Raw genomic sequence first — 144,179 nt, 5'->3', positions numbered from 1 at the left:
TTTTTTCTAATAATAAGAAGAGAAAGAGCAAAGTCAACACATGCTGAGGTGAGTAGAAAGAAAAAAGACATGATAATTGTTTGACATGTCCCATGATTGGACACCTACTCATTCAAGGGTTTTTCTTTATTTGTACTATTTTCTACATTGTAGAATAATAGCGAAGACATCAAAACTATGAAATAACATATAGAATCAAATCAAAATAGATGAACAGCTCAAATAATAAAAGAGAAATGACAGTCCATCATTACCATGAAGGTCAAGTCAATCTGGAAATTTTCTAGAACTTTGAAAGTTTCTTCAAGTGTTGTTGCAAAAACCATCAAGCACTATGATGAAACTCGCTCTCATGAGGACTGCCACAGGACAGGAAGACCCAGAGTTACCTCTGCTGCAGAGGATAAGTTCATTTGAGTTAACTGCACCTCGGATTGCAGCCCAAATAAATGCTTCACAGAGTTCAAGTAACAGACACATCTCAACATCAACTCTTCAGAGGAGACTGCATGGATCAGGCCTTCATGGTCAAATTTCTGCAAAGAAACCACTGCTAAAGGACACCAATCATAAGAAGAAACTTGATAGGGCCAAGAAACACAAGCAATGGACATTAGACCAGTGTAAATCTGTCCTTTGGTCTGATGAGTCCAAATTTGAGATTTTTTATTTAGCTAGGCAAGTCTGTTAAGAACAAATTCTTATTTTTAATGACTGCCTAGGAACAGTGGGTTAACTGCCTGTTCAGGGGCAGAACGACAGATTTGTACCTTGTCAGCTCGGGGATTTGAATTTGCAACCTTTCGGTTACTAGTCCAACGCTCTAACCACTGGGCTACGCTGGGGCGGCAGGGTAGCCTAGTGGTTAACTGACTTGCCTAGTTAAATAAAAAATCTCAAAAAGACACCGGTTGTAACCAAAAATCTCAAATTTGGACTCATCAGACCAAAGGACAGATTTACACTGGTCCAATGTCCATTGCTTTTGTTTCTTGGCCCTATCAAGTTTCTTCTTATGATTGGTGTCCTTTAGCAGTAAATCTAGCGGGTCTGTCATAATATACTAGAGACCGTAAATCTAGCGGGTCTGTCATAATATACTAGAGACAGTAACTCTAGATGGTCTTTCGTAATATAATTGAGACAGTAGATCTAGCTTGTCTATCATAATATAATTGAGACAGACCAGCTGAATCTACTGTCATAATATAGTAGAGACATTAGATCTAGCTGGTCTGTCATAATATAGTAGAGACATTAGCTCTAGCTAGTCTGTCATAATATAATTGAGACAGTAGATTTAGCTGGTCTGTCATAATATAGTAGAGACATTAGATCTAGCTGGTCTGTCATAAAATAGTAGAGACAGTAAATCTACAGTCAATCACGGACTACAAGAAGAAACCCAGCCCAGTCACTGACCAGGATGTCTTGCTCCCAGGCAGACTAAATAACTTTTTTGCCCGCTTTGAGGACAATACAGTGCCACTACATGCGCAGACCAGCTGGCCGGTGTGTTTACGGACATATTCAATCAATCCCTATACCAGTCTGCTGTTCCCACATGCTTCAAGAGGGCCACCATTGTTCCTGTTCCCAAGAAAGCTAAGGTAACTGAGCTAAACGACTACCGCCCCGTAGCACTCACTTCCGTCATCATGAAGTGCTTTGAGAGACTAGTCAAGGACCATATCACCACCCTACCTGACACCCTAGACCCACTCCAATTTGCTTACCGCCCAAATAGGTCCACAGACGACGCAATCTCAACCACACTGCACACTGCCCTAACCCACCTGGACAAGAGGAATACATTTACATTTACATTACATTTAAGTCATTTAGCAGACGCTCTTATCCAGAGCGACTTACAAATTGGTGCATTCACCTTATGACATCCAGTGGAACAGTCACTTTACAATAGTGCATCTAAATCTTAAAAGGGGGGGGGGGTGAGAAGGATTACTTATCCTATCCTAGGTATTCCTTAAAGAGGTGGGGTTTCAGGTGTCACCTATGTGAGAATGCTGTTCATCGACTACAGCTCGGCATTCAACACCATAGTACCCTCCAAGCTCGTCATCAAGCTCGAGACCCTGGGTCTCGACCCCGCCCTGTGCAACTGGGTACTGGACTTCCTGACGGGCCGCCCCCAGGTGGTGAGGGTAGGCAACAGCATCTCCTCCCCGCTGATCCTCAACACGGGGGCCCCACAAGGGTGCGTTCTGAGCCCTCTCCTGTACTCCCTGTTCACCCACGACTGCGTGGCCACGCACGCTCCAACTCAATCATCAAGTTTGCGGACGACACAACAGTGGTAGGCTTGATTACCAACAACGACGAGACGGCCTACAGAGAGGAGGTGAGGGCCCTCGGAGTGTGGTGTCAGGAAAATAACCTCACACTCAACGTCAACAAAACTAAGGAGATGATTGTGGACTTCAGGAAACAGCAGAGGGAACACCCCCTATCCACATCGATGGAACAGTAGTGGAGAGGGTAGCAAGTTTTAAGTTCCTCGGCATACACATCACAGACAAACTGAATTGGTCCACTCACACTGACAGCGTCGTGAAGAAGGCGCAGCAGCGCCTCTTCAACCTCAGGAGGCTGAAGAAATTCGGCTTGTCACCAAAAGCACTCACAAACTTCTACAGATGCACAATCGAGAGCATCCTGGCGGGCTGTATCACCGCCTGGTACGGCAACTGCTCCGCCCTCAACCGTAAGGCTCTCCAGAGGGTAGTGAGGTCTGCACAACGCATCACCGGGGCAAACTACCTGCCCTCCAGGACACCTACACCACCCGATGTTACAGGAAGGCCATAAAGATCATCAAGGACATCAACCACCCGAGCCACTGCCTGTTCACCCCGCTATCATCCAGAAGGCGAGGTCAGTACAGGTGCATCAAAGCTGGGACCGAGAGACTGAAAAACAGCTTCTATCTCAAGGCCATCAGACTGTTAAACAGCCATCACTAACATTGAGTGGCTGCTGCCAACACACTGTCATTGACACTGACCCAACTCCAGCCACTTTAATAATGGGAATTGATGGGAAATGATGTAAATATATCACTAGCCACTTTAAACAATGCTACCTTGAATAATGTAGGGTAAGTAACATTATATATCTCATATGCATACGTATATACTGTACTCTATATCATCGACTGCATCCTTATGTAATACATGTATCACTAGCCACTTTAACTATGCCACTTTGTTTACTTTGTCTACATACTCATCTCATATGTATATACTGTACTCGATGCCATCTACTGTATGCTGCCCTGTACCATCACTCATTCATATATCCTTATGTACATATTCTTTATCCCCTTACACTGTGTATAAGACAGTAGTTTTGGAATTGTTAGTTAGATTACTTGTTGGTTATCACTGCATTGTCGGAACTAGAAGCACAAGCATTTCGCTACACTCGCATTAACATCTGCTAACCATGTGTATGTGACAAATAAAATTTGATTTGATTTTGATTTGATTTGATCTAGATGGTCTACTGTAATATAATAGAGACAGTAGATGTAGCTGGTCTGTCATAATATTGTAGAGACAGATCTCGCTGGTCTGCATAATATAATTGAGGCAGTAGATCTAGCAGGTCTATTATAATATAAAATAGGCAGTAGATCTAGCTGGTCTGTCATAATATAATAGAGACAGTAAATCTACCTGGTCTTTCGTAGTATAATTGAGAGAGTAGATCTAGCTGGTCTGCCATAATATAATTGAGACGGGAGATCTAGCTGGTCTGCCGTAATATAATTGAGGCAGTAGATATAGCTGGTCTGTCATAATATAAATCAGACAGTATATCTCGCAAGTCTATCATAATATATTAGAGACTGTAGATGGTCTGTCATAATATAATAGAGACAGTAAATCTACCTGACTTTCGTAATATAATTGAGACAGTAGATTTAGCTGATATGACATAATATAATAGAGACTAGAACTAGCTGGTCTGTCATAATATAATAGAGACAGTAGATGTAGCTGGTCTGTCATAAAATAATTGAGACAGTAGATCTAGCTGGTCTGTCATAATATAATAGAGATGGTAGATCTAGCTGGTCTGTAGTAATATAATAGACAGTAGATTTAGCTGTTCTTTCATATTATATAAAAGAGACTGTAGATCTAGCTGGTCTGCCATAATATAATAGAGACAGTTTATATAGCTGGTATGTCATAATATAATTGAGACAGTAGCTCTAGCTGTTATGTCAAGTTATAATAGAGACAGTATATCTACTTGGTCTGTCGTAATATAATAGAGACAGTAGATAGAGCTGGTCTGTTGCAATATGATAAAGACAGTAGATAGAGCTGGTCTGTCATAATATAATAGAGACAATAGATATAGCTCGTCTGTTGTAATTTAATACAGTAGTAGCTGGTCTGTCATAATATAAATGAGACAGTAGATCTAGCTGGTCTGCCATAATTTAATTGAGGCAGTAGATCTAGCTGGTCTGTCATAATATAATAAAGACAGTTAATCCAGCTGGTCCTTCGTAGTATAATTTAGACAGTAGATCTAGCTGGTCTGCCATAATATAACAAAGAAAATAGATCGAGCAGATCTGTCATAATATAATTGAGACAGTAGATCTAGCTGGTCTGTCATACTAAAATAGAGACAGCACATCTAGCCTGGTCTGTCTTAATACAATAAAGACAATAGATGGTCTGCCATAACATAATAGAGACAGTAGATGTAGCTGGTTTGTCATAATATAGTTGAGATGCAGAGTAGGTGAAGGGATGATCTCCACATGTGTGGTTCCTACTGTGAAGCATGGAGTAGGAGGTGTGAGTGTGCTTTGCTGGTGACACTGTCATTGTGGGCAAGCTACATTTGAAGAGTCTATAATATGTTTTGATTTGACTAACACTTTTGGTTACTACATGATTCCATATGTGTTATTTCATAGTTTTGATGTCTTCACTATTATTCTACAATGTAGAAAATAGTAAAAAAGAAAAACCCTTGAATGAGTAGGTGTGTCCAAACTTTTGACTGGTACTGTATGAAACAGTGTATTATTATATTGTTCACACTGACAAACAATTCAATGATAAAAATAAAAACATTTTTTAAAGAATTACTTATTTCAGAGGGGCCAAAACAGATGTAGTTTTCTTTGGTCTGTTCTCAGCTATGGCTTCCTCTGAAGAGCAGCTCCAGTGTTCTATCTGTCTGGATGTGTTCGCTGAGCCAGTCACCACTCCCTGTGGACACAACTTCTGCAAGGCCTGTATCAGAGGATACTTGGATAGCACTGACGTGTGCAAGTGTCCCACATGTAAAAATACAGTTCATAAGAGACCAGATCCCTTTTTCAATACTTTCACTTCTGTGAAGGCTGCTCAAGTCAAGGAGTTAGCTCCAGTTCATGTCACACTCATCACCTCAGGACAAGCCCAAACCACAACCCTCAACAAATCTGGAGAAGTACCATGTGACATCTGCACAGAGACAAAGCACATGGCCCTGAAGTCCTGTCTGATGTGTCTGACCTCTTATTGTGAGGCTCACCTGGAGCATCATCGGATAGTGGTGTCTTTAAAGAAGCACAAGCTGACTGACCCTGTGGAGAACCTGGAAGACTGGGTGTGTAAGAAGCATGAGAGACCCCTGGAGCTGTTCTGTAAGAGAGACCAAGCATGTGTGTGTCAGTTCTGCACCGAGACAGACCACAAGACTCATAAGACTGTCCCCATAGAGGAAGAGTATGGAGAGAGGAAAGCTCAGATGGGGAAAAGTAAGGATACATTTCAGAAGATGATCCAGGAGAGACTGAAGAAGGTTAAGGAGATTGAACAGGCAGTAGAGCTCAGCAAGAGAGATGCAGAGAGAGAGATAGCAGACAGTTTGCAGGTATTCGCTGCTCTGGTTCGTTCCATTGAGAGAAACCATGCTGAGCTCATTGAGGTGGTTGAGGAGAAGCAGAAAGCAGCCGAGAGACAGTCTGAAAGGCTCATTGAAGAGCTGGAGCAACAAATCACTGAACTTAAGAAGCACTGAGCTGGAGCACCTCTCAGATATTAAGGACCACCTCCACCTCCTTCAGAGCTCCACATCCCTCTATACCACCCTTCCACCTACCAAGAACTGGTCTGGTGTTCACAGCGATCTGTGTGTTGGGACTGTGAGGAGAGCTGTGTCTCAACTGGAGGAGACACTCAATAAAGAGATGGAGATGTTTCCTCAAATCAAGCTGAAGAGGATGCAGCAGTGTGCAGTGGATGTGACGCTGGAACCTGACACAGCATGTCCTTATCTTATCCTGTCTGAGGACCGGAAAGAAGTGAGATATGGAGCCATAAAGCAGGAACTCCCTGACAACCCAGAGAGGTTTGATTGTCATCCCCGTGTGTTAGGAATGGAGAGGTTCTCTTCAGGGAAATTCTACTATGAGGTACAGGTGAAGGAGAAGAGTTGGTGGGCCTTAGGAGTAGCTAGAGAGTCCATCAACAGGAAGGGGATGAATGTACTGAGTCCTGAATTTGGAGCCTGGACTATAGAGCTGAGGAATAGGAATGAGTATGGAGCTCGCACTGAGCTTGTAGTTCCCCTCACCATGAGAGAGAAGCCCCAGAAAGTGGGCGTGTTTGTAGATTATAACAAGGGTCAGGTCTCCTTTTACGATGTGGAGGCCAGGTCTCATATCTACTCTTTCACGGACTGCACCTTCGCTGAGAGACTACCCACTGTTGTCTTCACCTGATCCTATCTTCTCTCCCATCATGTCTGAGTTTAGTCAATAGGAAATTCATTCACAGGAAAGCACAGCGATGTGCCCTCATGAATGTGTTTATAGATTGTTATCTATGGTCAGATTGTATAATTAAGCAGTAAGGCCCGAGGTGTGGTTTATTGGACAATATTTTTTGACCTGTCAAACACTTACAGTATGTATAGTGTAACTATATACACATCAATAACACAATACATGAAGAGAAAACACAAAAAGCTAAACAATGATACAAACACATTCTTCAGTAAAAAAATACGGAAGCAGCCTTTAGCAGTGGTATATTGGCCATATACCAAAAGGGAAAGGGGATACCAAGTCAGTTGCACAGCTAAATTAATTCAACTGAAATGTGTCCACATGTAACCCAACACCTCTGAATCAATCCATGTCATCATCGCCCAGGGAGCAGTTATTGTGGGGGTTAACTGCCTTGTTCAAGGGCAGAATGACAGATTGTTCCACCTTGCCCGGCTCGAGGTGACTATTATAAACCGGTTACCATGAATATAACAATAAACAATTATTTTTGCGTCATGCCTGTGGTATATTGTCTGATATACACATGGCTGGAATGCTGTTTCCGCCAATCAGCATCCAAGACCCAAACTACCCGGTTTATGATGGATGCTTCTCCAATGTCTTAAATATAAATTGCTATGAAAAAAAATCAAAAAAGTTGTCTCTAGTCCATGTGCCATTATTTTTCTTCCTGTACAAAATACATATGCCCCTCATTCCTCCCCTCATTGTATAAAGAGTTAGGGCCAGCTCGCTGTCATGCCAAAATGTCCCCCGGCCAAAAAGTGTCCCCCTCTGCGTTACAATGGGATTCTATAAACTACGTCCGTTGCTATATCAACGGTGTGATGGCAAAATGATTACAATTTTGGATATCATTACAGCCTAAATGATGTTCTTTTCATCATCACTATGCAAACAAGGCTGATTTCTATTACAATTTTGCTGTTTAAACAAGTTGTTTAGCTAATAAAATGAAAACATTACTTCTAACTACTTTTGGATACCTTGTTAACATTACATGAAATCCAATGCTTAAACGTTGCTACGTTTTGGAAATGTCAAATAAAACATGTAATCTGCTTGACACATTAAAGTTACCTTACAGATCATGAAGTCGGATCATTTCCACGCCATTCATATGCAAATCCATTTGATTCATACACTGGCTTGTCTGGCTGTCATGTTTTATTTTCACCTGCCCTTCCCTACACTGAAATATCATTTCAGTAGTCCTCTATCTTGATTTTTTAAAACTCTAACTCACATAGCTCATCAGTACACCCTTGGGGTTGAAAATATATGTATATATTGTCGGTCCTAGGATACAACAATGAAAACCAACCTGGCAATATTTAAGATTATAATACATACACTTTGATATTTTTTGGTACAGTTGTGTTATTCATTTATTTGCAGATGTTTTTGTATGCTCACATGGTAATCAGACTAAATGACTGAATTCTGGTGTGTGGGATATTGAGGAGGTGGTTGCTGTGTGTGTGGGATATTGAGGAGGTGGTTGCTGTGTGTGTGGGATATTGAGGAGGTGGTTGCTGTGTGTGGGGGATATTGAGGAGGTGGTTGCTGTGTGTGTGGGATATTGAGGAGGTGGTTGCTGTGTGTGTGGGATATTGAGGAGGTGGCTGCTGTGTGTGTGGGATATTGAGGAGGTGGTTGCTGCTGTGTGTGGGATATTGAGGAGGTGGTTGCTGCTGTGTGTGGGATATTGAGGAGGTGGTTGCTGCTGTGTGTGGGATATTGAGGAGGTGGTTGTTGCTGCTGTGTGTGGGATATTGAGGAGGTGGTTGCTGTGTGTGTGGGATATTGAGGAGGTGGTTGCTGTGTGTGTGGGACATTGAGGAGGTGGTTGCTGTGTGTGGGGGATATTGAGGAGGTGGTTGCTGTGTGTGTGGGACATTGAGGAGGTGGTTGCTGTGTGGGGGGGATATTGAGGAGGTGGTTGCTGTGTGTGGGGGATATTGAGGAGGTGGTTGCTGTGGGAATGTTCTGCCTGTCACTTGTTCTCAACGGGCAGCCAGTTTCGGAAGGGGGACGTGACTGCAAAAGTCCAGGCACTGCTGCTCTGAGTATTTGCAGTACTAGTGTTTTTAGTTAATCTGTGTATCTCACATATGATGTGCCCAGTATGATAGTTTTCTTGCTCTTTCTTAGCAGATAATGACAACTTGACAATAACAGTAGCTGATGTAAATGAAAAGTTGCAGGGTGGTTGGTAATGGAGGACATCAGGTGGATCCACGTTTGGGTGTTGGGCAGAACCCCTAGGCCCTGGAGAACAGGAGCAGAATAAAGGGAACAGGGTAGGAGACAAAGATGTAAACAGTAAAGTTACACTTTACTGTGCAAAAATGTGGTGAATTAGTGCAGTGTTATAAATGGGAGATATGTACTTTTCAACACTTGGAAGGTATAGCCTATCTCAAGCTGGTCCCCATCCTGACTCAGAGCTCAGAGAATCAGACTGATCCGAACTCACTGGTTCTGGTGGATGGGATACCTCCTGGGGGGCTTGGACGGTCGATGGTCCTAAAGACATTTGGAGAGAAATTGAAGAGATACATTTTTATAAGCTCAGCATAACTACCCTTTCTTGCTTTCTCTAATGTCAACCAAACTTAACATACTTTGTCTATTGGCGTCAGTGGTCGACCGGCCAACTGGAGAAGTTGTTGGCTTCCCCCGAGGTAACCAGAAGATAATGAGAAAAATATTAGTGTTAGGGAAACTAAAACAAGCTTCAGGTTATTTTATGTGCAAATACAAATAGTTATCTGAGATTTGTTATATTCACTTTAATAGATGATGACCCCAGCTAGGAGGTGAAAGAGCAGTGAGGTTTCCCAGGTCTCGCCTTCCTTTGGTCCTTCTTCCAAACCAAGTCATTCGCTCACATGTCGTAGCGCTTGAGGCCCTTCTTGACTCTGCTCCGGTAGCCCTCCCTTTTCTCCTGCACCTTGTCCATGTTCAGTCTCACCTTGATTAAGAAGAATAAGTGAAATTATATTTCATATTACAAATACATTTCTTACATATCTCTTGGAGGGCCAGAAAAAAAGTTAACAGTGGACAATAATTTTTACCTCGTCAAAGAATCTCCACATCCTTCTCAGTCCGTGCCTGAATGTGGTCCTCAAAGGCGTTCTGATCTGGTTCGACAACTTCCACCACATCAGGTGTGGGGATCTGAAAGGACGTTATACAAAAATAGCAATAGACAAACACTAAGTCGATTACACATTTGAAAGACAGTATATGCAGTGCTTGTACATTATATACAATTGCATTGTTTATCCCAGTCAACAGCTGTGGCTCCCGTCCATACTCTGCCTGGATGCTGCTGTTGTGTGCAAAGAGAATTACCTTCAGGTTGTTCTCCCACTCTTCCTGGTACCAATCAAGGGACTTATCCATAGCAGTCTTGAGGGTCTGGTTGGTCCATTCACCAAACCATGTACCATGGAAAAACAAACTAATTGTAAAAAATCAAAATAAAACACTGGTGACAGAATATAACATCCGCACCTTGTTCCAGCATTCATGACCTCGGTCCCACAAGATGACCTCAGGAGAACCGTGGGTGTTGAAGATGTCCATCATTACCTTGGAGGTGGCATTGCCAGTCCACCTCCTTGATCGGTATCATAACTAGCAACATGTGGATAGCCTATTTAGAGTGTTGGGCCTGTAACCGCAAGGTTGCTGGATCGAATCCCTGAGCTGACAAGCTAAGAATCTGTCGTTCTGCCCCTGAGTAAGGCAGTTAACCCATTGTTCCCCTGGCGCCAAAGATGTGGATGTCGATTATGGCAGCCACCCACACCTCTCTGATTCAAAGGGGTTGGGTTAAATGCAGAAGACACATTTCAGTTGAATACATTCAGTTGGACAACTGACTAGGTATCTCCCTTTCCCTGTATGGAAAATGGTTGTTGAAAAATCGTTGTACATAGTTAAATCCGTCCAGTTATCTAATAGAAGTTAACTGCTTAACGTTACCCTGAATTGTGAATTTCTCTGAATGTTGCGCCTCTTGTCGAGATCAGTGGTGCCTTCATAGTACTTCGCCTGGTTGGAAATATACAAGAACATCTCAGTGGGATACCATTGAAGTGCAAGCTACATACAAACAGAAAGCTACAATAATAGTTACAGTAGCTAGCTAACGTTAGCTAAATAAAACTATTTTAGCTAACGTTAGCTGGGGGGGGAACACTTTTTGGCAGTGGGACATGACAGGCCCTTGACCACTAGAGGGGCACCCAGTAAAAAAAAAATGCTTGGGGACACTGAAAAGGCTAGAGCTGGCCACACACAAACATTAATGAACCCACAGCTCCTCTCTCCCTGTCAGACGTCTGGTGTTTCCTGCCATGGTCACCTTGATCATCTCAACCCTTACCTTCCCCCTGGGTTTGGACAGTTCATGGCTGGACAGGTCAGTAGTTCCACTTTTTAAATATCTGTGCCTGTTAACAACAATGTATGATACACCTTTCAAAGTATTGTAACATAACAGGGATGCATCTCAATTGTCTAAAGCAGCCTCTTCTCCTCGTGGAGGCTACTTCATTTTCTCTGTGAAAGGACGTGTCCTGTGTGGTCTTCACCTATCCTCTTCGATCAGTGAAGGGAAGGAGATAAGGAAAGGAAGCCAATTTAAGCTATTGAGATTGATACAGTATATGCCAATCCTAACAGTTGTCTGTCCTTGTCTCCTCAGCTGACGCAGCATGAGTCACTGGTGGCGTTGTTGGACAACCGCACGTGGTCTCGCCAGGGTGTTGCCGAGGAGTTTGACTACATCAGCCACTCCCACGCCTGGAAACACCCCCAGGTCAATGTCTTCATCACTCTCATCTTCTTCATTGTGATGAAGGTACGTGTGTGTTTTAAACTAGAGAGTTTTTGTGTGTGGGTTTGGGAGAAGCGAGTCAGATTTGTTTGTGATTGTGTTGGTGTGAAAATTAGGATACTATGCCTCTATTCTGTGTTTATTTTCAGTTTCCTCTTGTACACTTCTGACTTTCTTTCTCTCTAGTTCTGGATGTCTGCAGTAGCTACCACCATGCCTGTACCATGTGGGGCCTTCATGCCAGTTTTCCTCATTGGTAAGTAACTTGCTGTGTGTGAGAACTTGTAAAAAAACACCTGCATGTTTACAAACAATATATTTGTGTGATGTGCAGGTGCAGCATTTGGGCGTCTGGTAGGCGAGACCATGGCAGTCATGTTCCCTGATGGCATCCATGCAGATGGCAGTGTCTATCCCATAGTGCCTGGTGGCTATGCTGTTGTGGGTGAGTAATGGGTGTCTCCGTATCACACTTCACCAGTTGCATTAAAAATAATGCCTTTTCTTAACCTTTAGGCTCCATTACGGCTCTAACGTGTCTGCTTATCACTGAAACCAAACGTGAGACTGAGCTTCTCCATAGGCTCCATCTTGACTCTCTGTTCTCTGAAGTGATCGAAACTACAGGCTGGTGTGATGCCCAAGCTATTTTCAATTGTGCCATCTTATTGAATGTGACTGATGAATTAATTCTGCTACGATAGAGAAGTCAGCAGGTTTTGGGGTGTAATAAAAACAAATGTGGTCCTCATTGATTTTCTTGTTTAGTGGGCCATGAGCGGTACATGACCTTGAACAATTCATTAAACATTTGACCTGAAATACTTGTTGGCTAAATGTGACTATTGAATTCACAAATCACTAGCTTGTGTTTTCATTTGTTGTGTTGTTTAGAACAGTGAACATAACAAATACACATTAAAACATCTGAGGGATAGGCTTCCCGTCAACGGGTCCGTTCTAAATCCTGCAGCTCCTTGTCACAATTGCTGATTCTAGAGAAACAACAAATGTCGGTACATATGAGAGTCTTATATCGGCTGAAAGCTTAAATTCTTGTTTATATAACTGCACTGTCCAATTTACAGTAGCTATTACTGCGAAAAACTGCCATGCTATTGTTTGTGGAGAGCTCCTAACAACGAAACACTTTTCACAGCGATAGGTTTGATTAAATTCACATCTGAAGGTGAAATGGGTACTTACATTCTGAAATCTTACTCTGATTTATCATCCAAAGTGTCCCAGAGATAATATGAAGTGTCCTTTTGTTAGATAAAATCCTTTTTCATATCCTAAAAAGGTCCATATAGCATGCACGATCGAATTTGTATTTCCACTCGTTCAATTTGCAAAGAAAGGAATCTGTGAAAATCTAACCCTAAACGTTGTTTCAACCAGTCAAATCACGTTCATATTTATTCCTCAGAGATCCTAGAACATAACCAGACTTCACTATATGATTAGGGGTGTAGTATATCTTATAGGACACCAAATTTGGTCAAAGAGCGACGCCTTCATGGCACGCTGATGACGCGGGCGGTTTTCACTTGATCGACTGTAACTGTCAAATAAGCACCAATCGGGGTCAAACAAAGCTAGCTAGATAGCCAATGAGCTGGGCTTTACGGGAGTATCCGGAAACCCCGTATCTGTCGCAAAGTGTAGCTGCTAACCTTGTACGACAGCCAGCCTTTTCCTTTTGGACGAAAATTAAGAATATGGAGAGTTATGAAGTTATGAAAACTGGGTGTTTTGCAAATGTTGAACTTATAATATGGCTACTAATACTGGAAAAGCTCAATCAAAGTCCAAGTGGATAAAAAGCGTCTGCTAAATGGCATATATTAAGTACACAGATTTGACGATATTCTTGCAGAAAAATGTAATGTGAATGTAAATGTCTTCTTCACGATTTGCCCAAATGTACCTGCCTGACTTCACACTAAATGTCATGTAGTGTGCTCATACTTCAAGTTCTGTTTGCACAGACACTGCTACCATCTTGTGGACACCAGCATAATTACAACCAGAGTGATGGCTAGGTGTGGGAACTTTGTTGCATTTCAAAGATGGTGGAAGAGAAAAAAAAGTTATCTTTGTATTTTCTTCTACCAGAGCTATTATTTTACATTCTACATTCAATTCACTTTTCCACAAACATCAAAGTAGTTCTGTCGAGGTAGGTTCCTTGTCAATCATTTGCTTATTGGTGAAATCAGCAATCACAATATCTTTAAGTAAATCAATCATTAATTTATATATATATATATATTAATTAATTTATTTATGCAATTGCAGACAGAAGTTGACAACGGGAACATAGCAGTCATGTTTCCGAGTAAGTTTGCTCCCCACCTAAGGGCACAACTGATTTTATACATGTGATCACTCCCTAGTGATATGATCACCTACATCAATGTAGGTGTGTACCAATAAGTTGAGGTTATTTTATAAGGCAACCTAGTACAGTAGCTTCTCTGAATTTATTAGCATTGTCCACTGTCACACAAGATCAAAATGTCAAAACCAGACAGTGGTTCTGTCTCTTTATCTAGTTTTGGTCAGACTCAAACCTAGACAGCAAGCACACTCTCACAGCAGCCAGGGCTTAACCACAAAGACTAATATAGATAGCTTGTGCAACGTATAGTGAGTTTAGACACATAGCAACAGTATCTTATTATAAGGCCTACAGCAAAACATATGAATCTTAAGGTCCCCTTAATCAATAATGGGGAGTGTCTTTAAGACCCACCACCTACAGTTCTTTTCAAATGGTACCAAGAATATGAAAATCCTTGAGCTACAGGCAGTTAGATTTGGGTATGTCAGTTTAGGCGAAAATTGGAGAAAAAAAATGACTAGCCTATTCAACCTCTCTCTCGTATCGTCTAAGATCCCCACAGATTGGATAGCTCTTCAAAGGGGGAGGCACTCTAGACCCAAACTGTTATAGACCTAAATCCATCCTGCCCTGTCTTTCTAAAATCTTCTAAAGCCAAGTTAATAAACAGATCACCGACCATTTCGAATCCCAACGTACATTCTCCACTATGCAATCTGGTTTCCGAGCTGGTCATGGGTGCACCTCAGCAATGCTCAAGGTCAGAAACGATATCATAACAGCCATCAATAAAAGACAGTACTGTGCAGCCGTCTTCATCAACCTGGCCAAGGCTTTCGACTCAATCACCGCATTCTTATGGGCAGACTCAAAGACTCAAATGACTGCCTCGCTTGGTTCACCAACTACTTATCAGAAAGAGTTCAGTGTGTCAAATCGGAGGGCCTGTTGTCCCGACCTCTGGCAGTCTCTATGAGGGTGCCAGAGGGTTCAATTCTCGGGCCGACTCTCTTCTCTGAATTTATCAATGATGTCGCTCTTGCTGCTGGTGATTCTCTGATCCACCTCTACGCAGACGACACCCTTCTGTATACATCTGGCCCTTCTTTGAACACTGTGCTAACAAACATCAAAACAAGCTTCAACGCCATACAACACTCCTTCCGTGGCCTCCAACTTCTTTTAAATGCTAGTAAAACTAAGTGCATGCTCTTCAACTGATTTCTGCCCGCACCCTCCCGCCCGACTTGCATCACTGCTCTGGATGGTTCTGACCTATATGTGGACAACTACAAATACCTAGGTGTCTGGTTAGACTGTAAACTCTCCTTCCAGACTCACATTAAGCATCTCCAATCCAAAATTAAATGTAGAATCAGCTTCCTATTTCACAACAAAACCTCCTTCACTCATGCTGCCAAATAAACCCCCGTAAAACTGACTATCCTACCGATCCTTGACTTCAGCAATGTCATTTACAAAATAGCCTTCAACCCTCTACTCAGCAAACTGGATGTAGTCTATCACAGTGCCATCCGTTTGATCACCAAAGCCCCATATACTACCCACCGCTGCGACCTGTATGCTCTCGTTGGCTGGCCCTCACTACATATCCGTCGCCAAACCCATTGGCTCCAGGTCATCTATAAGTCTTTGCTAGGTAAAGCCCCGCCATATCTCAGCTCACTGGTCACCATAGCAACACCCATCCCTAGCACGCACTCCAGCAGGTATATTGCACTGGTCATCCCCAAAGCCAACCATTCCTTTGGCCGCCTTTCCTTCCAGTTCTCTGCTGACAATGGCTGGAACGAATTGCAAAAATCTCTGAAGCTGGAGTCTTATATCTCCCTCTAACTTTAAGCATCTGCTGTCAGAGCAGCTTACCGATCACTGTTCCTGTACACAGCCAATCTGTAAATAGCATTCCCAACTACCTCATCCCCATATTATTACTTACCCTCTTGCACCCCAGTATCTCTACCTGCACATCTATCACTCCAGTATTATGCTAAATTGTAATTATCCTGTAGCTTATTTATTGCCTACCTCCCTAATCTTCTACATTTTGCACACACTGTACATAGATGTTTCTATTTTTCTTTTATTTAGTGTTATTGACTGTACGTTTGTTTATGTGTTGTTTTTGTCGCACTGCTTTGCTTTACCTTGGCCAGGTCGCAGTTGTAAATGAGAACATGTTCTCAACTGGGCCTACCTGGTTAAATCAATCAAATAAAAAAATGGGAACAGGATGCAGCTCAATTTCAAATCTCATCGCAAAGGGTCTTAATACTTATGTAAATAAGGTATTTCTGTTTTATTTTTTTAATACATTTGCAAAAGATTTATAAAAACGTGTTTTCTTTTTGTCATTATGGGGTCGTTTGTATAGATTGCTGAAGATTTATTTTTATTTAATCCGTTGAAAACACAGGATTGCATCGAGGCACGGATCTGGGGAGGGGTACCAAAACATTTCTTAAATGGAAGAAGTTTGGAACCACCAAGGCTCTTCCTAGAGCTGGCCGCCCGGCCAAACTGAGCAATCAGGGGAGAATGGCCTTGATCAAGGAGGTGACCAAGAACCCGATGGTCACTCTGACAGAGCTCTAGAGTTCCTCTATGGAGATGGGAGAAACTTCCAAAAGGACAACCATCTCTGCAGCACTCCACCTATCAGTCCTTTATGGTAGAGTGGCAAGACGGAAGCCACTCCTCAGTAAAAGGCACATGACAGCCTGGTTGGAGTTTGCCAAAAGGCACCTATAGACTCTCAGATCATGAGAAACAAGATTCTCTGGTCTGATGAAACCAAGATTGAACTCTTTGGCCTGAATGCCAAGTGTCACAGCTGGAGGAAACCTGGCACCATCCCTGCGGTGAAGCATGGTGGTGCCAGCATCACGCTATGGGATGTTTTTCAGCGGCAGGGACTGGGAGACTAGTCAGGATCGAGGCAAAGATGAACTGAGCAAAGTACAGAGAGATCCTTGATTAAAACCTGATCCAGAGCGCTTAGGACCTCAGACAGGACAACGACCCTAGGCACATAGCCATGACAATGCAGGAGTGGCTTCGGGACAAGTCTCTGAATATCCTGGAGTGGCCCAGTCAGAGCCCGGACTTGAACCCGATCGAACATCTCTGGAGAGACCTGAAAATAGCTGTGCAGCAACACTCCCCATCCAACCTGACAGAGCTTGAGAGGATCTGCAGAGAAAAATGGAAGGAAATCCCCAAATACAGGGGTGCCAAGCTTGTAGCGTCATACCCAAGAAGACTCAATGCTGTCATCACTGCCAAAGGTGCTTCAACAAAGTACGGAGTAAAGGGTCTGAATACTTACTTAAATGTGATATTTCAGTTGTTTTATTTGCCTATAAATGTGCAAAAATGTCAAAACTATTTTTGCTTTGTCATTATGGGGTATTGTGTATAGATTGATGAGGGGAGAAAACTATTTAATCAATTTTAGAATAAGGCTATAACATTACAAAATGTGGAAAATGTCAAGGGGTCTGAACTTTCCGAATACACTGTATGTCTAGGGAGGCTGTGGAAAGCAAAAAGATAAATGTCGCTTTCCACCACATTAGACGATAAAATCCATATTCATTTTCATCATTATCATCCAGACTCTCTGTATCCCTCCTCCCCAGGTGCGGCAGCGTTGTCGGGGGCTGTGACTCACACAGTGTCGACGGCAGTCATCGTGTTTGAGCTGACGGGTCAGATCAGCCACATCCTGCCGGTGATGATAGCTGTGATCCTGGCCAACGCCGTAGCCCAGTCCCTCCAGCCCTCGCTGTATGACTCTATCATCAGGATCAAGAAACTACCCTACCTCCCTGAGCTTGGTATGGGGCACCATGAGTGAGTCTCTGTCCATCTGTTCGTGTCTCAATCTCCCTCACTTTATTTTATACTCCCTATATTCTCTTTGTTCTCTTTTTTTTCCAACTTTCTTCCGGACATTTCATTCTTACCCTACTCCCCTCTTCTCCTCCTCTCCTCCTTCAGGAAGTATAACGTCCGTGTGGAGGACATCATGGTTAGAGACGTGCGTTACATCACTCTCTCCTCCTCCTATCGAGATGTACAGGAGGTCCTGCTGATTGGACAGCTCAAAACACTGGCCCTGGTCGAGTCCACGGGTAAGGATGTGTGTATAGTCTGCTATAATTTCAAGATGCATCCTTCCTCCATTACACATAGTCATTCTCTACTGCTTTCCTTTTTCTCTCCCACGTCTTCCAGCTTTTTGACTTTCTGTCCTATTCCATCTCTTCTGTACTCTGCTTTAGTACTCTCCCTTACTGTTTCCTCTTTTTCCCCCCTTTCCCCGGTCTTCTCTCCCTTATTATCCTTTGCTATTTTCTCTCCCATTTTCCTCTCTCTTTCTTTTCCCCTCTTTATCATCCTATCCCTCTCTCCCCTCCCTCTCTCCCTCTTTCTCTCTGTCCTCCAGATTCTATGATCCTGTTGGGTTCTATAGAGCGCTCTCAGCTCCAGTCACTCCTGTCCCTCCAGCTGGGTCCATCGCGCAGGCTAGACCACCTCCGGAGGCACGCCAAGGACAATGACACACATACACTGGACACACACACACACCTGTCCAACCTGGGCACCATGGACAATCCCCTAAGACCACCCTGCACACACACACATTCCAACAGCACCAGTAACAGCGCACGCCATGGGGTCCGCTTCGTGGTGAGTGTAGCGGAGGTGAGTCGGACTCACGCTCGCGTGATGAGGTAGCACTGCCTGCGACTTAAAGTCACTGTCATCCTCGAGGGTGGAGGGGTAGGTAGGGAAGCTATGTTTAAAGTTCATTACACATAATGTGTGGATAGGTGTTGGGACTTACATTGGTTGCAGTAAATGTGTGAGTTAAGTAAGTGTTTTACAGTGTATTACAGAGTGTGGGCTGGTTTGGTATGTTTGGTAAAGGACATCTGTGAAGGTTGTCTGATTTCAGAATGAAATCAAATCAAATGTTATTGGTCACATACACATATTTAGCAGATGTTATTGCAGGTGTAGTGAAATGTTTGTGTTCCTAGCTCCAACAGTGCAGTGATATTTAACAATTCACAATAATACACACAAATCTACAAGTAAAAGAATGGAATTAAGAAATATATAAATATTAGGACGAGCAATGTCGGAGAGGCATTGACTAAAATACAGTAGAGTAGAATAAGGTATATACATATGAGATGAGTAAAGAAGTATGTGAACATTATTAAAGTGACTAGTGTTCCATTATTAAAGTGGCCAGTGATTCCACGTCTATGTATATAGGGCAGCAGCCACTAAGGTCAGGGTTGAGTAACCGGGTTGGTAGCCAGCTAGTGGTGGCTATTTAACAGTTTGATGGCCTTGATATAGAAGCTGTTATTCAGTCTCTCAGTTCCAACTTTGATGCATCTGTACTGACCTCGCTTTCTGGTTGATAACGGGGTGAACAGGCTGTGGCTTGGGTGTGTGATGTCCTTGATCTTTTTGGCCTTCCTGTGACATTGGGTGCTGTAGGTGTCCTGGAAGGCAGGCAGTGTGCCCTCTGTGATGCGTTGGGCAGACTGCACCACCCTCTTGAGAGCCCTGCGGTTGCGGGTGGTGCAGTTGCCGTACCAGGCGGTGATACAGCCCGACAGGAGGCTCTCAATTGTGCATCTGTAAAAGTTTGTGAGGGTCTTAGGGGCCTCCTGAGGTTGAAGAGACACTGTTGCACCTTCTTCACCACACTCTGTGTGGATGGACCATTTCAGATTGTCAGTGATGTGTACGCCGAGGAACTTGAAGCTTTTCACCTTCTCCACTGCTGTCCCTTCGATATTGATAGAGGTGTGCTCCCTCTGCTGTTTCTTGAAGTCCACGATCAGCTCTTTAATTTTGTTGACATTGAGGGAGAGGTTATTTTCCTGGAACCACTCCACTAGGGCCCTTACCTCCTCCCTGTAGGCTGTCTCGTCATTGTTGTTATTCAGGCCTACTACTGTTGTGTAGTTTGCAAACTTGATGATTGAGTTGGAGGCGTGTTTGACCACGCAGTCATGGGTGAACAGGGAGTACAGGAGGGGGCTGAGCACTCACCCTTGTGGGACCCCTGTGTTGAGGATAAGCGGGAACAGTGAGTACAGGAGGGAGCCGAGCACTCACCCTTGTGGGACCCCTGTGTTGAGGATCAGCGGGGTGGAGATGTTGTTTCCTACCTTCAGCCCGTCAGGAACTCCAGGAGCCAGTTGCACAGGGCGTAGTTCAGCCCCAAGGTCCCGAGCTTAATGATGAGCTTGGAGAGTACTATGGTGTTGAAGGCTGAGTTATAGTCAATGACCAGCACTCTTACATAGGTATTCCTCTTGTCCAGATGGGATAGGGAAGTGTGCAGTGCAATGGCATCTTCTGTTTCTCTATTGGGGCGGTAAGCAAATTGAAGTGGGTCTAGGGTGTCAGGGAAGGTGGAGGTGATCCTTAACTAGCCTCTCAAAGCACTTCATGATGACAGTTCAAACCCCCGAGCTGACAAGGTACAGATCTGTCGTTCTGCCCCTGAACAGGCAGTTAACCCACTGTTAACCCACTAGGCTGTCATTGAAAATAAGAATTTGTTCTTAACTGACTTGCCTGGTTAAATAAAGGTTAAAAAAAAAAAATGTAAAAGTGAGTGCTACGAGGCGATAGTCATTTAGTTCAGTTACCTTTGTTCTTTTTTTACCCCCTTTTTCTCCCCAATTTTGTGGTATCTAATTGGTAGTTTCAGTCTTATCTCATATCTGAAACTCCCGTACGGACTCGGGAGAGGCGACAGTAGAGAGTTGTGCGTCCTCTGAAACACAACCCAACCAAGCCACACTGCTTCTTGACAATGACCACTTAACCTGGAAGCTAGCCGCACCAATGTGTCAGAGGAAACACTGTACACCTGGTGACCTTGTCAGCGTGCACTGTGCCCGGCCTGTCACAGGAGTCGCTAGTGCACGATGGGACAAGGACATCCCTGCCGGCTAAACCCTCCCCTCACCCGGACGACGGGGAGTCAATTGTGCGCCACCCCAGGGGTCTCCCGGTCGCGGCCGGCTGTGACAGAGCCTGGACTCGAACCCAGCATCTCTAGTGACACAGCTAGCACTGCGATGCAGTGCCTTAGACCACCGTGCCATTCAGGTGGACATCTTGAAGCAAGTGGGGACAGCAGACTGGGATCACGTTGGCCACAGAGAACGAGAGCCCACATTCCTTGGGGGAGGGCCGCATTGGTGGCACCGTGTTATCCTTAAAGCAGACAAAGAAGATGTTTGGCTTGTCCGGGAGCAAGACTTCGGTGTCCACAATGTGGATGGTTTTCCCTTTGTAATCCGTGATTGCCTGTAGGCCCTGCAGCATACGTCTCATGTCTGAGCTGTTGAATTGTGACTTCACTTTGTCTCTGTGCTGACGTTTTGCCATATTCCCAGTAATCTTGCCATGGTTAAATGCGATGGTTTGCGCTTTCAGTTTTGTGTGAATGCTGCCATCTATCTATCCATGGTTTCTGGTTTGGGTATGTTTTAATAATCACAGTTGGAACAACTTCCCCTATACACTTCCTCATGAACTCAGTCACCATGTCCGTGTATACATCAATGTTATTCTCAGAGGCTACCCGGAACATATCCCAGTCTGTGATATCAAAACAATCTTGAAGCATGGATTCTGATTGGTCAGACTAGCGTTGAGAAGACCTTAGCATGGGTACTTCCTGTTTGAGTTTCTGCCTATAGGAAGGGAGGAGCAAAATGGAGTTGTGATCTGATTTGCAGAGAGGGAGGGCTTGCGAGGCCTTGTAGGCATCTCAAAAGGGGGAGTAGCAATGGTCAAGTGTTTTTCCAGAGTGAGTACAACAGTCAATGTGTTGATAGAATTTTGATAGCGTTTTCCTCAAATTTTCTTTGTTAAAATCGACATGAACAATAAATGCGGCCTCAGGATATGTCGTTTCCAGTTCGCATAAAGTCGAGTGTAGTTCCTTGATGACCGTTGTGGTATCGGCTTGAGGGGGAATATGAACGGCTGTGACTATAACCGAAGAGAATTCTCTTTGATTGTGAGGTATTCTAGGTTGGGTGAACAAAAGGACTTGAGTTTCTGTGTGTTATCACAATCACACAATCAAATCAAATCAACGTTTATTTGTCACTTGTGCAGTAGACCTTACAGCTTACTTACAGGCTCTAACCAATAGTGCAAAAAAGGTATTAGGTGAACAATAGGTAGGTAAAGAAATAAAACAACAGTAAAAAGACAGCGAAAAACACTGACTGCACATTAGCGAGTAATATACTCGGAATAACTCTTTTCTGCCGGCGCCGTCTTGGAGCGGCCTCTGGGATAATTTCAATTGCCCTGGGGGTTATGAACAAAGGATCCAAATCAGGAAAGTAGTATTCCTGGTTGTAATACTGGTGAGTTACCGCTGCTCTGATATCCAAAAGTTATTTTCGGCTATATGTAATAACACAAACTTCTGGGTTAATAATGTCAGAAATAACACACAAAAAAAGAATATACTGCAAGTTGCTTAGGAGCTTGAAGCAGAGCTGCCATGTCTGGCCGCGCCATCTTACTTCAGCATGCCTTCTACTCTATAGAGTACCTCTAACCACTGTGTACCTGTGCTTTGTGTGTGCTTACGTCTGTGCCTGTACGTGTGCGTGCTTGCGTGTGTTTACTCATGTATCATGTGTAGAGCTGTGGGGTTCATGACTGCCGGTCTCATGGTAATTGACTGATATTTAACCAACACATTTAGCATCTCCAGGCCTCCACAAATACAAGCCGCTGATGCGTGCCTTTGGAACATCTACATTCATCTACATTTTTTAAAAGTATAATAAATCAATTTAATATAGCCTACGCCATCACAATAAATCAATTTAATATAGCCTACGCCATCACAATAAATCCATTTAATATAGCCTACGCCATCACAATAAATCAATTTAATATAGCCTACGCCATCACAATAAATCAATTTAATATAGCCTACGCCATCACAATAAATACATTTATTATAGCCTACGCCATCACAATAAATCAATTTATTATAGCCTACGCCATCACAATAAATCAATTTATTATAGCCTACGCCATCACAATAAATCAATTTAATATAGCCTACGCCATCACAATAAATCAATTTATTATAGCCTACGCCATCACAATAAATCAATTTAATATAGCCTACGCCATCACAATAAATCAATTTATTATAGCCTACGCCATCACAATAAATCAATTTAATATAGCCTACGCCATCACAATAAATCAATTTAATATAGCCTACGCCATCACAATAAATCCATTTATTATAGCCTACGCCATCACAATAAATCAATTTAATATAGCCTACGCCATCACAATAAATCAATTTATTATAGCCTACGCCATCACAATAAATCAATTTAATATAGCCTACGCCATCACAATAAATCAATTTATTATAGCCTACGCCATCACAATAAATCCATTTAATATAGCCTACGCCATCACAATAAATCAATTTAATATAGCCTACACCATCACAATAAATCCATTTAATATAGCCTACGCCATCACAATAAATCAATTTAATATAGCCTACGCCATCACAATAAATCAATTTATTATAGCCTACGCCATCACAATAAATCCATTTAATATAGCCTACGCCATCACAATAAATCCATTTAATATAGCCTACACCATCACAATAAATCAATTTTAATATAGCCTACGCCATCACAATAAATCCATTATTTATTTTTGGCAGGTCTAAAGAAACATTACGATATGAAGAAAATGTATTTCAGAAGATCAGAATATGAGTTGGCCTACTATATGTTATCTTGCTGTGGGCCATGCCATAGGCTGTAGGCTTGTTCATTTATCAAACAACATATGCTAATAGTAAGAATAATATAATTGAACTTTGAATAAAATAGAAAGGATATTTTTCCCATTCCGGAGCGAGTGTATTTGAAGTGGCTATATGTTGAGCATAAAAGTGTTCATTTGAAACTGGTCCTATATGCTTGATTTAGAGTAATTTGGCAACTTTAGTTGTAAATGATACAAACCATAGAATGTCTTAGAAGTCAAAACATATGGGCTGCATGATGCGACTATAGGCTACTGATGATTAGAGAAAGTCACATAAAAAGTTTGCGCTTTGTTCCTTGCCTCAGGCTGCACACACTGTTCTCTCATCAAGTGATCATATTTTCACCCATCAGACTGTTCTCAATTTGACTTTGTATGTCAAATTTGTTTGGATTTAGAATGGTGTATTTAACAAATGGAATAGGAGCAGGGGAAAAGTACATGTCATCTGTATGCACTCAAATAGCAAATAGGCTCCGCAGTTGGTTTTTCAATCATGCCAGGTAGGGTACTCCGGTCTTATGATGGAGCATGTGCTTAATATTAGCAGCTGAGAAATAAATATAGTGGCAGCTGAGAAACAAATATAGTAGCAGCTGAGAAATAAATATAGTAGCAGCTGAGAAATAAATATAGTAGCAGCTGAGAAATAAATATAGTAGCAGCTGAGAAATAAATATAGTAGCAGCTGAGAAATAAATATAGTAGCAGCTGAGAAATAAATATAGTAGCAGCTGAGAAATAAATATAGTAGCAGCTGAGAAATAAATATAGTAGCAGCTGAGAAATAAATAGTGTGAGGTGTGTGTGTGGGTCTTACCTCTGCAGCAGACATGAAGGAGTCGTTGGAGGCGGTGCTGTTGAAGTCTTTGAGACAGGACACATCATCCAGATCATCTCTATAAAACACACAATTTTTATCTGAAACAAAACATCAAAAGTTTATTGGTTGCGTACACAGGTTTAGTATATGTTATAGTGAGTGCAGCAAAAGGCTTACGTTACTAGCTCCTAACAAAGGATAATGTCAAACAAGTACACACAATTAAAAATACAATAATCTAGAAATGTCAGAACAAATCCAATAACCAACCCAAAATGTACTGTAACAGTAATCCAAATGCATTATATATATATATATTGCATATAGAATATAGAAATGTCTGGGCTTATAAGAACACTTACTTCAGTGAGGTGAGTTCTAAAAGCATGATACAATTTGGTGATAAGTGTTTGATGTGATTTTAGATTGCATTTGCATCGATGTCAGAGTAGTTTGAGGGACAATACAGTGCTGAGTACCAGACCATTAGGACCTGATGGAGGGACAGTAGAGCCCTGAGTACCAGACCATTAGGACCTGATGGTCATTAGCCAGTTGGGTGAGTGCATAAGAGGAGATTACCGTGACTCAACGGTCACGTGGAATTTGATTGTGGTCTTGACTCATGAATGCCGCTGTGGCGGTAATACGGTAACCGCAACAGCCCTAATCATGTCTCTCTATCTAGATCTCAACAGAGGAGTCCTCCTTCAGCCAAGCTGTGTCCATCTCTCAGCTGCCACTCAAGTCGGCTATGAAAACTGTCCCTACTACTCACAACACAGAGGCAACCAACAGTATGCACACTCTCTCAATTAATAGAGACACGCTGACTCCGTCTCCTCTCTCAGGCTCTCAGCAGACCCTCTCCTGTGGTGACCCTGAAAGAGAGCTACTCGAGGTGTGTGTGCGTGCGTGTCTATTCTTGTATCCTCATATGCTACCTCAACCTCTACTTTCTCCTCAGAGAATCTTAATGTTGTCCTAACATTGTGCTAATGATGTGTTTGCTACTCCCTGACTGTAAGAGCCTGGCAGAGCTGGAGGCTCCTGAAAGCAGGGGGCCCAAACGCGTCAAGATCTCCATGGCGGCGGTAAGACTGCCACCCTTCTTAGAGACAGTTGCTAAGTAACCGTTGCCTAGCGACCTAGCATTGAGCAAGTGACCGATCCAAATCATTTTGAGTACTTCTACCAACCCAAAATATACTGTAGCTTCATAACACTTGAGAGAGGGAGAGACAGACGGAGAGACAGAGAGAGAGGGAATGAGTAATGAAGGGAGAGATTGGTGTCGGAAAGGAGAGAAAGCGAGGGAGAGAAGGAGAGTTGACCGAACCTGAGTTGAAACCGGAGTCATTTTAGTGATTCATCTGATTATTTAGCCAAAAAGCTCAATCAACAGTGAGTAGTTACAGGGGCAGAAGCATGCACTTCTAAATGTGGTTATGTGTTAGGTGTTGTTGTTTGTTATGTGTTAATTTTTCATTGTCGTATGCAGTGGTGGTATGTTAGTTAAGAAAATATTGTATATTTGTGCGTGTGCTGGTTCTGCATGTATGTATGCTGGTGTAACTTAGATATAGTTAGAGGATGCAACATTGTATCTGTCCCATTTGTGGTGTCTGTGAGAGCATGGGCAGTGCAATTGAAGTCATCTCCAAAGAGCTCGCCCGCTTGTTGTCCTGGCCATTCCTATGGGGAAATTAATGGGGAAAGAATGGGGTTTTATGATATACGCCGAAAAGAAGGCCTGAGGTTAACACAGGCTTAGGAGATCTTATACGTTTGGTTATCAAATTTTATTAGTCACATGCTCTGAATACAACAGGTGTAGGTAGACCTTACAGTGAAATGCTTACTTACGAGGCCCTAACCGACAGTGCAGTTAAAAAAAATATGGATAAAAGTAAGTTGGAAGTTTACATACACCTTAGCCAAATACATTTAAACTCAGTTTTTGACAATTCCTGACATTTAATCCTAGTAAAAATTCCCTTCGGTCAGTTAGGATCACCACTTTATTTTTACATTGTGAAATGTCAGAAGAATAGTAGAGAGAATGATTTATTTCAGCTTTTATTTCTTTCATCACATTCCCAGTGGGTCAGAAGTTTACATCCACTCAATTAGTATTTGGTAGCATTGCCTTTAAATTGTTTAACTTGGGTCAAACGTTTCGGGTAGCCTTCCACAATTTTCCCACAATAAGTTGGGTAAATTTTGGCCCATTCCTCCTGACAGAGCTGGTGTAACGGAGTCAGGTTTGTAGGCCTCCTTGCTCGCACACACTTTTTCAGTTCTGCCCACAATTTTTCTAAAGGATTGAGGTCAGGGCTTTGTGATGGCCCTCCAATACATTACATTTATATTTAAGTAATTTAGCAGACGCTCTTATCCAGAGCGACTTACAAATTGGTGCATTCACCTTATAACATCCAGTGGAACAGTCACTTTACAATAGTGCATCTAAATCTTAAGAGGGGGGTGAGAAGGATTACTTATCCTATCCTAGGTATTCCTTAAAGAGGTGGGGTTTCAGGTGTCTCCGGAAGGTGGTGATTGACTCCGCTGTCCTGGCGTCGTGAGGGGGTTTGTTCCACCATTGGGGGGCCAGAGCAGCGAACAGTTTTGACTGGGCTGAGCGGGAACTGTACTTCCTCAGTGGTAGGGAGGCGAGCAGGCCAGAGGTGGATGAACGCAGTGCCCTTGTTTGGGTGTAGGGCCTGATCAGAGCCTGGAGGTACTGAGGTGCCGATCCCCTCACAGCTCCGTAGGCAAGCACCATGGTCTTGTAGCGGATGCGAGCTTCAACTGGAAGCCAGTGGAGAGAGCGGAGGAGCGGGGTGACGTGGGAGAACTTGGGAAGGTTGAACACCAGACAGGCTGCGGCGTTCTGGATGAGTTGTAGGGGTTTAATGGCACAGGCAGGGAGCCCAGCCAACAGCGAGTTGCAGTAATCCAGACGGGAGATGACAAGTGCCTGGATTAGGACCTGCGCCGCTTCCTGTGTGAGGCAGGGTCTTACTCTGCGGATGTTGTAGAGCATGAACCTACAGGAACGGGCCACCGCCTTGATGTTAGTTGAGAACGACAGGGTGTTGTCCAGGATCACGCCAAGGTTCTTAGCGCTCTGGGAGGAGGACACAATGGAGTTGTCAACCGTGATGGCGAGATCATGGAACGGGCAGTCCTTCCCCTTGACTTCCCCTTGACTTTGTTGTCCTTAATCCATTTTGCCACAACTTTGGAAGTATGCTTGGGGTCATTATTTGGAAGACCCATTTGCGACAAAGCTTTAACTTCCTGACTGATGTCTTGAGATGTTGCTTCAATATATTCACATACTTTTCCATCCTCATGATGCCCTCTATTTTGTGAAGTGCGCCAGTCCCTCCTGCAGTAAATGACCCCCACAACATGATGCTGCCACCCCCGTGCTTCACAGGTGTGATGGTGTTTTTCGGCTTGCAAGCATCCCCCTTTTTCCTCCAAAAATAACAATGGTCATTATGGCCAAATAGTTCTATTTTTGTTTCATCAGACTTGAGGACATTTCTCCAAAAAGTACAGTCTTTGTCCCCATGTGCAGTTGCAAACCGTAGTCTGGCTTTTTTATGGCAGTTTTGGAGCAGTGTCTTCTTCCTTGTTGAACGGCCTTTCAAGTTATGTCGATATATGACTCGTTTTACTTTGGATATAGATACTTTTGTACCTGTTTCCTCCAGCATCTTCACAAGGTATATTGCTGTTGTTCTGGGATCGATTTTCACTTTTCACACCAAAGTACGTTCATCTCTAGGAGACAGAACGTGTCTCCTTCCTGAGCGGTATGACAGCTGCGTGGTCCCATGGTGTTTATACTTGCGTACTATTGTTTGTACAGATGAACGTGGTACCTTCAGGCGTTTGGAAATTGCTCCCAAGGATGAACCAGACTTGTGGAGGTCTACAATATTTTTTCTGAGGTCTTGGCTGATTTCTTTTGATTTTCCCATGATGTCAAGCAAAGAGGCACTGAGTTTGAAGGTAGGCCTTGAAATACATCCACAGGTACACCTCCAATTGACTCAAATTATGTCTATTAGCCTATCAGAAGCTTCTAAAGCCATGACATCATTTTCTGGAATTTTCCAAGCTGTTTAAAGGCACAGTCAACTTAGTGTATGTAAACTTCTGACCCACTGGAATTGTGATACAGTGAATTATAAGTTAAATAATTTGTCTGTAAACTATTGTTGGGAAAAATACTTGTATCATGCACAAAGTAGATGTCCAACTGACTTGCCAAAACTATAACAAGAAATTTGTGGAGTGGTTGATAAACAAGTTTTAATGACTCCAACCTAAGTGTAGTACACTATACCGCCTGGTATAGAGGTCCTGGATGGCAGGAGGCTTGGCCCCAGTGATGTACTAGGCCGTTTGTACTACCCTCTGTAGTGCCTTGCGGTCGGAGGCCGAGCAGTTGCCATACCAGGCAGTGATGCAACCTCTCGATGGTGCAGCTGTAGAACCTTTTGAGTGTCTGAGGACCCATGCCCAGGACCCTAATCCTCCTGAGGGGGATTAGGTTTTGTCGTGCCCGCTTCACGACTGTCATGGTGTGCTTGGACCATGTTAGTTTGTTGTTGATGTGGACAACAAGGACCTTGAAGCTCTCAACCTGCTCTACTGCAGCCCCGTCGATGAGAATGGGGGCGTGCCCGGGTCCTCTTTTTTCTATGAGATAATATCACTCAGTTAACATGACGTTTAGGAATTATGAAGCCTTTATGTGCTTGTCTTGATTACATAAATGCAAATTCACAAAAAGTGATGTTAGCTGAGGAAGATTATCTCATAGAACAAAACGTATAAGATCTCTTAAGCCTGTGTTTACCACAGACCTGATTTTCAGCATTTATTTTAAAAATAATACAAAAATAAAAATAATAATTTCCTCATAGGCTTTGGCCAACGAGCCATGGCAGAGTTAGCCTCCGTTCGTGCCTACAAAAAGATGCCATAACTATTGCTCTCTATTTTTGAAGTAGTCCATTTTCTTCTTCTACTACTTCTATTAGTTTTTTGTTGTTGTATTTATTAGGTATCCCCATTAGCTGTTGCCAAGGCAGCAGCTACTCTTCCTGGTGTCCAAACACAGTAAGGCACTTACATTACATATAAAACAAAGATAAACAGTACATCCTACTTGGTAAACAAACTGAAAGGGTGCATAATGCTCCCTCGAGTGTGTTGTTTGAACAGGTAAAAAAACAAGGTTGGCGATTTACTGCATCCTGCAGTTATGGAATGTTTTATCACATGTATAATTCATTGGCTGATCCCTCCTGTGGACCTGGATGGAATTATGTGATTCTTCTGGAAGTCCCACCCAGTTGACTACTTAAACAGGGTGAAAGTACTCAATGGCGGTGCCCATGCTAAAACTAGCTTTTGGGCAGTAGAATCCTCTCTGGGGTGTAACCACTGTCTCTCTTTGTTTTCAGGAGTCTCCTGAAGTCGAGGATGACATGACCACAAACGAAGTAAGACTGAACACTAGTTGATTAACTGTCAATAACTTTAAAATGTAGTGATTGGTTGTATGAGTTTTTAGACGGTCATCATTAAGGGATTTTGTCAACAAGGCAGCGTGGTGTATTGTCCAGAGTCATACAAGATCTCTTTTCCATCAAATAAATGTTAGAATTTTCTGACACATTTTCATTGGGAAGGCAGATAAAACATATTTGATCCAAAGCGATCCCTTTAGCATGGGAAAACACAGAAACCGACTAATTACTACACATTTTATTTATCACCTTTGTCTTGAGCCCACTTCACTGTCGGACACAGAGGGGCACAATGGCTCATGCCCGGCAGGCAACCCGGTTCAAAAAATTGAATGTAATTAAGTTTCAGCCGGTGCAAAACATTCCAACACGGGCGCCCGGCGAAGTTAATCTAACCCACTCATTGGTTGAGAGTTCTGAATCCCCTACCACAGATAGCGGAGTGGGAGGAGCAACAGTTGGACGAGCCAGTGGATTTCAACAACTGCAAGATTGACCCAGCCCCTTTTCAGCTGGTGGAGCGGACGTCTCTGCATAAGGTGTGTCATCATCAGTTCACCTGTCAATCAACCCTTATCAATCTGCACAACCAACCTAGCTGTCATCTGTTATTTTTGGAGGAACTCTTTAGTTTATAATGCTTAAGTGTATCCACTGGATAAGTGTCTGCTAAATGACTCAAATCTAATACCAGGCAACAAGTAAATTGTTAATTGACGTCCCTTTAAATTGATGGGGTTGGTGACAGAAATGTGATGGCACGCAGCTCCACTAGACCAGAGCCTTCCATTACAAATAGAAGGCTCTGCACTAGACTGACATTTTTTGAATAGTCCATTTGTTCTCATTGACATTTTAATGGATGTCATCTATTGCTCTCTCTCTCTCGTTCTCTCTTTCTCTCCATACCCCCATATTAATGTAGCTACCATGTAGACTGCCGTTCAAAAGTTTGGGGTCACTTAGAAATGTCCTTGTTTTTGAAAGAAAAGCCATTTTCTTTGTTCCAATGGCACGTTGTGTTAGCTAATCCAAGTTGATCATTTTTTAAGGCTAATTGATCATTAGAAAAACCTTTTGCAATTATGTTAGCACAACTGAAAACTGTTGTTCTGATTAAGGAAGCAATAAATCTGTCCTTCTTTAGACTAGTTGAGTATCTGGAGCATCAGCATTTGTGGGTTCGATTACAGGCTCAAAATGTCCAGAAACAAAGATCTTTCTTCTGAAACTCTTCAGTCTATTCTTGTTCTGAGAAATGAGGGTATTCCATGCGAGAAATTGCCAATAAACTGAAGATCTCGTACAATGCTGTGTACTACTTTCACAGAACAGCGCAAACTGGCATTAACCAAAAAAAGAGGAGTGGGAGGCCCCGGTGCACAACTGAGCAAGAGGACAAGTACATTAGCGTGTCTAGTTTGAGAAACAGACGCCTCACAAGTCCTCAACTGGCAGCTTCATTAAATACTACCCACAAAACACCAGTCTCAATGTCCATAGTGAAGCGGCAACTCCGGGATGCTGGCCTTCTAGACAGAGTTCGTCTGTCCAGTGTCTGTGTTATTTTGCCCATCTTTTCTTTTTATTGGCCAGTCTGAGATATGGCCTTTTCTTTGCAACTCTGCCTAGAAGGCCAGCATCCCAGAGTCGCCTCCTCACTTCACTAAACTTGGATTAGCTAACACAATGTGCCTTTGGAACACAGGAGTGATGGTTGCTGACAATGGGCATCTACGCCTATGCAGATATTCCATAAAAAAAATCTGCCTTTTCTAGCTACAATAATAATTTACAACATTAGCGATGTCTACACTGTATTTCTGATCAATTTGATGTTATTGTAATGAACAAAAAACGTGCTTTTCTTTCAAAAACATTACTAAGTGACCACAAACTTTTGAACGGCAGTGTAAATACAGCACTTAGATTTTATAGGCCATTTAATCTAAAGTGGGACCTTCCTTTCTCTTCCCTATCTCCTTTGTTTTATCCCTCTATCTGGTCATGTTGTTCCTTCTAATCTGCTCTACCCTCTCTGTCTCGTGCTCTCTCTCTCCTTCTCCTTCTCTTTCTTCAGACTCACACCATATTCTCTTTGCTGGGGCTGGACCATGCCTATGTGACCAGTACTGGACGACTGGTGGGAGTCGTCTCCCTTAGGGAGGTGGGTGTTCCTGTGCACTAGAACTCTGATGTCACTGTGATGTCATGTAGTTTGATTAGTTTCTATTTTCACACTGTTGTCATCATGCTATGAGTGATTGAGGGCAGTTCATCTTAAAATCCCAACAAGCACATCACAGGAAACCTTCCTGTTTACTTTGGCTGTGATTGTGTTTGAATATTGTCATCACCTTAGATCAGTTCTAAGGACAATATTGCGCTTCATGAATCAGCAGTAACCTCAGGCTAATCAATTTGCTCATTACAGAAATTGCTGCAGATTAAGGTTGCCTTGGCAACAATCCTGTAAATTTGAAGATCTAATCAAAAGTGTAATATGAATCACATTGTTTACTCCAAAATGACTCCACAATGTTCCATCCTCTCTCTCCACTCTTCTTTCAACCCTCTCCCTCAACTTTTGCCATCCTTGCTCCTTATTTTATTCCTCCATCTCTACCTCTCCTCTCTCTGTCCAATATCTAGCTTCGTAAGGCCATAGAAGGCTCAGTGACCGTGACAGGAGTGAAAGTTCGCCCCCCACTGGCCAGTTTCCGTGACAGCGGCAATAACACCACCAACGTTTCGGAGGTGACAGAGCTACACAAGCTTTGGAACCGCCACAGAGGCCTCTCGTTACCACGGGACCCCACCCCGCCTGACATGGAGGACCAATTGAACGATATGTATGAGGAGAGTCCTGTCCACTTCACACAGGACCAATCAGATTTGGAGTTTGAAACCAGCCCCGCTGACAATACCGACCTGCCATCGGAATTGGTTCTTCAGGAAAGCCTCTCACTAACGGAGGACCAAACAGAAGAGTTTATCTTAGAGTGCAGCCCTTCCCACACTGACGAATCAGAGCTAGCCTGTGATTTTGACCACCCCCACCTCCCTGAGACTTATCAATCGGAGCCGGCGAAGGAACTTGGAACCCCGCCCGAGAACATACAGCAAATGGACCAATCAGAACTGCAGTGTGAGTGAAGTACCACTGAGGACCAATCGGAATGACAGAAGGGGTGACGGACGATTCAATGGTTTGTTGAGGATTCTACAACCTTACAGGTCATTTTCACCTCAATCTCCAAGCTGGATGTCTGTGTCCACGATGTATTGGTGTGTGTTTGGGTGGACGTGTTTAGAGACCAGAAGTCCTCACAACAATAGTAAACGAACGAAAATATGACCAACTGGGGACATTTTGTTAGTCCCCACAAGGTCAAGTGCTATTTCTACAGGGTTTAGGATTGTTAGAATTGCCCATGCAGCCATCTGGTATTGACACTACTTTACCCCAAATGAGTGAGAGAGAGGGTGAGAAGGAACAACATGACCAGACAAAGGGATAGAGAGAGGGTGAGAAGGAACAACATGACCAGACAAAGGGATAGAGAGAGGGAAGAGAAAGGAGTGTCCCACTTTGGATTAAATGGCCTATAAAATCTAAGTGCTGTATTTACATGGTAGCTACATTCATATCTGAGGAAAGGACTTTAAAGTGGGATGGAAAAGGGATATTTAAGACAAAATGTTAAGTAACCACCTTAAGGCAGCTGAGAAAAGACTAATACATTGGCATCGCTCAGTCATAAAATGCACAGGTTTAAGAACATTTGTAAAGATCATTGTAATTAACATGCATTTAACTCAAAGTACATGTAGCCTTGTCTGGCGTTAAGGTCGTAGGACAGAAGTTAGAGAGTTTCTTGTAACAGTGTTTTGGTCACAGTACATTTTGTATCATTACGTTCCTAGCGATAGGTAATGATTTTTCACACATCATTGTTCCTACTGTACAATATGTCTCTGGAATGATTTTAGTGTTAATGACAGGAAAGTTTGGTTATGTGGAGAGACAACAGTGAAACTCAGAATACATCGAAGTTAAGCACACACACACTCTCACGTAGTAATACATATTTGTTCACCAACATACAAAATAATATTCCTAAGACATAGCGCGCACACACACTGAAAATGATTTATACAGTCTGCCTGGCATCACAACCATTTTAGAAATATGTACTACCAACTTAGAAGCACAGTCATAACTCTCCACGTCTGCAGATAAGCAATAAAAGCCTTGGTTGAAAGATTAAACTGTGTGTGACTGTTCTCCACTGTCATTCAAGACGCATGTTAAATCATTAAATCACTTGACAATAGAATTAAAATGTATTATGGCTCAAAACTATGTAAAACTATGCTATCACAACTGGTACATTTTCATCTTAAAGAATAATCAGCTGTGCAATAATTTGTCTTCAGATAGAATGTGAAGTAGTGCTCGCCATGTAAAATATGTAAAAATAGTTTAATGTAGAGTAATAAGCTAATTAACAGAACATCTAGTTAAGCAATAAGTCCGACGTTTCTCTCTTTATATTGCCCCGGCCTGTATATGCGTTGTACATATGAAAATAGATTGACGGAAATCTACGCACACTCTTGTGCATAGGAGAATATGCATTTGAGATTAACAGCCATTGTTATTTTTCAGAGAACATGACAATTTGTTTTTTGTACATCAGTGATGGATTAAATTAACAAAACTTTGAGATGTAACTCTGTTCTGTGTGTTGGGCAAATGATCAAAGAGTGAAAATCTTTTATTTAATTTTTTAATCATGTTTATTTATCCAGGACAAACCCCATGACATGACTTCACAGCATGGTCTAACAATCCATAGAGAACCAATGAAATAAAACTTCACAGAAGTATTCAAAACCTTTCTCAGTAATCCAGTTTCAACACTCAAATACATAGTAACATTGGCAAAGATTGTGAGAAAGTGAGACAAAGGGAAGGAAGGATAATAAGTAAAGGCCAGACATCACTAAATTACATAGTGTCTTCAAGCTCTGTCAAGTTGGTTGTTGATCATTCCTAGGGCAGCCATTTTTAAGTCTTGCCATGGATTTTCTCAGGAACATTCAATTCCAGTATATATTTGGCATTATGTTTTAAGTTATTGTCCTGCTGAAAGGTGAATTTGTGTCTGTTGGAAATCAGACAACCAGGTTTTCCTCTAGGATTTTGCCTGTGCTTAGCTCTATTCTGTTTTTTTTTATCCTAAAAAAAACCTCCCTAGTCCTTGCTGATGACAAGCATACCCTTAACATGACACAGCCACAACCATGCTTGAAAATACTCAGTAATGTGCATTTGTATTCAGGACATAAAGTACATTTTTTGGCAGTTTTACTTTACTGCCGTATTACAAACAAGATGTTTCGGAATATTTGAGGATGGATCAACTATATTTGTAACTACAATATTGTTGATCCATCCTCAGTTTTCTCCTTTCACAACCATTAAACTTATGGTAGAATCCCTGAGCACTTTCCTTCCTCTCCGGCAACGGAGTTAAGGACACGTATCTTTGTAGTGACTGGGTGTATTGATACACCATCCAAAGAGTAATTAAAAACTTCACCATGCTCAAAGGGATATTCAATGTCTGCTTTTTTATTTTTACCCATCTACCAATAGCGGCCTTTCTTTGTGAAGCATTGGAACACCTCTTTTGTCTTTGTGGTTGAATCTGCTTTTGAAATTCACTGCTCGACTGAGGGACCTTACAATTCATTTTATGCGTGGGGTACAGAGATGAGGTGGTCATTCAAAGCATGTTAAACACTTATTGCACATAGAGTCCATGCAATTTGTGACTTTAGTAGATTTTTACTCCAGATTTGTACTCCTTGACTCAAGACATTTCAGCTTCTCATTTTTTATTAATTAAAAAAATATATATATACAAATATAATTCCACTTTGACATTATGGGGTAATGTGTGTAGGCCAGTGACACACAATCTCTATTTAATCCATTTTAAATTCAGGCTGTAACAACACAATCTAGAATAAGTCAAGGGGTGTGAATAACTTCTGAAGGAAGTGTTTCTAAGAGTTGACAGACTATCCAAGGTGTACACCTACAAGATGAAACATCACATTTAAATGCTTTCCACCGTAGCTTCTGAATGGAACGAAGCCACGCCTGACGAGCCTCTGTCGGAGAGCCACTCTCTACCCTGAAACACACTCCTATCCTCTTCTTCCTCTCTAAGAAACTCAGAGTGAGAGGTTGAATAGCAGGAGTCAAACCTAGCTAGCCCGGTCACCCACTGGAGTAGGCGGGTTGTTCTGAGATGTAGGCCTATCACAGTGCAGGCTAATCCTCACCATCCACTAGGGAATGGGCTAGCCCGGTCACCCCCTGGAGTAGGCGGGTTGTTCTGAGATGTGGGCCTATCACAGTGCAGGCTGTTTCTGCTAGAACTTCAAAGCTGTCTGTCTTGGCCTGGAATGGCACTCGGGGCTCGTGGTTGGACGTTGAAGTCTGAGGGAGAATCAAAGTGTCAGAACACCTGGAGATGGATGAGGCGAGAGAGATGGAGGGATGAGGCGAGAGAGATGGAGGGATGAGGCGAGAGAGATGGAGGGATGAGGCGAGAGAGATGGAGGGATGAGGGGAGGGTGAGTAACAGGGAAAGAAAGAAGAGAGATATTGGGGCATAGCACAGTCTAGGTGGCACTGATGACTGAAAACACAATGAGTATGACAAAGGTAAGGAATATTGGGTGATGTGTACTGTATGCATGTGTTTACCTGAGCTGTGGGTAGAGAGTGTGTTTCTATTGTTCTGGAGGAACTCCTAGTCATCGTCTTTCTGGTCATCAGCCACAGAGGTCCAGGTTTTCAGCTTTGCCTCAGCGATAGCAAACTGCTCTGCCACTCCTGGAGAAGGACACACACACAAACCTTACAGGTGGTAATCAAACACACCAAGCACAGGAAAGAGTGACAGACAGTAGTCTCAGAGACAGTTAGGGAGTGAACAGTAGAGGCTGTATCACCATGGGGACAGTGAAGTGACAGTTGGAGGAGAGTCTAATTGGCTACCATCTATTGGGCTCTCATAGGACAGGCCGTCATCGCCTAGGTGACAGCAGGTGGGGGCAGGACACAGATCTGAGCTGTGACATGCAGGGGTTAGAGGAGCGGTGGGACACGACACACGTGCACACAAACACATGGTGGTGGTCCACTTTACATTTGACCCACAAATCATATGCTAATGATTAGCCCACTGTCAGCAGCATCCCACTACATATATACCAGCAGCATACCACCCTGCATCCCACTGCATATATACCAGCAGCATACCACCCAGCATTCCACTACATATATACCAGCAGCATACCACCCTGCATCCCACTGCATATATACCAGCAGCATACCACCCTGCATCCCACTGCATATATACCAGCAGCATACCACCCTGCATCCCACTACATGTATACCAGCAGCATACCACCCTGCATCCCACTGCATATATACCAGCAGCATACCACCCTGCATCCCACTGCATATATACCAGCAGCATACCACCCTGTATCCCACTACATATATACCAGCAGCATACCACCCTGCATCCCACTGCATATATACCAGCAGCATACCACCCTGCATCCCACTACATATATACCAGCAGCATACCACCCTGCATCCCACTACATATATAGGTAGCAGCATACCACCCTGCATCCCACTACATATATACCAGCAGCATACCACCCTGCATCCCACTACATATATACCAGCAGCATACCACCCTGCATCCCACTGCATTATACCAGCAGCATACCACCCTGCATCCCACTGCATATATACCAGCAGCATACCACCCTGCATCCCACTGCATATATACCAGCAGCATACCACCCTGCATGCCACTACATATACCACCCTGCATCCCACTACATATATACCAGCAGCATACCACCCTGCATCCCACTACATATATAACACCCTGCATCCCACTACATATATACCAGCAGCATACCACCCTGCATCCCACTACATATATACCACCCTGCATCCCACTACATATATACCAGCAGCATACCACCCTGCATCCCACTGCATATATACCACCCTGCATCCCACTACATATACCAGCAGCATACCACCCTGCATCCCACTGCATATATACCAGCAGCATACCACCCTGTATCCCACTGCATATATACCAGCAGCATACCACCCTGCATCCCACTGCATATATACCAGCAGCATACCACCCTGCATCCCACTGCATATATACCAGCAGCATACCACCCTGCATCCCACTACATGTATACCAGCAGCATACCACCCTGCATCCCACTGCATATACCAGCAGCATACCACCCTGCATCCCACTGCATATATACCAGCAGCATACCACCCTGCATCCCACTACATATATACCAGCAGCATACCACCCTGCATCCCACTACATATATACCAGCAGCATACCACCCTGCATCCCACTACATATATACCAGCAGCATACCACCCTGCATCCCACTGCATGTATACCAGCAGCATACCACCCTGCATCCCACTACATGTTACCAGCAGCATACCACCCTGCATCCCACTGCATATATACCAGCAGCATACCACCCTGCATCCCACTGCATATATACCAGCAGCATACCACCCTGCATCCCACTGCATATATACCAGCAGCATACCACCCTGCATGCCACTACATATACCACCCTGCATCCCACTACATTATACCAGCAGCATACCACCCTGCATCCCACTACATATATAACACCCTGCATCCCACTACATATATACCAGCAGCATACCACCCTGCATCCCACTACATTATACCACCCTGCATCCCACTACATATATACCAGCAGCATACCACCCTGCATCCCACTGCATATATACCACCCTGCATCCCACTACATATATTAGGTAGCAGCATACCACCCTGCATCCCACTACATATATACCAGCAGCATACCACCCTGCATCCCACTGCATATTACCAGCAGCATACCACCCTGCATCCCACTATGTTATACAAGCAGCATACCACCCTGCATCCCACTACATATGTTAGGTACCAGCAGCATACCACCCTGCATCCCACTACATGTTACCAGCAGCATACCACCCTGCATCCCACTGCATATATACCACCCTGCATCCCACTACATATATACCAGCAGCATACCACCCTGCATCCCACTATGTTAGGTAGCAGCATACCACCCTGCATCCCACTGCATATATACCAGCAGCATACCACCCTGCATCCCACTGCATATATACCAGCAGCATACCACCCTGCATCCCACTGCATATATACCAGCAGCATACCACCCTGCATCCCACTGCATATATACCAGCAGCATACCACCCTGTATCCCACTGCATATATACCAGCAGCATACCACCCTGCATCCCACTGCATATATACCAGCAGCATATCACCCTGCATCCCACTATGTTACCAGCAGCATACCACCCTGCATCCCACTATGTTATACCAGCAGCATACCACCCTGCATCCCACTACATTATACCAGCAGCATACCACCCTGCATCCCACTATGTATACCAGCAGCATACCACCCTGCATCCCACTGCATTATACCAGCAGCATACCACCCTGCATCCCACTATGTTATACCAGCAGCATACCACCCTGCATCCCACTGCATGTTACCAGCAGCATACCACCCTGCATCCCACTGCATGTTACCAGCAGCATACCACCCTGCATCCCACTACATTGGGTATACCACCCTGCATCCCACTACATATATACCAGCAGCATACCACCCTGCATCCCACTACATTATATAACACCCTGCATCCCACTACATATTACCAGCAGCATACCACCCTGCATCCCACTACATATATACCACCCTGCATCCCACTACATTATACCAGCAGCATACCACCCTGCATCCCACTGCATAGGTACCACCCTGCATCCCACTACATTATACCAGCAGCATACCAACCTGCATCCCACTATGTTAGGTAGCAGCATACCACCCTGCATCCCACTATGTTATACCAGCAGCATACCACCCTGCATCCCACTACATTATACCAGCAGCATACCACCCTGCATCCCACTGCATATATACCACCCTGCATCCCACTACATATATACCAGCAGCATACCACCCTGCATCCCACTACATGTATACCAGCAGCATACCACCCTGCATCCCACTGCATTATACCAGCAGCATACCACCCTGCATCCCACTGCATATATACCAGCAGCATACCACCCTGCATCCCACTGCATATTACCAGCAGCATACCACCCTGCATCCCACTGCATATTACCAGCAGCATACCACCCTGCATCCCACTACATATATAGCAGCATACCACCCTGCATCCCACTGCATATATACCAGCAGCATACCACCCTGCATCCCACTATGTTACCAGCAGCATACCACCCTGCATCCCACTGCATATATACCAGCAGCATACCACCCTGCATCCCACTGCATTATACCAGCAGCATACCACCCTGCATCCCACTGCATATATACCAGCAGCATACCACCCTGCATCCCACTACATATATACCAGCAGCATACCACCCTGCATCCCACTACATATATACCAGCAGCATACCACCCTGCATCCCACTGCATGTTACCAGCAGCATACCACCCTGCATCCCACTGCATATATACCAGCAGCATACCACCCTGCATCCCACTACATATATACCAGCAGCATACCACCCTGCATCCCACTGCATATATAGCAGCAGCATACCACCCTGCATCCCACTGCATATATACCAGCAGCATACCACCCTGCATCCCACTACATGTATACCAGCAGCATACCACCCTGCATCCCACTACATATATACCAGCAGCATACCACCCTGCATCCCACTACATATATACCACCCTGCATCCCACTACATATATACCAGCAGCATACCACCCTGCATCCCACTGCATCCCACTACATGTATACCAGCAGCATACCACCCTGCATCCCACTACATATTACCAGCAGCATACCACCCTGCATCCCACTGCATATATACCAGCAGCATACCACCCTGCATCCCACTACATATATACCAGCAGCATACCACCCTGCATCCCACTACATATATACCAGCAGCATACCACCCTGCATCCCACTACATATATACCAGCAGCATACCACCCTGCATCCCACTGCATATAGCAGCATACCACCCTGCATCCCACTACATATATACCAGCAGCATACCACCCTGCATCCCACTACATATATACCAGCAGCATACCACCCTCCCACATCCCACTGCATATATACCAGCAGCATACCACCCTGCATCCCACTGCATATATACCAGCAGCATACCACCCTGCATCCCACTACATTATACCAGCAGCATACCACCCTGCATCCCACTGCATGTATACCAGCAGCATAGCACCCTGCATCCCACTACATATATACCAGCAGCATACCACCCTGCATCCCACTACATTATACCAGCAGCATAGCACCCTGCATCCCACTACATGTATACCAGCAGCATACCACCCTGCATCCCACTGCATATATACCACCCTGCATCCCACTACATATTACCAGCAGCATACCACCCTGCATCCCACTACATATATACCAGCAGCATACCACCCTGCATCCCACTATGTATATACCAGCAGCATACCACCCTGCATCCCACTGCATATATACCAGCAGCATACCACCCTGCATCCCACTGCCTATATACCAGCAGCATACCACCCTGCATCCCACTGCATATATACCAGCAGCATACCACCCTGCATCCCACTATATATACCAGCAGCATACCACCCTGCATCCCACTGCATATATACCAGCAGCATACCACCCTGCATCCCACTACATATATACCAGCAGCATACCACCCTGCATCCCACTATGTATACCAGCAGCATACCACCCTGCATCCCACTATGTATAGGTAGCAGCATACCACCCTGCATCCCACTGCATATATACCAGCAGCATACCACCCTGCATCCCACTACATTATACCAGCAGCATACCACCCTGCATCCCACTGCATATATACCAGCAGCATACCATCCTGCATCCCACTGCATATATACCAGCAGCATACCACCCTGCATCCCACTACATATATACCACCCTGCATCCCACTACATATACCAGCAGCATACCACCCTGCATCCCACTACATATAGCAGCACCACCCTGCATCCCACTACATATATACCAGCAGCATACCACCCTGCATCCCACTACATATATACCATACCACCCTGCATCCCACTACATATATACCAGCAGCATACCACCCTGCATCCCACTGCATATATACCACCCTGCATCCCACTACATATATAGGTAGCAGCATACCACCCTGCATCCCACTACATATATACCAGCAGCATACCACCCTGCATCCCACTACATATATACCAGCAGCATACCACCCTGCATCCCACTGCATATATACCACCCTGCATCCCACTACATTATACCAGCAGCATACCACCCTGCATCCCACTACATATATACCAGCAGCATACCACCCTGCATCCCACTGCATATATACCAGCAGCATACCACCCTGCATCCCACTGCATATATACCAGCAGCATACCACCCTGCATCCCACTATATATACCAGCAGCATACCACCCTGCATCCCACTACATATATACCAGCAGCATACCACCCTGCATCCCACTACATATATACCAGCAGCATACCACCCTGCATCCCACTGCATATACCAGCAGCATACCACCCTGCATCCCACTACATATATACCAGCAGCATACCACCCTGCATCCCACTGCATATATACCAGCAGCATACCACCCTGCATCCCACTACATATATACCACCCTGCATCCCACTATATACCAGCAGCATACCACCCTGCATCCCACTACATATATACACCCTGCATCCCACTACATATATACCAGCAGCATACCACCCTGCATCCCACTACATATATACCAGCAGCATACCCCTGCATCCCACTACATATATACCAGCAGCATACCACCCTGCATCCCACTGCATATATACCAGCATCCCACTATATATACCAGCAGCATACCACCTGCATCCCACTACATATATACCAGCAGCATACCACCCTGCATCCCACTGCATATATACCACCCTGCATCCCACTATGTTACCAGCAGCATACCACCCTGCATCCCACTACATTATACCAGCAGCATACCACCCTGCATCCCACTGCATATATACCAGCAGCATACCACCCTGCATCCCACTATGTTACCAGCAGCATACCACCCTGCATCCCACTGCATATATACCAGCAGCATACCACCCTGTATCCCACTACATATATACCAGCAGCATACCACCCTGCATCCCACTGTTATACCAGCAGCATACCACCCTGCATCCCACTGCATGTTAGGTAGCAGCATACCACCCTGCATCCCACTATGTTAGGTAGCAGCAGACCACCCTGCATCCCACTGTGTTAGGTAGCAGCATACCACCCTGCATCCCATCCCACTGCATCCCACTATACCAGCAGCATACCACCCTGCATCCCACTATGTTATACCAGCATACCACCCTGCATCCCACTACATATATACCAGCAGCATACCACCCTGCATCCCACTATGTTATAGCAGCAGACCACCCTGCATCCCACTACATGTATACCACCCTGCATCCCACTATGTTAGGTGGCAGCCTGCATCCCACTACATTATACCAGCAGCATACCACCCTGCATCCCACTATGTTAGGTAGCAGCATACCACCCTGCATCCCACTATGTTATACCAGCAGCATACCACCCTGCATCCCACTATGTTAGGTAGCAGCATACCACCCTGCATCCCACTACATTAGGTACCAGCAGCCACCCTACCACCCCGCCCTGCATCCCACTACATATTACCAGCAGCATACCACCCTGCATCCCACTATGTTATATACCAGCAGCATACCACCCTGCATCCCACTGCATATTACCAGCAGCATACCACCCTGCATCCCACTATGTTATATACCAGCAGCATACCACCCTGCATCCCACTACATTATACCAGCAGCATACCACCCTGCATCCCACTGCATATATACCAGCAGCATACCACCCTGCATCCCACTATGTTATACCAGCAGCATACCACCCTGCATCCCACTGTTAGCCATCCCCACCCTGCATCCCACTATATATACCAGCAGCATACCACCCTGCATCCCACTATATATACCAGCAGCATACCACCCTGCATCCCACTACATGTATACCAGCAGCATACCACCCTGCATCCTATGTTACCAGCAGCATACCACCCTGCATCCCACTATGTTACCAGCAGCATACCACCCTGCATCCCACTACATGTTACCAGCAGCATACCACCCTGCATCCCACTATGTATACCAGCAGCATACCACCCTGCATCCCACTATGTTAGGTAGCAGCATACCACCCTGCATCCCACTACATTAGGTATACCACCCTGCATCCCACTGCATCATATATACCAGCAGCATACCACCCTGTTAGGTAGCATCCCACTACATATATAACACCCTGCATCCCACTATGTTATACCAGCAGCATACCACCCTGCATCCCACTATGTTAGGTAGCAGCAGACCACCCTGCATCCCACTATGTTATAGCAGCAGCATACCACCCTGCATCCCACTGCATTATAGCATACCACCCTGCATCCCACTACATGTTACCAGTAGCATACCACCCTGCATCCCACTACATGTATACCAGCAGCATACCACCCTGCATCCCACTGCATTATACCAGCAGCATACCACCCTGCATCCCACTACATTATACCAGCAGCATACCACCCTGCATCCCACTATGTTATACCAGCAGCATACCACCCTGCATCCCACTATGTTATACAGCATACCACCCTGCATCCCACTGTTAGGTAGCATACCACCCTGCATCCCACTATGTTATACCAGCAGCATACCACCCTGCATCCCACTATGTATATACCAGCAGCATACCACCCTGCATCCCACTGCATTATACCAGCAGCATACCACCCTGCATCCCACTGCATATTAGGTACCAGCAGCATACCACCCTGCATCCCACTACATCACTATACCAGGTAGCAGCATACCACCCTGCATCCCACTATGTTAGGTAGCAGCATACCACCCTGCATCCCACTATGTTACCAGCAGCATACCACCCTGCATCCCACTACATTATACAGCAGACCACCCTGCATCCCACTACATTATACCAGCAGCATACCACCCTGCATCCCACTACATATATACCAGCAGCATACCACCCTGCATCCCACTACATGTTACCAGCAGCATACCACCCTGCATCCCACTATGTTATACCAGCAGCATACCACCCTGCATCCCACTACATTATACCAGCAGCATACCACCCTGCATCCCACTGCATTATACCACCCTGCATCCCACTATGTTACCAGCAGCATACCACCCTGCATCCCACTGCATGTTACCAGCAGCATCCCACCCTGCATCCCACTGCATGTTACCAGCAGCATACCACCCTGCATCCCACTACATGTTACCAGCAGCATACCACCCTGCATCCCACTGCATCCCATATACCAGCAGCATACCACCCTGCATCCCACTATGTTAGGTAGCAGCAGACCACCCTGCATCCCACTATGTTACCAGCAGCATACCACCCTGCATCCCACTACATGTATACCAGCAGCATACCACCCTGCATCCCACTATGTTATACCAGCAGCATACCACCCTGCATCCCACTATGTTACCAGCAGCATACCACCCTGCATCCCACTATGTTATACCAGCAGCATACCACCCTGCATCCCACTACATTATACCAGCAGCATACCACCCTGCATCCCACTATGTTACCAGCAGCATACCACCCTGCATCCCACTGTGTATACCAGCAGCATACCACCCTGCATCCCACTATGTATACCAGCAGCATACCACCCTGCATCCCACTGCATATATACCAGCAGCATACCACCCTGCATCCCACTATGTATATACCAGCAGCATACCACCCTGCATCCCACTACATATATACCAGCAGCATACCACCCTGCATCCCACTACATATATACCAGCAGCATACCACCCTGCATCCCACTGCATATATACCAGCAGCATACCACCCTGCATCCCACTGCATATATACCAGCAGCATACCACCCTGCATCCCACTACATGTATACCAGCAGCATACCACCCTGCATCCCACTGCATATATACCAGCAGCATACCACCCTGCATCCCACTGCATATATACCAGCAGCATACCACCCTGCATCCCACTACTGCATCCCACTACATATATACCAGCAGCATACCACCCTGCATCCCACTGCATCCACCCTGCATCCCACTACATATATACCAGCAGCATACCACCCTGCATCCCACTACATGTATACCAGCAGCATACCACCCTGCATCCCACTATATACCAGCAGCATACCACCCTGCATCCCACTACATATATACCAGCAGCATACCACCCTGCATCCCACTACATATATACCAGCAGCATACCACCCTGCATCCCACTACATATATACCAGCAGCATACCACCCTGCATCCCACTGCATGTTAGGTACACCCTGCATCCCACTACATATATACCAGCAGCATACCACCCTGCATCCCACTACATATATACCAGCAGCATACCACCCTGCATCCCACTGCATATATACCAGCAGCATACCACCCTGTATCCCACTACATATATACCAGCAGCATACCACCCTGTATCCCACTACATATATACCAGCAGCATACCACCCTGTATCCCACTGCATATATACCAGCAGCATACCACCCTGCATCCCACTACATATATACCAGCAGCATACCACCCTGCATCCCACTACATATATACCAGCAGCATAGCACTCTGCATCCCACTACATATATACCAGCAGCATACCACCCTGCATCCCACTGCATCCCACCCTGCATCCCATGTATATACCAGCAGCATACCACCCTGCATCCCACTGCATATATACCAGCAGCATACCACCCTGCATCCCACTACATATATACCAGCAGCATACCACCCTGCATCCCACTGCATATATACCAGCAGCATACCACCCTGCATCCCACTGCATATATACCAGCAGCATACCACCCTGCATCCCACTACATATATACCACCCTGCATCCCACTACATATATACCAGCAGCATACCACCCTGTATCCCACTGCATATATACCAGCAGCATACCACCCTGCATCCCACTACATATATACCAGCAGCATACCACCCTGCATCCCACTACATATATACCAGCAGCATACCACCCTGCATCCCACTACATATATACCAGCAGCATACCACCCTGCATCCCACTACATATATACCAGCAGCATACCACCCTGTATCCCACTGCATATATACCAGCAGCATACCACCCTGTATCCCACTACATATATACCAGCAGCATACCACCCCGTATCCCACTGCATATATACCAGCAGCATAGCACTCTGCATCCCACTACATATATACCAGCAGCATACCACCCTGAATCCCACTACATATATACCAGCAGCATACCACCCTGCATCCCACTGCATATATACCAGCAGCATACCACCCTGTATCCCACTGCATATATACCACCCTGCATCCCACTACATATATACCAGCAGCATACCACCCTGCATCCCACTGCATATATACCAGCAGCATACCACCCAGCATTCCACTACATATATACCAGCAGCATACCACCCTGCATCCCACTGCATATATACCAGCAGCATACCACCCTGCATCCCACTGCATATATACCAGCAGCATACCACCCTGCATCCCACTACATATATACCAGCAGCATACCACCCTGCATCCCACTGCATATATACCAGCAGCATACCACCCTGCATCCCACTGCATATATACCAGCAGCATACCACCCTGCATCCCACTACATATATACCACCCTGCATCCCACTACATATATACCAGCAGCATACCACCCTGCATCCCACTGCATATATACCACCCTGCATCCCACTACATATATACCAGCAGCATACCACCCTGCATCCCACTACATATATACCAGCAGCATACCACCCTGCATCCCACTGCATATATACCAGCAGCATACCACCCTGCATCCCACTACATATATACCAGCAGCATACCACCCTGCATCCCACTACATATATACCAGCAGCATACCACCCTGCATCCCACTACATATATACCAGCAGCATACCACCCTGCATCCCACTGCATATATACCACCCTGCATCCCACTACATATATACCAGCAGCATACCACCCTGCATCCCACTACATATATACCAGCAGCATACCACCCTGCATCCCACTGCATATATACCAGCAGCATACCACCCTGCATCCCACTACATATATACCAGCAGCATACCACCCTGCATCCCACTACATATATACCAGCAGCATACCACCCTGCATCCCACTGCATATATACCAGCAGCATACCACCCTGCATCCCACTACATATATACCAGCAGCATACCACCCTGCATCCCACTACATATATACCACCCTGCATCCCACTACATATATACCAGCAGCATACCACCCTGCATCCCACTGCATATATACCACCCTGCATCCCACTACATATATACCAGCAGCATACCACCCTGCATCCCACTACATATATACCAGCAGCATACCACCCTGCATCCCACTACATATATACCAGCAGCATACCACCCTGCATCCCACTGCATATATACCAGCAGCATACCACCCTGTATCCCACTACATATATACCAGCAGCATACCACCCTGTATCCCACTGCATATATACCAGCAGCATAGCACTCTGCATCCCACTACATATATACCAGCAGCATACCACCCTGCATCCCACTACATATATACCAGCAGCATAGCACTCTGCATCCCACTACATATATACCAGCAGCATACCACCCTGAATCCCACTACATATATACCAGCAGCATAGCACTCTGCATCCCACTACATATATACCAGCAGCATAGCACTCTGCATCCCACTACATATATACCAGCAGCATAGCACTCTGCATCCCACTACATATATACCAGAAGCATAGCACTCTGCATCCCACTGCATATATACCAGCAGCATACCACCCTGCATCCCACTGCTGGCTTTCCTCAGAAGCTAAGCAGGGTTGGTCCTGGATGGGAGACCAGATGCTGCTGGAAGTGGTGTAGTTCTAAAAAATTATCCCAATGCACCAGGGCAGTGATTGGTGTAGGGTGCTGTATTTGAGATGGATGTTAAACGGGTGTCCTGGCTCTCTGTCGTCACTAAAAGATCCCATGCCACTTATCGTAAGAGTAGAGGTGTTAACCCCGGTGTCCTGGCTAAATTCCCAATCTGACCCTCATACCATCATGGTCACCTAATCATCCCCAGCTTACAATTGGCTCATTCATCCCCCTTCCTCTCCCCTGTAACTATTCCCCAGGTCATTGCTGTTAATGAGAATGTGTGCACATGTAATTTACCATGTAAAATAAGGGTTAAATAAATACAAAAAATGTAACTGCTGAGGACAGATTTCTGATGAGATCCTATTCTGAGCTATTGATGACTAAAAACAAATTGATGGCAGAATTAGTTGGACAATAGAATCACCAAGGTGTAAACATTACTCTTAAAATATAAAATAGATGAGAAAATATATTAAAAGAGGACAACATTAAATTAGTATTCATTTGTCTGTATCTCTGCCACCGGCTCTACTTTACTAGCTGAGCTAGCGGAGGGATATGCACCTGCAGCGAAGCGAGCTTCCTGTAGAGAGTTGCAGTGTGTGCGGAGGGGGTTGGTGGGTTTGGGCCAACCCTTCCACTTGAGGTGGATGACCCTGCAGGGATGTTGGCTTGGTCACATGGCCCTTCATCGGCTGGGAAATGCCTGGAGAAAGAAAAGTAGGAGGCCTGGGTTAGAGAGATGGTCCGTGTGTGTCTTTCTGACCCTTACCATTTAAGGAGGATCTAGACAGAGCAGCAATCTCTTGGATGCTGACTGCCTTTCTTGACTTTGAGATCATTTCACAATCCTCAAATTTAACCTGGAAAAAAAGCAGTCATGCTCAGTATGTCACTAACACTACAGCGCTAGAGTGTTTTCAATATTCGTGTGGTCTGCTGTACGCCTCAAATGTTGCTCACAGCCCAGATAAAGATCATGAAATCGATGTGTGAATAGCGAGAGAAAAAACAGACAATCCTGCGTGTGTTTCAGCACGTGGACACTTGACAGCTCCCCAGAGCATGTATGGTGCAGATCTAGCCCTTGATAATGACTCTCAGTTCCATTACACATAAGAGCCAGAGCCATTACATATAAGAGCCATGCCATTACACATAAGAGCCAGAGCACATTACACATAAGAGACATTTTTTTTTTTTTACCTTTATTTTACTAGGCAAGTCAGTTAAGAACAAATTCTTATTTTCAATGACGGCCTAGGAACAGTGGGTTAACTGCCTGTTCAGGGGCAGAACGACAGATTTTGTACCTTGTCAGCTCGGGGATTTGAACTTGCAACCTTTCGGTTACTAGTCCAATGCTCTAACCACTAGGCTACCCTGCCGCCCCATGCCATTACACATAAGAGCCATGCCATTACACATAAGAGCCATGCCACTACACAAGAGCCAGAGCCATTACACATAAGAGCCATTGGACGAAGGCATCTTCTGTTGGGGGGAGTTTTATTAAGAGCAGCAACGCTCAGTCTGAACATTAACAGGCATTGTAAGTGGTACAGTTCTGGAAGCATAAGGAACTTATCTCAGCTAGAAATCATGTTCAAAAAGTTAAATACGGCCATATTTTCTCCTCTAGTCACCCCCCTTACCCTGCTGTCCCCTCCTCTCGTCGTTTTGATGTTTGCAGAGAATGACTAGGTGTTTTCCCATCCCCTTCCTAAAAACACAATTAAATAAAAGTATAGAATACCGATAAAATTGCAACACATACAGCTGCATGTCTATCGAATCGATGAAAGGCTTGTTTATTGGTAGGCCAATTTGTCATCATTTTCTCAGGTTTAGCCTAACATTTCATGAAGCTGTACACGGTGTAGCAATGCTGCTATTTTTTGACTGCTGGCTGGCGGTAATAATTTAATTACTTGTTCAGTAATTACAGTTGGAAATTCAACATTGCAGATTGTCAAGTACTTTTTCCAATATAACAGCATACTAATCTGCTTCTGTTGTTGTTGAATATAGGCCTACAACTACTCTATATAGGTTACTTGAACCTACATCACGACTCATCTTTGCGCTCTCTCCCAGCTTGGATAGAAAGTTGTGCGCAAAACCAAATAATATAGCCAGTCCACCCTCAAAACACTAGGGATTGTTTCATTATGCAGTATACTGTCTATAGCTATATACAGTATTTAGCTTCTATTTATAAACAAAAATAGCCTAACAATGAGGGAAAAGGTAGTTGCCTTGAGGATAAATTCAAACACTAAATTCAGTAATTTATTGTTGAACTCAGCGGGTTTTGTCTGGCTAACAGACTACACAAATGGGCTGCAATATTGAGGTAAATTCAATTAAATCCAACTTGAGACTCCCCTGGGTGCTGAAGTCCTCCTTTTTTGTGTGCAAATGTTTTCACCACGGCCTGTAGGTCCAGGTTACACCTCGACTGTTTTCTATACTGAGTATTGACAGCCCAGACTTTCCTGAGACATTGTGAATTAGGTCTGTTGCGCTGCACACTATTTAAATGAAGTCTTGATTGATTCATGCTAAGATATACCAAAGATAAGGGACTGTTGATATTGCAACCACACAACTCAAACGCCTGTTCACCATTTTGAACGAAATTGCAAACAGCTTTATTTTTTCAAGCCCTCAAGAACTGTTGTCTGTTAAAGATGCTAATCTGTTTGCGTCTGCCAATTTATTGGCTGTCCAGTATCTAGACGACCTTTCCCCAGAGCTTCCCGTGCAGTTCATCTCTTTCCGTAACATAAAAGACAATAAGAAGCTCAATTAAAGATGTTGCAGAACTGATGTATTTGAAGCCCTCCTCCCTTCTGACTAGTTCCCTTGACGTTGCTACGGTAATTAAGATGCTTTTACCTCTGTAAGTATCGCTTCTGCAGAGAGATTGTTTTATAAACTTAAACTCATAAAGAACTATAAGAAGCATGAGGCTCTCGTTCTGAAATGGCTTTTGAACACCTGAGTAAAGCTCCACTCATTGCACTGGTGCCGTCGTAGCCTTGACCACAGCATTTCTTCACTGATATTCCCTTATACTTTCCATCAGTATCTTCTCTCTTTTTCAGTCACATTCCTGAATCACAAGAAACAAAAACTTTGTTTCATAGTACTTACGGAAATTAAAAAGGGTTGTGAATGACTTGGAGGCTTGCTGTCAAAATGACTTATTCAACAACAACAAAAATAGACAATGACAGGAGCATGGGCCACCAGAGATCAGGGACCCCACCGCCCTGTGGGGGTGTCTGCTAACCAGTGGGGCTTTTCTCTGAGATTGCGGGGGCTGTTTTATCTGCCAGAGAAAGGGATATAGGCTAAGCAAGCATGCAGTCTCTTGGATAGGAGTATTTTACTGTAAGGTCATGTCAGATACGCGTCTGCTCACCGGTGATGTGACATGGCTGAGACCGACAACAGCCATCATAATGTGATGGGGTTAGTAATGTTCTCTAGTTGCACCGTGATTGGCTCAGTGTTCTGTCACTCATGGATCCAAGGCAGCTCAAGGTCATTGGCCACAGATAAAATGACATCAAATCACGTTATATCCATCTACCTTAGCTTTGATTGGACTGATCATGTTATCGTACTTTCAAAATCTTAGCTAGCAAGCTAGACAAGCAGTCATCAAGTCAGCAATCTACTGGAAAATCCTTTTCAATCCTTGTAATATGAAGAAAAATTATAGAAAAAATGTATCGGTGCTCATCGGCCATAACCATTACACAACAAGTTGGAAATCGCTAAATCAACAATGAGTGCTAAGGCGCAACTGCAGCCCTGGGTTCGATCCCGGCTGTGTCACCCATGGAGCGACTCACAATTGGCCCAGTGCCGGCCGGGATGTCCTTGTCTCATCGTGCTCTAGCAACTCGTGGCGGGCCGGAAGGTCGACGTCGGTTCGACAGTGTTTCCTCCGACACATTGATGTGGCTGGCTTCTGGGTTAAGCGAGCAGTGTGTCAAGAAGCAATGCACTTGGCTCTCGACCTTAACCGAGTCCGTAGGGGAATTGCAGCGATGAGACAAGATTGTAACTACCAATTGGATATCACGAAAAAGGGGGTAACACCATGGGCTAGAAAAATTTGAATACATTGGCCATGCTGTCAATCCAGCATGACTTCTGCCTTGTTCAAAACAACTGGAAACTCAGAAATTGAAGGCTTCAGTGAATTCAAGACAATTGGGAACTCGGATAACATTGGCTCCGATTTGGAAAATAATTTAACGATCATCCAACTCGGAATTCCAAGTTGGGATTTTGGGCCTCTTTCTAGAGCGCCACCTTCCTGTTCAAATGAGCACAGCACAAGAAGGTGAGTCCAAAAAATATTGTATGCTGCTGCATAAATGTAATATGCCAGGGAGATAGTCCATTCGGGAAGTATTCAGACCCTTTGACTTTTTCCCCACATTCTGTTACGTTACAGCCTTAAATGGATTAAATCACCCCCCGATCAATCTACATACAATACCCAAATGACAAAGAGAACAGATTTTGAAATGTTGCAAAATGTATTAAAAATATAAAAACAGAAATACCTTATTTACCTAAGTATTCAGACCCTTTGCTGGGAGACTCCAAATTGAGCTCAAGTGCATCCTGTTTCCATTGATCATCCTTGAGATGTTTCTACAACTTGATTGGAGTCCCCCTGAAGTCAATTCAATTGATTGGACATGATTTTGAATGGCACACACAGGCCCATATAAAGTTCCACAGTTGACAGTGCATGTCAGAGCAAAAACCAAACCACGAGGTTGAAGTAATTGTCTGTAGAGTTCCGAAACAGGACTGCGTCGAGGCACAGAAAAGTACCAAAACATTTCTTCAGCATTGAAGGTCCCCAAGAACACAGCGGCCTCCATCAATCTTTAATGGAAGAAGTTTGGAACCACCAAGACTCTTCCAAGTGCTGCCCGCCCAGCCAAACTGAGCAATCGAGGGAGAAGGGCCTTGGTCAGGGAAGTGACCAAGAACCCAATGGTCACTGACAGAGCTCCTCTGTGTAGATGAGAGAACCTTCCAGAAGGACAAACATCTCTGCAGCACTCCACTAAATCAGGTCTTTATTGTAGACGCCAGACAGAAGCCATTCATCAGTAAAAGGCACGACAGCCCTCTTGGAGTTTGCCAACAGGCACTAAAAAGAACATACTCTCAGACCATAAGAAACAAGATTCTCTGGTTTGATGAAACCAAGATTGAATTATTTGGCCTGAATGCCAAGTGTCACACCTGGAGGAAACCTGGCATCATCCCTAAGGTGAAGCATTGTGGTAGCAGCATCATGCTGTGGGGATGCTTTTTAGCAGCACGGACTGGGAGACTAGTCAGCATTGAGGGAAAGATGAACGGAGAAAAGTACAGAGAGATCCTTGATGAAAACCTGCTCCAGAGCACTCAGGACCTCAGACTGGGGCCAAGGTTCACCTTCCAACAGGACAACGACCCTAAAATACACAGCCAAGACAATGCAGGAGTGGCTTCGGAACAAGTCTCAAAGTCCTTGAGTGGCCCTGCCAGAGCCCGGAATTGAACCCGATCGAACATCTCTGGAGAGACCTGAAAATAGCTGTGCAGACGCTCCCCATCCAACATGACCGAGCGTCTCTGCACAGCTATTTTCATGTCTCTCCAGAGATGTTCGATCGGAGAGATGCTCCCCATCCAACCTGACAGAGTTTGAGATGATCTGCAGAGAAGAATGTGCGAAACTCTCCAAATACAGGTGTGCCAAGCTTGTAGCATCATACCCAAGAGACTTGAAGCTGTAATCATTGCCAAAGGTGATTCAACAAAGACCTGAGTAAAGAATCTGAATACTAATGTAAATAAGATATTTTAATTTTTACATTTGGAACAATTTATAAAACCTGCTTTTGAGTCACCATTATGGGGTAGTGTGTGTAGATTGAGGGAAAAAAAATAATTTAATCCATTTTACAATAAGGATGTAATGTAATAAAATGTGGACAAATTCAATGGATCTGAATTCTTTCTGAGTGCACTGTACAGTCGTGGCCAAAAGTTGAAAATGACACAAATATTACATTTTCACAAAGTCTGCTGCCTCAGTTTGTATGATGGCAATTTGCATATACTCCAGAATGTTATGAAGAGTGATCAGATGAATTGAAATTAATTGCAAAGTCCCTCATTACCAAGCAAATGAACTGAATCCCAAAAAAACATTTCCACTGCATTTCAGCCCTGCCACAAAAGGACCAGCTGACATCATATCAGTGATTCTCTCATTAAAACAGGTGAGTGTTGACGAGGACAAGGCTGGAGATCTGTCATGCTGATTGAGTTTGAATAACAGACTAGAAGCTTCAAAAGGAGGGTGGTACTTGGAATCATTGTTCTTCCTCTGTCAACCATGGTTACCTGCAAGGAAACATGTGCCGTCATCATCGCTTTGCACAGAAAGGGCTTCACAGACAAGGATATTGCTGCCAGTAAGATTGCACCTAAATCAACCATTTATCGGATCATCAAGAACTTCAAGGAGAGTGGTTCAATTGTTGTGAAGGCGGCTTCAGGGCACCCAAGAAAGTCCAGCAAGCGCCAGGACCGTCTCCTAAAGTTGATTCAGCTGCGGGATCGGGGCACCACCAGTAGAGAGCTTGCTCAGGAATGGCAAATCAAATCAAATCAAATTTTATTTGTCACATACACATGGTTAGCAGATGTTAAATGCGAGTGTAGCGAAATGCTTGTGCTTCTAGTTCCGACAATGCAGTGATAACCAACAAGTAATCTAACTAACAATTCCAAAACTACTGTCTTATACACAGTGTAAGGGGATAAGGAACATGTACATAAGGATATATGAATGAGTGATGGTACAGAGCAGCATACAGTAGATGGTGTCGAGTACAGTATATACATATGAGATGAGTGTGGAGACAAAGTAAACAAAGTGGCATAGTTAAAGTGGCTAGTGATACATGTGTTACATAAGGATGCAGTCGATGATGTAGAGTACAGTATATACATATGCATATGAGATGAATAATGTAGGGTAAGTAACATTATATAAGGTAGCATTGTTTAAAGTGGCTAGTGATATATTTACATAATTTCCCATCAATTCCCATTATTAAAATGGCTGGAGTTGGGTCAGTGTCAATGACAGTGTGTTGGCAGCAGCCACTCAATGTTAGTGGTGGCTGTTTAACAGTCTGATGGCCTTGAGATAGAAGCTGTTTTTCAGTCTCTCGGTCCCAGCTTTGATGCACCTGTACTGACCTCGCCTTCTGGATGATAGCGGGGTGAACAGGCAGTGGTTCGGGTGGTTGATGTCCTTGATGATCTTTATGGCCTTCCTGTAACAACGGGTGGTGTAGGTGTCCTGGAGGGCAGGTAGTTTGCCCCCGGTGATGCGTTGTGCAGTCCTCACTACCCTCTGGAGAGCCTTACGGTTGAGGGCGGAGCTTGCCGTACCAGGCGGTGATACAGCCCGCCAGGATGCTCTCGATTGTGCATCTGTAGAAGTTTGTGAGTGCTTTTGGTGACAAGCCGAATTTCTTCAGCCTCCTGAGGTTGAAAGGCGCTGCTGCGCCTTCTTCACGATGTCAGTGTGAGTGGACCAATAGTTTGTCTGTGATGTGTATGCCGAGGAACTTAAAACTAGCTACCCTCTCCACTACTGTTCCATCGATGGATAGGGGGTGTTCCCTCTGCTGTTTCACTGGAACAATCATCTCCTAGTTTTGTTGACGTTGAGTGTGAGTTATTTTCCTGACACCACACTCCGAGGGCCCTCACCTCCTCCCTGTAGGCCGTCTCGTCGTTGTTGGTAATCAAGCCTACCACTGTTGTGTCGAAAAACTTGGTGATTGAGTTGGAGGCGTGCGTGGCCACGCAGTCGTGGGTGAACAGGAGTACAGGAGAGGGCTAGAACGCACCCTTGTGGGGCCCCCGTGTTGAGGATCAGCGGGGAGGAGATGTTGTTGCCTACCCTCACCACCTGGGGGCGGCCCGTCAGGAAGTCAGTACCCAGTTGCACAGGGCAGGGTCGAGACCCAGGGTCTCGAGCTTGATGACGAGCTTGGAGGGTACTATGGTGTTGAATGCCGAGCTGTAGTCGATGAACAGCATTCTCACATAGGTATTCCTCTTGTCCAGGTGGGTTAGGGCAGTGTGCAGTGTGGTTGAGATTGCATCGTCTGTGGACCTATTTGGGCGGTAAGCAAATTGGAGTGGGTCTAGGGTGTCAGGTAGGGTGGAGGTGATATGGTCCTTGACTAGTCTCTCAAAGCACTTCATGATGACGGAAGTGAGTGCTGGGGGGCGGTAGTCGTTTAGCTCAGTTACCTTAGCTTTCTTGGGAACAGGAACAATGGTGGCCCTCTTGAAGCATGTGGGAACAGCAGACTGGTATAGGGATTGATTGAATATGTCCGTAAACACACCGGCCAGCTGGTCTGCGCATGCTCTGAGGCGCGGCTGGGGATGCCGTCTGGGCCTGCAGCCTTGCGAGGGTTAACACGTTTAAATGTCTTACTCACCTCGGCTGCAGTGAAGGAGAGACATGTTTCCGTTGCAGGCCGTGTCAGTGGCACTGTATTGTCCTCAAAGCGGGCAAAAAAGTTATTTAGTCTGCCTGGGAGCAAGACATCCTGGTCCGTGACTGGGCTGGATTTCATCTTGTAGTCCGTGATTGACTGTAGACCCTGCCACATGCCTCTTGTGTCTGAGCCATTGAATTGAGATTCCACTTTGTCTCTGTACTGACGCTTAGCTTGTTTAATAGCCTTGCGGAGGGAATAGCTGCACTGTTTGTATTCAGTCATGTTGCCAGACACCTTGCCCTGATTAAAAGCAGTGGTTCGCGCTTTCAGTTTCACGCGAATGCTGCCATCAATCCACGGTTTCTGGTTAGGGAATGTTTTTATCGTTGCTATGGGAACGACATCTTCGACGCACGTTCTAATGAACTCGCACACCGAATCAGCGTATTCGTCAATATTCCCATCTGACCATGTCTGAAACATGTCCCAGTCACGTGATGGAAGCAGTCTTGGAGTGTAGAGAAAGCTTGGTCTGACCAGCGTTGGACAGACCTCAGCGTGGGAGCCTCTTGTTTTAATTTCTGCCTGTAGGCAGGGATCAAAAATGGAGTTGGTCAGCTTTTCCGAAATCAGGGCAGGGCCTTATATGCGTCGCGGAAGTTAGAGTAACAATGATCCAAGGTTTTACCACCCCTGGTTGCGCAATCGATATGCTGATAAAATTTAGGGAGTCTTGTTTTCAGATTGGCTTTGTTAAAATCCCCAGCTACAATGAATGCAGCCTCCAGATAAATGTTTTCCAGTTTGCAAGAGTTAAATAAAGTTCGTTCAGAGCCATCCTGTTGGGGGGATATATACGGCTGTGATTATAATCGAAGAGAATTCTCTTGGAAGATAATGCGGTCTACATTTGATTGTGAGGAATTCTAAATCAGGTGAACAGAAGGATTTGAGTTCCTGTATGTTTCCTTCATCACACCATGTCCCGTTAGTCATGAGGCAGCAGGCAGGTGAGAGTGCATCTGCACGCACAGTGATGCGAAGACTTTTGGAGGATGGCCTGGTGTCAAGAAGGGCAGCAAAGAAGCAACTTCTCTCCAGGAAAAACATCAGGGACAGACTGATATTCTGCAAAAGGTACAGGGATTGGACTGTTGAGGACTGGAGTAAAGTCATTTTCTCTGATGAATCCCCTTTCCGATTGTTTGGGGCATCCTGAAAAAAGCTTGTCCGGAGAAGACAAGGTGAGCGCTACCGTCAGTCCTGTGTCTTGCCAACAGTAAATCATTCTGAGACCATTCATGTGTGGGGTTGCTTCTCAGCCAAGGGAGTGGGCTCACTCACAATTTTGCCTAAGAACACAGCCATGAACAAAGAATGGTACCATCCTCCGAGAGCAACTTCTCCCAACCATCCAGGAACAGCTGGTGACGAACAATGCCTTTTCCAGCATGATGGAGCACCTTGCCATAAGGCAAAGTGATAAGTAAGTGGCTCGGGGAACAAAACATAGATATTTTGGGTCCATGGCCAGGAAACTCTCCAGACCTTAATCCCAATGAGAACTTGTGGTTAATCCTCAAGAGGCGGGTGGACAAACTAATTCGGACAAACTTCAAGCATTGATTATGCAAGAATGGGCTGCCATCAGTCAGGATGTGGCCCGGAAGTTAATTGACAGCATGCCAGGGTGGTGTAACGGCGTTCGTCTGTTGAAGGAGAAGCGGACCAAAATGCAGCGTGGTGGTTACTCATGTTCTTTAATGAAGAATCGACGATACATGAAATAACTATATAAATACAAAACAACAAACGGAACGTGAAAACCTATACAGCCCCCAAGGTGAGGACTCCCGGACGGAACACCTCAAAACCATAGGGAGGGTCCGGGTGGGCGTCTGTCCATGGTGGCGGCTCCGGCTCGGGACGTGGACCCCACTCCATAAATGTCATAGTTCCTCCCCCTCGCGTCCTGGGATAATCCACCCTCGCCGCAGACCATGGCCTAATAGTCCTCACCCAGAACCCCACTGGACTGAGGGGCAGCTCGGGACTGAGGGGTAGCTCGGGACTGAGGGGTAGCTCGGGACTGAGGGAAGCTCGGGACTGAGGGGCGGCTCCGGCTCGGGACTGAGGGCAGCTCAGCACTGAGGGGCAGCTCAGCACTGAGTGGCAGCTCAGCACTGAGGGGCAGCTCAGCACTGAGGGGCAGCTCAGCACTGAGGGGCAGCTCAGCACTGAGGGGCAGCTCAGCACTGAGGGGAAGCCCAGCAGAGGGAAAGCCCTGCACTGAGGGAAAGCCCTGCACTGAGGGAAAGCCCTGCACTGAGGGAAAGCCCAGCACTGAGAGGAAGCTCAGCACTGAGAGGAAGCTCAGCACTGAGAGGAAGCTCAGCACTGAGAGGAAGCTCAGGCAGGTAGTTGGCTCCGGCAGATCCTGGCTGGCGGATCTGGAAGAGTCTGGTTGACTGGCAGATCTGGAAGAGTCTGGTTGACTGGCAGATCTGGAAGATCATGGCTGACTGGCGGATCTAGCTGCTCTGGCTGCTCCATGCAGACTGGCAGCTCTGGCTGCTCCATGTAGACTGGCAGGTCTGGCTGCTCCATGCAGACTGGCAGCTCTGGCTGCTCCATGTAGACTGGCAGGTCTGGCTGCTCCATGCAGACTGGCAGCTCTGGCTGCTCCATGCAGACTGGCAGCTCTATGCAGATTGACATCTCTGGCTGCTCCATGCAGACTGGCAGCTCTGGCTGCTCCATGCCGACTGACAGCTCTGGCTGCTCCATGCCGACTGACAGCTCTGGCTGCTCCATGCCGACTGACAGCTCTGGCTGCTCCATGCCGACTGACAGCTCTGGCTGCTTCATGCCGACTGACAGCTCTGGCTGCTCCATGCCGACTGACAGCTCTGGCTGCTCCATGCCGACTGACAGCTCTGGCTGCTCCATGCCGACTGACAGCTCTGGCTGCTCCATGCCGACTGACAGCTCTGGCTGCTCCATGCAGACTGACAGCTCTGGCTGCTCCATGCAGACTGACAGCTCTGGCTGCTCCATGCCGACTGACAGCTCTGGCTGCTCCATGCCGACTGACAGCTCTGGCTGCTCCATGCAGACTGACAGCTCTGGCTGCTCCATGCAGACTGGCAGCTCTGGCTGCTCCATGCAAACTGGCAGCTCTGGCTGCTCCATGCAGACTGGCAGCTCAGGCTGCGCTGAACAGGCAGGAGGCTGCGGCAGCGCTGTAGAGGAGGAAGGCTCTGGAAGTGCTGAACAGGCGGGAGACTCCAGCAGCGCAGGAGAGGAGGAAAATGCTGGCTGCGCTGAACAGGCAGGAGACTCCAGCAGTGATGTAGAGGAGGAAGGCTCTGGAAGCGCTGAACAGGTGAGGCGCACTGAAGGCCTGGTGCGTGGTGCTGGAACTGGTGGTACTGGACCGAGGACACGCACAGGAAGCCTGGTGCGGGGAGCTGCCACCGGAGGACTGTTGTTTGGAGGTGGCTCTGGATAGACCGGACCGTGCAGGCGCACTGGAGCTCTTGAGCACCGAGCCTGCCTAACCTTACCTGGCTCGATGCCCACTCTAGCCCGGCCAATACGAAGAGCTGGTATGAACCGCACCGGGCTATGCACCGGCACTGGAAACACTGTGCGCTCCATAGCATAACACGGTACCTGCCCGGTCTCTCTAGCCCCCCGGTAAGCACAGGGAGTTTGCGCAGGTCTCCTACCTGGCATAGCCATACTCCCTGTAAGCCCCCCCAATACATTTTTGGGGCTGACTCTCAAGCTTCCATCCACTTTGTCGTGCTGCCTCTTCATACCAGCGCCTCTCCGCTTTCGACGCCTCCAGTTCTTCCTTGGGGCGGCGATATTCTCCAGGGTGTGCCCATGGTCCTTTTCCGTCCAATATCTCTTCCCAAGTCCAGAAGTCCTTTGATCGCTGCTCCTCACGATTAACAGGGGGAGTTGGCTCAGGTCTGTCTCCTGACTCTGCCAGACTCTCCCTGAGCCCCCCCCCCCAAATACATTTTTGGGGCTGCTTTTCGGGCTTCCTTGCCAACCGTGTTCCCTCGTATCGTCGGCTCCTATCTCCGGCTGCCTCTGCTCTCCTAAGTGCCTCCACCTGTTCCCATGGGAGGCGATCTCTTCCGGCCAGTATCTCCTCCCAACACGTCTTCCCATGTCCATTCCTCCTTTCGCTGCTCCTGCTGTCGCTGCCTGTTACCACGCCGCTCGGTCCGGGTGTGGTGGGTGATTCTGTAACGGCGTTCGTCTGTTGAAGGAGAAGCGGACCAAAATGCAGCGTGGTGGTTACTCATGTTCTTGAATGAAGAATTGACGATACATGAAATAACTATATAAATACAAAACAACAAACGGAACGTGAAAACCTATACAGCCTGTCTAGTGAACAACTACACAGAGACAGGAACAATCACCCACGAAAACACTCACAGAATATGGCTGCCTAAATATGGTTCCCAGAGACAACGAGAATCACCTGACTCTGATTGAGAACCGCCTCAGGCAGCCATAGACTACGTCGACGCCCCACAAAACCCCAAGACAAAAAACACACCACAATAACCCATGTCACACCCTGGCCTGACCAAATATATAAAGAAAACACAAAATACTAAGACCAAGGCGTGACAGGTGGATTGCAGAGGTCTTGAAAAAGGGCGAACACTGCAAATATTGCCTCTTTGCATCAACTTCATGGAATTGTCAATAAAAGCCTTTGATACTTATGAAATGCTTGTAATTATACTTCAGTATTCTATAATAACATCTGACAAAAATATCTAGACACTGAAGCAGCAAACTTTGTGGAAATGAATATGTGTCATTCTCAAAACATTTGGCCACGACTGTTTACTGTAGCTAAGAAAGTAATGCTAAGTGTATGTTGTGTAGTAAGCTGTTAGTAGCCCATGTGCCTCACACTAATAATTTGATCCCTTGTCACCTTATAAAATGTAGCCTATAGTTCTGACTTGGCGGTGCACATTTAGCCTATAGCCTGTTTTAGAGAAATGGCATCATAGAATATTGCAAGAGCTTTCATTGTATAGTTATATATCTCCTTTATTTATCCAATGGTTCTAAGTTGGTGTACAGGGAGAACACCGTAAGAACGGCCCATGTTCTTTATTCTGTAGCTGTACATTTCAGAAGTGCAGAAAAAATTGTTATTGACTATGCCTGTCCTAGCTCGCTCATTAGTCTTCATCTAAATTATGGATTGCCTCTTATCCGCTCGTCGTCACTTTATACCATATTTTGTACATCTCAATTGTCATTAGAAACCACATTTGTTTAAGCAAGACAGCCAAATCAGCTATGTTTAAAAAAAATAAAAGGCAGTAAATGAGACTGAATGAATTGTTTCGCTGCCAGACAAGGCTCCGCTGATAGCCAGGTGTAGCAGTGATGGAACAGCTTCAGGCCCTAAGTTTGTTGTCACCGTTATAGTGCAATTAATGTATTGTTTTTGCTGGCATGCATTAAACAACTTTTTTTACCCAAGATTTACCTGCTAAAATCAGCAACTGCCTGCAAACCAAATGGAGGTGGTGGCATCGTCGAGTATCGCACATGATCACAATGCGCTGGTCTCAAATCCCTTCAACAGATGCTAGCATGGTGCCCCGTGCGGTTTAGTTCCCCCGATACTAAAACACGGTCTTGTAGTTCAAAAAGTCCAGCTTTCACACTTCAAACATATGCGCTCTGTCAAAATGGTTCCCTCTGATGTTGGCAGGCGTCATTAACGCAAGACATTGTCTTAACCAATTCTGTTCCCCCCATTGATCACATCTCGCGAATTGTTTGTTGTTGCCTATTCCCTGTGGTACGTCTGTCAATGTAGGCTACCTAGTCCACATATAGTACTTTAGAAAGTATTCAGACCCCTTGAATTTTTCCACATTGTGTTATGTTACAGCCTTATTCTAAAATGGATTTAATACGTTTTCCCCCCTCAATACTTACTGAATGCTCTGTAATTGGAGACTAAATGAGGCTATTAATCATTATAGGCTACCATTATTTTTTATTTAACTAGCCAAGTCAGTCAAGAACAAATTCTTATTTACAATGACCCCTTGCCAGCCGCCCTATGGGACTCCCAATAACGGCCGGTTGTGATACATCCTGAAATCAAACCAGGGTCTGTAGTGAAGCCTCTAGCAATGAGATGCAATGCCTTAGACTGTTGCACCACTCGGGACCCATCCTAACCACCTGCAAACCCGACGGTTGATTGACCTAAATTTCCCAAATCCCAACATGTGCACCACTTGATGCACCTTCATCCCTGTTAATCCCACAGGGAATGAGAAAGCTACCCATGTTCTGTCAATAATGGAGTGCTTGAGCCTTTAATAAACCCCTGATGTGGCTCTCTGATAGACATTTCAACTCTATACAAAAATGCTTCACCTAGTGGGCATGTACAATCCTTCAGGCAGGCTAAACTAGAGAAGAAAAATAAGTATACTAGTGACCATACAAACACTATTTCTGCTACAAATGCCACTCAGGTATTTTATTTGCAATGCTCTGTTTCCTCATCTTTTCCAGTTTCCGATGCAAAAAGAAGCAGTTATTCCTTAAATAATAAAATATTTACAAAATTCCAATAAAACTAATGAATGGAACATCTAAAGCACCCCTTTCTGCATCTCGTCAACCTGCCATTTCTGTTGGAAAAAGATACATGGCATTTTAAAGTTTACAGTACATCAGCAATTTATTTTTTATTATTTCTGAAAAATAAAACAGAAAAAAAGTGTAATATATATATGTACAGAACGCTCCTGAAATGTGATTCTACTCAGAGTAGAAAAGGCTTTCGGATCATTTCTGTTTTTCACCAAGTTGATTTCTGTAGGTTTCAAGTTTTAAATGGTGACCTTGTCATTAAGTTTCCTCTAGTTAGGTGTTTCTTTACCGATATGACAGGGGTCTCGAGAGAGAAAGCACCCAACAGTTCATCATGTAAGTACAAGAAAGGTAAAATATGAAGAATCTCAGTCAGGATTGACTACTGGGGGTGGAAGTGAAAGGATGGGTTTAAGGAAGCATACAGAAGACCCCCCTCTCCCTCCCCTCAGTAGCCATGGTCAGAGGCTAATGGTCAAAGGTCACAATCAGTCCTCCATTGTGTTTCTGTCCTCACACAGGTCCTAGTACAGCGGTAAACTGGAAGTGGGGAAAAGGGTACAGACAAAGTTCGCTCAGAACTCCAGTCAGTGGCTCCATACAGTCAGCCACATAAATTTGATGTCAGCTGATCAGCCAACATACCATGTCTGCTGCTTCTCCTTTCCACATTTAATCACCAATAGAAACACTTAAACCATGCTGCACGCTCCATAAACAAGATAGTGTTGGATCGGACATCACACGGGCGCAGCATGATACCCCACTCCTGGGGAAAAGCATGCTACATGACACCTCTACCATTGTCTCTATGCGTTTTGCGTGTCATATAGTATGTTGCATAATAGAATTGTGTCTAGAACCATAAAGAGAACAGCGTGGTGGCTTACGTTATTCAAGAACATAAAGTTAAAAGGGTTTTATACGGAATGACCGTAGTAGTTATCCCACGCGTTTACACAAGCAAAATCCGGCAGAATAATTTTTCAGGTTTATTTCATTTTCGGCGGACACTCGCCATCACAAAACTGGGAAAGGAGAGAGAATGACGAAGTGAGAGTGAGAGAAAGAGAGAGAAAGTGATTGTATGTCCCGCTCTCAATAGCCTCGTTGAGGATTGGTATCAGTCTGCAACATTAAAGAGCCAGAGTCCAAATCCCTCCTTGGCCCCCCTTGCAATACCCCTCCCTGGCCATAGAGGGGTTGTTTTAGAGTGAGGCCCGTTTAGTCTTTGTCGGACTCTTCTTCGGCATCACGGAGCCAGGTGAAGAAGGCGGTGACCGACTTGAGGGCCACACCCTTTCCAGTCTGCTCGGCTGGGTCTTTGCTGGACTCCCACCTGTAAAAGGCCTCCTCTTTGATCACGTCCTCGTCGTAAAGCGTGTCAAAGAACATCCGCAGCAGATCTGGTGAAGGGAGGGTGACAGGAAGAGATGATGGTTAAGCTTCATAATCATGACTCATGAACATTGATAGAGAATAGCCACAACACATTAGCTAGGCAGAGAAGAGCAAATCACTATATACTCCCTCCATCCCATTTCTTAGTCACACAAACCACCAAAACTCATTTTAAACAAAAATAAAGTATCTATATATATATATTATTTTTTATAAGACTAGACAGTTGGCTGGAATGTGAAAAACAAACTCTAATCAAAATGTGAAGAAACTGCCACGATGTGGATATTCACTATAAAAAACATTAGAATGGAGGTTCTGAGCCTCTCGAGTGGCGCTCTAAGGAACTACATCGCAGTGCTTGAGGTGTCACTATAGACCCGGGTTAAATCCCAGGCTGTGTTGCAGCCTGCCGCGACGGGGAGACCAATGAGGCAGCGCACAATTGGCCCACCGTCGTCCGGGTTAGGGGAGGGTTTGGCCGGCCGGGATGTCCTACGAGCTCTAGCGACTGCTTGTGGCGGGCTGGACTCATGCACGCTGACTTCGGTCACCAGCTGTACAGTGATTCCTCCCGACACATTGGTGTGGCTGGCCTCCAGGGTTAAGCGAGCAGTGTGTCAAGAAGCAGTGCGGCTTTGGAGGGTCGTATTTCGGAGGACACACGGCTCTCGACATTCGCCTCTCCCAAGTCCATAGGGGAGTTGCAACGATGAGACAAGACTAACTAACAATTGGATATCACAAAATTGGGAAGAAAACCGGGTAAAAGTACAAAAAAAATACAAATGTAGGTTCTGTATCTGAGCTGGTGATTGGCTGTGTCAGAAGAGACTACAGCCAATGAATAGGCAAAGATGTTTACTTTACGAGCACACTAGCACACCAGGACAATGAGGTTGTAAAGGCGTGACTCTAGCCTCGCTATCCACAATCATACACAACCTCACAGAACTGAGGTGAGAGACACTGCGGTGCTATACTGTACTCACTGGCAGGTTGCTCCATGTGCACCATGAGGGCCTGGAGGGCATAGAGGGCCTGCAGTTCCTTCTTCTCGTCACTCAGGTACCGCTGCAGCAGCTTTGCCCTCTGGGTAATCTGCTCCACGTCCACCTTGTATGGGTTCTCACCTGGACGGAGGGAAGCAAGGAGAGATGGAGAGTGAGTGCCTAGAGAAACTAAGATTCAGAGTGCTTAGTCACAGTTACAGGGTTGCCGGTGTTATTGCAGGGTACAGTGAAAGTCGAAGGTTCCGAGCACTAACATGCAGGACTAAGTGACATACAAAGGGAGAATGGATGGATGTGTTTTTCCTCCTTAGTCTCCAACCAGTTAACCCTTTTCTTAGGGATATTAACCCAAAGTTAGACTGGCACAAACTACCAACACTCATTCTACACCCAACTTGATGCCCTCATTGCCAATCAGACATAGATATCAGCAATTGAGGATAGAACCAGAAAATGGAAACGTTCTGCCACTGAAGACAAAGCACTGGACTTTATGTCCCTCCATAACACAGAGGACAGGGTGCATGCCAAGAAAGGAGGTTGGCGTTGTTAAGCTATGCAAACAGAAGGGCCCGAGATATGGGCTCGGAATGCATACTCACATATAACGGCTGACTGGCAAATGGATGTCATCAGAGAGCGCACAAACTGGTTGGCGGACGTCTGCTGTTCGTCCAGGTTGGCCTGTAGGTGAGATGATAAACAGTTACCACACAGAGACTGGTTTCCCAAGAGTAAAATGGTGGTGCCTAGAATGCAAATCAAGCTCATTCAATTTACCTCTTGATACTCAGACAGTTGCATACGCGCACACACACACACACACCCCCACAAATCCCCACCACGGACGGACACACACACCCCACCACGGACGGACACAAACCCCCCACAACGGACACACACACAAACCCCACAACGGACACACACACACACCACCAGGCCACACACACACCAGGACACACACACACATCCCCCCCCACCACGGACACACACAAACCCCCCCACCACACCAGGACACACACAGGAGAAGACAGACCTGGACCCAGTCTCTGATGCGCTGGTTGTTAGCCTTGTCCTGGATCAGTCTGTCAAGCTGTTTGCTAAGCTCCTCCCCACTCATGGTTGTCTTCTGATTGGTCCCGTCTGACTTCTCCCCCAGGGTAAACTCAATTTTCTGGAAAGAGAACACACCATAGGATGACATTAAGAACACTATCTCTATGGAACACACACTCATAGAACGAGACAGTAAACCCATCAACGTTTCCTCTCATTTATAAAGGACAGTCATATTTTCAGTGGTCCATCCTTAAATGGCACAGTCAGATTGCGTGGCCCCAACTAAACATTTCATCAGCAAATACGTACAAAAGATCAGCAATAAACCCCATTGTCCCCCACTGACCTGTTCAGTCACAAACATGTTGACATCCTCGTCCTCTGGCAGGAAGTCTCTCCAGTTGAGCCCCGCCTCCATCCACATACCGCCCACCTTCTTATGGGTCTAACACAGAAACAATATTTATATACACACACAGCATATAAAACATAAGGAACACCTGCTCTTTCCATGACAGACTGACCAGGTGAAAGCTATGATCCCTTATTGATGTCACTTGTTAAATCAAATCCACTTCAAATCAATGTAGATGAAGGAGAGGAGACAGGTTAAAGAAGGGTTTTAAAGCCTTGAGACAATTAAGACATGGATTGTGTATAGGTTCCATTCAGAGGGTGAATGGACAAGACACAAAATGTAAGTGCCTTTGAACGGTTTGGTAGAAGACACATAGGTTAGACTGTCAAGAAGAGCAACGCTTCTGGATTTTCCCGTGTATCAAGAATGGTCCACCACCCAAAGGATATCCAGCCAACTTGACAACTGTGGGAGGCATTGGCGTCAACACGGTTCAGCATCCCTGTGGAACACTATACCTTGTAGAGTCCATGCCCTGACGAACTGAGGCTGTTTTGGGGCAGGGTTCCTAATGTTTTGTACATTCAGTGCCTCCAGAAAATATTCATATCCCTTGACTTATTTCACATTTATTTCACATTTTGTTGTGTTAGCCTGAATTCAAAATGGATTAAACAGATGTTTCTCACCCATCTACCATATTGCCAAAGTGAAAACATGTTTTTTGAAATTCTAGCAAACAAATGGATTGAAAATGAAATATAAATCTAATTTACATAAGTATTCATACCCTTGAGTCAATACGTTAGTCACCTTTGGCAGCAATTACAGTTTTGAGTCTCAAAGAGCTTTGCACATCTGGATTGTACAATATTTGCCCATTATTCCTTTCAAAATTCTGCTCTGTCAAAACTGGTTGTGGATCATTGCTAGATTTTCAAGCAGATTTGAGTAAAAACTGTAGCTTGGCCACTCAAACCACTGTCTTCTTGGTAAGCAACTCCAGTGTATATACGGCCTTGTGTTTTAGGTTATTGCCCTGCTGAAGGTGAATTCATCTCCCAGTGTCTGGTAGAAAGCAGACTGAACCAGGTTTTCCTCTAGGATTTTGCCTGTGTTTAGCTCCATTCTGTTTATTTTTTATCCTGAAAAACTCTCCAGTCCTTTGGGACTACAAGCATTCCCATAACACATTTTATTGAGGTGTAACTACAACGTTGTTGATCCATCCTCAGTTCTCCACTCACAACCATTAAACTCTGGTACTGTTTCAAAGTCACCATTGATCTCATGGTGAAATCTCGGAGAGGTTTCCTTCCCCTCCGGCAACTGAGTTAGGAAGGACGCCTTTGAACTTTGTAGCGACTGTGTATTGATACACTATCCAAAGTGTAAAATGAATAACTGCACCATGCTCTAAGGGTTATTAGCTTCTTCTTTTTTTACCCATCTATCAATAGGTGCCCTTCTATGCAAGGATTTTTTTACTCCTGAACTTACTCCTGAACCATAACAAAAGGGGTTGAATACTTATTGACTCACAACATTTCAGCTTAAAATGTTTTATTAATATATATACATATTTTTAAATAATTCCATGTTGACATTATGGGGTAGCATGGCCAGTGACAAAAATCTCAATGTAGTCCATTTCTTATTCAGGCTGTAACGCCAAAATGTGGAACAAGTCAAGGGGTGTGAATACTTTCTGAAGGCGCTGTGTGTGTGTGGTCAACACATACAGACATCTTCAAATGTGCACAATGCACCACTCATGGACATGGTTCCACACATTTCAAACACATACAAAGTTGTATATCTATCTGGTACAGGATTCTTCAAACCTACCGTCCTGTAGGTTCACTACAACCATAATCTAGCACACTGGATTCTAATAATTAGCTGGTTGATAAGCTGAATCAGGTTAGTTACAACTGGGGTTGGATTGAACACATACAGGAGGGTAGCTCTCCAGGAACAGTGTTTGAGAGCCCTGATCTAGTATAATACACATGGCGTTCATACAGACACTCACCATTTCTTTACAGAGTAAGTTGAGGATGTGCACCAGCAGCACACCGGCCTTACGCAGGGGAATCAGGGGCTTGGAGATCTCTCTGTAGACACACATACAGCAGCAAGGTTATTGGGCACACTCTTCAAGTAGAACTGACAGCGTTTTAACTACTTTGCAGATATGAAACAAACAGACAATCATAATCAGTCAAAAATATCAAATTCCCAATGTATGCTACAAAACCAACTTCATAAGAGGTTTTAAAAATAGGTTCTATTTGACTCAAAATGTCTAATTACAAATTCACCAATACATATCTTGGAACTCCAACAAATATTGCTATCAGGTTGTAAATCCCATCTGTCCTGGTACATCGCTAACTTCCTTTAGCCATTCAGGATGCTCTGTTTCAGGTTCAATTACTCAATATTTTGGACAAAAAGGGACGGATGAAACCAGGGCTGGGTATGTCTATACAATCAAACTAGCATAGGCAGGCAATGATCACAAGTCAGTTATAACATGGGTAATAGGCTAGCTTATCTATTTATGTAGCCATTTACTTTGCAAGCTAAAAACACAGAGCCCAACGTTAGCTAGCTAGCTGTTGGGAGAGTAAAAAAATAAATGTTGCCTGAGATTGTATTGATGAGGTCCCTGAAACAGTAACAGTTGGTTTAATTCTTGCAAGTGATATGGGGTGGAAGCTATTGAAGTTTTTAACAAGTATTTTTTATACATTAAGAAAATACATTCTTTGAAAACAGTCAAAGTAAAAAAAATACAATAGCAATTGCCATAGATTGGACAGGTGAGGTCCCTGAACTACTCATGGACGCAATTGAAGTTCTCTGTAAAGTGAAATAAAATGTCAAAAAATTAATTGCTGTGGATTCTAGAGCAGAGGTCTCCGAACAAAGTCATACTTATTTGAGAGCTATATGTCATGTAGGCGTTGCAGTTTTAAGACGGTCCCTTAACCCTCTGAGCGGGGGAGAGCAACGTTTTACGAATCTACTGTTCCCTCGGTAGCGTTTAGCTCATCTCGCTCTGGCTAAGAGTTGTTGCACAGGTAACTGAGGGAGAGCACCTACCTTTTCATGGTTGTTTGATCAATATGACTGTTAAGTTCCCAAATATAAGAGGACTCCCGAGTGGTATTGACATATTTGCAGAAATCCATTCAGGTGTATTTTGGCAAATGTGTTCTATTGATCTAAAGTCGGCTGTTGCTAGTGCCTGTAAACACACAGTCCAGTTCAAAGTGAATGATGACGTGCCCGTGTAAGTAGCTTCATTTGTCGCTAGAATCTTTTACCAATAGAAGTCGCTGGAGGGGTCTGAAAACTTGATAAATATTGTAGTGTGTCAAATGGCTTATTAGCATATAAGCCTACAGTAGCTCTGATTGGCTATGGTGCACTGGTCTACGTGGACTCCGGTCCTGGACAAGACAGATGTTTTTATTAGGATGTATTTACTGCAGTATCTATTCATTGTCCAAACACAAGTCAGCTATCTCATTCTATATTGCTATAGAATTGTCACAAATTCATATCTATACGTCATTCCCAAACATTCTATGAATTTATGAAAAGTGAAAATTACCATCTCTTGTCAGATAACTATTCATCAATAAGTGAAGCATCAGTCAAAGCCTTCTGGCATCAACACTTACATGACAGTGACCTCCAGAGTTTGGGCCTACGCAGCCTATAAAGTCTGGGCCTCACCTGAAAAGCTGTCCCATGGGGATGCCTCCCTCGTGGAGCATGGGGTTGATGAGCTCAGACAGGTATTGCCAGATGTGGGGGATGTCTATGGCCATGTCCTCAGCCACCTCCAAGATCTCTTGGAGCCTATGATGAAAACACACAACCAGGTGAAAACCTTACTCATAGCATACACACATGCACTAACATTGACCCTTTTAAATTATTTTCTCTAACAAGCACATAGTACTTTTGTGGCACTGCTCTGTCGACACCCAATAGATGTGGGAGTTGATAAAAATTGGGTTTGTTTTCAAAATTCTTTGTGGGTCTGTGTAATCTGAGGGAAATATGTCTCTCTAATATGGTCATACATTTGGCAGGTTAGGAAGTGCAGCTCAGCTTCCACCTAATTTTGTGGGCAGTGTGCACATAGCCTGTCTTCTCTTGAGAGCCATGTCTGCCTACTGCGGCCTTTCTCACTAGCAAGGCTATGCTCACTGAGTCTGTACATAGTCAAATTTCCATACATTTTGGGTCAGTCACAGTGGTCAGGTATTCTGACACTGTGTACTCTGTTTAGGGACAAATAGCATTCTAGTTTGCTCTGACTTTTTGTTAATTCATTCTAATGTATCAAGTAATTATCTTTTTGTTTTCTCATGATTTGTTTGGATCTAATTGTGTTGCGGTCCTGGGGCTCTGTGGGGTGTGTTTGTGAACAGAACCCCAGGACCAGCTTGCTTAGGGGACTCTTCTCTAGGTTCATCTCTGTAGGTGATGGTTTTGTTATGAAGGTTTGGGAATCGCTTCCTTTTAGGTGGTTATAGAATTTAACGTCTCTTTTCTGAATATTGATCATTAGCGGGTATGGGCCTAATTGTGACTCATTTCAGGAAACTAGGCGTATGTCGGGCGTCACTACTTCACATTTGAACGTAAACTTAATTTTTAAAAATCAAAATGTGTTTATTGGCAGAAATGCCTTCTGGAACATATGAACTTTCATGTGCCTTAATAACAAACTTGTAACTCATCTGTAAAAACTAATAAAATTGTTAAAATTACGAGCCTAGTTGGTTTAGCCACGGAATAAAGACCGCAACCTTCCCGTTAGCCATGATTGGTTGAGATAATGAGTGGGCTGGACATGCCAAGAGACAAGTTCGGGTTGGTCTGCCATGTAACACGCTTCTGCCTAGAATGAGCTGGTCAGTATGTGTAGGTAATCCTTTCTAACGCAGCTTTAAAAAATATATATATATATCACGTAGTAGAACTGCATAAGTGTTGCTCTCCACTTTCTGGAGGACCGAGTTTTAAAATCAGTGGAATTAGAGTATGGTAGCTAAGGAGAAAATTCTGGCGTTTGATTGCAAATATGCAGACGGAGTCGAAGACACAGAAGGCTGTGTTGTATAAAACACCTGTCTCCAGATTACATCTTCAAACTAAGGGAAACCATGGCATCTGTGACAGAGAGGGAGCAGCATCCATCCATGTATAACAGGTAAGAGAGTCTAGCTGGCTACATTTTCAGATATTATGCGTTTAAAATGGTCAGAAAGTGGTTTTCTTTTTACATTTCTCACTCCCTACCTCCCACCCAGCACCCTCTCTCTCCCTACCCCCCTCCCTCGCTCTTCCCAAGGACCTCCCCAGTCTGTCTCTCTCTCAAGCACACAACCTGGTCTCTAGGGAAGTACTACACATACTCCCCCTTACCCTTTGTAGTACTCTGTTGTGGGTAGGGTGCCAGCCTTGATGAGCTGGTGCAGCAGCAGGCCCATGCGTTCTCTGGCGATGGCGCTGCGCTCCAGAGTGTTCTCCAGACCGTTCCGCACAAACACAAAGAGCAGCGGGGCGCTGTTCAGCTCCACTACACACTGCAGTGCCTCCTACAGGGCCGGAGGGGGAAGGACAGGAGTTTAGTAAACAGCAGTTAGCTTTACTATGGCCTCCAAATGTGTGTGTGTATATTTGTCATTGACATGAAACTGATGATGCGTGAGTGAGCATGTCATTGAGATGGAGGTGTGTGTACCTTCATGTCATTGAGATGGAGGTGTGTGTACCTTCATGTCATTGAGATGGGTGTGTGTACCTTCATGTCATTGAGATGGAGGTGTGTGTACCTTCATGTCATTGAGATGGAGGTGTGTGTACCTTCATGTCATTGAGATGGAGTGTGTGTGTACCTTCATGTCATTGAGATGGAGGTGTGTGTACCTTCATGTCATTGAGATGGAGGTGTGTGTACCTTCATGTCATTGAGATGGAGGTGTGTGTACCTTCATGTCATTGAGATGGAGGTGTGTGTACCTTCATGTCATTGAGATGGGTGTGTGTGTGTACCTTCATGTCATTGAGATGGAGGTGTGTGTACCTTCATGTCATTGAGATGGAGGTGTGTGTACCTTCATGTCATTGAGATGGGTGTGTGTGTACCTTCATGTCATTGAGATGGAGGTGTGTGTGTACCTTCATGTCATTGAGATGGAGGTGTGTGTACCTTCATGTCATTGAGATGGAGGTGTGTGTACCTTCATGTCATTGAGATGGGTGTGTGTACCTTCATGTCATTGAGATGGAGGTGTGTGTACCTTCATGTCATTGAGATGGAGTGTGTGTGTACCTTCATGTCATTGAGATGGAGGTGTGTGTACCTTCATGTCATTGAGATGGAGGTGTGTGTACCTTCATGTCATTGAGATGGAGGTGTGTGTACCTTCATGTCATTGAGATGGAGGTGTGTGTACCTTCATGTCATTGAGATGGAGGTGTGTGTACCTTCATGTCATTGAGATGGAGGTGTGTGTGTACCTTCATGTCATTGAGATGGGTGTGTGTACCTTCATGTCATTGAGATGGAGGTGTGTGTACCTTCATGTCATTGAGATGGGTGTGTGTGTACCTTCATGTCATTGAGATGGAGGTGTGTGTACCTTCATGTCATTGAGATGGAGGTGTGTGTACCTTCATGTCATTGAGATGGAGGTGTGTGTACCTTCATGTCATTGAGATGGGTGTGTGTACCTTCATGTCATTGAGATGGAGGTGTGTGTGTACCTTCATGTCATTGAGATGGAGGTGTGTGTACCTTCATGTCATTGAGATGGAGGTGTGTGTACCTTCATGTCATTGAGATGGAGGTGTGTGTGTACCTTCATGTCATTGAGATGGAGGTGTGTGTACCTTCATGTCATTGAGATGGAGGTACTCCTCGATGATGGCGCTGGACTTCTTCTCCAGCTCCTCCTCAGTCACGGCCGGTTTGGTCGGAGCATCGGGGGGAGGGGTGGGGGCTGTCTCACGCTTCACTGCACAGATACAACACAAACCATAGTCAGATTAACACACACTAGTATATACTAACACAGACAATTATACATAACCACACAGTTATACACTAACACACATCATACACTAAGAGTGTATAAATGTATCCAATGTGAGCGCATGCGTGGATGTGTATGCAAAGGCAGTGTGTCAAGTTGCATGTGTATGTGTTGTAGTGTGTGTATGCAGTCTGTGTGTATAATCTCCTACCAACAACCTCCTTGCTGGGAGCCCTGTCCCGGCTACCGCTGCCTCCCCGGCTACCGCTGCCTCCCCGGTCTCTGTCGTCAGTCATGCTGGCTACGCGCCGGACGGGGGGTTCCGTAGGGGTGCAACTATCGCCCCTACGCTCTTCTGTCTCACGGCTGAAGCTGCGCTTAGTGATAGGGGGGCGGGCGTCGCGACTGCCACCACGCTCGTCACGACTGCTGTCGTGCCGCTCGAAGTGGTCAAACCTGTCCCGGTCACGACTGGAGCTGGACCTACAGAAGGGGGGGGAGAGAGCAAGCTTTACGAGGGGAGAGAGCGAGCTTTACGATGGGGGGGAGCGTTACGAGAAAAAGGGGGAGCGTTACGAGCGGGAGAGAGCGATCGTTACGAGCGAGAGAGAGAGCGATCGTTACGAGAGAGCGATCGTTACCAGAGAGCGATCGTTACCAGAGAGCGATCGTTACGAGCGAGAGCGATCGTTACGAGAGAGAGCGATCATTACGAGCGAGAGCGATCGTTACGAGCGAGAGCGATCGTTACGAGCGAGAGAGAGAGCGATCGTTACGAGCGAGAGAGAGAGCGATCGTTACGAGCGAGAGAGAGCGATCGTTACGAGCGAGAGAGAGCGATCGTTACGAGTGAGAGAGAGCGATCGTTACGAGCGAGAGAGAGCGATCGTTACGAGCGAGAGAGAGCGATCGTTACGAGCGAGAGAAAGCGATCGTTACGAGCGAGAGAGAGATCGCTACGAGCGAGCGATCGTTACGAGTGAGAGAGAGCGATCGTTACGAGCGGGAGAGAGCGCTCGATCGTTACGAGAGAGAGAGCGATCGTTACGAGAGAGAGAGCGATCCTTACGAGAGAGAGCAATCGTTACGAGAGAGAGCGACCGTTACGAGAGAGAGCGACCGTTACGAGAGAGAGCGACCGTTACACGAGAGAGAGAGCGATCGTTACACGAGAGAGCGACCGTTACACGAGAGAGAGCGATCGTTACACGAGAGAGAGAGCGATCGTTACACGAGAGAGAGCGATCGTTACGAGAGAGAGCGATCGTTACGAGAGAGCGATCATTACGAGAGAGAGCGACCGTTACGAGAGAGAGCGACCATTACGAGAGAGAGAGAGCGATCGTTACACGAGAGAGAGAGAGCGATCGTTACACGAGAGAGAGAGCGATCGTTACAAGAGAGAGAGCGCGACCTTTACGAGAGAGAGCGCGCGACCGTTGCGAGAGAGAGCGCGCGACCGTTGCGAGAGAGAGCGCGCGACCGTTACGAGAGAGAGCGCGATCGTACGATCGTTACGAGAGAGGGAGAGCGATCGTTACGAGAGGGAGAGCGATCGTTACGAGAGAGAGAGCGATCGTTACGAGAGAGGGAGAGCGACCGTTACGAGAGAGAGCGATCGTTACGAGAGAGAGCAATCGTTACGAGAGAGAGCAATCGTTACGAGAGAGAGCAATCGTTACGAGAGAGAGCAATCGTTACGAGAGAGAGCAATCGTTACGAGAGAGAGCAATCGTTACGAGAGAGAGCAATCGTTACGAGAGAGAGCAATCGTTACGAGAGAGAGCAATCGTTACGGGGGGGGGCGAGTAGAGAGGGGGGGGCGTGTAGAGAGGGGGGGCGTGTAGAGAGGGGGGAGAGAGCGTGTAGAGAGGGGAGAGAGACGGGAGAGCGCATTACGAGCAAGAGGGGGGAGAGAGCGCGTTACAAGCAAGAGGGGGGAGAGAGCGCGTTATGAGCGAGAGGGGGAGAGAGCGCGTTACGAGCGAGAGGGGGAGAGAGAGCGTTACGAGCGAGAGGGGGAGAGCACGTTGAGGGAATAGGCGAGAGGAGAGAGATATGAAAGAGGAAAGAAACAAGGGAGAGAAATAGAAGAGATGGGAAAGTGGGGGAAGAAAGAGAAAGAGGTAGAAAATAGGTGTGTAAGCGAGTCGGGCAGAGAGAAAGAGAGAAGTGGTGGAGATTAAGATCAGGAAGGAGAGGAAGGAAGAATAGAGAGAAAAAAGGAAAAATAGAAAGAGCAGTAGTGACCTCTGGGGTACCCTGCGGTCAGCGTCTGAGGAGGATGCTGGTGGAGCTGAAGGCTGCAGGGCAGAGAAACGGTTGCCGGTGGCCGGACGGCCAGTCTCCGCTGCGAGAGAGAGAGAAATTATAATTCTATACAAAGAATTTGAAACTATAAAAGCTGAAGAAAAAAATCTAATATTTATTGGGTGAAAAGCCAAAATGTGCAGTTTTGTGCAGTTCCCCTTCTGATGACCAGGTGGCGAATCGCATCTCTGCATGTCTGGCAGACATATCAGTGTGGATGACGGATCACCACCTCAAGCTGAACCTCGGCAAGACGGAGCTGCTCTTCCTCCCGGGGAAGGACTGCCCGTTCCATGATCTCGCCATCACGGTTGACAACTCCATTGTGTCCTCCTCCCAGAGCGCTAAGAACCTTGGCGTGATCCTGGACAACACCCTGTCGTTCTCAACTAACATCAAGGCGGTGGCCCGTTCCTGTAGGTTCATGCTCTACAACATCCGCAGAGTACGACCCTGCCTCACACACAGGAAGCGGCGCAGGTCCTAATCCAGGCACTTGTCATCTCCCGTCTGGATTACTGCAACTCGCTGTTGGCTGGGCTCCCTGCCTGTGCCATTAAACCCCTACAACTCATTCAGAACGCCGCAGCCCGTCTGGTGTTCAACCTTCCCAAGTTCTCTCACGTCACCCCGCTCCTCCGCTCTCTCCACTGGCTTCCAGTTGAAGCTCGCATCCGCTACAAGACCATGGTGCTTGCCTACGGAGCTGTGAGGGGAACGGCACCTCAGTACCTCCAGGCTCTGATCAGGCCCTACACCCAAACAAGGGCACTGCGTTCATCCACCTCTGGCCTGCTCGCCTCCCTACCACTGAGGAAGTACAGTTCCCGCTCAGCCCAGTCAAAACTGTTCGCTGCTCTGGCCCCCAATGGTGGAACAAACCCCTCACGATGCCAGGACAGCGGAGTCAATCACCACCTTCCGGAGACACCTGAAACCCCACCTCTTTAAGGAATACCTAGGATAGGATAAAGTAATCCTTCTCACCCCCCCCCTTAAAAGATTTAGATGCACTATTGTAAAGTGGCTGTTCCACTGGATGTCATAAGGTGAATGCACCAATTTGTAAGTCGCTCTGGATAAGAGCGTCTGCTAAATGACTTAAATGTAAATGTAATGTAAATGTAAAGTCGATAATATTTCCCGTTTTGTTTTGTCTTTCATACCATGTCATGTGTCTTCTCAGTCATGTTGACACTGGTCCACTACCATTGTTTTAATGTATTGTTGTTCTCATTAATATTGTTGTTGTTGTTAATGGTAATCCCATGTCCACTACTACTATTATTATTATTATTATTGCTGTTGGTCCGACCATTTATTGCCCTCTCTCTCTCGCGCGCTCCCTCTCTCTCGCTCGCTCGCTCCCTCTCTCTCTCGCGCGCGCTCCCCCTCTCTCGCTCCCTCTCTCTCTCCCGCTCGCTCCCTCTCTCTCGCGCTCGCTCGCTCCCTCTCTCTCGCGCTCGCTCCCTCTCTCTCGCGCTCGCTCGCTCCCTCCCTCTCGCTCGCTCGCTCCCTCTCTCTCTCTCGCTCGCTCCCTCTCGCTCCCCCTTTCTCTCTCACGCGCAAGCGTGAGCTCCCCTCTTGCACGCTCCTCTCTCTCGCGCGCGCGCTCCCCTCTCTCTCTCGCTCTCTCTCGCGCTCCCTCTCTCTCTCGCGCGCGCGCTCCCCCTCTCTCTCGCGCGCTCCCCTCTCTCTCTCGCGCGCGCGCTCCCCTCTCTCTCGCTGCGCTCCCTCTCTCTCGAGCGCGCGCTCCTCTCTCGCGCTCCCCTCTCTCTCTCGCGCGCTCGCTCCTCTCTCTCGCGCTCGCTCCCCTCTCTCTCGCTCCCCTCTCTCTCTCGCGCTCCCTCTCTCGCTCTTCTCGCGCGCTCCCCTCTCTCTCGCTCGCTCCCTCGCGCGCGCGCTCCCCTCTCTCTCTCGCGCGCGCGCTCCTCCCCTCTCTCTCGCGCTCGCGCTCCCCCCTCTCTCGCGCGCGCGCTCCCCTCTCTCGCGCGCTCCCCTCTCTCTCGCGCGCTCCTCTCTCTCTCGCGCACGCTCCCCTCCCCTCTGCGCACGCGCCCCCCCACTGCGCGCGCCCTCTCTCTCTCGCGCCTCTCTCTCTCTCTCGCGCTCCCTCTCTCTCTCTCTCCCACTCGCGCGCTCCCTCTCTCTCTCGCGCGCTCCCCACTGCGCGCGCCCCCCTCTCTCTCGCGCGCTCCCTCTCTCGCGCGCGCGCCCTCTCTCTCTCTCGCGCTCCCTCTCTCTCGCGCGCCCCCTCTCTCTCTCGCGCGCCCCTCTCTCTCTCGCTCCCTCTCTCTCTCTCGCGCTCCCCCTCTCTCTCTCTCGCGCTCTCCCTCTCTCTCTCTCGCGCTCCCCTCTCTCTCCTCCCTCTCTCTCTCTCTCTCGCTCCTCTCTCTCGCGCGCTCCCCTCTCTCTCTCGCTCGCTCCCCTCTCTCTCTCGCTCTCCCTCTCTCTCTCTCTCCCCTCTCTCTCTCGCGCTCCCCTCTCTCTCTCGCGCTCCCCTCTCTCTCTCGCGCGCTCCCCTCTCTCTCTCTCGCGCGCTCCCCCTCTCTCTCTCTCTCGCGCTCCCCGCGCTCCCCCTCTCTCTCTCTCGCGCTCCCCCTCTCTCTCTCGCGCTCCCTCTCTCTCGCGCGCGCTCCCCTCTCTCTCCCCTCTCTCTCGCTCCCCCTCTCTCTCGCGCGCTCCCCTCTCCTCTCTCGCGCGCGCTCCCCTCTCTCTCGCGCTCCCCCTCTCTCTCTCTCCCCTCTCTCTCGAGCGCGCGCTCCCCTCTCTCTCTCGCGCGCGCTCCCCTCTCTCTCTCTCGCGCGCTCCCCTCTCTCTCTCTCACGCGCGCTCCCCTCTCTCTCTCTCGCTCCCCTCTCTCTCTCTCGCGCTCCCCCTCTCTCGTGCTCCCCCTCTCTCCCCTCTCCCCTCTCGTGCTCCCCCTCTCTCTCGCGCTCCCCTCTCTCGCGCTCCCCCTCTCTCTCGCGCTCCCCCCCTCTCTCTCTCCCGCTCCTCCCTCTCTCTCGGCTCCCCCTCTCTCTCTCGCGCTCCCCCTCTCTCTCGCCCCTCTCTCCCTCTCTCTCGCTCCCTCCCTCTCTCCCTCTCTCTCTCTCGCTCTCCCTCTCTCTCTCTCCCCTCTCTCTCGCGCTCCCCCTCTCTCTCTCTCTCTCTTGCGCCCCTCTCTCCCCTCTCGCTCCCCTCTCTCTCGCGCGCTCCCCCTCTCGCGCTCCCCCTCTCGCGCTCCCCCTCTCGCGCTCCCCCTCTCTCGCGCTCCCCCTCTCGCGCTCCCCCTCTCGCTCCCCTCTCCCCCCCTCTCTCGCGCGCTCCCCCTCTCTCCCCCTCTCTCTCTCCCCTCCCCTCTCTCGCGCGCTCGCTCCCCTCTCTCTCGCGCTCGCTCCCCTCTCTCTCGCGCTCGCTCCCCTCTCTCTCGCGCTCGCTTCCCTCGCTCAAAAAAAATTACAGACCTCTACATGCTTTGTAAGTAGGAAAACCTGCAAAATCGTCAGTGTATTAAATACTTGTTCTCACCACTGTATACATATATTTTTTTTTAATCGCCAAACCGGTGTCCAGAAATACCGATTTCTAATTGTTATGAAAACTTGAAATCGGCCCTAATTAATCGGCCTTTCCAATTAATCTGTCGACCTATAGTCTCCAAGAGACTCCATGTTTAGTCTTGCCCGTGTGTGTGTGTTTGAACGTGCCCCTACCTGGTTCAGCTCCGGTGGCAGGCTTGGCTCCTGTGGTGCCTCCACTGCTGCCCTTGCCCCAGCTGCCCCACATGCCCTTACCCCCGAGCTGGGGAGCAAGAAGCTGGTTGCTGAAGTCCAGAGCACCAGGCTAGTGGGGGAAGAGGTTAAGAGAGCAGAGGTGATATACCAAAATGATATCCATCTCAGTGGGTCTTGACTTGGTAAAACATCTGATAAAACATGTCTAATAAAGTAAAGGAAGTCCAACCAGCATGACATCCAGGCAAAGCATTCAGACATCACAACTCTCCACCTTGTCATGCTCTATATGGCAAATATAAAAAGCATCCTTGTGAGCCACAAAAAGGCAATATGTACAATTTGTTTACATTCCCACCCAGAATGAGGAACCCCATGTGTTGGTAATGTAGTGAAAACACAGGTTCCTTTAGTAGTTCTAAACATTAAGAAACTCTCCCCTCACCTTAGTGATCTTGCTGAGCCGGCTGGTATCGATGGGTCTGTTCTTAGTGGAGATGGGCACTGTGTTCCAGCCCTCGTCCTGGGGCTGGCTGCCCCTTCCCACCTGCTGGCCCCCGCGGCCCGCCTGATCCCTTCCTCCTCTGTCTCCCCCCCTCCCGTCTCTTCCCCCTCCACCACCTCCTCGTCCTCCTCCGTCGTTCCTTGACATGAGCTGCTGCTGAACCTTGACCTGCTGCATGTGTTCCTCCTGCTCAGCATCCTTGTGGATCTGGTCAATGGTCTTAGGACCCTGCTCCCCCCGCCGGGGCACCCAGCCACTCTGGTGGAGGGAGAGGGAGGGAGATGACTCTTTAAAGTCTAAGATAAGCAATGCTGCTTCAGGGCCATATGGTTAATTACTATAGTAATTAATGTGATGCCATGATGGTAATGATACTATTTCACAGAAGACAAATAAACAGAAGGAGGAAAAGCAAAAGAAAGCTAGAGAGATACTTGAATCAGTTATAGAACCCATTGCACGTCACAGTTGTGAGGTCTGGGGTCCACTCACCAACCAAGAATTCACAAAATGGGACAAACACCAAATTGAGAGACTGCATGCAGTGTACAACATAAAACACCAAATAATGCATTCAGAGCAGAATGAGGCCAAAACCCGCTAATGATCAAAACCCAGATAAGAGCTGTTAAATTCTACAACCAACTAAAAGGAAGCGATTCCCAAACGTCCCCTTATCAAGATCCTGTCGTTTAAAGATATTTGGATTTTTACGAATTAACTCCAAATAAATCCAATAACTTCACATCTCCATTGTAAAGGGTTTACACACCGTTTCCCATGCTTCCCACCTGTGGGTCATTAAGACACTAACAGCTTGCAAACGGTAGGCACAGTTATGAAAACTTAGGTCACCAGAGACGCCTTTCTACTGACTCTGAAAAACACCAAAAGAAAGATGCCCAGGGTCCCTGCACATCTGCGTGAACGTGCCTTAGGCATGCTGCAATGAGGCTTGAGGACTGCAGATGAGGCCAGGGAAGAAATTGCAATGTGCGTACTGTGAGACGCCTAAGACAACGCTACGTTGTGACACGACGGACAGCTGATCGTCCTCGGAGTGGCAGACCACATGTAACAACACCTGGACAGGATCGGTACATCCGATCATCACACCTGCGGGACAGGTACAGGATGGCAACAACAACTGCCCGAGTTACACCAGGAACGCACAATTCCTCCATCAGTGCTCAGACTGTCCGCAATAGGCTGAACTGAGAGCTTGTAGGCTTGTTGTAAGGCAGGTCCTCACCAGACATCACCGGCAACGTCACCTATGGGCACAGCCCCACCGTTGCTGGACCAGACAGGACTGGCAAAAAGTGCTTTTCACTGACGAGTCACGGTTTTGCCTCACCATGGGTGAAGGTCGGATTCATGTTTATCATCGAAGGAATGAGCGTTACACCGAGGCTTGTACTCTGGAGCGGGATCGATTTGGAGGCGGAGGGTCCGTCATGGTCTGGGGAGGTGTGTCACAGCATCATCGGACTGAGCTTGTTGTCATTGCAGGCAATCTCGACGCTGTGCGCTACAGGGAAGACATCCTCCTCCCTCATGTGGTACCCTTCCTGCAGGCTCATCCTGACATGACCCTCCAGCATGACAATGCCACCAGCCATAATGCTCGTTCTGTGTGTGATTTCCTGCAAGACAGGAATGTCAGTGTTCTGCCATGGCCAGCGAAGATCCCAAATCTCAATCCCATTGAGCACGTCTGGGACCTGTTGGATCAGAGGGTGAGGGCTAGGGACATTCCCCCCAGAAATGTCTGGGAACTTGTAGGTGCCTTGATGGATGAGTGGGGTAACATCTCACAGCAAGAACTGGCAAATCTGGTGCTGTCCATGAGGAGGAGATGCACTGCAGTACTTAATGCAGCTGGTGGCCACACCAGATTCTGACTGTTACTTTTGATTTTGAACCTCCCTTTGTTCAGGGACACATTATTCAATTTCTGTTAGTCACGTGTCTATGGAACTTGTTCAGTTTGTCTCAGCTGTTGAATCGTGTTATGTTCATACAACTATTTACACATGCTAAGTTAGCTGAGAATAAATGCAGTTGACAGTGAGAGGACGTTTCTTTTTTTGCTGTGTTTACAACCCATATTTATGTTTATTTATTTTCCCTTCTGTGCTTTAACTATTTGCATCATTAGAACACTATATAGACATATGAAGTGGCTTTATTCTTGTGGAACCTTTGTGAGTGTAATGTTCACTGTTTTTTCTTGTTTATTTCACTTTTGTTTATTGTCCATTTCTCTTTTTTTTGGCAATTTAAACGTTTCCCATGTCAATAAAGCCCTCTGAAATGAATTATGAGAGAGATAGAGCGCAAGGAAGATACAGAAAGACGGAGGAAGAGAAAGACAGCAAGAAAATGAGTAGAAACGAGGAGAAGGAGAAAGGAAGAGAGAACATTGTACAGAGAGGGATGGGGGGGGTGTAGTTGTACCCGTCTGAGGTCGATGACGTCCTGCAGCATGAAGCGGATCCTAGATGAGGTCTTCTTCTCCTTGATGATCTTGTCCATCTGGGCAAAGTACTGGTCCATACGGGGCTGGGGGGGTCAGAGGGACAGTCAGACTGGGGGCGGGTGGGTGTGGCCATTCTAATTTCCGTAAAGGTAATTATGTCAGTGTGAGTGTGTGTCTGCTCCTGTGTGTGTGTGCCCATCTAACTGTGTGTGTGTGTGTGTGTGTGTGTGTGTGTGTGTGTGTGTGTGTGTGTGTGTGTGTGTGTGTGTGTGTGTGTCGCTCTCTTTGCGTACCTTGGCTTTCTCAAAGTCCAGGTCCTTGCCGATGGTGGACAGCAGTCTACAGAGGCACTCCAGCGATTCCTCGTCGTGGTTCTTCAGCAGCTTGACGATGCAGTCGTGCATGATGGCCTCCGTCAGCATCTTCAGCTTGAACAGCTCACCGATGAACTTGATGTTGCCCAGCGACCGCCGCCGCGCCTGGTCTTTGGCCTCCTCCAGTGTCGCCTTCAGACCAGCTTTCTCCTCCTGGGAAACGAGAGGTTAGTTTGAAAGTTCACAAAGGAGGGTGAAACAGAATGGAAACGCATCTATTACACAGGTTGTCTATCAAAGTAGTTTGTTGAATCTTGAATTATAAAAAAAGAATGGCAGCATCTATTTTCAATATTACACATCGAACCCCCCCCCCCAAAAAAAGCCACTTTTCTCACTTGCATGGATTTTTCTGATAAATACTCTTTTGAGGGAAAATGTACTTGAAAGGCTTGTGATGTGTTCTCAGCCATCTTAAGAAGAATGCATGTATGTCACGTTTGCTAAATGACTAAATTGTCATGTGAAATGAATCCTCCCCTACCTCTTTGGCAGCCTCCATCTCCTTCTGTTTGGCCTCAAAGATGACGTCATCATCCTGGTCCTTCTCAAACTCTTTCTGACAGCGGTTGAGCAGCAACTTGCGGAAGTTTACAGTCACTCCCGGCTTTTCTGTGGTGGGCACTTTCAACTAGAAAGAGCCAATGAAAGGAAACAAGGAGAAATGCTAGTTTACTTCAAGGTCTGTTTGGTTTATGTCCAGTAGAATAAAGATAGAATCAAAGGAAAGCAGAGGGCTTGTCCTCAGCTCCTTGAGTTATTAAATTTCATCAATAGACTGCAATGGTCCAAACACAAGGCTCAACATAGAGGGAGAGAAAGGAAATAAAAAGACTAACACGGACCGCCCAAACACTTCACTCACCCCCATAAGGCAGCGGCACATGTTTGCGTAGGCCACAGAGAAGTTGGGCTCGGAGATGGCCTTCTCAAAGATCAGGTCGATCACTCCCTTCAGCCGCTCCTCCGTGTCAATGGTCAGCTCTGTGACCTGTTTCATCAGTTGCTGGAACATCTGAGGGGTCAGCTTGTTGAGGATGGAGCGGACCCTCTTGAACAGCTCCTGGGTCTTGGCCTGCTCGGGGTCGTCGCTCTCCTCATCCTCGGGGGCGGCGCCTCGGCCCCGGGTCACAGCCTTCTTCACTGTGGGCTTCCAGGCCTTCTCCGCCTTGTTGAGCTCCACTTCGCCACCTAACGATGAGGAGATTGTGATGATCTTGCGGGGCTCCTTGCGCTGGCCCTGCTGGGAGCGCCGTGGTCCGGGGGGCTGGGGGAAGAGGAGATATAGATTGGAAGGGGAGAGAGAGTGGTAGGGAGAAAGAGGGAGGGGGGAGAGAAAGAGGTATAAAGAGGGAGGAGATGAGGTCTATGAACTCAAGAAACACACCGGGCTGTCAATCATACACTACCAGAGCACAGTTTTAGACAGAAACAAGGTAGAGAGCAGGGCCAGTTCCACTCAACGGAAGTCTTAGAACACCATTCAATGGTCATCTTTAAATGCTCACAATAAATCATTGGTTGATGATCAAATCACTTGTTTTAAAGAAACGTGACAAAATATGGTGCATCCAATGACATCTCCTTTCTCCTGAAGTGTGCACTAATTCACTACTTCCCACAAATTTAATAGCATTAGATTGGTAGAGGCATGGGCTAGTGGGAGTTTCCACCATATTTCTTACACCAGTCATTTCCTTTCAAATCAGTAAACATGGGAGGAAGGATAGAGAGACATTTGGAGAGTGACCTACTATGTACTCTGAACTATGACTAATGCTTTCCAAAAGACACGGACACACACACCAGCAGCCCACATACTTAACAAATACTGACGAACACACACAGAAAACACATAGAACCAACATAAATAAATAGAACACTATAATGGGCATCCTATTAACCTGTTACTCCTACCCCCTACTTTTTCGAACATTCTGTTAAAATGCCAGGAATATAGTATATGCATAGGATTAGTATGTATGGATAGAAAACACTCAGACGTTTATAAAACTGGTTAAATCACGGCTGTGACTATAACAGAACGTGCGTTTCATCGAAAAGCGCAGGAAAATCTGATCACTGAAAATTGGAAAATATATCAATGCGCCACTTGCATGTATTGTCTATGGGAAAGCAAATTACCTGGAGCCGAGATTGCAATTCCTACAGCTTCCACACGATGTCAACAGTCTTGTCATTTGCCTAGGCTTTGTTTCTTGGTCAAACGAAGAAGAGACAGCGCATTTCTTCAGGTCTCGGACCGGATATTTTGGTTGAGATTTACCCGGACATTATTTCCAGACGTACAGCTATAGAATATACATCGCCTCGTGATCAATTTGGTCGCTTATTAACGTTTACTAATTACCTAAAGTTGCATTACAAAAGTATTTCGAAGTGTTTTGTGAAAGTTTATCGTCGACTTTTTTAATTTAAAAAAATGACGTTACGTTATAAGACGCTATTTTTTCCCGTTTATCACACAGTCTTCATAGATCGATATCTAGGCTAAATATGGACCGATTTAATCGAAAAAAAGACCCAATAGTGATTATGGGACATCTAGGAGTGCCAACAAAGAAGATGGTCAAAGGTAATGAATGTTTTATATTTTATTTGTGCGGTTTGTGTAACGCAGACTATGCTAATTATTTTGTTTACGTCCCCTGCGGGTCTTTTGGGGTGTTACATGCTATCAGATAATAGCTTCTCATGCTTTCGCCGAAAAGCATTTTAAAAATCTGACTTGTTGCCTGGATTCACAACGAGTGTAGCTTTAATTCAATACCCTGCATGTGTATTTTAATGAACGTTTGAGTTTTAACTAGTACTATTAGCATTTAGCGTAGCGCATTTGCATTTCCAGATGTCTAGATGGGACGCCTGCGTGTCAGGTAGGAGCAAGAGGTTAACATGACCAAACAATCATCCATCTTGGTCCTGAATTATAGGATCTCTATACACTGACCATAGAGTTAGAGGACACTATGCAGACACACACCCAACACACTGCCATACTCACTCCCATGTGGTCCCTTCCAGGGCCCCGTGGTCCCCCTCCCCCAGAGGACTGTCTACCCAGGTTACCCATGAAGGCGGGGGTGAAGTCTGGCCCGGCGTTCATGTTGCGACCCGGCTCCGCTGGGCGCATGGGGGTCTTATTCGCCTACACAGAGAAAGAGAGAATTTTGTACCTATGATTTTGACATTGGATTGTCATTGAAATTAACATTGGGACAGAAATACTAGAAAATAACATGATTGAGACATGGGAGGTGTTAAAATCCACATAAAAACAAAAAACTAAAATTTGCACTAGAGCATAATCCCTTTAATTTCATAACACTTATTAGAATAATACCTTTAACTGGGTGCCTATAAAATCACCATACTGGATCAGAAAATTAATTAATTAATTTGATGGTATAGTTTACCTTATCTAGCACAACGTCTGTGATGAGAGGCAGGCCCTCAGGCTTGTTCATGCTGGCACTAATGAACTGGCAACCCAGCAGGAACTCCCTGTCATACCTCTTCTTCTCCTCTGGGTCGATAGGCTTCCATTGCTCTGTTGGGAGGAAAGGGTAGAGGAGCGGGAGAGTTTGAATTGGCTACAAAGGACTCTTTATACTGCTTAGGTGTTGTTGTAACACACCCAACCCAATCTATCAGAGTACTCTTGAAGAGACATGCATTTCATTAGGGATAACGCTGGCCATACACATGAGTAATGGGGATCTTTGACAGTAGCTAGGTTTCCATTCAATTTGTGATAGATTTTCATGCAAATATTATAATATCCGCCTTAACAAAATATGTACATTTTCCTTCCTGAGGTTTGTTTCCATCAGAACAGAACGGCAGATAAAAGGCTGTGCTTGATGACGTAGTGCACGTAAAAACAACTTTTGCGCTAAAGTACAAGTTCAATGTGTTTCCATTGCATTTTCCAGTCCATCAGTGGTTTTGTCACAAAAACAATTTGGGCAAACTTGCCCAATCTGGTTTTTGCACATGCACTCTAGACTAGAGGTCGACCGATTAATCGGCATGTGTGATTAATTAGGGCCGATTTCAAGTTATAACAATCGGTAATTGTTATGGACGGCGATTACATTGCAATACAATCGCCATCCAAACGATTACATTGCAATCCTTGAGGAGACTGTGGCAGGCTGACCACCTGTAACACGAGTGCAGCGTCAAAAGGACCTTGTGGCTGCAATGAGCCAAGGTACGTTGCTAGCTAGCATTAAATGTATCTTAAAAAACAATCAATCTTTACATAATCACTAGTTAACCTAGTAATATCATCAACCATGTGTAGTTAACTAGCTTGTCCTGTGTTGCATTTAATCAATGGCTGTTAATTTATCATTGAATCACAGCCTACTTCGCCAAACAGGTGATGATTTAAAAAACACATTCGTTGCACAAATGTACCTAACCATAAACATCAATGCCTTCCTTAAAATCAATACACAGAAGTATATTTTTTTTACCTCCATATTTAGTTAAAAGAAATGCATGTTAGCAGGCAATATTAACGAGGGAAATTGTCACTTCTCTTGCGTTCAGTGCAAGCAGAGTCAGGGTATAATGCAGCAGTTTGGGCCGCACGGATCGTTGCGAACTGTGTGAAGACCATTTCTTCCTAACAAAGACAGTAATTCATTTGCCAGAATTTTATATAATTATGACATAACATTAAAGTTGTGCAATGTAATAGCAATATTTAGACTTAGGGTTGCCACCCATTCGATAAAATATGGAATGGTTCCGTATTTCACTGAAAGTATAAACATTTTGTTTTTCAAAATGATAGTTTCTGGATTTGACCATATTAATGACCAAAGGCTCATATTTCTGTGGTTATTATATTATTATGCTATAATTTGATAGAGCAGTCTGAGCGGTGGTAGGCAGCAGCGGGCTCGTAAGCATTCATTCAAACTTTACTGCGTTTGCCAACGCAGCACTTCGCAATGTTTGTTCACAGCGCTGTTTATGACTTCAAGCCTATCAACTCCCGAGGTCAGGCTGGCAATACTAAAGTGCCTATAAGAACATCCAATAGTCAAAGGTATATGAAATACAAATGGTACAGAGAGAAATAGTCGACGTCATAATTTCTATACTAACTACAACCTAAAACTTCTTAACTGGGAATATTGAAGAACTGGAAATATTGAGATTGATTAATTAGCAGTGATCATGTCACAAGACACTCAATATTTATTGGAAAGGAGAATCAAGCTAATCACAGCACTTTCACCATGACTTATTTCATCTGTAGCCCTTTAAACTGTGCATGCTTTTCCAGGTCATAGTGGGAGGACCACACAACATAAAATAACTATACAATTTGCAGTCACACGATGCTATCAAAAATCACACGAGAAATTGTTTCCGCCACAATTTGTTGCATAATTGATTTTACCAATAAAAATATCCCACTATGTCGAATGAACCTATTGTCTGTCGACATTTTGGTAATTGTACCGACACTTCCTTTTTCCATCACAGCTGTTGCGATTTATTTTTATACGGTATGACTTGACTCACATAAAATCTGTGGATGGAAATGTGGTTATAGAAACAGACAGTTTATTGCCCATTTCAACGATGAGACATTTCATATGACGGGAAAAATGAGGACACGTCTCACAAAGAATCAATCAACGAATATTAGATATTCATTGAGTCCGATACAGATCCTTGACTGATATCTTCAGTCATTTCTAAGGGACCACCAACCTCCTTTGTACTGATACTTGAGGTCGCCCGGTTTGAGCGGGGATGTGTCGGCGTTCTGCTTGTCCTCCTTCTCTTCCCACGTCTCGTCTGGTGCGTCGGCGGGCGGCAAGGAGGTCGGGGCCACAGGGCTGGGCTCCGGCGGTGAAGACGACGGCTCAGTGGCAGGTGCCGCCGCCTCCTCCTGTACAGACGAGAGGGGAGAAGGAACAGGAAGATTGAAGGGTAAGAGAATAGAAGGAAGTTGAGACCCTATATGCTGACCTCAAGTCAGTTTTGTGGTTAAGGTTAGGGGATTTGGGGTGAGTCACCAGTGGTTTTCCACAAGCACATGGAGTAGCCAGCCTAATAGAAAAAAAGTAGCCAGCCAGGCTCCCCTGGGCTGTTATGACATTTTTGCAGAATAAGATTTATTTTGGTGGCCTCTGGTACCTTCTAATGCCTTGATTACATCCAAAATACACAGTGAAATTGTTGAGTACTTGATTGGGTTTACCTCCCAGATTTGAAACATTTGGTGTGTGATTGTACTTACAATTTAAGTTACTGTAAATGTCTGAATTCAGTGTATTGTTAGTCATAATTGGATATTGTCGAGGACTATGACCTTAAACCTTCCTCCTCTTGAGATTAAAGTATTTTTGTATGTTCTTTAAATTAATGTATTTTATGAGAAACAGAAAAATAAAGTGGCCAAATTATCTTTAAAATTATTTAAGGTACAATTTTAAACCCAAGAAATTGTGTGATTAGTCACTGGAAAAAGTGCCAAATGGGTCCAGAATAAAAACAGATGCTCAATTAAGAGAGGAGGAACAACAATTCAATAACTAAAATAATTTCAACAAGTGTATGCAACTCAATTGCAAAATGTCTTTTTTATTTATTTTTATTTTTTATAAACACTTGTTTAGCAACTGACCCACAGGCTTCAAGCTTCCTTAAGAGGCATTTCAGCTATCTGCAATATAGGTATGATTGAAAAATAAAGCAGACTGTTGATATGGTATTGACCATCTTCATTGAATGTTATCATTTATCTGCAAATAATTGCCAAAAAAAAAACACTACCAGTATGCAAATTAGGGAGCCAAATGAACGGCTCTCTTACCGATGCGATAGGCTGCTGACAAGCCAATCACTAACGTCACTGTCTGGCAAGCCCTGATGGACTTCATATTGAAAATACAAACTAGATCTTTAGTTTACGATGCCATGGAGATGGCACACAGTGCACAAAACATTAAGAACACCTTCCTAATATTAAGTTGCACCCCATTTTGCGCTCAGAACAGTCTCAATTTGTCCCGGGCATGGACTCTGCAAGGTGTAGAAAGCGTTCCACGTGGATGCTAGCCCATGTTCTCCAATGCTTGCTACAGTTGACATGTTGACTGGATATCCTTTGGGTGGTGGGCCATTCTTGATAAACCGTGGAAACTTAAGCGTGAAAAATGCAGCAATTCATGGTGTTGCACTTCATGACACACTCAAACCGGTGCGCCTTGCACCCACTACCATACCACGTTCAAAAGGCTTGTTGGTCTTGCCTATTCACCCTCAATCCATGTCTCAAAGGCTTAAAAATAATTATTTAACACATCTCCCTCCCTTCATCTACACTGATTAAACTGGTTTTAACAAGAGACATCAATAAGGGATCATAGCGTCACCTGGATTCACCTGGTCAGTCGGTCATGGAAAGAGCAGGTGTTCCTAATGTTTTGTACACAGTGTAACTATGTTGTATGATTCATGAATAGCAAAGATATGAGATGGACTATATTCAGTCAGTTGGACACCTTGATTGTTGTTAAATCAAAGCACAGTCAATAGCCCATGTCCCACCACCCCGTGGCTGCACCTGAAACAAGCAAAAGATTAATTCATGTGCCAGTAAACAATAGGTTAAGTGGACTTTGACTCATTGTCGCCACATTATAATGGGATGTGCAAATACAATCAGGGACGAAGGAGTATCATGCCCTCTCCCTCTGTAAATAAATTTGACTGCAATTATTTCTCCAAAATAAGCACACACACACAGGTACCGAGAGGCAGGACAGACAGCAGACTGTTGATAGGTTTGATTTGAGCTTTAACTATTATTAATGACTAATTCTGAAAGAGACATGAGGTGCCATAATGAAGCTCGGGAGAGGCTGGGCGCAGGGAAAACTATCACACGTGGCACTACTGATAAGGGGAGGAACTGTTTAAGGCACAGATCACTCAGCTCCCTGCCTAGCAATAATGATGCAATGTGTAGCGATGAGGAGACTCCACCCAAGGTAGGGTATGTATACTACCAGGGATAAAACCATGGTTTTGTCTAATGCAGAGGTATTGACCCTCTGGGCAGAATAAACTTGGTTTAAAGCTTTCATAGTGCCCGTTGAGTTTGTACTCTGAAAATGACAACCTAACACTGTCAAACCAGCAGTGTTTCCGTGAGCGCTCACTTTGTGACTGACAGGAGTCTGTCTGATCAATAGATCGCTAGAAGATGCATATCTTTCCCGAGGGCTCGGCAGACTGTTTTCTGCCGAGGAAATTGAAAAGTAGCCTAGCTAAGTGGAAAAAGGAGTGTAAATCGTCAGTTTAGCCGACAGCCGGCACTAGTGGAAAACACTGGTGTGTAAAGTCCTTTTATTCCTTCTATTTTTAATATACAAGTTTTAATTAGCAAATTGGTCGCTTAATGAAGAAAACTTGCTGGGAAGTGAAATGCTTGTCTCGACAGGCATACCAGGACTCCAGGCACAAAGACCAACGATGCCATTTGCAGAGTTGCTCCTGCACTGACTGATGAACAGTAGGCTTAGGCAATATAGAGTATACCGGGGTATTTGGAAATAGCCACGGGATGGTTTTTCAATACCGTTGAAATGTATTTTAAGTACATTATTTATTTTGAGTTCAATAAGTTGTTATATTTGTAGCTACTTAAGTAATTACCTGCAACCAACTAAAGTGCAATACTTTAGGACATTAGAGTTTTTCGTTTCACCTGTTAGATTACTTTATATTTTACCTTAGTTCCCCAGAACAGTTGAGCCAGTCACTTGTTGTGCATCTTACCTTAGTTCCCTAGAACAGTTGAGCCAGTCACTTGTGCATCCTACCTTAGTTCCCCAGAACAGTTGAGCCAGTCACTTGTTTGTAAATAGCGCAACGGGAGAAAGCGGTAACAGGTGAGTTCAGCTATGAATTTTGTTTAACTTGCTAGTTATCTAAGTGGCTGAATTATGTAAGGAGATGGGCCTCATATCGTGTAGCTTTCCACTGTGTTTGAGAAGTCAAGCGCTTTGGATGAGTTCTGTACAGCGGCCACTGCCATCTTGATTTCCTAGCATTTGTTCTCCTCACCGTTCTTGGCCCGGTCTGCTCCTACTCCTCTTCTCTGAGCAGAACAGGCAGGACCATTGCCCTAGTGACTCCAGACTCCACACAAACACAGCATGTACGCATGCTGCTTCAGAGCCAGTACAGTACTTCCTTCAGACAAGCAAGCATTAAAACGTTCATTTGCAGAGTTTCTTGTTTACATTAGCTTGGAAACGTCCAAACTCGGTAGCTCCTACCCATATACAGATGATTCAGAAAGTATTCAGACCTTCACTTTATCCACATTACAGCAATATTATAAAATGGATCAAAATGATTTCATCCCTAATCAAACACACCATAACAACAAAGCAAAACAGATTTTTTAAATGTTGGCAAATTTATTACAAATAAAAACTGAAAAATCACATTTACATAAGCATTCAGACCATTTACTGTGTCTGTGCCAGTTTTAGCTTTGTCATTATGGGGTAGTGTGTAGATTGATGAGGATTTCTTTTTTTAAATTCTATACATTTTAGTATAAGGCTGTAACGTAACGTGTGGAAAAAGTGAACGGGTCTGAATACTTTCCGAATGCACTGTATGTATAACTTTATGAGCAGGATTGCCTGCCTTTGCAATTAGTTTATTTTCAGTTGTGCTCATTAGCATATTTAGCTAGAAGCCTCTATGCAAATTCGCTATTACTTGTTCTAATTTTGTTAGCATTCTGGTCATAGGCACCCAACTGGCCTTTATGTGTTTTTGGGCGACCCCTTGTGTACTATACAGGTAAAAGCATAAATCCCGGGATGAGAGCAGAACTGTATGACGATATTGAAATTTGGATACCACCCAACCCGAATGAACAGTCCAATCGAAGTAGAGGCTGGCTGCAGATACCATGCAGTGAAAACCTGTAAGATTGTTACTCACAGCAAGGTTTACGACTGGTGCACCTTGAAAAGTAGTCAATGACAACTTTTCAGGATAGTTTGACTTTATAAGGCTACTCTATTCTATGCACATACACAGACACACACCTCTTTGAAGGCATCCAGCATGTCTCCGATGGCTTCCTTCTTGTTCAGCTCCTTCATGTTCCTCTTCTTCTTTGGCACAGACACAGCAGCTAGAAGAGAGAAGACAGGAATGTTACATTACATTTGTTACATCAAAAACCTGAAGCCACACCAAGAATCCCTGGGTGCCTCAGTCACACCAAAACCTTGGTGTAAATACTACAGGTTTTTCTGACCAAGTGACCTGACAGGTAAAACTCCTTCCTGCTCACCTTGCATAGACGAGTCCTCTGAAGGGCTGCTGGACATGGGCACTGGGGATGCATCCTCCTCTTTCTGCTCCTCCTCGTTCCGCTCCTCCTCCTCTTCTTTCTTCTCCTCGGCAGCAGCTGCAGGGTTAGCAGTTTCCTGAGGTGGGGGAGCGGCAGGCTCTGTGATTACAGTTGCAATGCGCTCTATTGCAGCAACGGGGGCATCTACCTCATCGGGGTCCTCCTGGGGGAGGCCGTTGGACAGGGGCAGCTGCTCCACCTTCTTTTGGGCCACAGCAGGCTCCGCCTCCGGGACAGAGGGAGTGGCGGCATGAGCAGGGGCAGAAATGGGCTCAGTCATGGCTTTCTGTTTAGGCGCTGGCGGCAACACCACACTCTCAGTTTTAGTGGCCGCTTCCACAGCCGCCACCAACTTCAAGGACGGAACGAAATTGTCGCCCGTTGCCATGGCGATGGGGGTCACAGGTCGTGGAGCGGGTTTAGTGTCTTCTTTAATGACCACAACAGCCACTACTACCTCTGGATTGATGGTAACTGCCGGCTCCTTCTTGACCTTTTCTACCTTCTCCTCCACCACTACTACTTCCTCCGCTACCTGGGCAAGAGGCTTCTCCACAGATGCTGGTGCAGCCAGAGGCTCTACCTGTGTGGAAGGACCTTCCGGGGTCACTGCCTTCACCGCAGGGGTCATACCAGCGCCCACTGTGTGGCTGGCCTGAGCCATGGTGGTGGCAGGGGGTGGAGTCTGTACCTCTGCAGGGGGAGGGGAGGTAGAAGCTGTCAGGGGGGAGGCGGCAGGGGCCTGGTCTTCCCTTTGTGGGATGGGCACCTCGGGCCTCATCCCCGCCACCGGGGTATGTGATTCGCTGACGACCTGTTCGGTAAGCGGGGCAACCTGGCCATCGGTTTCCTGTCTGGCCTCCAGTGGGACAGCTGCAGTGGTAGGCTCTGGAGTTGACAACACTGGAGGCAGGGTTTCTGCGGCAGTCACTGTGCAATCCGCGGGTTCTGCGTTTTCATCTGCAACAAAGAAGGAAATCAGTTTGGAACTGTTTTGGACCTTTAATGTACTGCAATCAATCACTGACGATCAAGTCAGTAATTCATGCGGGCAAAATGTGGCTGTATAAACATTGTAGTACCACAAGACCTGAGAGGAGGCTCACCTGTTCTCGTCACGATGGTGACGGGTTTAGTAAATTCCCCGTTGGTCTGGGCAGGACCTTCTTCCTCTGTGGTGGAGGACTAGGGGCCGAAAACAGGAAGCAACATCAAAACTAGCATTGCAAAAATATACTTGATACAAAATATTATGTTTTTTTCAAATGCTATCCTTTTGCCTGGTTGATCAAAACCAGCCAAGTCGAGAGTTGGAGAGAACACAACCATAAAAATAAACAATGAATGGAACATCTGGCTTCTATTCCAAACTTCCTGGTTTCCTTTATGGCATCATCGCTGTGGAATCATCTCAAAGCCACAGGATTCCAAACTTGCATTGTGAGGTCATCACTGAGAATGATTCCAATGAGGAGAAATCAGGGGATGTATTTAGTGATGTGAAACACTTAACGTTAAATGTATTCAACTAGGAAGTATAGAGCTGATAAGATTCCCTGTTCTATCTGACGGACAATCATCTGTTTCATATGATACATTTATGCTTTTTTTTATCGTTTGATATCCTCCTATGATAAATACCAAAGTCTCGGCATGTGAACAGCAAGAAATCTAATTATTGGACAACAATGTTTATCAGTGCATTCTATAACGTTACATGCTCCAGTGAGTTGTGATGCGTACCTGTGAAGGGGGGGTGGAGGTGGACCTTCCCCCGGACATGATCTCCTCTGTGATATCACGGCCCCCTTGGTTGGGGTCTCGTATTCTGATCTAGAAGGGGTAGGAACAGGGTGGGGGGGCGCAGGATGAGGTTAAACAGTCTGTACTAAAGTAAGATTTAAAAAAAATGTATGAAGACAATCACATCGCGCCCAAGCAGTCATTGTAAATAAATAAAAAATAAGTAATTTTTCAGGACCCTGTCTTTCAAACATAATTCGTAAAAATCCAAATAACTTCACAGATCTTCATTGTAAAGGGTTTAAACACTGTTTCCCATGCTTGTTCAATGAACCATAAACAATTAATGAACATGCACCTGTGGAACAGTCGTTAAGACACTAACAGCTTACAGACGGTAGGCAATTAAGGTCACAGTTATGAAAACTTAGGACACTAAAGAGGCCTTTCTACTGACTCTGAAAAACACAGAAATAAAGAAGCACAGGGTCCCTGCTCATCTGCGTGAACGTGCCTTAGGCATGCTGCAAGGAGGAATGAGGACTGCAGATGTAGCCAGGGCAATGAATTGCAATGTCTGTACTGTGAGACAGCACTACGTTGAGACACGACGGACAGCTGATCGTCCTCGCAGTGGCAGACCGCTGCACAGACACCTGCACAGGATCGGTACATCCGAACATCACACCTGCGGGACAGGTACAGGATGGCAACAACTGTCCGAGTTACACCAGGAACGCACAATTCCTCCATCAGTGCTCAGACTGTCTACAATAGGCTGAGAGAGGCTGGACTGAGGGCTTGAAGGTCGAAGGTCGAAGGAATGAGCGTTACACCGAGGCCTGTACTCTGGAGCGGGATTGTTTTGGAGGTGGTGGGTCCGTTATGGTCTGGGGCGGTGTGTCACAGCATCATCGGACTTAGCTTGTTGTCATTGCAGGCGATCTCAACGCTGTGTGTTACAAGGAAAACCTCCTCCCTCATGTGGTACCCTTCCTGCAGGCTCATCCGGACATGACCCTCCAGCATGACAACGCCACCAGCCATACTGCTCATTCTGTGCGCGATTTCCTGCAAGACAGGAATGTCAGGGTTCTGCCATGGCCAGCGAAGATCCCAAATCTCAATCCCATTGAGCACGTCTGGGATCTGTTGGATCGGAGGGTGAGGGTGAGGGCCATTCCCCCCAGAAATGTCCGGCAACTTACAGGTGCCTTGGTGGAAGAGTGGGGTAACATCTCAAGAACAGCAAGAACTGGAAAATCTGGTGCTGTCCATGAGGAGATGCACTGCAGTACTTAATGCAGCTAGTGGCCACACCAGATACTGACTGTTTTTATTCCCCCCTTTATTCAGAGACACATTATTCCATTTCTGTTAGTCACAGGTCTGTGGAACTTGTTCAGTTTATGTCTCAGTTGTTGAATCTTGTTGTGTTCATACAAATATTTACACATGTTAAGTTTGCTGAAAATAAAACACAGTTGACAGTGAGAAGACGTTTCTTTTTTTGCTGAGTTTAAAAATGTGCTATTAACTGACTAACCTAGGTCGTATTCACGAGACCCAAACAGAAGAAAACGGACCTAAACTGGGAGTGACTGAACTTTCAATGTGAATGAAATGCTCGTTTTCGCTTCCCGTTGCAAAACATTTTGCACTGATAACACTGGTTAAATAGGCCTATAATGAAAATCCCATTCTCTTCTCCCATCAAAAATAAGGGATAATCATTTCCCTTGGTTCATTCTCCTCTCCGTCTTTAGCACATGGTTGGAATTGCTCTTAAGCACACATCTAGGGTCACATTACCCCAAGCCCAATTCTGATCTAAAATCAGATTACCCTCCCCCGGTTCTATCTTTAACCATTGGGGGTGAGAAGATATCGGATCCCGTATCAGCGTTAAGGGGCAACATCTACTCTACCTACTCCTGAACGGCATTGACCTCAGCAGCAAGGTCATAGTACACCCTCCGCCCTTTACAGGGCTTTTCCACTGCTAATATACTAGGGAAATGGTGTTACCATAGCTTGGGCTGAAAAGCAGAATCAACAACCTCAATCGCCTAAACAGATGTTTTTGATAAGGAAAATGATCCAACTGTCCATCTAGCCAGCTGAAGCCAAAGAGAACACATCGTTGATACAAAATCAACAGTGTTACTGTCTGGCCCTATTATGTTAGTGGGTTTATTTAGTTAGTTGGTGCAGATCTATCATTCAAGACATATGCTTGCAGTCATGATGAGAGATTGTTAGCACGCGAAATTAGAACGTGTGGCTAAGAAAATTGCACAGCTTTTTCCTGCATTAAAATTCAGTCATGAGCGCATGCCACTTGCAGTTGAAATATATTAGCCAATACATTTTGTATTGAATAACAGTGTAATTTACATCACGGTTTCAGTAAGAAAACATTTTGATAATGAACAGCTGCCGTCTTTACATCACCTTTGACTGTTGTAAAGCACCGTAGTGAATCTACTAAGTGGTGACATTATGAACTGCATGTTACAGGATTTCACTGCATAGTTTGTGATCTTGTGAATAGTGTAGTTTCAGATTACAGGTTAATTCATTCAGCCCTTCTTGTTTATTTGTGATTCAGCCCAAATACTACTGCCTTCTTATTCACCACCATAGACAGACATCTTTAAGTTGTACCTTAGGAGGTCAACTGAAAGTGTTTTGTATTTACTTTGATTTAGAGGATACATAGTTGTTTTTGGTGGTTATCATGTAAACCACAAATAAAATCATCTTAAATAATGTTCACCAATATTTATTTATGAAATCATAATTTAGAGTATCTGTTCATCCCTTGGAGTACAATTTGTAAAATAAATAAATATATAAAATAAAAAAATATTTATGTATTTTTCACTCCATCTAAAAAAACTAATCAGGAAATATACTGGTAAACGGTATACGGAGACTTTCGCCTCCCTAAAATCAGTATCGGACCCAAAAATCACATATCGGTCGAACGATAGTAAATGCTAGGTGAAAAGTACTCAGGGCCTTGCCTTGGCTCCAAGCTAGCGCAAGTCCACCGGAGTCATGGCCCCGTGAGACACGGGTACCAGCCAGTGAGACACGGGTACCAGCCAGTGAGACACGGGTACCAGCCAGTGAGACACGGGTACCAGCCAGTGAGACACGGGTACCAGCCAGTGAGACACGGGTACCAGCCAGTGAGACACGGGTACCAGCCAGTGAGACACGGGTACCAGCCAGTGAGACACGGGTACCAGCCAGTGAGACACGGGTACCAGCCAGTGAGACACGGGTACCAGCCAGTGAGACACGGGTACCAGCCAGTGAGACACGGGTACCAGCCAGTGAGACACGGGTACCAGCCAGTGAGACACGGGTACCAGCCAGTGAGACACGGGTACCAGCCCGCGTAGATTCAACTCCTGTAACGAAGCATCAAATAAAACTTATATTTAAAACATTTACCAAAATGTAATTTACAGGAAAATACTGTTTTAAACAGTATACATAATGAGAGCGGTTCCATAATGAAAATGTCTGTTAGAAAGAGGGGGAGTCTAATAACGACTAGGATGGGTTGCTAATATGACTAGGATTGTGCCTTTGGCTTCTGGACAACAAAGGAAAGTTGATATGAAAACAAATAGAGCAGGAGAGAAAAGCTAGACACGGGCATCAGGAAGTCTTTAGAAAATAACTGTCTCCACATTTCTATGGATGGATTTTCACAAGGCTACTTTGAAGCAAGGTAAGACATGACTCATTATTTGAAGTGTTCAGCTTTCAGACCATTAGTGCCTCAAAGCGGTGGTGACGCGCTGATAGCCTGCCTAATGTTGACTATTGCTTAGGCACTCGAATGGAAAATGGGAGGCGCGCTTTAATTACCAGTTGAGATTGACAAATAAAAACAGCTCCATTTAAATTGTGGCCATGAAAGTTAACATGCGACTGCATTTATAATTATTAATAGTTGAGCAATGACTGGGTTTACAAAAGCACGTTTCACTCCAGTGAGGAGCTACTCTTGGGTTGTCTGACAGGTGATAGGATACTCCGTTCCTCAAACTAGGCTCTGTATGCTGTGCAAATGTGATAAGTAAGATGCATGACAACTAACGAAAATACACACTAGACAATTTATTTCCACTAAATTATGCAAATTGACCGACAAGCATGACCTGTCAAATGTATTTTCGGCAGCTAACATCCGTAGTGGAAACTCAAGTCTGCCGTTAGGCCAAACACCAGGGTAAAGTCTCATAGTGGAAATGCAACAGTGTGTGGTACAGTACCGTTACGCGCTCCCTCTTGGGTGCCGGTGGATGGGTCGGCGGCTGAGGGGGCAAGGCCTGCTGCTGGGGCTGGGCAGGGCTTATGACAGGCGCGGTCTGGACAGGGGGTGTGTGGCTGTACTGGGGCTGTGCCGGGTAGTAGGCACCTGCTGTAGGGGGAGGGAGGGAGAAAGGGAGGTTTGTCAAACACACCCCAAAAAGAGCAAGAGACATTCACACAGACTGAACATGCACTGAAATTCACACATGCATCCGCAGCAAAACAAAACCATGTGCACAAGGGAAAAAACACATTATGCAGACATATTAGGCAGACAAAGATGCAGCCCAGCACATACTAAGCAACACACATGCACACGCAAGTACACACACACATACTCACCGGGGTAGCGCTGGGAGGTGAGAGGAGCACCGTGGAGAGAGAGACGCCCATTCTCTCGCCCGCCCCCTCTCCTCTCCCTCACAGCCAGAGAGGGCTCTGAACACAACAGGGGGGAGAGGGAAGAAAGAAGGAAGGGAGCGAGGGAAGGAAGGAAGAAAAATTAAAGGGAGGAGAGAAGAGAGGACAGGAAGAGACAGATGCAGAGTGAGTGAAGGGAACCTGAAGAAAGCAGGGTGTTAAAGGCAGTGAGAAGCAGCAGGTGAGAAGACTGATAGAGCAGAACCAAAGCCCACACACACACACACACAGCCTTGGATCCTAAAGAGAGAACAGAGACCATCATACACACAGCCTGCCAGGCCACGCAGCAATGAACCAACCGTAAGACCACTTGACTGGCCAACCGTAAGAGCAACTACAAGAGCAATTGTAAGATCAACTAGTGGTCCTTTGTAGCTCAGTTGGTAGAGCATGGAACTTGTCACGCCAGGGTCGTGGGATCGATTCTCAGGACCACCAATATGTCAAATATATCCACGCATGACTAAGTGACTTTGGATAAGAGTCTACTACATTTCATATATTGACCGATAAATGTGTGAACGACCAACTGTAAGAGCTGGCTACCACCTGGTAAGCAACGCTGCACCTTAAGAGACTGCTGCAATATGTTCACATACTTTTCTACCCACTTCATAACTATTTAACTGTATTCTAGTCGAGGCTCATCCTATATAAAAACTACTGCAGTACATACATGTTCTATTCATGTACTGTCCATACACACCATTATACAGTGCTTTCGGAAAGTATTCAGACCCCTTTCCACATTTTGTAACATTCCAGCCTTATTCTAAAATGGATTGAATAAATGTTTTGACACATTAATCTACACAACATACACCATAATGAGAAATCTAAAACAGGTTTAGAGATTTTTGCAAATGTATAAACAATAAAACAAATACCTTATTTACATTCAGTCCCTTTGCTATGAGAATCTAAATTGAGCTCAGGTGCATCCTGTGTCCAATGACCATCCTTGAGATGCCTCTACAACTTGATTGGAGTACACCTGTGGTAAATTCAATTGATTGGACATGATTTGGAAAGGCACACACCTGTCTATACAAAGGTCCCACAGTTGACAGTGCATGTCAGAGCAAAATCCAAGGCATGAGGACAAAGGAATTGTCCGTAGAGCTCCGAGACAGGATTGTGTCGAGGCACAGATCTGGGGAAGGGTACCAAAAATGTCTGGTGCATTGAAGGTCCCTAAGAACACAGTGACCTCCATTATTCTTAAATGGAAGACGTTTGGAACCACCAAGACTCTTCCTAGAGCTGGCCGCCCGGCCAAACTGAGCAATTGGGGGAGAAGGGCCTTGGTCACTGACAGAGCTCCAGAGTTCCTCTGTGGAGATGGGAGAACCTTCCAGAAGGACAACACTATCTGCAGCACTCCACCAATCATAAATTTATGGCCGAGTAGCCAGACGGAAGCCACTCCTCAGTAAAAGGCACGACAGTCCACTTTGAGTTTGCCAAAAGGCAGAGCAAAGTAGAGAGATCCTTGATGAAAACCTGCTCCAGAGCACTCAGGACTTCAGACTGGGGCCAAGATTTAGCTTCCAACAAGACAACGACCCTAAGCACAGAGCCAAGGCAATGCAGGAGTGGCTTCGGTACAAGTCTCTGAATGTCCTTGAGTGACCCAGCCAGAGCCCAGACTTGAACCCGATCGAACATCTCTGGAGAGACCTGAAAATAGCTGTGCAGCGACGCTTCCCCATCCAGCCTGACTGAGCTTGAGGATCTGCATAGAAGAATAAGAGAAACTCCCAAAATATAGGTGTGCCAAGCTTGTAGTGTCAAACCCAAGACTTGTGGCTGTAATTTCTGCCAAAGATGCTTCAACAAAGTACTGCGTAAAGGGTCGGAATACTTATGTAAATGTGATCTTTCCATTTTTTATTTGTAATATATTTGCAAACATTTCTAAAAACCAGTTCTCAGTGTCATTACGGGCTATTGTGTGTAGATGGATGAGAAATGTTTATTTAAATACATTTTAGAATAAGGCTGTAATGTAACAAAATGTGGAAAAAGTCAAGGGGTCTGAAAACTTTCCAAATTCACTGTACTTACACACACACATATCAGACTCTGACATTGCAAGTTTTTACTTAATCTATTTTTTTTTTTTGTGAGGGGGATTTGTGTGTATTGTTAGATATTACTGCATTTTTTAAGCTAGAAACATAAGCATTTCGCTGCACCTGCAATAACATCTGCAAAATATGTGTATGCAACCAATAACATTTGATTTGATCAACTAACTGACCAATAAGATCGACCGACCGACCCCTAAGAGCGACCCTAAAAATCGACCGGCCAACCGACAAAAAGACCAACCGACTAAGATATCTCTGGGTGCATGTGGCCCCAGTTCTTGTCATGGATGTGGTTTTGGTAGTATTTACAGTGATGGTCCTAGGTAAGATCGTGATTGGACCTCGTGTAGCCACGGTTGTGGTTCGAGCGGACATTGAACGGTTCAATAGTAGGTTGAGGTTCGCGTTCCAGCTGCTGATCTTGTCGTGCCTGTGATTCTAATCAAGATTATGGTTGCAGTCATGGTGGTTGTGCTTGGCAGGTGGGGCCCGGCTCAAAGCAGGGCCTCTTACCATAGGTGGGGTATTCAGCCGGGCTGGTGCCTGGGTAGAAGCCTGCTGTCCCACTTGTCACAGGGTACTGTGGACTTGGTGGCATGTAGGGAGCCCGATACTACAGAGAGACAGAGAGGACACTTAGAACTGTGTCAAGTTACCTGTCTTAAAGGGATCAAGCTCCCTGTTTGCTCTGTTTAGGTATATCTACAATAGTATGTAACATTACCTCTTGACTTTAGACTATCAGCTGGAATACTGCATGAGCGGTGTGATAATTAGGGATGCACTTTTCTTTTTTTTTTACTTTCCAAAAATTCCCAGATTTTCAGAAATTCCAAAAACTTGCAACCATTTATTCTAGTCAAGTTGACCGTTAGCATAACGTGATGACCAGCTGTGGTACCTGTCCAGGGGGGATGAAGTAGCCCTGAGGGGAGCCAGCAAAGGACAGCTGCTGACCAGGGATCATCATCATCTGGGAACCGGGCTGGTAGATGTGGGTGGGACCAACCGGACGAGGCCCACTGCTGGTCTGGACCCGGGTGACACTGGTGGGCATGGTGGGCCTGTTGGCATAGTAAGGCTAGAGAAAAATGGGAGGGGGGACAGAAACTGTCAGTATATTTGTGTGTGTGTGTGCACCGCAGGGCTAAAATGTCACATACTGAAAGTGTCAGATGGTTGAGACTCCACGGGGGGGGCATATCCATCCAGGTTAGTACATCAAAGACTGGGAACTACAGGGCCGAGTGGAAAGAAATGTCTGCTACAATTTAACATTGATCACAGCTCGCATCTACCCTAAAAATTGTACAATATCGACTCTGTATGACATGGTTGTTGTTGTGTGGCTGTGCATTCAGCCCTCAGGTTCTATACACTCAGATGAGAAGGAAGTGAGAAGCTGTTACCTGCAGTGCCCTGTATCCACCCTTCAGCCGGACAACACACAAGCAGAGAACAAGGGGGCAGGGTGACAGAAAGGCAACAGAAAAATAGGAAGATAAAAGTAATAAAAATTTAAAAAATAGAGAGCGGAAGGAATGTGAGAGAGAATGTAAGAAGCAAGAGTAAATCACTCAGACATTACAGTTAGCAGTGCAAAACATCAGTCTTTCACATGCAGCTGACTATCAGAAAATATGAAGACGTTGCAGAAATATAAAGCTTGAGGGTAACAGACTTAAATTCCCAAGGGGTTAGCATACGTCTTCTAGTTTCATCGATGCCTCTGTTTGCAGGCCTAGCAAGTGGTTTGGCCAGCACTTTGCTTGATTGGGGTAACCAATTTACACATATACAGGTGAAATGTAAAACCGGCAGACCATACTGCTGAGGTGCCTAGTACCTTTACTGAACTGCCCTACTGCGGGTGGCGTCATATTAGGTGTTACCAGGGGTAGCCTATGGGGTTACCAGCCTGGATGTCTTCACTGGGGGAATCCCTGGTCCTGGAGATCCACAAAAGGCTGAGGGACAGATTCTAGCACTCCACTACTCAAGGTCTTAATTGATAAAAAAAAATATACATTTCATTCAATCAGGTGGTTTTGGGTGTAGTTACAGCTGGATCTGGTCAGAACTAAGCCTCGTCCTTCTCTAAAGTGAAATGTGTATTAATGCACTACGGTCCTATTGAGACGGCAGACATTTTGGGCAAGGTAAGGGGAGTTAGTACCTGTTGGTGTAAAGCACGGGGCCCGGTGGCAAACTGGGAGGGAGGACAGAAAAAGAGAGCAAGAGGTCATGGTTGGTAGCCAGAGAGTGGTGAGATAGATCTTAAAACACACACACACACACACACACTAAACCAAAGCGGTTAAGCAGAAAGACCGCTACACACAGGTTGGACCAAAGCGTTACAGCTGAGCAAGAGTTGGAGTTAAAAGGCCCAGTGCAGCCAAAAACATGATTTGTATGTTACATATACACATACAGTAGCAGTTAAAAGTTTGGACACCTACACATTCAAGGGGTTTTTCTTTATTTTTACAATTTTCTACATTGTAGAATAATAGTGAATAAATCATAGCTATGAAATAACATGTGGAATCATGTAGTAACCAAAAAAAAGTGTTAAATATATTTTATTTATTTATATATTTATTTTATTTGAGATTCTTCAAAGTAGCCACCCTTTGCCTTGATGTCAACTTTGCACACTCTTGGTATTCACTCAACCAGCTCATGAGGTAGTCACCTGGAATGCTTTTCCAACAATCTTGAAGGAGTTCACACATATGCTGAGCACTTGTTGACTGCTTTTCCTTCAATCTGCGGTCCAACTCATCCCAAAGCATCTCAATTGGGTTGAAGTCGGGTGATTGTGGAGACCAGGTCATCTGATGCAGCACTCCGTCTCTCACCTTCTTCGTCAAATAGCCCTTACACAGCCTGGAGGTGAGTTTTGGGTCATTGTCCTGTTGAAAAACAAATGATAGTCCCACTAAGTGCAAACCAGATGGGATGGCGTATCGCTGCAGAATGCGGTGGTGGCCATGCTGGTTAATTGTGCCTTGAATTCTAAATAAATCACTGACAGTGTCACCAGCAAAGCACCCCCACAACACCTCCATGCTTCACAGTGGAAACCACACATACGGAGCTGAGCCGTTCAGTTACTCTGCGTCTCACAAAGACACGGCGTTTGGAAGCAAAAATCTCAAATTAGGACTCAGACGAAAGGACAGATTTCCACCAGTCTAATTTCTATTGCTTGTGTTTCTTGGCCCAAGCAAGTCTCTTCTTATTGGTGTCCTTTAGTAGTGGTTTCTTTGCAGCAATTAGACTATGATGTTGAGATGGGTCTGTTACTTGAATTCTGAAGCATTTCTTTGGGCTGAAATCTGAGGTGCAATTATTTCCCGATTTCTGAGGCTGGTAACTCTAACAAACTTATCCTCTGCAGCAGAGGTAACTCTGGGTCTTCATTTCCTGTGGTGGTCCTCGTGAGAGCCAGTTTCATCATAGTGCTTGATAGTATTTGCAACTGCACTTGAAGAAACTTTCAAAGTTCTTGAAATGTTCTAAATTGACTGACCTCCATGTCTTAATGTAATGATGGACTGTTGTTTCTCTTTGCTTATTTGAGATGTTCTTGCCATAGCCCTATTTGGTAAAAAGACCAAGTCCTTACTATCTTCTGTATACCACCCCTACCTTGTCACAACACAACTGATTGGCACAAAATCATTAGAAAGGAATGAAATTCCACAAATTAACTTCAGGCACACCTGTTAATTGAAAGGCATTCCAGGTGCACACCAAGAGTGTGCAAAGCTGTCATCAAGGCAAAGGGTGGCAACTTTGAAGAATCGCAAATATATTTTGATTTGTTTAACACTTTTGTTTACTACATGATTCCATATGTGTTATTTCATAGTTTTTATGTCTTCACTATTATTCTACAATGTAGAAAATAGCAAAAATAAAGAAAAACCCTGGAATGAGTAGGTGTGTCCAAACTTTTGACTGGTACTGTACATTTCCACACTGAGATTGGAATAATACTGTGAAAATTATGATAATGCCCTTTGAGTATAAGAGCTGTTTGAAAAGACCGTCTGAAATTTCAGCCTGTTTTGGTGGGATGGAGTTTTGGCCTGCCTGGCGACGTCACAAGGTGGTATAAGTTAATAGAGCAATAACAATGAGTTTCAAACCTCTTGGCCAATAACAGCTAGTTCAGAGGTTTCATATCCTCCCATTAGGTTCATCCAATTAGGCCCCTAACTCAGACAGTCCTAGAAAATGTCTTGCTTGAGAAAATATATTTTTGTTTTCAATTAAAACAGCAAAAAGAAACAATCATAGTAAGGTACTTAATTATTACCCAGAAAACATTTGATATTTAGATTAAATTTTTTTTTTTTTAAAACAGCTGCATTGGACCTTAAAGAATTTAAGTAGGGGTCTTACACTCAGCAAGACATAGAAGAGTCGACATTGAAAGAGTGTCGGCAAAAGAGTGGAAAATGAAAGGAGCAATTGAGTAGCAGAAGAAGTAGAGCGCACTACCTGTCGTGGCTGCGGTGCAGAATTCATTTGTTGAGGTGTTTGGGTGGCGAAGACAAGAGAAGTGGGCTGTCCAGAGGCATAGGTAGCCTGGGAAAGAGGGGAGGCAGAGAAACACAACTACATTAGCCAGCTAACTTGCTGCCAAAGATGGGTTGTGTTCAGTAGGATACAATGTAGCAAAACACTTCAGAAAGGAAAACAAAAATGATCATCCTTATTGGACAACTTCAGGGGTGTATTTATTAGTCGCAGAACGTTTTGCAAGGGAAAACATTTAGCAGTGCAAAAGGCAGGTAGGACCCTCCCTGTTTGATTTTGTTCCTAGAGTAAATGGTAAACAGTTTAATCTTTGTATTCACTAAGAACCAAATGGAACCAAACTTACGCAAACTTGATGAAACGGGGAGGGACCTATAGGAATTTGTCCAATAGAAACTCAGGTTTTTTTGCAAACTGTTTTCCATTTGGAGTGAACATTTTCTGTTGCAAAACATTTTGCAAAAGTCTTTGTCTAATGAATAAAACCCATGTAGAATCTCACGGTTTCAAAACATTGTCTCATGTTTTTTGCCTAATGAACGCTACTCTGATCTGTCAGAGCGAGCTGGGTCTTGTCACTGGCTCTCACCTGTGTCAGGCCAGGGGAGGGGGAGGGGAGTGGGACAGAGGTGGGTCCCGTTATAGGCTGCGGTGGTTTGTTCATTTCACGTGGTTCTGCATCAGGGTGGCGCTGACTTGCCAGCCGATCTGAGGAAGAGGAAGAGTTTGTTACCAAAATTAGCAAAAAATTAGGTGAATCATTTTTTTTTAAATCCCCCAAGACTCCATATTGATACTGGGTCAGCTGGACTAGGCTAGGCACACTAGATGTACAATAATCACCTGGACACCATGCCCAGTGAGCGAAAGAGCAGGAAGGTCAGAAAGCCCTGTATCAACCGCCTAAGAAGTTAACTTGTGGTTGCCCTCACGAAGCTACCCTCTGTACCCAATGACATATTCATGAGAAACCCTGAGTGTTTGTCTGCTGTAGTAGGTCATGGCAGTAAGGCTTAGTGCCAAATAACCCGACACTGGTCACAAGTTGGTGTTACAAAGTAGGAAACGTTACAGTAGATAGGTTAGACCTTGTGTTAGAACACCATTTCATGGGCTTCCAGAAGTCCAGTCTAAATATGCCATTCCAGTGACACAATGTTGTTGTGCCGAGTTCCAAAATACCCATAAACCGCTATTTAGACCTTAGACAAAAAGACACCAACTCACTCCTGAGGGTGCATTGGGTTAATGGGAGTTAACACATCACTACAGGGGCAGTTTCACTATGCTACACTCCAGTCACAACAGACAGAACCATCTATTGATCCTCCTGGCAGATGGTGCCAATAAAGAACATGTCACACCATGACTATTATCATCTCAAGGGAATAACTAACATTTCCTTTCAGAATGAGAGACTATTTGGGGGGACTGAGATTGTGACAGAGAGCTGAATTTGACATGACAAGTCTGCGAATTAGAAATTGCAAAAAATAAACTGCTCCTGGGTTGTGGAGTTCAAATCTCTTCTCTGCACCATTGGGGATTAGGTTCACGCCAGCCTGAGCTTGTACATCTCACTCACTGTTTTAACTTTGAACGAACTATTTATTTTGTATGAATGTCTTTCAGGTCAAAGTTCACTTGCCAGTAGCCTCCATTTGCTTGTAACAGATTGTCTCTATTGTGGACATGTGTTGGTTACAATTTTTCAGATTCCTCAGAGATGTCCACATAACATCAGATGACAACTAACAATTTAAATAACACTTATAATTTTACTGGGAAGCAACACACTCCACTTTCGCATTTGAGGAATGTGGAATTGTAGACCAACATGGAATAAGGGTACGTGTATATTGCGGCCTTTAAAATGTTTAAGCAATTTCCCGACAGTGTTTTTGACATGCCATTAATTAAAGCATAAAAAGATGTCGTGTCAAACTGATAGCACATGGTCTAAAGAGGACATCTCACATTAGGAAGACGTGTCATATGGCTGGCTAGCTAGCTAGCTAGCCACCAGTTAGCTTCCATATGTTATCCCATCCCTGGCTAGCCCACTCTGTTTTTGGCGCTAAATAAAACGAAAGACCATTAAATGAACGTATGATAACTAACATGATACGTTTTCCTGGGTAGATTAGGTATAACAGTTACTGGTAGATCAAATTGCAAGCAAGGCCTTCTAGCGTGCTAACAATGCCGGGGAGGACCACTGATGGTGGATTTCACACACCGCTAGCTAGCCTGTAGTAGCCTACGTGTCTCATAGTAATGAGTGAGTGAACTTGACTAGCTACAGTAAATTAGTTCGCTAACTTAAGTCCACCTGAAATTCTGCAGTGACATGTCTACACATATATACATTGTTGATTGTAATATTAAATATCACTTTATTTGTACCCAACTGAAATAGTTAAGACTTTCAATCACATGTTAATTTCCAAGCTAGTCTTCCAAGGAGTATTCATTCTAGGCCCGACTAAGCCACACATTGAAAGCCCAGCATGACAATTGCTTTGGCTACAGCTTTATGGGCAGGTTAACCAACGTTAACTAGCAATTTTAAAACAGTGTGATAAAAATACACTTACTTGCGAGTAAATTGCCAGATTGGCATCTTGAAGTAAAGCGTGAATCTACACCATTTGTTTCGATGGGAACTGTCAAATTGATGAAAGATTTGCGAAATCTCATTAAGTTACCTTGCTAACATTCTAGACTAGCATTAGCTCGCTAGCTAATTTAACAACAATAAGTTCACCAACTTCAAACACAGACCTGAGCTGGCTAGCTAACGAACTTCAATAATGAAATGCTCGAGAGTTGTTCCAACCCAATTTCATGCAAAGGTTAACTAACTAACCAGGCTCGTTTTGACGAGCACAGACAAACACAGTTAAAGCCAAGACTATTTCTAGCCGCTAACATTAGTTAGCTAGTTATTATTCTGAAAGATAGCACGCTATTTAGCCAAGTTATCAAACCTTGTAAAATAGACTGACAGAACAGGGCCTTCATCCGTGCGTTAGTCTTTCACAGCGTAATAGCAGGTATCGAACTTTAGCACAATATTCTTACCGGGTATGAAGTGTCTGAGGGGTCGGAGGGAAGACTTGAATAAACAATGGAAAAAAGACAGTATTTTATAACCTATTGTCCATTACTTAAAATTGTAGCTAATGTAGTTTCTTGTCCTCTCCTCCAAATGGAAAGTGTGCCTTTATTGACTTAGCAGCTAGCTAGGTGAGTGCTGTCACTTCGTCTTTAAATTCCGAAAACGTGCAAAAGTGACAGGGCAGAAAATGTGTTAATATCGCACTTGAAGGTTACTATTGACAACTCCAATGCCTCCTAAAAAAGCCTCTGGACCGGAGGTCCATGATCAAGGCGCCGATGGTAACGGATTGCCGGTAAAATACAATATACTGGGGGTTTCATTCAGTTTACAGCGAGGCCATGGTGCAATGCATTATCGTCCGCTGGAGCCGGCAGGACTGTGCCCGGGTACGCATGGGTACTTCCGGGAAAATTATTATTTGATGCTGCCACCTCCATCACGTGACAGTGGAAACTAAAATCCAAATGTTGTGTTATTACTACCTCTGAGGGTTTAGAGCTTGGGGTATTCACCTCATACAAGTACTTGGGAGTATGGCTAGACGGGTACACGGTCCTTCTCTCGGCACATATCAAAGCTGCAAGCTAAAGTTAAATCGAGACTTTGTTTTCTCTATCATAATAGCTCCTCTTTCACCCCAGCTGCCAAACCAACCCTGATTCAGATGACCATCCTACCCATGCTAGATTACGGAGACATCATTTATAGATTGGTAGGTAAGGGTGCTCTCGAGCGGTTAGATGTTATTTACCATTTGGCCATCAGATTTGCCACCAATGCTCCTTATAAGGACGCATCACTGCACTTTATACTCCTCTGCAAACTAGTAATCTCTGTATACCCATCGCAAGACCCACTGGTTGATGCTTATTTATAAAATCCACTTAGGCCTCACTCCCCCCTATCTGAGATATCTACTGCAGCCCTTATCCTCCACATACAACACCTATTCTGCCAGTCACATTCTGTTTAAAGTTCCTAAAGCACACACATCCCTGTGTCGCTCCTCTTTTCAGTTCGCTGCAGCTAGCGACAGGAACAAGCTGCAACAAACACTCAAACTGGACAGTTTTATCTCAATCTCTTCGTTCAAAGACTCAATCATGGACACTCTTACTCACAGTTGTGGCTGCTTTGCGTGATGTATTGTTGCCTCTACCTTCTTGCCCTTCGTGCTGTTGTCTTTGCCCAATAACGTTTGTACCATGTTTTGTGCTGCTACCATGTTGTGTTGCTACCATGTTGTTGTTATGTTGTGTTGATAACATGCTGTGTTGTCATATGTTGCTGCCTTGCTATGTTGTTCTCTTAGGTCTCTCTTTATGTAGTGTTGTGTTGTCTCTCTTGTCGTGATGTGTGTTTTGTCCTATATTTTTTAAATGTTTTGTTCATTTTTACAAAACAAATTCTCAACTGAATTCAGTTTCATCTACTGCTTAGGTTGCTTGAACGTTGAGGGGTTGGGAGAGAGAGTGTGTGTTTGCCACAAAGGTAAGCTCCACTATTCTTTCTGCTGGCAGGAATGGAAAGTGCATGCCTTCTCCAAATCTGAGGGGAGAATGGGAGAACAGGTTTTAGCTTCAGATGCAGATATGTCCTTTATACATGCCAATAACTCATCTGCCACCGCCCGACTATGTGAACATTTGAGGCCCGCAACAGACCCTAACAAAAATATAGAAAATGCGTTATAGAGTCAGAGATGGCAGATTGACTTTTTAATGGGCTTTCAGATAGGCCTATGTTTCTGCTTATAATTTCTGACACTTTGGTAGGGTATTTGTTAGTCAACTTGTCTATGATTAGATACATGCAGATTATCTTCTGTCCTTTGCTCCCGACTGGCGCAGCGGTCTAAGGCACGGCATCTCAGTGCAAGAGGTGTCACTGCAGGCCCTGGTTTGAATCTGGTCTTGATTGGGAGTCCCATAAGGCGGCGCACAACTGGCCTCGCGTCGTCCGGGTTTGGCCGGGGTAGGCCGTCATTGTAAATAATAATTTGTTCTTAACTGACTTTCCAAGTTAAATAAAGGTTAAATACAAAAATTATTATAATAATACAAAAATTAGCTGACTTGTTGCCTTAGAATCAAATCAAATCGGATTTGTCACATACAACAGCTTACCATTAAATGCTTACTTACAAGCCCTCAACCAACAATGCAGTTCAAGAAATATAGTTGTTTTTTTACGAAAATAAACCAAAGTTAAAAAAATATATAAAATCAAAAAGTAACAGAAGAAAATGACATAATAACGAGGCTAGTAAATAAGCATTTGCTCACCAGAATGTGATACATCGATAGAATGAATGCTTCAATGTAGTTGACATTGGTACAGTTTTCTCTTTCATCTCTGTTTCTCTCATGCAGCAAAGACGATTGGGGCCGTGGAGAAAATGTAATAACAAAAATAAAAATACAGAAAGATATTCTGTGCAAAATGTCCAAATGGTATCAGTTTAACTGGTTTTAAGGAAATTAATAGCTGTGTAAACTACCCAACATGTTTCTTGTAAGATTTCAGTTAGGCTTGGATGCATATTTTATATTTTACATATATTTTACACTCCATTTAGTATGATTTGTTATGTTTCGTATGGTATGTATTAATTGGTGGATGTCCATCATCCATTTCTTATGATATGTTACGAATTGCAAATCGTACAATATTTTACAGATTGCAATTCATACAATATGTTACGAATTTGCAAAACATACATTATGTTACAAATTTGGCTAATGTTAGTGTAACGGATGTGAAACGGCTAGCTAGTTAGCGGTGTGCGCTAAATAGCGTTTCAATCGGTGACGTCACTTTCTGAGACCTTGAAGTAGTGGTTCCCCTTGCTCTGCAAGGGCCGTGGCTTTTGTGGAGTGATGGGTAACGATGCTTCGTGGGTGACTGTAGTTGATGTGTGCAGAGGGTCCCTGGTTCACGCCCGGGTAGGGGCGAGGGGGCGGTCTAAAGTTATATTGTTACATTAGCTCTAGGGAATAAGGGTTACGTTTAGGACTTAGGTTAAAAGGTTGGGGTTAGGGAAAGGGTTAGTTAAAAGGTTAGGGGAAGGGTTAGCTAAAATGCTAAGTAGTTACAAAGTAGTTAAAGTAGTAAGTAGTTGCAAAGTTGCTAATTATGTAAAATGCTTGAGTTGCCCATAATGAGATTCTGAACACGCAACCTTTGGGTAGCTAGACGTTAATGTTATATTGGCGAGCATACAAGTTAGGCCCTAAAGCTTAGGCATAGACTACACACTAATGCCAGAAAAAAACAATGTAAGAAAAACCTCACTGTAGCCTATAGATATGAATTTCACAATAATTATACATTTATGGACTTTTAATGCATTGTTTTGTCTTTATTCAACCAACCCGCCACCCACCCTTCTTCCGAACAATATTTCATGACCCTAAAGCCACCCGCCACTGTTGGATCCTGTGTTTTACATTATAGCCATTACCATATATATGATTGAATATGATCTGCTGTTGGCTTGTGTGGATGTATGTATGTGTTATGCAACATAGCTGACTTGAAACATTGTTAAAAGCTTCAGGGCCATGGGCCTTTCTCATGATGGAAAAAAGACAGGAACTGTGCAATGAGTTAGGGGTGGCACATTCAGAGCGTGGGGTTGCAGAACAAGCGGTCTTTTGTTAGATAACAGGAGCCAGGTGCGAGATAACGGTATGGAGCATGAGAGCCTGGATGTTCTTCACAGCAAGTTATCTATCAACAGAAGCGCCAAGAGGCGGGGACCCGCCTGAGCGCCTGCAATAGGCTGAGCAAGTTTAAACCAAGCCCAGTCTCTACTGTGATAGGCCAACAGACGGGTTGGAACTGTCTATCACAGTATAAAGAATACTGTTCACATACATCTTGTCAGTTCTCTGTTCTGCCCTGCGTGGTATTACAGTGAGCCTGTATATACGAAAGTTGCATTTGCCATTTATTACTTAGCTAATAAAAAATACATAGTATAAAATCGGTGACTCATTGTTATATTTATCCTGATACCAGATTCGAATTTACGCAACTCTAACACCACACGGATATAACCGCATGACTGCGAGTTATGAGTCAACCTGCGCATCTGTGTAAGGTACAGTGACAAACAGAGACTTGGAAGAACAGAGAAAGAAAGAGTCTCGCCTCTTATCTGAGTATTGGAGGGAGAAACATATCCCTCTGAGGCTTAGAATTAACAAAGCCCCCGCTTTTGGCTTAGAAGACAGTAATTTTATGCAGAGATGGGAGAATGTTTTGAACAATTGCTCTCTAGATCTCATGTTGCTTGTCATTGAAAAGACCAAGCAGAGACAGAGATAATGCGACAGAGTGCTCACATCAGAAGTTTTTCTCTGGCTGACAGATGAGTAGTTGGTGTCTCGGTTCTTTGGGACCACATAGGGCTGAACTTGGATCAGTACCTGGTTCTGACACCATGCAGGTCATAGACCGTGCCCTTGGAGTAGTGCTCAGTATCCTTCTGGTTTTTCTCCAGTGTGTGCCTCTTCAGTTATTTTTGAAAGGTGGCAATTTTCTCTGTTAATGTGGCAAACATTTAATTTATTTTTATTTAAACGGAAAAGTCAGTTAAGAACAAATTCTTATTTACAATGATGGCCTACCCCGGCCAAATCCTAACCTGGATGACACTGGACCAATTGTGCGCTGCCCTATGGGACTCCCAATCATGGCCGGTTGTGATACAGCCTGTAATGACGTCTCTTGCACTGAGATGTAATGCCTTAGACCACTGTGCCACTCGGGAGCCCGAAATCAACTAGCCCATGTCAGCTAATGTTTTTTTATTTAGGTTTTTTGCCCATAGATAATGTTGTATTTTTTTTGTCACTCAAATATTACATGAATACACATTAGACATGGCAAAATGTAAAGAATTGCGTGTGATGTTCCCGAATGCTGGAAGGTGGGCCCCGAGTGAAACAGTTTGGGAACCCCTGCTTTAGACCAATGTTGGATTTCTGAAAAGGAGAGGGATTTCCTCATCACCCCTCACCCAGTATGTGCAGCTTACTATGGCCTACCGAAGATTCACAACAAACTATATGATCCTCCTCTGAGACCTATAGTCTCTGATGATGACAGCCTCACAGAACCCCTATCCCAATTTGTAGATTTTTTCATAAAAAAATTGGTTCCTTCCCTTCCAGCATTATTGGGTGACAACAATGATGTATTAAAGATCCTTGAGAATGTCAAATTTGAATCTAATGATATACTTATAAATATGGATATTCTTTATACGAACATCCCTCATGCAGGAGGCCTAGAAGAACTCTCCCACTATCGAGATCAGGCCTAGGCAATTCCAGTCCTCGAGAGCCTGATTGGTGTCACAGTTTTGCCCCTGCCCCAGCTAACACACCTGACTCCAATAATCAACTAATCATGATCTTCAGTTAATAATGCAATTTGATTAATCAACTGTGTTTGCTAGGGATGGAGAAAAAGTGTGACACCAATCAGGCCCTTGAGGACTGGAGTAGCCCACCCCTGATCTAGAGAAACGCCCTGAAGGTCTACTTCCCCCTTCTGCTTTTATTTGGACATTAACCAAAATTAACTTTTTAAAGTATGCTGGCTCTTTACCTCCAACGCCAGGGAACGGCGATGGAAGCGGCATTTGCTCCAAATTATGCTAATGTATTTATGGTTTTCAGGAAAGAAAAAATGATTTACAATACTGTATCTAACTCCTTATTTTCTAATATTGTCCTGTGGTGTCGATTCATTCATAATAATCTGGTATTCTGGTGGGGCACAAAGGAGTAGATTTGTCTTGTATGCCAACTCTACTAATCTCCATTTATAATTTACAGAAGAGCATTGTACTGTACTTCCTCTGTCAATTTCCTCGACTTCACAATTTTTCATGTCGAAGGTGATACGCTAGAAATGACCGCAAACCTCTCAGTAGGAACATGCTCCTAAATTATGATAGTAATCAGTGGCGATTTTAGCATGTGAATTTTGGTGGGGAAAAGACCCAATTTTCTTTAAGATGCATGCCAGCAAAGCCACTACACAACACTAAACAATACATTAATTGCACGATAACATGCTGACCACAATGCAAAACAAATGTACACATACATATTATTCAATCATTGCACTGCACCCACACTGCTTGTGCACGTCAGCGAGCATCAGCGTGGCCATGCGCTAAAATAGACATTGGTTCTCATTGGTTTTTAGGAGCATATACCCAGATGGGTGATTGAAAGATAAACTGAGGTCCAAACTCAGTTCCTCTTTGTGGTAATGCACGTAAAGTTGGTTGCCAACCACGCCATATGAAGTCCAAAGAAGAAAAAGAAGCCTGAAGGAAGTTGGAGAGATGAGGAGAATCAAATTCGTTTTAATGTTTTTTTTCTGTCGATTAAATGTAGAGTAGAGGATTGTGCATTTCAGGTCAAATAACAACCCAATGTTAATATCCCAGGACAAATTAGCTAGCAACAGCAAGCTAGCTAGCTACATTGCCGTAAATGTTTAATGTTTTCTGACCTGTCCCAAAATTAATATAATTGGTTCAGAGTTTGTTTTGACATTTCAACCTGCGTTTCCTGGTCGCGTCTGATGTGGGTGAACAAAATCAACTTGCGCGATGGTGCATGCGGTCAGCATGTTATGGTGAATAACGGTGCCCACAAACTATTACATGCTGACTACACCACTCACTTCGTGTGCGCGAGGGTTGCAAAATAAATGTACACGCATGTTATTAAATCATTGCACCCACACTGCTCACGAGCGTGTGCATAGCCGGTCACTAAAATAGAGCTTGGTTCTAAACTCAGCAAAAGAAGAAACACCTTTTTCAGGACCCTGTCTTTCAAAGATAATTTGTAAAAATCCAAATAACTTCACAGATCTTCATTGTAAAGGGGTTTATACACTGTTTCCCATGCTTTTTCAATGAACCATAAACAATTAATGAACATGCACCTGTGGAATGGTCATTAAGACACTAACAGCTTACCGACAGTAGGCAATTAAGGTCACAGTTATGAAAACTTAGGCCTTTTTAAAGAGGCCTTTCTACTGACTCTGAAAAACACCAAAAGAAAGATGCCCAGGGTCCCTGCTCATCTGTGTGAACGTGCCTTAGGCATGCTGCAAGGAGGCATGAGGACTGCAAATGTGGCCAGGCCAATAAATTGCAATGTTCGTACTGTGAGACGCCTGAGACAGTACGGACAGCTGATCGTCCTCGCAGTGGCAGACCGCGTGTAACAACACCTGCACAGGATCGGTATATCCGAACATCACACCAGCGGGACAGGTACGGGATGGCAACAACAACTGCCCGAGTTACACCAAGAACCCACAATCCCTCCATCAGTGCTCAGACTGTCCGCAATAGGCTGAGAGAGGCTGGACTGAGGGCGTGTATGCCTGTTGTAAGGCAGGTCCTCACCAGATATCACCAGCAACAAAGTTGTCTATGGGCACAAACCCACCATCGCTGGACCATACAGGACTGGTAAAAAGTGCTCTTCACTGACGAGTCAGGGTTTTGTCTCACCAGGGGTGATGGTCAGATTAGCATTTATCATCGAAGGAATGAGCGTTACACCGATGCCTGTACTCTGGAGCGGGATCGATTTGGAGGTGGGGGGCCGTCATGGTCTGGGGCAGCATGTCACAGCATCATCGGACTGAGCTTGTTGTCATTGCAGGCAATCTCAACGCAGTGCGTTACAGTGAAGACATCCTCCTCCCTCATGTGGTACCCTTCTTGCAGGCTCATCCTGACATGACCCTCCAGCATGACAATGCCACCAGCCATACTGCTCGTTCTGTGCGTGATTTTCTGCAAGACAGGAATGTCAGTGTTCTGTCATGGCCAGCGAAGAGTTCGGATCTCAATCCCATTGAGTACGTCTGGGACCTGTTGGATCGGAGGGTGAGGGCTAGGGCCATTGCCCCCAGAAATGTCTGGGAACTTGTAGGTGCCTTGGTGGATGAGTGGGGTAACATCTCACAGCAAGAACGGGCAAATCTGGTGCAGTCCATGAGGAGGAGATGCACTACTTAATGCAGCTAGTGGCCACACCAGATACTGACTGTTACTTTTGATTTTGAGCCCCCCTTGTTCAGGGACACATGATTCCATTTCTGTTAGTCACATGTCTGTGGAACTTGTTCAGTTTATTTCTCAGTTGTTGAATCTTGTTATGTTCATACAAATATTTACACATGTTAAGTTTGTTGAAAATAAACGCAGTTGACAATGAGAGGACGTTTCTTTTTTTGCTGAGTTTATTTGTGATGCTCAACACTTTTTAAGTCCTGCCTCTCAAATCTCCTCATTGGTTTTGAGGAGCATATACCCCCGTGGTTGATTGAAATATTAGCTGAGGTCCACATTCCAGTCGGTTGTAGTAATGCTGTAAAGTTGGTTGTCACCCGCCATATAAAGCCCAAAGTAGAAAATGAAGCCTGAAGCAAGGAGGAGAGATAACGAGAAACTAATTTGTTTTACCGTTTTATCTGTGGATTGTTATTTGTTTATATCCCTGGACAAATTAGCTAGCAACTGCAAGCTAGCTAGCTAAATTGCCATAAATATTTAATGCTTTTGGACCTTTCCGCAAATTAATATAATTGGTTCAGAGTTTGTTTTGTTATTGTAACCTCTGTGTCCTGATATAGCGTCTGGTTTGGGTGAACAAAATCAACTTGCATGTGCGGTTTGGTCAGTATGTTAGGGCCTACATAAAGCTGTCCCAACAGCAGACCTTCCTTTTCAGCACAATGTAGTGAATCCTTACCACCGCTACACCTGGCTATCAGCTGAGCCTTGTCTGGCAGCGAAACAGTTCATTCAGCCTCATTTACTACCTTTTTTAAAAACATAGCTGATATAGCTGTCTTGCTTAAACAAATGTGGTTTCTACTGACAATTGAGATGTACAAACTATCGCATAAGGGAACGATGAGCAGATAAGAGCCAATCCATAATTTAGATTAAGACATTAATGAGCGAGTTAGGACGGGCATAGTCAATATACTATTTGTTCAGCACTTTTGAAATGTACAGCGACAGAATTCAGAACATGGGCCGTTCTTACAGTATTTTCCCTGTACACCAAGTCAGAACCGTAGGATAAATAAAGGGGGCATATAAGCAGACAATGAAAGCTCTTACAATATTTGATGATGACATTTCTCTAAAACAGGCTATAGGCTATAGGCTGCAAGTGGCTGTTCCACTGGTTGTCATAAGGTGTATGCACCAATTTGTAAGTCGCTCTGGATAAGAGCGTCTGCTAAATGACTTAAATGTAAATGTAAATGTACATGTGCACCACCAAGTCAGAACAGTAGGTGAAATTAAGAGGGGTAAATTTACCAAATTATTATGGTGAGGCACATGTGCTACAGCTTACTATACAACAAAGTATATTACATCATTTATGCAGCAGCAGACAGAGACATTTTTGGACTCACCTTGTTGTGCTGTGCTCAAATGAACAGGAAGGTGGTGCGTTGACATCATAGTCTGGCATTCTCTGGATTTATGGTGCTTTCAAGACAACTGGGAACTCGAGAAAGAGGTCCAAGTCCCCGACATGGAATTCCGAGTTGGATGACTGTTCAAAACGTATTTTCCCAGTTTTTTTGAACTCACTGAAGTCTGAGCTTTCTCAGTTCCGAGTTTCCAGTTGTTTTGAACTCGGCAGATGTAATTTTGGATTGACAGCATGGCCAATGTATTCAACCATGGTGTTGATTGTTTATCCTTTTAAGCTTGGAAAAGAGACCCTTAAACCCAGACTTGGACACACACCCTCTCCACTGAATAGCAGGCTAGTGATTGCTTTGCAACGCTTGCAGTTAGCCACTGAGTCCTTCCAAACAACTCATCGTTGAATTTGCTATGTCCAACATGTTGTGTAATGTTCATGGCTAATGGCCAATGAGCAAGGATACGGTTTTATCTATAATTTCTATTCATATGACAAGGACTGAAAAGGGCTTGCCAGTAGATTGTTGACTTGATTCATGTTGATGACTGCATGTCTAGCTTGCTAGCTACGAGTTTGAAAGTATGATGTTGACATGATCAGTCCAATCAAAGCTATGGCAGATATAACGTGATTTGACGTCATTTTATCTGTGGCCAATGACCCTGATCCTTCTTGGATGGGCACTTCTAATGTAAATCTATGGCAGCACACAAGGGGCTTGAATTTCTGAGCTCTCCCTGTAGATTTTGTTGCGAAGTAGTGTCCCCATGAGTGACAGAACACTGAGCCAGTCACAGCTCAACTAGAGAACATAACTAACCCCAACGCTCTGTTTTTTCCTCTGGCTGCCCCACCTCCACAGAAAGCACTGAGCTACAATGAAGCAACTGCATTTTGGAGCCTTATCCAAGAAAGCAAAAAAGAGACCATGCCAAAATAACATGCAAAACAGGTGAGCCACCCAATATATATATATATATAGCCCAACATTTTTAGCAAAACAAATATATATATATAAATGTTGGGCTCAAAACAGGTGGGCCCCTGAATACTGTTTGATAGTAAAGATTCTGATATAAATAGTTAGTCTCTCACCTGGATTCAAAAGAGCCGTCCCTCTTTATGTATGAAAACTGCGCTGCATTTGCTGGTCCACGCATTTCTACAACTCTTGCTCCGACATTACGCACCATTTCACATTTCCCTCAGCTGGGGCAGCATGCACCGAGGTAAAGACAGATTCAGGTTGGATATTCGATGGATATTTGCATGTAGATTTCCTTATGTCCACCAACCACAGTTAGGGACTGTCAACATAGTGACAAATAAAACAAATCTAATTTCAATAGCTCTGTAACCATTGCTCTGTAACCAACTTTCAAAACTGGTTCTAGCTAACCCAATGGCAGAGACACATATTGCACACACTTTTTTTTGTCGATTTACATCTCATTCTATTTCTTAAAATATTTTTATTCAATAGAGCCTTGTTCATGTGACCCACGCACCTCAAACAAGGTTCATAATGTACACTCAGTGGGCCTACAGATTGCAGACCCTTTTGTTTTTTCTATTTGGATCTCATGAGATTTTACAAGAATATGAAAAAGTTTCACATTTCAATAGCTCCGTAGTCATATGACCTACAACTAGAGGTTGACCGATTATGATTTTTTAATGCTGATACCGATTATTGGAGGACCAAAAAAGCCGATACCGATTAATCGGCCGATTTTAAAACTGTTTTTGTGATAATGACAATTACAACAATACTGAATGAACACTTATTTTAAGTTAATATAATACATCAATAAAATCAATTTAGCTTGAAGTAAATAATGAAACATGTTCAATTTGGTTTAAATAATGCAAAAACAAAGTGTTGGAGAAGAAAGTAAAAGTGCAATATGTGCTGTGTAAGAAAGCTAACGTTTCAGTTCCTTGCTCAGAACATGAGAACATATGAAAGCTGGTGGTTCCTTTTGTGGGGTTTTGAAAATGTGCTTGGCCTATCATGAGGGTGTCTGTGTGTGCTGGAAGTAACATTTTGCAACATATGGTGTGACTAGCGGGAAGCCTATGGCTAACCTTGGGTGTATCATGAGTTGTGGGGGACACATACAGAGCATAGTGTTGTGAAAACAGACTGTCTTTTGTTAGAACTCAAACTTGGCAATAACGGGAAACAGAGGTGTGGGCTCATAAGATATTCTGCCCAGCAACAGCTACACCTGCCAATGGGAGCGCCTGGGGGGCTGGGACCAGCCTGTGCGCCAACGATAGGCTGAGTGAGTCTAAACCACGCTCAGCCTCTACTCTGACAGGCCAGCTCAGAAGCGGGAACTACTGTTGTCAGAGTATATTAGAAGAACTTTGTCAGGAACTAGTCAGTTCTCTGTTCTGCCCTGCGTGGTGTTACAGTGAACCCGTATATACGAAAATTGCATTTACCATTTATTGCTTGACTAATAATAAAAAACATAGAAGATTCTCAGTGACTCCGTGTCACCTTCTGTCCTGATGCCAGATTCGATTGACGCAACCCTAACACTTTTAACATATGAGTCTTCAATATTCCCAGGTAAGAAGTTTTAGGTTGTAGTTATTTTTGGAATTATAGGACTATTCCCCTCTATACCATTTGTATTTCATTAACCTTTGACTATTGGATGTTCTTATAGGCACTTTAGTATTGCCAGTGTAACAGTATAGCTTCCGTCCCTCTCCTCAGGTCATTATTGCGTTGGACTAGTTAACTGTAAGGTTGCAAGATTGAGCTGACAAGGTGAAAATCTGTCGTTCTATCCCTGAACAAGGCAGTTAACACATAGTTCCTAGGCCGTCATTGAAAATAAGAATGTGTTCTTAACTGACTTGCCTAGTTAAATAAAGGTATAAAAAGAAAAAAAAGAAAATAAATGTAAATAAATAAAAAAATCGGCAAATCGGTGCCCAAAAATTCAGATTTCCGATTGTTATGAAAACTTGAAATTGGCCCTAATTAATATGCCATTCCGATGAATCGGTCGACCTCTACCTCCAACCCTCAAACTACTTTGAAAATATCCACTGAGTATCCTTTATGTAATACAACATTTTGTTTGTCCATTTTCATCTCACATGATTTTACATTAATTTTCAATGTTTTTTACTTCAATAGCTCCTTGGTCATGTGACCTAAAACCCTGAAACTGCTTTCAGAACATCCACTTACTAGCCTTATATATTGCATACCCTTTTGTTCATCAATTGTCATCTCAGGTGATTTTACATTAATTTTCCTATGTTTTTCTATATTTCTAATTTCAATAACTCCTTGGTCATGTGACCTACTGACCTCAAACAAGTTTCAGAATGTACATTCAGTGGGCCTACACACTACACACCCTTTAGTTTATACATTTTAATCTCACACGATTTTACATTAATTTGCCTGCTCTGCCCCCCTGAAGGACAGGATCACTCATACACCTATTCAGTTGGGCCTTCTTCCTGGGGCTGTCCTGACCTCCAGGCAGGCCCCCATTTTCCCGGAGACCTCTGACTCTAGGCCTACATTCCCTGCCACCCTCTGCCCGGGCCTGAAAGTGTATAGCTTACTACCTGGAACTATAGACCTCCAGGCCTCCACACCTACTCAGTCAAACACCCCTCTCACTAGGAATCACCCATCTCCGTGTCCCGGCCGGGTCTCAGCCATCTCCATAACCTTGCAAACCGGGGCACCCACACTTAAGCACCCCTCCCCAGACACTAAGACTTCAAAATATTCCCGCAGTCAGGAACCTGAAACAGGCTCTGTGCACCTGGTGACCAGCCCGCTTTTTTCCGCTCAGAGACTAAGTCCCCACTCCAACCTCTACAGCCTGAGTGCTGCCCAGAGTTCGGCCTGGGTTATTTGAGTCGACCGCGAAAGGTGGGTATGCTCCTTTGAATTTCAAGTTGACATTCAGTGATCCATGCCCAGTGGGAACCTAGGCTTCTTCCGTACGTTTTATGGGTCCACATCAAATCAATGGGCATGAATGGTACTACCCACATCAGATGTAGGCCTCCCTCCCCAGACAAACTGGAGATACCTCTCCCCACTTCGTAGGGCATGAGCCAGATCCATCCTATCACTGTGGGGCCAATGGGTTTAGTCTCTGCCTCGAGTCTAGTGAGCGTAGAGGAGACTTCCCCACCTACAATGTGTGGTGTCCCACACTCAGGCAAGCCTGGGCCTGGTAGTGTCAGCTAATGGTAAGGCACATGCCATCTCCACTACATGCTCCAAGGAGCATGGAGGAGAGCTCCCACATAGAATGTGTAGAGTCCCGCACCCTGGCGGACCTTCCATCTCTATTTAGTGCTCCACTGTTAGCGGGTCCAGCCAAAGCCAGCGTTCGATTCAAACCTTTGTTTAAACGTTTCACCACAGCTGCTCTGTGATCAGACTGACGCCAGTACTACACTTTCATCAGCCGTCTTCCAGGACTTAACTCCCCCCTCCCAGCCAAAGCCAGGGATGCAGTCTGGTGGAACCGCCCTCACATTTTCATGCTTGACGGAATGCTCCATATTCCAGGACCGACTGCCGCCTTCCGTTAACGATCAACAGCCGTCACCATCTGCAGGGCTCTCTTTGCGTATAGACTAGTACCGCGGTAACTCCCGTTTGGTTTGCATCGTTAGCGACACCTGAAAACAGGTGACATACAGTGAGGGATTGGAAGAGCCCTGCTAGAGAGCTAACTCGTTATCTCCCTTACCCCCATGTACTAACATTCTAGAGACAGTTTGTCTCCTAGCTGTTGGAGAGACTCCCTCAAATAGGTAACATACAGAGTAGGGGTTGGAAGAGCCCTCCAAGGGCTACGGTACTATTTTCAAGAAGTTATGGATCTGACTTTGTCGTCTTCCCTTACCGACATTATTCTAACATGTCAGAGGCTGTTCACCTTGGAGATCTGCTACGGATATGGGTACTGCCCGGCACGAGATTTCCATCCTCTCCCCCGGAATTTCAAGGGCCAGCGAGAGCTCACCAGATGCCGCCGGAACTGTGACGCTTTCCAGGGCTTGGGCCCCTCTCTCGGGGTGAACCCATTCCAGGGTGTCCTGCCCTTCACAAAGAAAGAGAACTCTCCCAGGGGCTCCGCCAGCTTCTCCGGGATTGGTCACGTTACCGCACTGGGCTCCTCGCGGCGCACGTCTCCGCCAGTCCGTGGACATTCCGAAAGTAGTTTGAGGTCAGTAGGTCACATGACCAAGGAGCTATTGAAATAAGAAATACAAAATTAATGCAAAATCACCTGAGATGTAAAGGGACAAATCAAAGGGTGTGCAATATAAAAGGGTAGTCAGTGGACATTCTGAACCTTGTTTGAGGTCATTAGGTCACATGACCAAGGAGCTCCCGCTCCTCTTTCTATTCTGGTTAGAGCCAGTTTGAGCTGTACTGTGAAGGGAGTAGTACACAGCGTTGTACGAGATCTTCAGTTTCTTGGCATTTTCTCACATGGAATAGCCTTCATTTCTCAGAACAAGAATAGACTGACGAGTTTCAGAAGAAAGTTCTTTGTTTCTGCCCATTTTGAGCCTGTAATCGAGATACTCAACTAGTCTAAAGAAGGCCAGTTGTATTGCTTCTTTAATCAGAACAACAGTTTTCAGCTGTGCTAACATAATTGCAAAAGGGTTTTCTAATTATCAATTGGCCTTTTAAAATTATAAACTTGGATTAGCTAACACAACGTGCCATTGGAACACAGGAGTGATGGTTGCTGATAATGGGCCTTTGTACGCCTATGTAGGTATTCCATGAAAAATCTGCTGTTTCTAGCTACAATAGTAATTTCCAAGATGAACAATGTCTACACTGTATTTCTGATCAATTTTGTTATTTTAATGAACAAAAAATAGCTTTTCTTTCATTAACATTTCTAAGTGACCCAAACTTTAAGGGTAGTAGTCATGGCCAAAAGTTTTGAGAATGACACAAATATTAATTTTCTCAAAGTCTGCTGCCTCAGTTTGTATGATGGGAATTTGCATATACTCCAGAATGTTATGAAGAGTGATCAGATGAATTGCAATTAATTGCAAAGTCCCTATTTGCCATGCAAATGAACTGAATCCCAAAACAAACATTGCCACTGAATTTCAGCCCTTCCACAAAAGGACCAGCTGACATCACGTCAGTGATTCTCTTGTTAATACAGGTGTGAGTGTTCACGAAGACAAGGCTGGAGATCTTTCATCTTGAGACCATTCACGTGTGGGGTTGCTTCTCAGCCAAGGGAGTGGGCTCTCTTACAGTTTTGCCTAAGATCACAGCCGTGAATAAAGAATGGTACCAACACATCCTCTGAGAACAACTTCTCCCAACCATCGCAACCATCCAGGAACAGTTTGGTGACGAACAATGCCTTTTCCAGCATGATGGAGCACCTTGTGAAAAGGCTCGGGGAACAAAAAAAACTATTATATTTTGGGTCCATGGCCAGGAAACTCCCCAGACCTTAATCCCATTGAGAATTTGTGGTCAATCCTCAAGAGGCGAGTGGACAAACAAAACCCCACAAATTCTGACAAACTCCAAGCATTGATTATGCAAGAATGGGCTGCCAGTCAGGATGTGGCCCAAGAATTAATTGACAGCATGCCAGGGCAGATTGCAGAAGTCTTGAAAAAGAATGGTCAACACTGCAAATATTGACTCTTTGCATCAACTTCATGTAATTGTCAATAAAAACCTTTGACACTTATGAAATGCTTGTAATTATACTTCAGTATTCCATATTAACATCTGACAAAAATATCTAGTCACTGAAGCAGCAAACTTTGTGGAAATTAATATTTGTGTCATTCTCAACTTTTGCCCATGACTGTATATATATATATTAGCATGAGTGTTCATGAGAAACCAAAGCTGGGTACCATGTCTGACAAACTAATAAAACCTATTACTTTGTAGATATACATCAATACAATTATTGCAAAAGATAGCTTGTGAAAAACGGTACACTTTATTTCCAGAAGATATGCCAAAGCCGTTGGACAATTCATTGAACAACCAAAACAAATGTGAATTGGACCTGTTTGGTTTGGTTAGATTGCAATTTATGAGCAGGACGGCAAATAAAAAAGCTGATTTTATTATTTCAGAAACCTGTAATCTCCTAGAAATACTTCAAGAACTGGTTATGGTTTGGTTAACAGTTCAACTACAAGGTAAACAGTAGTAGTAAGTTAGCGTAATTCATTTAACACTTGTTTTATCAAAGGAACGTAAAAGCACATTTCCATACAAGATTGTTTTGTACAAAAATTCTCAACTGAATTCAGTTTCATCTACAGTCACTGCTTAGGTTTCTTGAACGTTGAGGGGTTGGGAGAGAGAGTGTGTGTTTGCCACAAAGGTAAGCTCCACTATTTCTTCTGCTGGCAGGAATGGAAAGTGCATGCCTTCTCCAAATCTGAGGGGAGAATGGGAGAACAGGTTTTAGCTTCAGATGCAGATATGTCCTTTATACAGTGTGTATGCACATGTGTGTGTAAGGTTGTCACGTAACTCTACCTGAGGTATTGTCGGAGCACTCCCTGAGCGATTGCATGGCGATCATGTACTCTTTCCCAAGGAAATCCTGGAATTTGGTGCCGCTTGGGATCTCCTGGAGACACTTTGTGGAATCCTTGAAGAGCAAGTTCTTTCCAAAATCTGTCTGGAACATATTAAATGAGGAATCGCTGCCGCTTGAGCCGAACCTGGCCTAAACACAGGGAGAAAATATTTACTTGGTGGTTAAATCAATGATAAACCTTTAATTATATTTTAGACTATTTCTTACACTAAATGTGTATTTAATAGACCCCCCCCAATGAACCAAAACTGATCTTAGATCAGCTTGGGGATCATGGGTGGAAATGGGCCACAGTATGCACAGGCTTATGTGCCAGTGGGTTAGTGCTGGGCTGAGACAAAACCTTAAACTCTGTATCCCTCTAGTACTAGAGTTGCTCATCCTTGGCTAAACTGACTAAGGAGTTGTCTTAAGCAGAAACAGATCTGGCTATAAGTCTTAACACCCACCTGCTGCTCCAGAAGGACGGATACAACCTCTCCACGGGACTCTGGGCGTGTTATCACAGCATGGGCGGGCACCTTGGCCAGGTGGCACTCACGGAAATTTGTGACTGGCTGGGTAGTACCATCCTGGCAGAGTAGTTCAAAGTCAGAGGACGACAGGTTCTGTGCCCAAACTGGACCACTACCTACAGGGAAGGATGGATAGATAGGAGAGAGTTGAAGACTTTGTTTTCAGATACAGAGAGCCACAGATACAGAGAGCCATAGAAAGTGTATGAGAGAAATAACAATGAGTTGAGATTCATCTCTAGGAGTGAGAGGAGTGAAGCAGAGGAGAGAGAGATGAAAATAGGGCAGCAGAACATCTGTATGTGGATAAGAAACACACTTACCATCAGTCATCTCTGGTACAATAGTGTGTTTAATGAAGGCAACCTCTCCAGCATCTTCAACCAGACATCTGGAAGGATATATCAAGACAGACCATTAGATATATAAAAGAGTGAGAAATATACTATAGGCCAACAAATACATTTTGTTTTGTATAGTCCGCCATCACTATTAGAAAGATCGTGGTGAAGGACTCAACTATCAGCTCCACTATTGAATCCACCATTGTGGTGGCGCTCCATACCTGAATGCTCCGCTATAGCCGTAGTACTGCTCTTCAGAGCTGGCTTTGCACTTGGCCCTATCTCCTCCCACGGACTGCCCACTGCCCTTACACTTGGCACAGAAGGGAGAGTTCACCTCAAATCCAGGAGCACAGCCCTGACTGAAGTATGTGGCTGAATTCAGGAAGGAGACACCGTATGAGATATACTACATTCATAGATATACCAGGACATAAGTATAGAATGACACATTATAAACACACACACACACACACACAGCTGCTCACTCACTGAAGTCGCAGTTTCCAGTCCTCGTATGGATAAGACCCATGGGTATGTTCCAGCCTGCGGTCCTGCCCAAGCCGGTGTGGCATGACCTCCTGCCCTGCAGGGTGTTCCAGGTCAACCCAGATCCCTTCTTTACCACCGCCACCGCAAAGTAGGATGACGCCTCTGAGAGGACACAGACGGAAGAGGTGAAAGAGAAAGTCCAGCACTAGGCTTGATCGGGGTCCGGGAAGCCGGCCCAATAAATCTTACTGTAGCCTTATAGTATGGTGTGTGTTTGGTGAGGGAGCAGGTGTAAGCATGTGTACTTACCACCAGGGTCGCTGCACCGAACTGTGAGGAGAGAGAGAAAAATCAGCATGTTAACATTGTTGAGGCAGAGCAGGAGAGGATAGAAAGAGAGAGGGGAAAACACATCCATGATATGTGTGTGTGTGTGTGTGTGTGTCATACCTGCATCATACTGCTCCACCATGACAGGGACCAGACCACATTTTCCAGCAGTGAACACCTCCCCACCATCCACCGCTATGGCATCTGCCTCTTTACGCTGTGGAAAGAGGAAACAAAATAGAAATAGCGGAAAGAATGAAAGAAGATTAGATTAAGGGAATTACTTGCAAAAGGACAAACTAAAGTGCACATAGCATCTTGTTAATGTTTTTTATCCACCCCCACCCGCTAGTAATAATATGATATATAATTAGCAGACGCTCTTCTCCAAAGCGACTTAGTCATGCGTGTATAAATTGTTTACCTATGGGTGGTCCCTTGAAACAAACCCACTATCATGTCATGCTCTACCAACAGAGCTAGCGAGGACACAGAGGACATCTCTTCTCCCATAGCCTTACCATGATCTTCTCCCATAGCCTTACCATGATCTTCTCCCATAGCCTTACCATGATCTTCTCCCATAGCCTTACCATAATCTTCTCCCATAGCCTTACCATGATCTTCTTGATGCATTCATCCACTGTGGGTGCGTCCTGGCATTCGATCCTGGAGTCACCATCTGTGAAGCTGTTGATTGTCCAGGAGTCACACTTGACCTTCTCGTTATGGCCCACGGCACACCATTTGATGGCCCTGGAGGTGGCACCTGTGGCCTGCGCTGAAAAGCACATTTTGGGGCGATAGCAATGACCTAACAGTCTGAGACGTGTGTGTGTGTGTGTGTGTGCTTGTAAAAGTATGTGTGTGTGCATGCATGTGTGGCCTCACCTTTTGTCAGGGAGCGTATAGTGCTCATGTACTCAGCTCCCAGGTAGAGGAAGGAGTCAGTGGTCATTGGCAGCTGTACTAGTTTCTGAGTGGAGTCCTTGAACATCAGGTTCTTGGCAGCATAACCATCGGAGGAGAACAGGTTGAAGTCCTGTTGGGGCACAAATGAGTGAACACACATTCTTGTGTGATGTTGTTCATCCTGGTCAGTGTCAGTTGTGATGTTTAGGGCCAAGAGTTTATCCTGAACATGTGACCTGAGGTGGAAACACTCTGGGCCCCAAGGTCACATGGTCAGAAAAGTCTCCAGGGCCCTTATTCAGAAAAATCTCAGCATAGGAATGCTAATTTGGGACGTGGGGCCTCATTTATCAAGCGAGTGTTAATGTCTCACTAAATTCTGGTGTACGTGGAGCTTCTAGGATTTGTGTGTGCAACAAAGTATTTAGATTTATCAAACATATGGCACATACACTATAATTGTGTGTTCGTGAACAAGTGTTACAACCCCGCCTGGAAATACCCTCTTCGCCTATGATGGTAACAGAAGCACCCTCATTTGCTATATGATTTGGAGATGTTGGAACTGGGCCATGGCCGTTTTTAAAAGCACAATGGCAAATTTGATCACATTTCTGTACAGTTGTGGGGAGAATGTTTAAAACTTCTGGTGTGAAAAATTAATGCCACCTATAGCGAGTGTCAAACAACGGACGAGCATTCTGCGAGACTGATTGTTCAACAAACAATGTAAAAGTAAATGCTGAAAAAGCTTGCTAAATGATACCCATGGTCATATTCATAATGCTCTATAAGGCTCAACTGATCCTAGATCAGTACTCAGGTGACAGCGATGACAGGTGACAGTAATGTCCAGTACCGTGAGGGCCATCAGCTTGCTGTAGATGTGATTGGCCAGGTTGGTGTCCTTGCGGCTGACCACAGCGTGGGCGGGTACTCTGGCCAGGTGGCAGGTCTTGTAGCTGTCGATGGGAGCTCTGGTGTTGTCCTTGCACAGCAACTCATAGCTTGCCTTCTCTGCGGCTGCAAGCAGGTAATAGGAGGTTGTATAGTAGGTGACGTGTGAGTGGTTTGAACATTTACACTGTAAGCATTAACATAGTTTTGCCACAATTGTAATTCTAGATCCAGAGTTTGCATTTTACAGTTGACATTCAATATCGGTATGCTAGCTAATGCTTTAAAAACTCACCAGGTACAGTCAGGTGCTTGATGAAGGCAACCTCTCCTGCTCCATCCTTCAGGCACCTCGTGAGGCGAAAATACACACAGTTAGTGACCAATCCAGAGCAGGTAGAGGGAGATAGAGAGTACTGATAGAAGGAGAAAGGATACACATATCTGCAGATTCCAAATAGGGTAGATTGAGAGGTATGGGTGTACAGAGCATGGAGTTATTAAGAGATGGTAAGGGGTAGGAAAAGACTTGTACTCACTGGAAGGCCCCGGCATAGTCATAGTAGGGCTCCTTGTGAGATCTGGAGCAGTCTCCCTTACACAACTGGCACAGTTTAGAATCCGTATTGGCTCCTGGAGCACAGCTGGCATTGAAGAAGTCGCTCACCGCTGCCAAACAAATACACACACAGACAGACTATAAAAACCCTATGACTGGATTAAGCATACCAGCACACAGTCCATGTACGCTATATTCAGAACGTACAGCATATACAACACATATTTAACTTACTGACAGAGAGGAATAAAACACAACAATCCAAATATTCCCCACTGGGTAACAATTGACTACGGCAACTGTTTGGGCCAGCAGCATACCACCCTGCATCCCACTGATGGCTTGCCACTGAAGCTAAGCAGGGTTGGTCCTGATCAGTCCCTGGATGGGAGACCAGATGCTGCTGGAAGTGGTGTTGGAGGGCCAGTAGGAAGCACCCTTTCCTCTGGTCTAAAGAAATATCCAAATTATTGGAGACATTGCCCTGTGTAGGGTGCTGTCTTTCAGATGGGACGTTAAACGGGTGTCCTGACTCTCTGTGGTCACTATAGATCCCATCGCACTTATCATAAGAGTAGAGGTGTTAACCCCGGTGTCCTGGCTAAATTCCCAATCTGTCCTTCATACCATCATAGTCACCTAATCATCCCCAGCTTACAATTGGCTCATTAATCTCCCCTGTAACTATTCCCCAGGTTGTTGCTCTAAATGAGAATGTGTTCCCAGTCAACTTACCTGGTAAAATAAGGGTTAAATAAAATAAAAGATAACTATCAAGTTTGAGATGTTGATTATTACGCATAATAGTCCCTGCTAGATTAATGAAATTAATAAACTACCCAAAAGCACTGCAGCCACTCACCCGACTCCACAGGTCTGTCCTCGATGCCGGCCCATTGAATCCGGCCCTCAGACACCAGGGTACCGATGGGAATGTTCCAGCCTGCAGATTTGCCCAACCCGGTGTGGCAGGACTTCTTGCCACGGAGGTCGTGGAACCCAAATGTAGTGCCCGTTTTGGCCACGGCCACAGCATAATAGCAGGTGTCAGAGTCTGATGGACAGGAGAGGAGCCATCAATACAGTGTTCAGAAACCAGATTCAGACAGAAACCATTTGAGCCGATTCAAAGTGCAGACTTTCTGTTGGCCTATCTTTGCAACTGAAGTGCTAAGGGCCATTGTTTACCCAGTCTCTTCCATTCACTAATAGACATAGATTCAACATTTCTCTAAGCCTTATAAAGAACAATATGTATAACATATTCAATTTAACAGAAAAAGTTGAGGAAATCTTGAACTTGGTCTTGAGATGCTTACCCTCACCATAGTCCTCTGCAATGATGGGCTGCAGGTTGTAGTTGTGGAGGCCAGCTATGTAAATATCTCCTCCATCCAGAGTGATAGCATCAGCCTCTTCCCTCTGGCAGGGAGAAAGAGAGACATCCGTGAATGAGAGAAAGAGAGACATCCGTGAATGAGAGAAAGAGAGACATCCGTGAATGAGAGAAAGAGAGACATCTGTGAATGAGAGAAAGAGAGACATCTGTGAATGAGAGAAAGAGAGACATCTGTGAATGAGAGAAAGAGAGACATCTGAATGAGAGAAAGAGAGACATCTGAATGAGAGAAAGAGAGACATCTGTGAATGAGAGAAAGAATGAGACATCTGTGAATGAGAGAAAGAGAGACATCTGTGAATGAGAGAAAGAGAGACATCTGTGAATGAGAGAAAGAGAGACATCTGTGAATGAGAGAAAGAAGACATCTGTGAATGAGAGAAAGAGAGACATCTGTGAATGAGAGAAAGAGAGACATCTGAATGAGAGAAAGAGAGACATCTGTGAATGAGAGAAAGAGAGACATCTGTGAATGAGAGAAAGAGAGACATCTGTGAATGAGAGAAAGAGACATCTGAATGAGAGAAAGAGAGACATCTGTGAATGAGAGAAAGAGAGACATCTGTGAATGAGAGAAAGAGAGACATCTGTGAATGAGAGAAAGAGAGACATCTGTGAATGAGAGAAAGAGAGACATCTGTGAATGAGAGAAAGAGAGACATCTGTGAATGAGAGAAAGAGAGACATCTGTGAATGAGAGAAAGAGAGACATCTGTGAATGAGAGAAAGAGAGACATCTGTGAATGAGAGAAAGAGAGACATCTGTGAATGAGAGAAAGAGAGACATCTGTGAATGAGAGAAAGAGAGACATCTGTGAATGAGAGAAAGAGAGACATCTGTGAATGAGAGAAAGAGAGACATCTGTGAATGAGAGAAAGAGAGACATCTGTGAATGAGAGAAAGAGAGACATCTGTGAATGAGAGAAAGAGAGACATCTGTGAATGAGAGAAAGAGAGACATCTGTGAATGAGAGAAAGAGAGACATCTGTGAATGAGAGAAAGAGAGACATCTGAATGAGAGAAAGAGAGACATCTGTGAATGAGAGAAAGAGAGACATCTGTGAATGAGAGAAAGAGAGACATCTGTGAATGAGAGAAAGAGAGACATCTGTGAATGAGAGAAAGAGAGACATCTGTGAATGAGAGAAAGAGAGACATCTGTGAATGAGAGAAAGAGAGACATCTGTGAATGAGAGAAAGAGAGACATCTGTGAATGAGAGAAAGAGAGACATCATCTGTGAATGAGAGAAAGAGAGACATCTGTGAATGAGAGAAAGAGAGACATCTGTGAATGAGAGAAAGAGAGACATCTGTGAATCTGAATGAGAGAAGAGAGACATCTGTGAATGAGAGAAAGAGAGACATCTGTGAATGAGAGAAAGAGAGACATCTGTGAATGAGAGAAAGAGAGACATCTGTGAATGAGAGAAAGAGAGACATCTGTGAATGAGAGAAAGAGAGACATCTGTGAATGAGAGAAAGAGAGACATCTGTGAATGAGAGAAAGAGAGACATCTGTGAATGAGAGAAAGAGAGACATCTGTGAATGAGAGAAAGAGAGACATCTGTGAATGAGAGAAAGAGAGACATCTGTGAATGAGAGAAAGAGAGACATCTGTGAATGAGAGAAAGAGAGACATCTGTGAAAGAGAGACATCCGTGAAGGAGAAAGAGAGAAAACACTCCAACAATAGACCTGCACCTCACAAGGTTGTTAATGCAAGCGGATCAACTGGTGCTGGCTGGAAATTACAGATGGGCTGCTATCTATTCTACATGAGACTAGTAATTTGAACCTTTTGTCAAACTTCAAGAAACTATCCCTCAAAAAGAATTGTAAATTACAACATGCACAAATAAAAGCTCTCTTTACCTTACTGTGACACATCGAACACACCGACAGGGTCTTGCATTTTGGTACACCAGAACTACATTCACTTCCAATGAAACGCTGCGTTTGCCTTGCAGCATTGCGTTGCAGAGGCAGTTGCAGTGCATTCGGTGTGGTGCATATGTTGGATTTATTGAAAGTATGCGTCGAACTGTATGCGTAGACGGCTTGACAGAAATGGTAGCAGAAGGCGAATGTGGAACTTTTTTTGTCTACATATCCAGATGATGCTGCGTACTATTTTGCTCAAGAACCCTGTCGGCGTGTTCAAAGCGTGAGTTACGCGCATGTGCCACGTGCGTAACGATGCAACGCCATTGAGTTTTGTATTCACTGACCTTGCTGGCGCAAAAGTAAAACGCACAAGAACACGAAACAAGTCAGAAATGACAAAAGTCACATTAAAATACTGTTTAATAGTAGAGATTCTGATATAAGTAGTTAGTCTCTCACCTTGATGGCTTGGATGCATTCAAAAGAGTCGTCCCTCCTCACGCATGAAAACCCCGCCACCCTGGCTGCGAGGTCGTGGCATTTATTCAGCTCTTTTTCCGACTTTACGCACCATCTAACCATTCCCTCAGCTGGGGCAGCATACACCGTAGCTGAGGACAGAATAAATGCTATGATAAAATTGAGAAATATAAATTAAAGCAATCAATGTCTATTGATATTTTTCAATGCGTAATTGTCTTTGCACGTATAAACCCACTTACCGAGGCACCCCAGCAGCGCTGAGACGAGAAGCAGTTTCATGTTCTCGAAGTCTCCAAGTCAACAATTCCCGGAGTGAAAAAGCAGGCCGTTTTAGAAGGCAACTCTGGCTTTTATAGAAAACCAATAGGCTGGGATCCACGGTGGGCTGACTTAGCTGAAAAGAGGCCATAGTTTGTTTAGTGTTTCCCAATATGTTACATGGCGCGTTTAATTGTTCACAGGCGGGGTGAGCGCGCGTTGCTCACTCCCTGTTTGTGTGTGTGTGGTTTTGTGTGTACTCAGACTTCAGACATTTCCACATAATGGAAATTCACCAAATAAATAGTCCTGCATTAAGCAATATCTCATGTTTTTCAACTGTTATTTCAAAGCAGTCTTCCAATCTATAAGTGTTTGCAGCATAGTCATCATCACTAATCAAAATGTTGAGCAATGTGTAGTTCAGGCAAAAAAAAGGCACAGGTGTATCTTTTCTTGAGAATTAGAGCAAAATTAGATTAAATTGAGTGTATATACTCCCAGCTCCACAACGCAGGTAGTCTAGTGGTTAGATCGTTGGACTAGTAAACCAAAAGGTTGCAAGATTGAATCCCCGAGCTGACAAGGTAAAAATATGTATTTCTGTCCCTGAACAAGGCAGTTTATTAACCCACTGTTCCTAAGCAGTCATTGAAAATAAGAATTTGTCTTTAACTGACTTGCCTAGTTAAATAAAGATCAAATAAATACATTCGGAAGAAAAACAAATGTGGAGAAAACAACCAAGGGTTTGTTGTGTTCCCAAAAGCTTCTTGGCACTAAATCCTCACTTCTGAGGATGAGCCTTTTCTTATCTAGCTTTTTCAGACTGGTGAGGTACAGCAGATGAAGTAGAGTGGGCAAGCATGTGGACACACAGATCCACGAGCAACTGCTGCACCTCATGATGAGTTCATCTTTTTTGTGGCTCCCACCCCCATCAAAGTTGCCCATCCATGTTCTAAACTCAGCAAAAAAAGAAACAACCCTTTTTCAGGACCCTGTCTTTCAAAGTTAATTAGTAAAAATCCAAATAACTTCACAGATCTTCATTGTAAAGGCTTTAAACACTGTTTCCCATGCTTGTTCAATGAACCATAAACAATTAATGAACATGCATCTGTGGAATGGTCATTAAGACACTAACAGCTTACAGATGGTAGGCAATTAAGGTCACAGTTATGAAAACAGTTATGAAAACTAAAGAGGCCTTTCTACTGACTCTGAAAAACACCAAAAGAAAGATGCCCAGGGTCCCTGCTCATCTGCGTGAACATGCCTTAGGCATGCTGCAAGGAGGCATGAGGACTGCAGATGTGGCCAGGGCAATACATTGCAACGTCTGTACTGTGAGACTCCTAAGACAGCACTACAGGGAGACAGGACGGACAGCTGATCGTCCTCGTAGTGGCAGACCATGTGTAACAACACCTGCACAGGATCGGTACAACCGAACATCAGACAGGACTGGCAAAAAGTGCTCTTCACTGACGAATCACGGTTTTGTCTCACCAGGGGTGATGGTCGGATTTACGTTTAACGTCTAAGGAATGAGCGTTACACCGAGGCCTGTACTCTGGAGCGGGATCGATTTGGAGGTGGAGGGTCCGTCATGGTCTGGGGCGGTGTGTCACAGCATCATCTGACTGAGCTTGTTGTCATTGCAGGTGTAACAGTATAACTTTAGACCGTCCTCTCGCCCATACCCGGGCGCGAAACAGGGACCCTCTGCACACATCAACAACAGTCACCCACGAAGAAACGTTACCCATCGCCCCACAAAAGCCACGGCCCTTGCAGAGCAAGGGGAACCACTACTTCAAGGTCTCAGAGCAAGTGACGTCACCGATTGAAACGCTATTTAGCGCGCACCACCGCTAACTAGCTAGCAGTTTCACATCCGTTACACAGGCAATCTCAAGGCTGTGAATTACAGGGAAGACATCCTCTCTCATGTGGTACCCTTCCTGCAGGCTCATCCTGACATAAACCTCCAGCATGACAATGCCACCATCCATACTGCTCGTTCTGTGCTTGATTTCCTGCAAGACAGGAATGTCAGTGTTCTGCCATGGCCAGCGAAGAGTTCTGATCTCAATCCCATTGAGCACGTCTGGGACCTGTTGGATCGGAGGGTGAGGACTAGGGCCATTCCCTCCCAGAAATGTCTGGGAACTTGCAGGTGCCTTGGTGGAAGAGTGGGGTAACATCTCACAGCAAGAACTGGCAAATCTGGTGCAGTCCATGAGGAGGAGATGCACTGCAGTACTTAATGCAGCTGGTGACCACACCAGATACTGACTGCTACTTTTGATTTTGACCCTCCCTTTGTTCAGGGACACATTATTCAATTTCTGGTAGTCACATGTCTGTGGAACTTGTTTAGTTTATGTCTGTTGTTGAATCTTGCTATCTTCATACAAATATTTACACATGTTAAGTTTGCTGAAAATAAACGGAGTTGACAGTGAGAGGACGTTTCTTTTTTTGCTGAGTTTACATGTAGGCTACCTGCCTGATGGACTCCATATACATTACAACAGGTGCTATAGGTGAAAAATTGGTGTCTCAAGCAGCAGTTTAGCTTCCCCCATAGATAGCACGGGCTGACATATATAGCACTGATCAAATAACATGAACAGTAATATTCTGTTACCTCAATTCATGCTCATGGCATCTCTTTTTTTATGTCATTGTCATGAATAGTAGTTGTCAAGCAAGCACAGCAGATAGTGCCACAATGCACAAATGCATGGTTGCACCTTTGTTGTAGGCACTCTGTATTCTACCATATCTATGTCACTACTGTCAATCTTGAATTGAGCGTTAATTCTCTACAGCCCATCTCGACTCAAAGGAAAGTCATATTTTTCATCAATAGAACAATGTTTTTTAAGCATTAGACTTGACTTGAACTATTGGTAGTACTATAAATATGGTTCTCAACTGTAAAATACGCTTTGAAGAAAAGCTATCATACCGATAAAATGATATTAACATCATTGATGAATCAATTGATGAATCAATTGTATGAAATATGATTGACAGAAACGCTGAGCGAGTATAGAGAATTTTTTCTTTTTGTCAGTTTAACTGCCAAGCAAACATATTTGACTGGTGTTTGTACAGTCAACATTACCCAACACAGGAGTTAAAGTACAGGCCGCTCTCCGAATGAGACCTAGCAAAGAACACAAGAGATTAGCCTGCCTTTGTTAATGTTACTTGTCCTTTTCAGCCAACACGTACCTGTTAAAATCAAATATTATTTGAATCCTTTTACAATAAACCACTGTTATTGTAGCCTCCGATGACTGGAAGTAATATCATTTCCCTGATCTTACAGTAAGAATGTATGGGAGTGTATTGGAAGGGGTTGTAATGGCTGCATTTTGGAATCTCCAAGTCATGTGATTTTAAGGTAGTCTGCAACCCAAAGAGAAATAACAGCATTCTCCACGCACTGTCATTTATTACTTGATAAGAGCTATTCATAATATATAGGGAAATTAGTAACCCATTTGGAAAAGAGAATTCTAAAAAATAAATGACACTTGTTTTAGATATATTTGACCTTCTAATAGCTGGAGACAAATGTGAAACCAGTCAAACTGAAGCATATCAACATATCAACTTTCCCACTGAAAAGTTTATGAAATGCTGTGCCATTATGCAGAATTTGAATTGTACAGCCTTTTAACTTGCAGGGATGAGCACTCTCGAATGTCTTAATTATAGGCTTCCCCGACTTTCTGATAGGCTACCCCCACTATCAGTATCAACTATCATTATTTCCTAATAACCACACATATTCAACTGCCAATGTACTGTTAGTTCCCTTCAGTTGGTATAGACTACATTATCATTCCATTTAATTGCATTGTTTTGTTTACCATTTAGTTCTCTCTGTAAACGCCGTCACGGCAGTGTGGTTGTTGCTGAGGATCATTAGCGACAGTTGGTAATATAAAAAAAGACATGTAGGCTAATTAAATCGTTATGAAGGGGAGGGCTTACCAAGCCGTACCCCACACATGGCACATTATAGGCTACTGTGGTACACTATTTTCCCTATTATAATTCTATATATGCACACCAATCTTCCAACATTACCGTGGGTTAAAGAACTGAATGTGGTAATTTTCAGAAGGAATCAAACAACTAGATTTTAGATCCATCAATATATTTACTGCAGAATGCTCTTCAAACTAGTTTTTTTTAATGATTCATACCATCCTAACCCAAAAATGTGCCTAAATAATCTATAAAATTGGAGTATTTTTTAATCTACCATTTGGTGTTGAAACGGAAACGAATATACATATCATTTTTTTAAATTATTTAATTGATCCCTATTTTTTGAACTCGTTCTCTCTATGTATTCTAGTCTGTCAACAACATTTTTATTAAAGGTACACCATATTTAAAGTTGGTTTAAGATAAATGTACTGAAAACCCTATTGAATGAAAACTCTACGAGATAATCTGTTGGGAGGGTTTTCAGTGTGCAAGGGAACCACGCCTGCAAATCACGTTACGAGCCTTCATAAGGTAAGTCGGAATAACAACAATTGAGAAGTGAGTAGGAAAGGCATGCGTAGGAAACGCATGAATTCGTAAGTCTAAATCAGGCCCAAAGAGTCTCATAGTAGGAGTACTGATATAGTATCAGTTTGACCTTTTAGATCAGAATGAATAGGATTATATGGGCTTGGGGGACCTGGTCCTAGAATAGCACCCTATGGGCCCTGAAATGAGATGGGGTGTCCTGCTTTCCATTCTAGCCTCAGAACAATGGAGGCGAGTTTCATTCAAACAACTGGTACATTTTAATAATCCAATCCAAGTGGCCAGAGGCAATGGATATTTATCTACTCATGCCCTACTTGCTGATTCATGCAGAGAACTGGACAGTGAAGGGCCTATCACAAAATTAGATCCAGGAATCTTTAGAGTAAGATAGTTTAAAGGTTAGAGGCAGACCACCAATCAGACATTTGCCAGATGCCAAGGGCTTTTTAAAAGGTCAAACTTTTGTGCAAAATAGCACCCTGTGCGCTGCACTGTGACTGTACTCCAGCCTCTCCATGGGTTTGTTTCTCAGGGGTTTGGGATAACAAAGGGTCTGCAGTGCACTCTGTGCGTTTGACAAAGAAACACTCTAAAACTAAGAAACATTCTGACAAGGACATGACCATTGATTTGAATCAGGTGGCTGGTCATATGCATAACCACAGCTGGACACACACACCCACAAACGCACACTCTCTATCTCTGACACACACACCCACAATCTCTGACACACACACAGTATCATGTGAACTTTGACCCCATGATCTGAGTCAGTAGTGTCAGAGTGCAGTAACAGCGATAAAGACTGTTACGTTAGTTGCTGGGCCAAGTTGCACAAGTTCACACCGTTATTGGTGCAATGCTCTGGGTCAACATAGAGAGCCTTTCCATTTATATAACCAGAAATTCAGTGGAGCTATTAACCAGATCTTCATTCTTGGTCCGTGTATCTTTCGTTCATTGGTTATTCCATTCAAATCAGGAAGTGTAAAAACTGTAAATAAATTAAGTTTCTGAATTTTAAGAACGAAAATCGAAAATCAGATAGCAACTCCTTTTCTCGTTTATGGGTCTGTGTACTTTTTGACCTATTAGATAACAAGATTTAAAAAACAAGTAAAGGGTCATTCCTCTTTTTATTTGATTTGAATCTGTAATTAAACAACACATGAACGGTTGTTATTTTCATTGTCTAAAGGAAATATAAAAAAATGAGAAACTGAATAATTATTTTATTATTCAAATGTTGTGTTTTTAGTTATCTGTTCTGGTTTGACCCGTGCACCGTACGTTTTGACTAATTAACAGTCATGGCTTCTTGACAACACAAAACATTATAAATGGGTCTTTCTACGTGCTTTTGATCTTATATATTATGCAATCCATTAAACAGACTAAAGTTATTGATAGATTTGTTTGTTTGTCATTCCAATGATTTGATGTTTGACATTCACTGCAGTGGGTCGTGTGCGCAATCCAAATTGGCCTAGGTCAGTGAGGACACCACTTCCACTTCCACATTTACAAACTTAAGCCCTTTAACCTGTAGTTTCTATACTTGTGGAGAGGCTCAATAACATGCAACTGATCACCACAAGCTTCAGTGCTTATGAGCTTAGATAACATAATCACTTGATTATATAGGAAAGCATGAATGTCATTCGATATTGCATTATAGAGGCATTTAATCATGGGCAGGCAGCCGCTGTCTGGTGAACTTCGCGGTTATGATCAATGATCTACACAGTGGTTATGATCAATGATCTACACAGTGGTTATGATCAATGATCTACACAGTGGTTATTACCCATGAAGAGTTTCTTCGTTTAGCATATTTCAGGATCTGGACATTTCTGATGAGCCTATATGAACTACATCAATAATTAGGTATGATGTAAAAACTGAGCTTTGTCCACAGACCTATGAACACATTGAAACTCTCAGATGTGAAACCAGGCTTTTAAGACCTGACCCGTCCGGCATCCCCTGGACTGAGTCACCTTCAGTGACAGTCCCAGGGAAAAGAGCCTCACAGTTCAACAACCAAGTTGGAAATGCTATTAGGCTATGGTTTACAATGTTTACTTATCAAGATATGTGGGATACTATGCCATTACTATGCCATATAGATTACTTTGACTAGACAATTAGCCTATGATACGAAAAACGACTATTGAATATGCCAAAAGAATAGCCTTTCTGTAATGGGTGCGTGCTGATGGCAGGGAAGTCAGGCGCAGGAGAGTGAACTTGGTATAAACGGAGCAGTTTAATAAATGCAAAAAAAACTTGAAAACCAAAATATACAAAAATAATATAAGAGGGTACAAAACCCGTAGCACACCAGAACATACTTGCACAATAACATACAACAAACAATCACTGACAAGGACATGAGGGGAAACAAAGGGTTAAATTAAATACACAGGATATAATTGATGGGATTGGAACCAGGTGTGATGGACAAAACAACAACAAGACAAAACAAATGAAAAATGGATCAGCGATGGCTAGAAGGTCGGTGACGTCTACCGCCGAACAAGGAGAGGGACCAACTTAGGCGGAAGTCATGACACTATCCATT

At 44.6% G+C, this 144,179-nt stretch overlaps 3 protein-coding genes, 1 long non-coding RNA gene, 1 other non-coding gene and 1 pseudogene across 16 annotated transcripts in view; 2 read left to right on the top strand and 4 right to left on the bottom strand.

The window, feature by feature from the left end:
* LOC118375248 (chloride channel protein 2-like) overlaps window positions 1–36,850 on the top strand; it is a 118,754-nt gene extending 81,904 nt beyond the window's left edge. The window contains 14 exon segments of the mRNA XM_052463588.1: window positions 11,184–11,230; window positions 11,233–11,267; window positions 11,553–11,708; window positions 11,871–11,940; window positions 12,019–12,129; window positions 17,694–17,907; window positions 18,055–18,188; window positions 18,503–18,762; window positions 25,449–25,661; window positions 25,789–25,854; window positions 30,253–30,291; window positions 30,753–30,857; window positions 32,399–32,485; window positions 32,971–36,850. Of these exon segments, the coding sequence (XP_052319548.1) occupies window positions 11,184–11,230; window positions 11,233–11,267; window positions 11,553–11,708; window positions 11,871–11,940; window positions 12,019–12,129; window positions 17,694–17,907; window positions 18,055–18,188; window positions 18,503–18,762; window positions 25,449–25,661; window positions 25,789–25,854; window positions 30,253–30,291; window positions 30,753–30,857; window positions 32,399–32,485; window positions 32,971–33,474 (2,041 nt within the window). The 3' untranslated portion in view covers window positions 33,475–36,850.
* Window positions 36,851–64,686: 27,836 nt separating this feature from the next.
* On the bottom strand, window positions 64,687–112,169 carry LOC118394586 (eukaryotic translation initiation factor 4 gamma 1). Of its 10 annotated transcripts, none has more exons than XM_052463574.1 (34): window positions 111,776–112,169; window positions 111,289–111,357; window positions 109,281–109,399; window positions 108,653–108,769; window positions 106,314–106,346; window positions 105,547–105,567; window positions 105,039–105,218; window positions 104,651–104,750; window positions 101,964–102,059; window positions 101,582–101,730; window positions 97,287–97,376; window positions 96,650–96,728; window positions 95,484–96,503; window positions 95,233–95,321; window positions 90,863–91,043; window positions 88,540–88,673; window positions 88,128–88,271; window positions 85,968–86,369; window positions 85,587–85,733; window positions 85,022–85,255; window positions 84,707–84,811; window positions 82,187–82,504; window positions 81,721–81,850; window positions 77,966–78,065; window positions 75,927–76,198; window positions 75,573–75,697; window positions 74,103–74,275; window positions 72,399–72,524; window positions 70,684–70,765; window positions 68,637–68,735; window positions 68,268–68,405; window positions 67,834–67,915; window positions 67,211–67,351; window positions 64,687–66,223 (listed from the first exon to the last, which is right to left on the bottom strand). In XM_052463574.1, the coding sequence occupies exons 3-34, from the start codon at window positions 109,353–109,355 to the stop codon at window positions 66,042–66,044; spliced, it is 5,364 nt and encodes a 1,787-aa protein (XP_052319534.1). In that variant the 5' UTR covers window positions 109,356–109,399; window positions 111,289–111,357; window positions 111,776–112,169; the 3' UTR covers window positions 64,687–66,041. The 10 variants fall into 10 exon arrangements, with proteins under 10 accessions (XP_052319534.1, XP_052319538.1, XP_052319533.1 ...); XM_052463578.1 differs by having other exon boundaries at window positions 108,653–108,739; XM_052463573.1 differs by lacking the exon at window positions 111,289–111,357.
* Window positions 67,014–67,144, bottom strand: LOC118375254 (small nucleolar RNA SNORA3/SNORA45 family). Its single transcript, XR_004823764.1, has one exon. It is a non-coding gene; the product is annotated as a small nucleolar RNA SNORA3/SNORA45 family (small nucleolar RNA).
* Window positions 67,652–67,771, bottom strand: LOC118375253 (uncharacterized; annotated as a pseudogene).
* LOC127907619 (uncharacterized) lies at window positions 75,057–75,674 on the top strand. The gene is made up of 3 exons (XR_008065173.1): window positions 75,057–75,188; window positions 75,313–75,467; window positions 75,530–75,674. It is a non-coding gene; the product is annotated as an uncharacterized LOC127907619 (long non-coding RNA).
* Window positions 112,170–113,246: 1,077 nt separating the features above from the next.
* tfa (transferrin-a) lies at window positions 113,247–137,159 on the bottom strand. 3 transcript variants are annotated; one of them, XM_052463586.1, is made up of 17 exons: window positions 137,005–137,133; window positions 136,742–136,911; window positions 134,315–134,417; window positions 133,858–134,049; window positions 132,976–133,105; window positions 132,732–132,787; window positions 132,399–132,562; window positions 131,519–131,669; window positions 131,245–131,408; window positions 130,748–130,844; window positions 130,607–130,627; window positions 130,298–130,459; window positions 130,027–130,180; window positions 129,785–129,852; window positions 129,396–129,577; window positions 128,883–129,075; window positions 113,247–113,363 (listed from the first exon to the last, which is right to left on the bottom strand). In XM_052463586.1, the coding sequence occupies exons 1-17, from the start codon at window positions 137,042–137,044 to the stop codon at window positions 113,317–113,319; spliced, it is 2,094 nt and encodes a 697-aa protein (XP_052319546.1). In that variant the 5' UTR covers window positions 137,045–137,133; the 3' UTR covers window positions 113,247–113,316. The 3 variants fall into 3 exon arrangements, with proteins under 3 accessions (XP_052319546.1, XP_052319547.1, XP_052319544.1); XM_052463587.1 differs by lacking the exon at window positions 113,247–113,363 and adding an exon at window positions 128,311–128,781 and having other exon boundaries at window positions 136,742–136,893; window positions 137,005–137,159; XM_052463584.1 differs by lacking the exon at window positions 113,247–113,363 and adding an exon at window positions 128,311–128,781 and having other exon boundaries at window positions 137,005–137,131.
* Window positions 137,160–144,179: the final 7,020 nt, after the last annotated feature.

The sequence above is a fragment of the Oncorhynchus keta genome, chromosome 15 (genome assembly GCF_023373465.1).
Source record: "Oncorhynchus keta strain PuntledgeMale-10-30-2019 chromosome 15, Oket_V2, whole genome shotgun sequence".
Classification (NCBI taxonomy): Eukaryota; Metazoa; Chordata; class Actinopteri; order Salmoniformes; family Salmonidae; genus Oncorhynchus; species Oncorhynchus keta.
The sequence above is the reverse complement of the archived record's forward strand: the minus strand, read 5'-3'. Positions and strand labels throughout refer to the sequence as shown.

Bases quoted from the DNA above. Each gene is read 5' to 3' on its own strand.
- LOC118394586 (XM_052463574.1), bottom strand. From the start codon at position 109,355: ATGAACAAACCACCGCAGCCTATAACGGGACCCACCTCTGTCCCACTC. The intron at 106,347-108,652 runs GTAGTGCGCTCT...CCTCCCTCCCAG, and splicing joins CTGCACCGCAGCCACGACAG to TTTGCCACCGGGCCCCGTGC. The intron at 72,525-74,102 runs GTAAGGGGGAGT...TTTTCATCATAG, and splicing joins ACAACAGAGTACTACAAAGG to GCTCCAAGAGATCTTGGAGG.
- tfa (XM_052463586.1), bottom strand. From the start codon at position 137,044: ATGAAACTGCTTCTCGTCTCAGCGCTGCTGGGGTGCCTCG. The intron at 136,912-137,004 runs GTAAGTGGGTTT...ATTTTATCATAG, and splicing joins AGCGCTGCTGGGGTGCCTCG to CATTTATTCTGTCCTCAGCT. The intron at 131,670-132,398 runs GTACTGGACATT...GTGCCCCAACAG, and splicing joins GCAAGCTGATGGCCCTCACG to GACTTCAACCTGTTCTCCTC.